A 142,903-nucleotide genomic window follows, 5' to 3' on the forward strand; every position below is an offset into this window, starting at 1 on the left:
TAATTTGGGATTAGTACTGCATTTTCTACACCACTGGGTGTCTGTGGACCAGACCAGACCATTTTTTCCTTTGACAACAATATGATCATCTGTATAAAATCAGGGTTTTCATTTTCAGAATGATAGCATAGAGTGGAAATATCACTCCTAAAGCATACAGTACTTATTTTTCAGAATGATAGAATGGACATCTCACTGACTCCTAAAATATACTTAAATTTCAGAATGATATTATCATAGAATTGAACATGTACTTATTTTTCAGAATGATAGAATGGACATCTCACTGACTCCTAAAATATACTTAAATTTCAGAATGATATTATCATAGAATGGAACATATACTTATTTTTCAGAATGATAGAATGGACATCTCACTGACTCCTAAAATATACTTAAATTTCAGAATGATATTATCATAGAATGGAACATATACTTATTTTTCAGAATGATAGAATGGAAATCTTACTCCTAAAACAGTTCTTCCTTTTCAGTTTGAATAAAGAAGTGAAAAATGCCATTATAGACATTTGTCATGCTAATAATAATTACATGGAGACCCTCCCACACAAACCTTTGTGATGATGATTTTCATGATTGCTTTTTGTTGTGTCAGGAACGAAGGATGACATCATAGATGTGAAGATAAGGTTTTGATGAAGTCTTCTGATTAGCGAAAAAAAATGTTGGAATCCATCTCTCTCTCTCTCTCTCTCTCTATCCAGTTTAATGTCTTTTTTCCCCGGAAACTGGGGGTTAGACAAGCTTGCATACATCTGATGTGTTATGCCGAAGGGCAGTTATACTTGCCATACGGACACAGATACAAAAGTCTTTTTTGAAGCAAGAATCCATGAACAAGTGAATGAATATGCCTTGACTCATCTACTATCTCTACCAACTCTAGCAGAACCACTCTAAGTATGTCTTGGCGTTATTTTGTCTGGTTTTCCTCAACTTATGAAGGGAAAGTCTTCTTAAAAAGTATTAACAATTGTGACTTACTTTTCAAAGCTTTCTCTGCTTAACTAATTCTAGAACATGAATATCTTATGTAATCAAAAATGGAGACTATCACATGTTCTCGTGTTGAAGTTGAATATAATGCAAACACAAAACGGTGTAAATGAGTAACAGAAACTACTCAAAAGCCATAATGGTCAGGCAAAACATGCCACGGGTCTTGAGTGGTTTGTGGGATGACTAAACCTTTGTTCCTTACAGTCCTTAAAACCAGAGACGTCAAAACTTTCTTAAGTGCTTACCTGGGGGGCTAAGATTGCATACCAGGAGTGAAGGAAGTGCTGTTTTCTTACAAAATAACGTCTCCGACAAAATGTCAAGTCATGTTTGTAAAAGGGAGTGGTCGGAAGGACGTCTGACATCTATAGCCTCCATAGGGTGCAAAAAACTGGGGGTTTTGGGGAGGTCTTTGGGAGCTTTTATGTGCTATTTTCTGATTGCATATAGACAACATAGCCGGCCTGGTTGAATTACCCCCATTTAGAACTGGCATGAGCTAATCAGAAAACAGCCGAAGACCACCAAACCCCCAGTTCTATAAGCCTGGTACGGAGGCTATCTGACATCCCTCTTGCCACCTACACCTGTACAGTTCAGGTAAAACGTGTATCAAAGGCTCCATTCAGAGCAATAGCCTGTCTATAGGGGTAGATTTATAGCCAGTTTGTAAATGTACTTTCCTTGAGTAAATGTCATGGTTAATTCCCACATGTGTGTGCCAAAATCCTGACACTGCCCTTAGTGGCACTGCAACAATACTGTTTGGTCAAGCAATCGTAATATTTGTGTAGTCAAGCACCAAGTTTTCTCTCACAACCCTGCTATAATACATGTACAAAATTCTTCACATCCGCACGTAAAATAACCCACCACACCTTCTGTTGTTACTAGACCGCGTCTGCTACATTTTTTAACCTCACATTCCTTAAGGCAACAAACGCATGACCTATTTTTATTCCTCTGTTTTTTTTCCTTTTCAGGTCATGCCGAAAATATAGATCGCAAGATACCCTTAAAATGTCAGCCATGCGTCCTGTAATTAGAAAATTGAGATAATTGATATGGTGAAAGACCTATAGATAAAAGACGCAGGTTTGCCGCCATCTTGTATTCCCTTACAGAAGGTGTTTCCGACAGGTGTCCAGTGCCATAGATACACCTGTTTTACCTCTAAACTTCCAGAGTTTCACCTATAAACAACCAACCGCCGTTTCTTGTAGTTTGAGCGAAACTCCTTGGCTATTTCTACACACGGTCGGACAATGTTAGAAGTTTGCACAACACCTTGAGAAACCTTAGAAGACCTCTTCAACATGACTAACACACATACCCGTTCCACCACTTCCACTCAAGCTTGAAAAAATTCAGACACTTTTTTCCAACCCTACCTGTGCCGACCTGGTTTTCCGTGGATATATGATATACTCCATCCTGTCCGAAGATTCTTTAACTTCAAATTTTCGAAAATGACCCACGTAACTAAGCAGAACTTTTTCGTACACAAAAAAGGTGGTCTTGAGTCGGTCAGGACGCCATGTCGGTAACCAAGGATCGTTTACCCCCGAGCGGTGTTGGTATAAAGTGACCCGCAACAGCGCGCTGGCATTGTGTCGTGCAAAGTACACCGCACGCCCAACACAAAGCCTCCGCAAACTATACTAGCAAACAAGCTGACCCACTAAACACTGTGGATTATTGCCCTCGCGTACAATGACGGCTATAGACACAAGGAAATCGTATATCCATTTGATTTCTTCCGCTGTTTGCGCCCCCCTTGTACTTGTCGCTACAATTATCGCCGATTATGACAAATAAGGTTTTTATATACCCTCCGTAGCATGCTTATAGAACTGGTTGTTTGGTGGTCTTCGGCTGTTTTCTGATTAGCCCAGTTCTAAAATAAAAGGGGGTTATTCAACCAGGCCGTCTATGTTGTCTATATGCGATCAGAAAATAGCACATAAAAGCTCCCAAAGACCCTGAAGACCCCCAGTTTTTGGCATGCTATGGAGGCTAGTTTTTATATACCTGTGAGGGGTGAGGGTTGTTTCGTCTTGTTGGTGAAATCGGCCGGACGTCCGCGCGCGAACTGCGAGTCGTGCTACCAGTTGCCGCCGACCATCCGCGAATTTCACGTCGTATCGTAGAACTGTCTGCCACGGAGGATGCCTCGTCCGAATATTTGTCGCTCGGAGGCGGGAAAACTCCTTTGGAATCCATCTGCAGGGCCTTGTTGAGTTTTGCCGCGAAGTTCCCGGGTGGTAGGTCGATTTTGAGAGCCATGGTGCCACCGTGAGGGCTTCACAGCTACATCTAAGTCAACCCGAGTTTGTCTGAATGAAGTCTTGTTTGCCCTGTGACAGCTCACTGCGCCACCTGTCTGTCTACCTTTATGATGAATAACACACGTGGTTCGATTGTTCCGCGTCCTTAGCAACCATTCTGACGACGGGTCGAGTGCCCGCGCTCTGATTGGCTAACCGTCGCCCAGTTTCGCGGTCGGGCGACCCCACACAAAAACACGCACACGATCTGGTTTCCAATTTACGCTAACGTAAACTTAAGAGATCGCGACCTCCTACTGCATAAAAAACTGGATACAGTTTGATAAACAAGAAGTGAAGAAAACACGAGGTTATGAAAACACACTCTGGTGTCCGGTGCTGTTGGTGGTTTTAAAACGCCCGCGCGAAAGCAATTATGACTGGATGTTGTGGCAATATAAAACGAGATTGAGAGAAAGATTTTGATACACAGGACCTACGTTGTGCTAGCCTCCATCGCATGCCAAAAACTGGGGGTTTTGGGGGTCTTCAGGGTCTTTGGGAGCTTTTATGTGCTATTTTCTGATTGCATATAGACAACATAGCCGGCCTGGTTAAATTACCCCGTTTTTTACCCCCGTTTTTAGAACTGGGCTACTCAATTTCTAACAGCCGAAGACCACCAAACCCCAGTCCTATAAGCCTGCTACGAAGGCTACACCTAGTACCTACGTTGTGCAAGGCGACGAAGATTTTAGTGACACTTAAGTGATAGGTGGTTGAAGGCTTCGATTGTGTACTAGTTTTATAATTTTGGGCTCCCTAAATATATAGTACTTTTCAAAACGTAATTTTTATCACTTTTGACGAAAATGGGAAAAATCGAATCGCATAAACAATGAGTTGTCCTCCAAGAAAAAAATAACTTATTTTATTTTTTGTCAAGTTGTTTTGAACTTTAAAGCCAATTAACATTCACGAAAGAATAACTAGAATTTTAGAAGAGTGCTACGTTACTTGCCCTTTGGCCTAAGGAACATTTTGAACCCAAAATTGTAAACCCGAATTTCCGAAATAAACTTTTCCAATTTCTGTACTCAAAGAGGCACCCATACAAACCAACCTTGCTGAAAATATAGCTGTCGCTTTGTGTGTGTCACTGAGAATAAAATGTTTTTTTGTAGTCCCTCAATGCAGTTTTATGATATGCACATAGGCAATTCTTGTGGTATGCTTTTGAAGAAAGAAGACCAAATGATCGAAAACGCCTATCTTATATATACAAGTAGTTATAGACAATCTGGTCGTAGCAAAACTTTATGCTAACAGGTGGGTGACTGCAATGCACACTAAAACCGTTAAGCGGCGTTCGTGCACCAGGCTTCGCCCACCGTGGCTGCAGTTACTGATCTACCCGCATAATGGCGCTCCTAACCTTCCTTCTCGCACCACTTCTCGCGATAACTGGCGAGATCTTGACGTCACCTTAGAGACGACCCAAATAAACAGCGTTCAAGAGACCTGAACTCTTTCCACAGCATTTTCAGACGTTTTTTCTTCCACCATAGCGGCCAAAAGCTGAAAGACCAAGATGCCAGCGACTTCGCATCTCCCCAAGCAGCCGATCCAAGAACAGATCGCAGAGCTTAACAGGAAAATCGCACTTTTAGGTGGGTAGAAAAAAATTGTAGTTTCGGCGCGCGAGTTTGCACCGTTTCTATGTACTGATTCAGTCGTCATAAACTAGAACTCAGAAGAAGTGCAACAAGGGTGTTCCAGAACTGAAGCTTGCCTTGACGACACTTTGTTTGAGAAAAATTTTGTCATATTAAAACGGCCGAGGTTGCAAGTGGTAGTTTTATCGTAGAAAAGATAAACTATAATTTTGGGATGCTGTTGAAAAATAATTCATGTTGGGTTGTAGATGGGGAGGGGGGCGGAGTTCAGAAAAGAGACCTTGCAGTTCGGCATTCGTGAAAACTGAAGTTTTGACAGCAGTAGGTCAAGAGGTAGCATCATATAATCATCATCTAATATAATTATAATTTAATACAAGATTTAATCATTGTAATGTAACATTATATTTGCGAGTAAGGTAAACTTCAAGGAGATTTAAGTTTAACTCTGTTGTCATAAAATCACATATAGAAACTCAGCACCAATGCTGTACGTTAAATGTTTATTCTAGTTCTACATTCGGACAAATAAACATGATTTTAGAAATCTCATGATTGGTCATTAATTATCCTGATAAAGGCGACAGTGGTCATTGAAAATTTGATCTCTGTGTGATCCTTGTGTTGGAATAAAGTTCAATATTTTACTATGATTAAAATGTACTACCAACACAGATGAACGTTCATGATAATGATTTCAGAGTGTTTAGAAAAAGAGTTTCATGTTGTTTTCCGACAGACGGTGACCGTAAGGCGTACTACGAGAGCTCACAATGGACCATGAAGAAGAACCGAGAGCTGGTGGCTCAGCTGAGGCAGGAGAACAAACAGCTCCACAAACTCAAGGCAGACGCTGTGGCGGTGAGTACCATATTTTTCATGAAAATGTATTTATTAGTCTAAGTGCTATCCCCGCTATGTAATGTATATAGTCAATCAGTATCAAGTGGTAGAGTCTGCCACACTAGTCATGAGCGGCACTGTGGAGCAAGAACTGCAGAGAACAATGCTCAGTGACTGTCAGAGAAAGCTGTAGACTGTCTTTCTAGACAAAAAGATCTCAAGAAGATAAAGTGTATGTAATGGATGAACTAAACTGTGCTGGTTGAGTGTATTACTTGGATGTCATGGCTACCATACATAATTGCAAGCCTTCATATTTTGGAATGTCTGATTATGTGTATTCTTTACTTTGATTATAACCATGTTCTGTAATTCCCCTCCCCCCAGATGGATGACAAAGTGCTGAATGAGGCCTTCCAGAACAGGAATGTGGAGAGGGCTGCTCTCAGGGGCAAGTCTGGCAAGGTATGAAGTATGTTATGTATGTAGTTTTTGGTCCATTTGTACTACTGACCTTAAAAATTGTAGATGCAAACTACACATAGTTTTGATGGTAGAGTACAGCTATGACATCAACTTTGTTCTCATGGGCAAGTCTGGGAAGGTACACAGTGTGTTGGTAGAACAACCTGAAACAGGTTTAAACTGTAATTTCCAACACAAAAATTTGACTTACCCAAATTTCCAATTGTTGAACTCTGGTCTTTGTCAAGGAATGAGCAATACACCACTTCTGCATATGAAAACAGTAACATAAACATAATTGACTCTGTTTTCATAGTTTTGAATCTCTTCTTTGCAAATTTCTTCTGCAGCAAGCCATCACGATCGTGGACCACAAGGTGTGCGACACCATCAAGCGGCTGAACGACCTGCGGCACAAGACGGAGGTGAAGCAGAAGAAGCTTGCGGAGCTACAGACGCAGCACGACCAGATGATCACCGACGCCAGCGCTGCGCAGGAGATGTCCACTGGGGAGTCAGAGGATGCTCAGGTAAGCTGGGGGCACGGGATTTGCTACTCTTTTGGAGCACAGCTTAGTGTTTGGGAAACTGAGAGAAATCCACATCTGATGCACTGAAGATGCTTTGTTTCTACATGTCTAAATGTTTTAGTGTTCTTTCAAACTGGGATATAGTCATTTGATGGTTTAAAAGACAAAAAATTATTGTAGACTGGTTTCTTTGTCTGAGATATGAATGAGAATCAGCTAAAACTTTTACAAAAGACCCAACCTGTATGGGTCCAAAGATTATGCCTTGAGGAACCCCAGTCTGGAAGAATGTTTTGTGTCATCACCTTTGTGTATGCGTCACCACTTTTGTGTTAATGTCACCATGCTTCTGTATGTGTCACCTCTTACGTACATGTCTGTGTCATCCTTTTTGTGCATGTGTCACCACATTCGTGTATGTGTCATCACTGTTGTGCTGTGTCTCTCATCTGCTCTGCACCCACTTTTGACACCACAGCTGATCTGACCACTTACAGTGCAGTGGCACACTTACACTTACAGCACATATTGGTCTGAGGACTGAGCCCGTGGAAAATATATCAGATATTGAGTGTTTGATGACGTTGCATGTTGATTGTACCATTACAGAAGGGACGACAGAGAAGTGCTAAAAGTGCTAAGGCAGCAACTGACCAGGTTGGCTTGCATCATGTTAGGGACCCTGGCCAAACAAAGAACACTGCCAGACTGTTACAAACTATCATAAATTGTTCAGTAAGCAGTGTATGGGAACTATTCCTACATGTTGTGATGCTTTAATCAGATATAGTTTAAAATAGTTAAAAAAGGGACACAAAAATCATTTGTGTCAAGTAATTTTACCGTAGACAGTAGTTTTCTTTGTTTGGTCATAATCAGTTAGTATACACACCCTCACACAGAAATCGATACTATGACCTAGTTCTACAGTTCACTTACAGGCATTTGGAGCTGGTCTGTCTGTACATGTACATGTCTGTCTGTCTGTCTGTGCATCTGTCTGTCTTATATGTCTGTATGATCACATTCTTATATTATATTATTAATACTAGATGATCACCATGTATGCATAGTTAGGATACAACATATTTTGTATATTTTTCTTCTATAGTCAAACCTGTACTGAGTTTGTCAGGAAGATAATATATTCAGAACAAATTAACTGAACAAAACTAGAAGAAAATCTGTGATGCACAAAAGCAAAACAGCAATCAATTACCCAAAATTGTACATTTTATCTTAGAAAACAATTCTTTTGTATTCTCTAACAACACCCAAGGGATGTCTCAACCCTTCCATGTACAGCTTTAAAAAATTTTGTTGACAGAAACAGCAAGCCTTACTAACTCCTGAACTTTTCTACCTTCACTTCAGACCCTACGCCAGCTGGAGAACCGCCTGGACAAGATGATGCTGAAGTGTCAGGAGGCAGAACACATCCGCAAGACCTACCAACAGATCAAGGTGCACCTGGGCAAGGTAAGGTCTGCTTACAGCTGCCCTCTAGCAGCTGTGTAGTAAACTGCAGTCAGCCTGCACCTTAGAACCTGAAGAGTACTGGGACTTCTTCTTCTTTTGTCATCCTCACGTTGAGGGGAAACATATGATGCTTTTTCAAGCAGCTAGTAGTGCAATATGTCTTTGCTATGGCTTGCTTTTTCAGCCTAACACACCAGGTCACCCCCACTCTATTCTGTGCTGAACTAAAACAATTTCAAAATTGATCTTAAGTTTCAAATTACCTTGTTTGTCATATATCTCAAAGGAGAGAGTCATTGGTGCCAGGTAGTTTGTACTATTGAAACAAAAGTTTTTTGAGTTCCCAAAAACTCAAACATGAGAAATTTTTGTCAGCAAATGTCTGCCCCTTGTACTGTTAAAGACATACATTGTATTCACTTGCACCTGATTTGTTTGAGCCTTTGTTAATTGTTTATTTGTTTGTTTATTTCCAGGAGGGTCTGACGTACGCTAACCAGCTGGACGCCCTGGAGGCAGAGATCCTGCGTGCCAGGTCGGAGCTGACGGAGCTGAAGGCCATGAACAACGACGCTCAGCTGGCCAGGGACGCTGCTAGGGTAGGACAGCTCTGCTACTTGATCTGTAGTTACATTTATCTATAACTATCCTGCTGGCAACACTTGAAAGGACCCTTACTAAGTACCAGAATTATCAACCAAGGATTGAGGTGTTCAAGAATTAATTCTTTCCTAGAACTATCAAAGAGTGGAACTCGCTGTCACCAAGTACAGTAGGGGCATTGTCATTAGACAGCTATAAGCAATGTTTAGAGTTAGATGTTCAAAGGTTAGTTGTAACACGTCGTTCGGTGTAATGTAGCCAGCTGCCGCCGTGCCGCGTTCCTGTGAAGCTGGTGTGTTATGCCGAAGGGCAGTTATACTCGCTATACGGATACAGAAGCTGGTGTGTTATGCCGAAGGGCAGTTATACTGGCTATACATATCTAGGAAAGCTCCAAAAAGCTAGACTAGTTCTTAACTTGTAAGAGCTGTCTAAGCATGATGAGGTTTCTGGTATCTAACCAGCATCCTTATGTTCCAGGGAGAGCTGTCTAAGCACGAGGAGCAGGTGCTGAGGGAGAGGAGGGAACGGGAGACGGCACTCAATGAGTACAAGAAGCTGGCCGAGGAGAAGAAGGCTCACGCTGAGAGGGTCGAGAGAAGGGTAAGGCGTCTTGTTGTCTTCATGTAATGTTACTTGAAGGTGATATTGTCAGTCACTTTGATCAACCAGATGTTGCTATCAAACTGCAAAGGCAGGAAAGTCAAGCTTCTCCACTGCAGGTTTTGAAGAAAATGGTAGCATGAAAGAATAAGTCTTACTAATAGATGTTCTTCTGATGTCCTCTGAACTTCATTCTATGCTTTGGATGACATTTGATTGCATGTTTCTGATGAAATTTGACCCAGAGTCTGGTGACCTTTGCTTTATTGCTCTGATGACCTTGGACTACATGCCCTATGACCTTTGATGCTGTGTTTCTGATGACCTTGACCCAATGGTTCTCATGACCTTTGACTTCAAATGGTTCTTAAAATCTTTGACTCCATGTTTCTAGCAACCATTGACTCTTTAGCTCTGATGACCTTTGACTTTGATGACATGTCTTTGACAGGTTTTAATGACCTTGACATGGTTGTATTGACCCTTGCCCTCTGCCCCCAGATGCAGCGCGCGTCCCTGCAGCAGGAGGAGCTGCAGCAGGAGCAGCAGAAGCAGCAGATGACGCTGGAGGAGCAGGAGAGGAAGATCACCACGTACGAGGAGGCCTTCAGGCACATCAAGGAGGCCACAGGCGTCTCTGACACACAGGTCTGGGGATTATTTATAGTCTTATGTCTTTAAGACACCTGTTGTGCCTTGTGATTTGTTAGACTCATAGCAAAGATTTCGCAGTTTCCATTTCCATTTATTTCCATTTATTGGTTTGGCTGTTAAATCCTCACAGTCAGGGCAGCCCAACTAGCCAGTGGCTATTACAAAGGGCTTGACCTGCTGACAAGACATTACAAAACATTAAGGCAACATATAAGGTGGCTTTACAATCTACAAAACTATTGCAGTTGGAAGGCAGGCTCATAAGAGTGAAGAAGGAGTAAAGAAAAAGACAAACTGTGTACTACAGATCTGAAGTCACCCTCTTATCCATCACTCCATCCATCCGTCTTCCCATCCATCCATTCACTCACTCAATCTTTCCTTCCTTCCCCCCTTTAGGAGGTAGTCGCGCGGTTCATGTCCCAAGGTGACACCCAGAAGCACCTTGAGGAGCTGAAGCGAGAGAACGAGAAACAGCTGAGCCGACTGAAGGAGGAGAAGGAGAAGCTGCAGGCCGAGTTTGAGGACATGAAGTACTCAGGAGAGGCCAAACTGTCCAGGTGGGGATCTCTTTATTTTACTAAATACTAAACCACAAATTCACAGCTCTCCAGGTGGGTAGTTTCTTGATAATATAATGTTTCTAAGTGTTTGTTAAAGACAGACCATACTAATTTTCATTTAACAATTCATACGTTGAAAGACAATGGGAATTTGAGTGATCTTTTTGAATTTTCTGTCCAATATGACTGAGTATATATGACCAAAATAAATACACAGCAATGTACAAAGGAAGTCACAATCTGTCCATTGAAATGTCCTACTTTCCCGTAATACCAGATGAAATACAAGGCTGGTAGCCAAGTTGAAGCTTTTGGTTGCATGGAAGCTTTATTTCAAAGTATGTTTTGGTGATGTTGCACAGATACAGAAACACAAACTGATGTGTTATGTTTCCCCCCAGTGGGCAGCGTATGCTAGAGGAGATGCAGTCCCACCTTGATGCTGAAGAGGGTCGGAGAGACGAGGCTCAGGACAAACTGGAGCGGGCGAGCCACATCCTGGTCTCCGTCAAGTCAGGCGTGGAGCATCTCGCTGACAAGCTGCAGCACATCAAGGCTGTGAGTTCTCCTCCTTGTTTACATGTGTGTGAAACTGTACTTCTAGCTAGTGAGGTTGCCTCTGTCAGTCAAAGAATCACAGAATTTTCAAAAAATTATCAATCATACAATTACTTTCACATTCTTTGGGATGTAGTCAGTCCCTAGTGTGATAAATATCATGATGTTACATAATCACTTCACTTTGTAACAGTTCATTTTTGTTTTATGCAACACTTTTTTTGGGGTAATATGTTACACTGCCACCACACTAGGGCAAGACCTTCACTCCCTGAGATGTTATATCCCATGAGAAGTTTTAGCATAGAAATACCATCCTTTTCTCCGTGTCTCCCCCATGCAGGCCAAAGGCCACGTCCCGACAGCTAAGATCTCCCCCACATCAGACGAGTACGTGCTGGACCTGCTGTCCATCTCTGAGGAGAAACTCCTCAAGCTGATGGAGGAGCTGGATGGCAAGGACCTGCAGGACATCATCAGGCAGATGGAGGAGGAGGAGGTGGGGGGCTTGGTGTTCTTTGGTTCAATAGAACATTCTATTCTATTCTATTCTGTTGATTCTTTAGAACATTCTATTCTTTCTATTCTATTGATTCTCTGAACATTCTATTCTATTCTATTGATTCTTGAGAACATTCTATTCGATACTTTCTATTCTATACTTTTTATTCTATTCTATTCTAATATTCTATTCTGTTATTGAGGATTGGGCCAAATGCAGGATTCTTTTAAAAAGACCTCTCCTCAAAACATAAATACACAAATATAACAAATGTATTGGAAGGAATGTAAGACATTAACATACAAGATGGAAAACAGAAAATGATGGGGTACTGGTTGTCTGCATGATTCAGGCAGCATATAGAATGATTGGAGCATGGTGTAATTCCAGTATTTGTTTAGGTAATGGAATTAACATGTCTAAAAGACTTTCAGCTAATGCACTTGCCAAATACGGCAAACCCAATAAAACAATTTCCATTTGTTACCATCCTTGATTTGGTAATATCCTCTGATTACCGGGCAGTTGAGAGGCAGTTATTGAGCTTTTATAAAACAGACTTGTAACATTTACTCAATTGTCTCAAACAAAATAGCATCCATCCATCTCTGTCAAATTCATTGATCCAACAGAAACCACTTCGTATCCTTGATCAATTTATCTGATTGTGGGGTCGTACGGAGCAGAGGGTATCTGGGATTATTTCAGGATTCGCTGGCGAAATGTCTCGCTCGGAGATTTAATCGAAAGTGACTTAATGGTGTTATGCAGATTCAGACATTATGAAAATACAATTTCCCCTGTAGATATTTGTCCCCACTGGGACTCGGACTGGCTGAGGGTTTATTTGATATCTGGTAACAGATTGTTTCCACCAACTGAAGAAAGGAAATGAAAAATTGCTGTGGAAATGTCCCAGTCTGAAAATCGTTTTTGTTTTATAGATCAATGAAAAGGTCTTTTGAATGGTGTTAGGATAAAGTACAAGAGCATGGTGCATCAACTGTGCAAAATTAATACAATATTCAGATGACATCTTTAATTCATCATTCTTTTGTATCTTTTCTTTCTCATTTTTGAAAAACTTTTTCGTATCTTTCTTCTTGAAGTTCGACAGGTTAAAATTTTCACCTACATTTTGTTTTTCCGCAATGGATATGGCCATGGCTTATGACAATTAAGACTTTCTTCTACCTACTTAATTGTCTAATGTATCTTGTATTGATTTATTGTTTGACAGAGTTGGATGGTCTCTGTCTTCTATAGTTCTATAGTACATGCTTAGGACATGCATCTTCTTCTTCTATGTACTGCCCCTACATCCTCAAAAGGCTGTGGAAAAATGAAATTGTAAAGAGAAATAACACAAACAGAACTGTTTTTGGATTGAACCAATTCATTTAACTTTTCATTCATTCACCCATCCATCCATCCATCCATCCATCCATCCATCCATCCATCCATCCATCCATCCATCCATCCATCCATCCATCCATCCATCCATCCATCCATCCATTCATTCCTTTATTCATTCCTTGTTCGTTCTCCAGTTCCACGCAAGCATCGAGACGAAAGTGCCGTCCCACAACACGCGAATCAAGCTGCCTCAGACCCAGAAGCAGGGCGATATCTATCAGGATGACGAGGACTCTGGCGATGATGAGGACTCCACCCTCACACGGCAGCAGCTCAAGCGGCAGGCGCAGCAGATCGTCGACTCCAAGACACGGAAGAGGACCAAACCTCGCAAGAAGAAGGGAAAACAGTAGAGGACGGTCGTCTCAGAGGAGGAATCATGGACACAGAATACCATGGGGATAGTCGCCTTTGCAGCCTTCTTGGAGCAGCATCATTTATTTTTTAGGAACGCTGAAATGCTTGATAAACTTGAACTTTTGACATTATTTTGTATGTTGAGAACTGAACCCTACTTTGTTTGCACAGCAAACTCATAGTCTTTTGAGACTGACTGACAGTAGATAATATGCAATTTCTTTCATGGGCCAAGGTTCTCTAAATGAACCAGAGGGAGTTATGCTGTGGTGAGAGTTTCGCCCTTGCTGGAGAGGCAAAACTCCCTGTTCCACCTTCCAGAACCTTAGTCCATGTAAAAAATCGTATATCAGCCCTTCCCCCCAAAAATATATGCTAAATGCTCCAAGAAGTCTGCAAAGGGGGCTACATGGCAATTGTGTCATTGATTTGGATATATTTTCTGAATTCTTGTAAAAGGATATTATTTGATGATAAAAAGATATGCTTAAGCACATTAAGAGAAAAGTTTATGATTTGTGATGTGGATATTTTGTTGACTGTATATGAAAGGTGTATAGCAAATATTGTATAATCAGGACTTTCTTTCTATTTTTCACATAGTACTTCGGTAATTCTGAAGATACCGTTTGACAATTTGGGCAAAAATCAGATCATAAGAATCAATGTTCATATTTTGAAGACACTTATTTCAAAGTAGAGATCATGACTTAATCATGTGTTTATATTTTAGAATTTTGTAAATATGTTATGTACCAGGTGGTTTATTGATCAATGCTAGAGATCAATGAATTAGTTTTTGACATTCTGTGAGTCAAAAAAAGTTAATAAAACCAAGAGGTTGAAGAGTTGAAAGCCCTGTTTTTCAGCAACAGGATATTTTCCACATCTTTGCAACACCAGCAAACTGTAGGAAACTTCAGCACTTTCCAAATGTGACTGTTTGAGAAAAAAAAAGATAAGGAAAGACTAAGAATGTAACAGGGAAGTAACTTTTGGACCCTTCCAATGTTTGAGCAAGGCCCTGGGTCAGTATTTAGATAACAGAGTTATAAATCTGGCTCTGTGCTTTGTAAGCACTCACGGTGAGCTCTGTCAGGTGGTAACTTTACAACAGTGACCCAATTGTACTATTAAAGTGCCTACACAAAGTTTGCTTGAATTCTATGCACTTGTATACTTGATATTGTATGTTATTTCTGCATACTATAAGAATAAAGCAAAAATAAGTGACTTGAGTCTGTTGGAAATTGATTTAAGGTGTCTTGTTTGTGTTAACGTGAACTCTGACCAACAGTGGATTGCAGTTAGGACAGTCCAGGACAGATATGTGTTACTGATTGATGGAGGGAAAGGTCCTTGTGATAAGAGTTTGTTTGGGTTTCACATCTGTCACTTAATCAAACTTTTAAAATGCTGTTAAAATTGTAACTTATTTTGTATCAATACAAAAATGTTCATATTTTAATAAGGTAAGGTAAAAAGCAATACGTTATTATTGACACACATACATTAGAAACACAATTGAATACATAATTGCCCCAAGACAAGCAAAATGCAAACAGTATGTAGGCATGCATGTTTTAATTTTGAGTCCATGCATGATTTTGAACCAAGGACCCAATACCTTCTCTTTAAGTTTTAAATCCACTGACTGTTTTTGGTGATCTTTATAGGCCTGCTAAATTATGAGACTTGCCCTCAATCTTGTCAGTAAAACACTGAACATCTCTGGAAAGTTCAGAGGTTAGATAGATACAGACCAGATATCAGTTCAGATGTGTCAACCAATTGATGGATCTGGGCCAGTTGGATAAATTTTCAGAATGATTCCTTACATTTTCCCTGGATAGGTTTCAGAGTGTTTTGGGTCATGTATTCAGTCACCAAGAATAGTTTCTTGCACTGAAAAGTCGTAGAAAAACTGTAGGTATTACAGAAATATATTAGTCTTCACCAGACTCCTTTGCTGGCCTAAATTCCTTGGCCAGAGAATTTGGCTGGCCAGAGAGGGTCCAATTTGCCTGCACAGAAAAATTGGACCCTCTCTGGCTGGCCATTACTTCTTTGGCCAATTAAAACGCCTTTTTAGGCCGATTTCTACTATTTATTCAGCCTGCAAAAGAGGCTAGTGGAGACTAGAAATACATATGGTGCTCTCCAAAGTTCACCTGTTGCTGAATCTTGCCAAAGGGATCCTGGCTGTCAAGTTGCTCCTGTCGTTCTGTTTATCGGTGTATGGGGGCGCTTCTGTCTGACATAAGGTCACGTATAACGGTACACTTTGGGGAAATCCTTCCGCCAAAAATGTAAGAAAAATTTAGAAATTCACACGAATTTACACTACATTTTGTCGTAGTTTGTACTCTGTTCTTTTAGATAGTATAAATTGGTATATTTTTATAAACAAGTTCAGTTTTTGGTGACAAATATACCGATTTATGTTGGGACTATTTTCTTACTAGATGTGAATACGCTAATTAGTTGGTGCTCCGCCGCCGTGCCCACACGACATATTGTAGGACTTTCATCCTAGGTGCAGAGGCGGGAGTGTGTGCCAAAAGAAACTCTTGTTCTCTAGAAAAACGACGCCTTCTTCGAGGACTTTAAAGACGTATAGAGCAAGAATGGGGAACTGACAGAACCTACAAGGGGTGTGTGTGCAACTGCAGTCGCATCGAGGATGAATTTCTTCAGCCGGCACAGCGACAGGGTAAGTGTGTGTGTGTAGATTTCAGCTACAAAGTTTTGGGGGTGGAGTAGATCGGTGGGGAGGGGGGCGCTTGTTGGAGAAAAAAAATCATTATCTTGGTGCGGAAATATCACCCAGATGCCGTATCGCATTTTTAGACTGAATATTTTGTTTCCGAGCTTGCTGTTGTGGTGTTTTCGGCGTGCCCATATGCATATTTCGCGTGTGAGTGAGCATGGTTTTGCTGCGCAGCCGGTGAACCGTTAGCTAGTGTGGGTGGGTGGGTGTGGACTGACAGCCGGATTTCTCCGCATCGCTTAGGCCCTGAATCAGACCTCACAGGGCAACAAGACGACTTGTCTACCTTCTTACAACTTCTTACGGTTCTTAGAGACTTAAAGAAACGTGTCTTCTTTGCCTGTAGTGCTCTAGACTACGCTAAACAGTGCAGCGACGTTTTGTTTTGGCGTCCACAAATGTACAAGTAACGTCACACGTTTTAGTACGCTCAGGCCCTGAATCAGACCTCACACCGCAACAAGACGACTTGTATTCCTTCTTACAACTTCTTACGGTTCTTAGAGGCTTAAAGAAACGTGTCTTCTTTGCCTGTAGTGCTCTAGACTACGCTAAACAGTGCAGCGACGTTTTGTTTTGGCGTCTACAAATGTACAAGTAACGTCACACGTTTTAGTACGCTCGGCCCTGAATCAGACCTCACACAGCAACAAGACGACTTGTCTGCCTTCTTACAACTTCTTAAGGTACTTAGAGACTTAAAGAAACGTGTCTTCTTTGCCTGTAGTGCTCTAGACAACGCTAAAACGGTGTAGCGATGTTTTCCTTTGGCGTCCACAAAAATTATGTACAAGTAACGTCACACGTTTTAGTACGCTCAACCCTGATTCAGACCTCACACAGCAACAAGACGACTTGTCTACCTTCTTACAACTTCTTAAGGTTCTTAGAGACGTAAAGAAACGTGTCTTCTTGGTCTGTAGTGCTGTAGACTACGCTAAACAGTGCAGCGATCTTTTGTTTTGGCGTCCACAAATGTATGTAACGTTACACGTTTTTAGTACCGTGCGTGTCCTTGGGACATGCCGATGCTATATGATTCATACAGGATTTTTCCATATCAGACAGACGATTATAAATTACATGGCCTTGTCCGCATTACACACTTCCCCTGTACCCTCATAACTTTCATTATAACGCCATTACTCGAAATTACGATTGTCATGCGAGTATGAATATATGAATTTGATATGGTTGACAGCAACTTGAATGTTTCACACGACTACACATGTCATCTAGGCATCACCATGTTTTGTTTAGACTTTAGTGCCACCAAAGATGGTATGTGTATGCATGCCATATGCCTTAAAACATTGACATCTGTATTCTTCCATCCATATCTTTTGCATAGCATCAATATAATATGAATATGATATGGTTGACAGTAACTTGGATGTTTCACACGACTACACATGTCATCTAGGCATCACCATGTTTTGTTTAGTGCCACCAAAGATGGTATGTGTATGCATGCCATATGCCTTAAAACATTGACATCTGTATTCTTCCATCCATATCTTTTGCATAGCATCAATATAATATGAATATGATATGGTTGACAGTAACTTGTATGTTTCACACGACTACACATGTCATTTAGGCATCACCATGTTTTGTTTAAGGCCACCAAAGATGGTCTGTATGCATGCCATATGCCTTAAAATGTAGACATCTGTATTTTTCCATCCATATCTTTAGCATAACATGATAACATTTTAATGTAATGTTGTCAAATGCCCTACATTCCCACTAGACTGCTTGTATATAATTAAGTCCTTGACATTTTTACAGGGACAATTGTGATATTTACCCACCAGGAGTGTCTGTGGTTGCTAGTTACCGTTTGACATTAAACAAATTGAAGACCCATTCCTTCCTTTCAATGGCATGTTTTTCTATACATCAGCTGCTACCATTTCATTGTTGTACATGCAAATTACCTTATATAACGTTAACTGTTTACCTCCATTGTAGATTCTGTCTATTCCGGATTCGTACCAGCCGTTGTAGTTAAAGTGTTTGTTCGCCGCAATTATAGCCGTCTTGCTTGACTTTCAGCATCCGGTGGCCACAAGTGTTTATGTGTAGAGTGTTAGAGGGGACATCTTAATTGCCTGTTTGTCTGCAATGGATCAGTCATCAGGCCTGGTCTGCATGGTCTCATGCACCAGTGATGTCTGCATGGCTGGTTAATGTGAGCAAGGATGATGTGAGTGAGCTGTATCTGTTACTGTGTAATGTTAGTGTGGAACAGTGTAGCACTAGCAGCCTACTAGCAGGGCTCGAAATCCTTTTTCTACATATCTATACTGGTGCAGGTAGTATTGAATATTGCCTGCACCAGACAAATTTTACCCGTACCACTCAGAATTTAAGAGCTATGGATCATACTAAAGACTGTTCAGGTACCATTGACATTATTTCTTTTTAATGTTTTATACTGTGTAGATGGTAACAGCCAATCCAGCAATATTTGAAAATAAAAATCTACCTACTAGTATATGTACTAGTATATGAGTATGTAAACCCAGTACATGGACCAGTTAGGTGCAGTTAGACATCAGAAATACCTGCACAGCTGCAATATTACCTGCACTAAGGTGTATATGCTGGTGGTATTTCCAGCCAGAGTAGGGATGTCTTGGGGCAATTTGGCTCAACATTCCTCAAGACAATGAAAAACTCGAAAAGCGAACAAAAGGCAGTTTTCATCGCAGATTGAATACACATGCTCTGAATCACTATTCATGAAGCCTTGTCGTGGGAAAAGTAGAAACATAACCTGAGAGAAAAGACAACAGACGCCATGCCCGCTTGTTTGTGTACGCATTTCAAAGATTTTTCATTAGATTAGGGCATACTGCACTTTGGCTTCCTTTGCAGGTAAGAGACATAGATGATAGGACAGGTAGTATGATACTTGATAGTCAAATTACTATTCATGAACCCATGTTATGGGAAAAGTAGAAACATAACCTGTGAGTAAAGACAACAGAAGCCGTGCCTGCTTGTTTGTGTATGGTACACGGTGGAAGTATTTCAAAGATTTCTCTGGTTTTTCATTAGGGCACAGTGCGCTGCAGCTTCCTTTGCAGGTAGGACTATGTGCACAGGTAGTACAACTTAGTTTAATCACTATTCTTGAACATGAAGTCATGCTTTATGGGAAAAGTCTGCATGTAAAGACAACAGAATCTGGTTGCTTGTTCGTGTATGCTGCATTGGTGGAAGCATTTCAAGGATTTTCTCTGATTTTTCACTACACAATGCAGCATTCTTTGCAGGTAGGAGTCATAGAACGTTGAAGCCATGCTATGGGAAAGGAAAGAAACATAATCTTGTATGTAAAGACAACACAAGCAGGTTGCTTGTTTGTGTACGCTACATGAAGGTGCTTCCAAGCTACTACTATCAGCATGTAATCCAATCATACGTGTTTTGTTACTGAATCTGAAACATTCTTGTCTGCATGAGAGAGTGACACTGCCTGGAGGAAGCCTGTTTCCACCCACAAGTTTCCGTTGCGAATGTCCCCTTTGTCTTGTGAAGTTCCAGCTCAAGCAACACTGATCTAGTTAAAAAGATTACTTAGTCATTACAGAGTTAACAGCTGGTTTGAAAGCAGAAAGGTTTCCTTTGTTGATGATTCACTGAAAAATAGACAAAGCCAAAGGCACACACATGGTCCAAGTCAAGTGTTTTTCCTACTGTATGATTTTGTAAGCCTTTGTTTTGGTAGGACTGCGATTGAAAATTAAACTTGAATGGTTTCTTTGTGTATTACCCACGTAGGAAGCACTCAATGTCAAAGAAAACTAGGGAGGTGTTTTCATTTGCTACTAACCTGTTTCGTCAGTAACACTATGGTTGTAACTAAAGGAAATTTATGTTGACGTCAATGCTAAACGTATGGGGTGTCTGTGTGATATTCTCTTGAGTTTATATTACATGTATATTATTTTGTGTTGGTCTATATATATTATGATTTATATTTCACTAGCTGCACCTCTTAGAGGATGAATGAAGAAGAAGATATATGATTTTCTACATGATTTTCTTTCCAGTTTATCATCTTTGCTGGTCTTGATAATCAAAGCTATCAGATTTTTATCATGCAAGTGAGACTGCTAATTTACGCAGGGTTACACAAGGGTTAACTCCCCCCTGTTGTGTACAAGGCTTATTAACAGCACTTATCATCACAAAACAGTTGAAAACACGTTTGTTATAGATTTATGTTAATGCCGGCACCCCCTTGTGAAAGCTCCACATGAAGCAAAAACACAATAGGTCGATAACAATGCTTTGATGACGGAGTGTGTAATCGTCAAATTGGTTACCTCTTACGCAGAATAATCTGTGAATGCGTGGAAGGAGCCAGCATGTCTGCCGTTGCAGACAGAATGGTAAAACCGTATTGTGTAGGATGAATAATCCAGTTAGATCAACCAGTGCCTGCCCACCCACAAAAATTCCAGTTGAATTCCTTGTCTCATTTTGGGCATTCCTAGCTAGAGCCCAGCATGACATTCATGAGAAACAAATCTGCTACGAAACATTGGAATAATGGTCTGAATTTAAGATTCTGACAGGATTTGACCCAAACATTCAACTTAAAATGGATTGAATTTGTGAATTTTCCCCAATTTATGTTGGGATAGGCCCAGTTTTATCAAAATACAGAAGGGTTCTCCTTATTAAGGCAATATTTTCAATTTTTGATATCATCACATTGAAAATTTTCAATCTATAAAATTTACTTGTGTTTGGCCTAGGTTCATCTTGCACACACACCTTGCTCTAAATTCCAGGTGAGAGTCCTGAATGTAAATGTCTGTTGACATGTTTACATGTACAGCATCCCACTGTGTTGTGCATACCTATGAACCAGGTAGAAAGGAACTACCATCTAAACTGGTCAGGTCACCCTGACACACCTAATGACCTATGCACCCTCAGGGAGATTTGTGACATCTGCTACAGCATGATTTTCCCTAAGCAATAGAGTACTGACTCCCATTGTGGATGCCTAAATAATGGTTTAGGTAGAAAGGGACTGGTCAGGTCACCCTGACACACCTACATGTATACACCTCCAGAGAGGGTTTGTGACATCTGCTACTGTTTTGGGTTTTGCTGCTCCAGTTCTGGCACAACATCAGACATTACTGGCTGGATGCCAGGGCTTACAAACTGTGCCAAGGACTGCACACAGGTATAATTACATTCTGCTGGAAATACTTATGGGAAAAAATCCCCCAAGAGATCTAGGATTATCTTTAAATTATATAAACATAAGACCTCTCCTTGGAAGCTCTGACCAAAATGTCTGCATATTATTATACGTGTTAGAGAGAGGAAAATAAAAGTGGTTTATGCAGGTATGTTATCAATGCTTGTTGTATGCAATTAGCTAGATGGAATCAAGACAGGTATTTTGAGCAGGTAGAGTCCATAATTATCTCTCATGATGATAGCCACTCTCTCTACATTCCTGTACCATTACATCTTCACAAAACCTCCTGGGTTGTTTTTGTATTCCATGTTACGCTTTCTTGCAGTTCTTCTAACAGTACACCTTTCTGTGAGTAGCAAGGCTCATTTTTGTTGGTACGTATTTTAACTTGGGGAGTAGAAATTCTAATTGAAAGCTTAGAGGTTGTAAATTCAAGTTCTTGTCATTATTAGCGTGTTTGTCCTTGTTTTTGTATCATTAACCAGCAGCTATTTTAAGGAAATATATGCACCTTTTGTTTTCGGGTCAGGGTTTCGCAGCCTGGTGGTATTTGCCTCAAGGATACATACATATACAATGTACTGCATCCTTTCATGCCCGTAGCCAGGATTTTGAATGGGGGGGTTCTTCCCACTGCTTGAGGGGACCTCGAGCGCCGTAGGCGCGAGGCGAGCGCCGAAGGCGCGAGGTTCCTAGGGGGGTCATAGGGGGTTCCTAGGGGGATCATTGAAAAATGAACCTTCTAAAATGGCATTTCGTGCATTTTTGAGAGGATTTCCAAGAAAAAATCAGAGATAAATTTTTATTCAATGACAAAGGGAGTAGTTTTTCTACGATTCCAGTCCATCTTTTCAAGAAAAATCTTGGACCTTTACATAAAAAGTGGACCAAAAAGTGGACCTTTACATAAAAAGTGGACCAAAAAGTGGACCTTTACATAAAAAGTGGACCAAAAAGTGGACCTTTGAGCCTTGTGGGGGGGTTCTTCCGAACCCCCCGAACCCCCCCTGGCTACGGGCATGCCTTTCTTATCTTCAAACAGTGATTTGTTTGAAGGTGAAATTGCAAGGTTTTTGTAGCTTCCGTTCCTTTTTCCCTGTTTCCGTAAAGGCCATTTGTAACCAAAACAGGGAGCTACAAAAATGCCACATGATTTTTCCCACCAACATCTGTTCCCACCATGAAGGCTAAATTCCACCACAAATTTACAAACAGGGCAGGGTCAGTTGGGAAAGTACAAAAATGCTATAACTCCAAGCAGAGGTTGTTGGGGGAAATTGTGACCTTATCGTATGCCCCATTTTCTGTAGCCTCCACCAGGCCTTCCTACAGGGATACAGATCCTAGACTTTGGTAAAAAAAAAAGAAATAGTTGGCCAAGAGAGCCAGTCCGCAAGAGGGTTAATTTCCCCCTTCTGGTGGGAAAATGAACTCTACGCTGGCTAAACTCCCCTAGTCAATTATTCTGTCTATTGGCTAAATTTTACTTTTTTTAAACCCGCGTTTTAATGGTTGGGGAGATCGGACGAAATACTTGGCATATGATATTTACAGGAAAGTCACAATTTTCGCCAACAACCTCTGCTTGGAGAGTACAGAAATGCTACGGTACCATCTTAAGTACCTCCCAGGGTAGATCTAACATCTGTATCTTGACACATATGGTATTTTAGTATAGTAGTTGACTCCACTGGGCTTGTGGCTTGGATATCTTCTCATATATTCTTGTTGATGATGATGATATTCTTGTATAGATGGAAGGGAGGATATAAATTGCCTGTCAAATTTACCATCTTAAGTACCTCCCAGGGGAGAGCAGACTTCACTGTAAATGGACAGAATTAAGTTTGCCATTTCCATATGTAATGGCAGCCATTTGTGTAGGCATGTCCCAAATAGGTTTGGGTCAGCCAGTCCTGGAATTCAGCCAAGACTCAGATATGTGGGATCTTGTTATATGTAAACACGCCGCTTCCCTTTTGCCCAAAAAGATATGTTAGATCTAACATCTGTATCTTGACACCTATGGTATTTTGGTATAGATAATGAGGCTTTTTGAATATTCCCTATTTAGATGGAAGAATTCGGCCAAGACTCAGATATGTGGGATCTAGTTATATGTAAACACGCGGCTTCCCTTTTGCCCAAAAAAATATGTTAGATCTAACATCTGTATCTTGACACATATGGGATTTTGGTATAGATTATCTTTTGAAATATTCCTATGTAGATGGAAAAAAGGATTTAGCCAAGTTTTCAGATATGTGTGATCTGGTTATATGTAAACACACAGATACCCTTGTGACAAAAAAAATATGTTAGATCTTATATATGTATCTTGACACATATGGTATTTTGGTGTAAACTATCTTTTGAAATATTCCCATATATATATGATTAAGATGGAAAGAAAGATTAAGCTAAGATTTCAGATATGTGTGATCTGGTTATATGTAAACACGCGGCTTTCCTTTTGCCCCAAAAGATATGTAGATCTAACATCTGTATCTTGACACTTATGGTATTTTGGTATAGATTATCTTTTGAAATATTCCTATGTAGATGGAAAAAAGGATTTAGCCAAGATTTCAGGTATGTGTGATCTGGTTATATGTAAATACGAGGGTACCCTTGCGACAAAAAAGATATGTTAGATCTCATATATGTATCTTGACACTTATGGTATTTTGGTATAGGTTATCTTATGAAATATTCCCATTTAGATGGAAAGAAGGATTCAACCAAGATTTCAGATATGTGTGATCTGGTTATATGTAAACAAGCGGCTAGGTTTGTGCCAAGAGAGATTAGGTACCAGTATGTTACATCTTGGATATGTATCTTGACACCCATGGTATTTTGGTATAGGTTATCGTTTGAAATATTCACATTTAGATTTGAGATATGCGTGATCTTGTTATATGTAAACATTGGGACATACCCAAGTGTGCCAAGAAAGATATATGTTACAGTAGATCTTACAGCCATGTTTTGACTCCACTGGGCTTGTGGCATAGATATCTTCTAACATTATACATATTCTTGTATAGATCAGGAAGTTAGCATATAAATTGAAGGGAATAGGGTACGTTATTATAATTATTTGATAAAATAAAAAGGTTTTGCATTGAAATTTAAGGAAAAATTCCAGGGTTGTATTTTGCCCACACTGTATTACTACCTTTTGAATGGCCTGAAAAGAGCCAGAGATTATTAACTGGGTTCAGTGAACTTTATCCACAGCATACTATATAAGTCAGTATCAGACATTATATGGGAGGGTTGTATTAAGATATATTACACTTGAATAAAGGATGTTTATACAGTGAGTACTGCAGTATGTTTGACGTAGCTCCTCTATAAATAATAAAGCACTTACCGGTACTACATGGCAGTGAATCGTAAATTTGCATCTGCTTGTATATACATTTGTACATTTATACCTTCCTGCATACTATTGCATCAGCAATTCTTATGCACACTTGTACTTGTATAACTATTAACCACAGAGTAAACATATACGTAGGTTTGTCTGACTGGTGACATTGTTTCTTACCGGTAAGTACCTTACCTGCGTAGGTAAGCACAGGAATTGCTGATTCTTCAGAGTTCCTTCAAAGAAAGTAAGTGAACTTAAGATGGTTTAAAACTATCTTAAAATGATATTTTATTTAAAATTAAAGACTCCTTCCTTTTACCCTCATAGATTGAACAGTGATGATGAGAAAGAGATTAATTCTGTGCCTTTTTGCAAAACGGTAGAATATGGATGACAGTTTTAGAGAATATTCTGCATACAAAACTATTACAAATAATAGTGGTATTATTTGTGTGTCTGTGTGTTGAGCTTAATTGAGCCATGAAACATGTAGGTCTTATCTATTGACCCAATCTGAGGTAATTGAATATCAGTCCAGCCTTATGGCTGTAAAATGTCACAGGCAGGAAGTAAGAGAACAGATTTCCTACAAAAACAACCTTCTTTTGCATAAATATGTAAACTAGTGCATACAACAGTGAACTTAAGATAATGTCAACTTGTTAAACTAAATATTGTACTGGTAAATTGACAGAATTTATAACTTTGAGTTGTACTGTAATATTTTTGATTACTGGGTAAGATGTATATTTCTGAAAAGGTTAAGATTTGTATTTATGTCACTCTAAACATCTTTGAACATCCATTTGCAGTTGCGAAAATTTTGATGAATAATATTTCCAGTCTCTAGTTATTAGAGTTCTGTTCACGTTTAGCCATAGATATGTTTTATCAGTAAAATCTGTTGACAGAGCAAAAGGAAGCAGGTTGGACTGTGGGTCCTGAGGCACAGATATGACAGGATATCCTGCTAGTGGCAAACTTAACACATGATACAGCAGCCTGAGGTGACGCAGTCTACCAGTGTCATGAGCCAGGAAGTGCCTGAAGTACTGTCTACTTCAGTACCTGTATGGTTTATTCATTAACTAACATGTGAACTGGTGGTTACTGAGTTATAACATGTCTGAAACCTTTAGCACACTGAAGTTCTAGTACTAGCTTTTTGGCACCAATTCTCTGTATTGTGTATAGGGTTAGGCAGCAGAAAGAAGGTTGAATACAATTGCTTACTTTGAATAGAACTTTAACAAGTATGATGTTTTTAAAAAAACACAGGCGACGATTTTGTGTTTAATCTGTTCCGTTCTTGATACAATTGTTCTTTTCATATACGTACACATATAATTTAGGCCACAGCTAGTAAATTTTATAGATGATATCCTCCGCAGACTCCAAATCTAATGCGAGCGGGCGAAAAAAAAAACAAGGCCGGCCAAAAAAAAAAAGGTTCCTACAATGTGAAATTTTGACTCAATCATTGTACAAATGGTTTTGATTCAGTAGGAACATCACATATACACAGTCAGCATCACATATCACTGCATCAAAGCATGGAGGTAGAAAAAAAGGCCATTTTCTACCTCCATGATCAAAGTAAGAAACATACAATAAATCAGAGCCTTTTCTTGTCTCCTCTCTTCCTAGTTATCTGCCATCCACCTTCCGGCATGGCAACAGACATCTTTGCCCATTTTCGGCATGTTGACCACTGTCAGAAGGCAACAAAATTTCTTGTTTTTTTCCAAAATCAGACGAAAATTAATGCGCTCGTGGATGTCATATGCATCCATAAAATTTACTTGCTGTGGCCTTAGAAAGAATCCAGAATTTCTGCTACAGTACGAGGAAAGCCACCAGGGGTCCAAAATCAGTTACATTTTTGTAGGCCCAGGCAAATTTATGTTGTGCGCTTAAAAATTAGAATCGCTAGATAGGATTCACTCCTTTTTATTTGTCTTGGGGCTACATGTACATGCATGTACCTGTAATAGGGTGCTCTAGCCTGTAGTATATTGATAAGAATAAGTATCTTAGGTTATATACGTTTCTTGTACCGTAGGCTGGAAAACACTTTCTTGTTCTTGTACTGAATCACTTTCCCCTGTTCTGAGAAATGTAAGAGATCTTTGAGAGACATCTAGTTAATGACCCAGGAAGAACTAATGGGTTCCTGACGGTAGGGGACCAGGGTCTCAGTGGCTGGACATTGCCTTATTTGGTAATGGTCAGGGCTTTTCCACTAATGCCTAATGAAGTGATTTAGAATGGCTGATACAGGAAGTATGATGCCCTTGTTCCAAGAAATCTGTGTGTAGGTGGATAGAGGATATAAAACCCATGTACTCGAGTAGTCAAAAGAGAGAGTTAGAATCGGAGAGGAGAGAATACACGTCACTATGTAGCTCTTGGCGTCCTGTGTCATTGTTCCGGGTACGTACATCTAGAGTAGAGAGTAGAGTGGTCGGCCGGGTAGGACTTTCTACAACATCGGCAGCTATCTTACGAACTTGTAAGGGTCACCCATTGGAACCGAGGTCACTCAAGCTACCAGGTATTTGGCGTTGACCTTGACCGCACCCTTACATACCGAAGACACGTATAGGAGAAATCAGCCGTTCTGGCGATATAATGACATACATGTACTTACTTACTTTACTATAATATATGGTGAAGTTCCCGCTTGAACACTTTCCACTTCACTCTATCAGAAACTGGACTTAACTTTTGATTCTTTGACCTATCCTGGGTTCCCAAAATACAGATAATTTCTTCTCTCTGTGTAAATAAACCCACTCCTCGCGGGCCAGATCCCTGTTCAAGGGGTCGTTGACCTTTGCTTGAACCTGTGCTCTCCATCCATGGTGTGCGGGATGACAGGTGACAATAATTAATCACGCTGGACACTGGATAGCCCGGTGTACATTACTCTGAGGTAATGGATACCCGCAGTTTAGGTTACTGTTATTCTAAGATAGGCCAATAGGATGGGATCTAGGAAACATGATACTGACTAGGGGGCGGAGTTTCCAGACTCTTTCTTGCAAACTCCAGTCCCAAACCTCAGTCCGGCTGTAGCTGTGTGATGGAACAGACGTGTTCTCTGATGTGATGATCTAATAGTCTTGAAAAGAGGACCATTCCCGTGGCTTCTGAGGAAACCTTCCCCAGTAAACCTTAGGAATTCCACCGACAGAATCAGGTTAGTATTACTTTGTTGGGTACTTAAATGTGTGCACACAAATGCTGTAAGATATGTTTCAGAACGTTCACTTGTAGGTTATTTTGTACTGATTTGTCCATGAAACTATTTGCCCTTATAGATAGCAAAATGTATCTTACTAAAGGGCCAAAATCTCTATATTCTCAAATGTTTTGTGTACTTTCCTATATGTTCATAATAATAATGCTCTACAGCCTTCTTTACTTTATAGACCCTATCAATTGCAAGCAAATGAACGACTCACTGTTTTCAACCGAGTGGAAAGTGTAAAAATCTCTGAATTCGGAAAACCCATTAACCTTTGGTACACCTTCCTATATGTTGGATAGTCGGGGCGAGCGGGGACCAGATCGGACAGGAATGGCCGGGCGAGCAGAGAGCAGGCGGACGGCCGGGCGGGCCAGCGGGGAGCGGGCAGCCGGGCGGGCGGACAGTACCCCCAGCCGTAGAGGTACAGATGAACCTACGAAGGACAGGTTGAAGCTATTGAAAAGGTATGTTTTAATGGTACTTCCTATGTTGAAATATGCCATAATCGTATCTGTGCAAATTTTGCTATCACAGCCGTGTTTTTGCAGTGTCACATTTCTATTTGTTAAGTGTTTTACTTGACTGTGGACAACAAACCTACATCTTGTTATATCCTGAACTAGCTGGGCGGGTTGATCACCCGTCACCGTATACGTAGAGAATTTTGTTGGGAAGTTTGCCTTTGTCTGGCTACCAGGCTACTAGTATCTTGACCGACAGTCGCCCGTATTTCATAACAGTTCCTTGACCCACTTGCTATTTTCTCGTGTACTAGTATGTGCTTTGTACTCTGTATACGAATGTGAAGTAAACTTTCGTCTACTTCTGTTTGAAATTCTTGGTATTTTTCAAGCAGACTTTTTTTTAGATTTCTACATTTTTTTCTATGTTATTCTGGTGTTCTTGGATCTCGCTATGTTGTTGTGTCCCGGGTATTTCCTTATTGTGGTTTTAAATGGGTCATCACTATTTAGTATATGTGTGACGCCATTTATCACGTACACCACAGTTTCTGACAAAGATTCAGACCTATAGTGCCAAGGAGGAACAGTTCTACTACTAGTAACCTTGGAAAAACTGAGCCTCAGAGTAGAAAACTAGAATAGGTTTTTCGCCTTCAATGAGGCGTGTTACAAGGGCATAAAATGGGGGCGCTTAGTCAGAGAATCTAATCGGCTTTACCCCTTTCTTTACTAGCAGCTTATTGACTAATTTGTTCCTAGTACTAGTATCACTTGCAGTGGTTTGGGGAAATTTTGAATTACAAATTCTTGTTAACTGATTCGATGGCCGTATATATCAGCCGCGCAGAGTATCGATCATGTAGTCAGCGTGACTTAAACGTTTTATTTGTGTGATGTTAGCAAAGTACAGTACTTGATTGTGTCTTCAAAGTTCCGGTGTCAGAATTTGGGTGTTGTTATATTATGACTGATTGATACATCATTGTCGATCACTGAGTTAGAGAAAGTTTAAAGTTGCTTGTTGGCTGGTTACCACACGCGTAGAGAGAATTTTAGTTTAATCAAGGAGCTTTCACATTAAAAGTGTGTGCCACATGACGTTAAGTTCCACCGGCCTTACTTGATATTCTACCCTTTCCGACAAAACCTTTCTGTTCATATTAGTGGCTTAGGAATATTTTGCAGGCCCCAGCTGGCAGCCATACTCTGCTGGTATGCCAAATCTTTCCAGCTGGCCTTTGAAAGTTTCTAATTATTGTCGTCCTGTAACCGACCCGGTAAAATACCCCTGCATAAAATTCCCCTGGGCGGGCGGGCAGTGCTGCCAGCACCACCGTGAGATACCGGAAGCATACATGGTCTGGCTGCCAGGCTATTCTGGAGTAATTTAGCACTCACTTTAATTTAGTATAATACCTGATGAAATTATTTTTGGAAATGTATTTTGAAGATTCTAACACCCGTTTTTCTGACTTCACTCATCTTGTTCTTTGTGTGGTTTATTCCGCCCATTTTGCTTTACAGAATTCGGTCAGTATTTCATTACAAATCCAACCGGTCTTTATCAGGTATCGACGATCAGTGTGTTAGTGAATTGTTTTTATAGCTGCTCGTTTTAGCGGCTGGTTTTCTTTCGTCCGACGTATGAAAGAACGTTGGAATTCTGGTTTATGTAAAGTTTGAGCCACCTGACGCCCAGTTCCGCCGGGGTTTTCCGGCCTTACCCTTAATTCTCTCCGTCAAGGCTCTCCTGATCAGTAACCCCGGGCGTTGTTTTGTCTTTCTTTCCAGTAAACCTCAGACATGCAGAGAGGGACACCTACTGTTCTACACTGAACACCAGTGCCGGCATATAAGGTTATGCCCTGTCCGTGCTAAACTGACCGCACCTGCCAACGACGCAGGGTTCCGAACAGCGGAGACCATCTCAGTGCACAGAGGCGGTTTCAGTACGTTGTATACTTATCTCTAGGTCAACACCATTTTGGTTTTAACAACTTAATATAATTCACACAATTGCAACTTGATATTATTTCCCCGTATTCTGACATCCCAACATAATAAGGTCAATATTCGAATGAAAGCTCATCTGTGTTGGTAGAATACATAGTTTAAGAGTTTGACTTGTTCCAACACAAAGAAGAAACTCACCATAAATTTTCGGCTGATCCCGTCAACCCGTCAACCTTATGGTGAGTTTCTTCTTTGTGTTGGAACAAGTCAAACTCTTAAACTATAATAAGGTCAAGTTTCACATCCGCAGTCAAGCTGAACGCTGTCGAACTATGCTGAATAACGCAACCCTAGAATGGAACAAACTTCGCTAACCTGTTCTACACTGTTTCTTTCAGCTCTACATGACGACAAACACAGCAGTTACTCAAGAATACAATCGAAAAGTGGAACAAAATACCTGGTGAGTGCCTAACCATCCTTATTTCATCATCATGCAATATTGTACATAACCACGATGGTTAGGCAATGTTCGCATATCTATAGTACTTCTTTCATGAAAAGCTGCGTGTTTTGAAATACGGTACCATATTTACTATGATGTCATTGCCGGGAAACAGTGTAGCCTGGTTGCCAGGCCCCTGTGCCACGATACTCAATTCAGTCAGGGAAATCTCACGCCTGGAACACAGAATTTGCAGCCGGGGTCTAATTTATACGTCTAGATAAACTGAAGAAGGAAGCCAGCTCCGAAACTGTGGCGTGTTGGGCAGTATAGAGGCCTGGTCAAGAGTCTCAGAAAGAAGAAGCACTTTCTTTATTCCAAGCAAGGACTTAAGCTCCTTGTTCTAAGTGCTGGGGTCTGGCACGCAGGCTATTCATAATTACCTGGCAGCAAAATCCCATACGGCATGTATACTTCATGATGTCGCAACTTTCATTGCCAGAAAATGTGTTATATATATGTGTCTGCTTCATTGCATTCTGTAAAATTAATCGACTCACATGCTTTGCATACCCTAAATCTTGTTAATTTAAATTAAATCAAAGCTGGCCAAATTGGCATAGATTCATTTATGCTCTTTTCTCTCCTTTATACCCACAGGTAAACTTCGCCATGTCCACCCTGAGATGCAGACTACAGCAGGAGTTCACTGGCTAGCATGAAACCTTAGCATGAAACCTAGTCGTGGAAGGATTGGGGTGTGCATTCATGTTTTGCAGCCAAGAAAATTGAAAAACAAGCATGGAATGCAACAGCATCATGAAAGCGAAGAAAATAATAAATAAAAAAGCAAGACTGACACAAACATACATGATAGAAAACACACAAGTGAATAAAATTCCTTACACAAAACATCACTGTTACACTACATGTGTCACACAGTAAAGATATAAAAAACGACCAGCATCATATAGTTGCAACTAAAAACATATTTGAAGCATATGCTGCTCCTGAGCAAGAAATTTGTGCTCTCTTGATAGAAGAAAACATATTTGAAATATCAATAAAGACAATCATTAATATTCTGTGTGCAAAAAGCCACATTTTGCCCGGTAACATAAGCCTTTCCTGCTTGTTCCGATGACCACAAGGCCGGAGGCTATCTGAAAACCAATTCCCTAGGGAATGCATTCATGCAATTTTTGAAATTCTTTCAAAGCGATCGCAGTACTTACACAAATGCCTCCGCCCCTGAGGCGTCGCCAAAAAAATTGCAGTTTTAGGTTAAGTCCACTTCGTGATACAAGAAGTATAATTTTTTTTGTTCCATTGCCAGTGGCACTATGTTTTGTATTTGTATTCGAATATATCATTTGTAACTGTACCATCCCAACTTGTGCAGTTTAATTCATAGTCTTTTTTTAAGCCTGACTGACAGAGAGAGACAGTGGTAGCCTGGTTACCAAATTTATTATACAGTTATAGCTCCTGAGCCCTACACTATTTGCGGAGGGGATGTAGGACTCGGGAGCTATGATAGATTTGGTAACCAGGCTATAGACATTGGTAGTAATAAGCACATCGGCAGAACGTACTGCGCCTGCACAGAACCCTGGATTTTCGCAGTTTTCGTTGGATTTTTGGTCAACGTTGCATCAGAATTTTGCTTGTTGCAGACGATGTTTTTTCTGACGTAACATTTGAAAACTACTGTCAGAATGTTAACCTTATATGAGTAAATACAACCTTATATGAGACGTTCTTCTGAAGTGCTATGCACAATGCATTACGGGTTTTGCGCAAGTGCAGTATGTTCTGCTGACGTGCTGTAGTAATGGTGGTTGTGATGATGTAACCATCGTTCACTGACCCCCATAGACCCTGTTCATACCAGACTTACATTTAGCGGTTTCAACCGGTTTTTCAAAAACCCGGCTAAAACCCTTAGCGTTCATACCAGACTTTTGATAACCGGTTTTGAAAAAATCCTGTCCGGTGAATATCCAATTAATCGACCATGACTGCAGTTTGAATAACCGTTCCTCCCGCTCTTCCGATTGTTGTCCTTGGCCTTCTTACCTGTATGCCGTCTTCAGTTTTTTTTTTTACCTTACTGCGGCACTGATCCTTTATCTTCAAGAAATCAGCCTCCTCCAATATTTTTGTTTCGGTAGAGCCCTCGCCGCCCCCCCCCCCAGCTTTTTCGAATTCGGCGACTCCTGCTCTCCAAACCTAAGTATCAGGAGCGTCTCGTCCGCCGACCAGGTTGCATATGCTGATTCCATCGCAAAATGAAGAGAAACCATGGAAAAACAGTGGAAACGAACTCAAGTTGGTCAAACCAACGCGATCAAAAAGCTTGCAGGTCGCACACGGTCAGGATGCTGACCCCGTGAATTATGACGCAAAAACCGGTTCAATAAACCTTTAGCGTTCAGACCAGGTTTTTCGGTAGAAAAACCCCACAAAAACCCCTCAAAAACCACCTCCCGAGGTGGTTTTTCAAAATCGGATTTAAACCCCTAAAAAACCGGTTAATTTGCGTTCACACCAGGTTAAATAAAAACCGGTTTTTGAAAAAACGGTTGAAACCGCTAAATATAAGTCTGGTATGAACAGGGTCATAGAATGGCCTACATACCCGCTGCTTTATTAATAGGCATGAAGGTAAATGTGACACTTGTAGGAGGGGAGCGCTCATGTAGGGCAGGCATCAGCTGTCAGGGAGGGCTTCAGCTGTCAGGGGCTACCAGGGTGGCTGGAAAACTGATAGGTTTGAGGCTTGCGAATCGCCCGCTAATTTATTTTCAAAAATGGATACGTTTTAAACATCTTTCTACTCAAATTTGCAGCATTACTCAACAGTTGAAGTATTGGTACGTTGGCAAAATGATTGCTTTTTGTGTTTTGAGATATGTTTGGTTTTGAAATTTTTGCGGTCACTGCGACCCATTCCAGGGTCATAACCTTTAACCCTAGAAATTCCGCAGGGCAGATCAGATGTTCCCCCAGAGGTCGATGACCTTGATTAGCTGGTAATTTGATATGGCCATCCTGAGCTACCATTGGTTTGGACAGAATGTGTCATTGGAGTGTTTTATTGAGTGCTTATTGGAAATCCATAATTTTCATAAAAGAAGAAGCGGTGAGATAGTGTTCAAACATGGTGGGTAATTGTGCAATAAACTGTAGTGTTGATCAGTATATATTGCATAGAGATACGTAGATAGAGCATCAAAGACTATGAGATCTGCAAGGATTTACAAAATTCAATTGTGACTGAATATTTTTCAGGCAGTTTTCTACTTTTAGTTTTGGCATCATTTCTTTCCTGATAGCAATCAATAAATTTTCGTTAATCTCTTATTACAATTTTTTTTATTTACCCATTGCTTAAGCCACTCTTGTCTCATCCTTGTATGTTAAGTACTCTAGTAGACTACATGCACTGGAGTAGGCTATTAAAGTTAAATAGAGAAGACTACTACAGCTAGACTACTACAGTAGAGTACATCACTAGAGTATAGAAGTCTAGACTACTAGAGAGATTAGACTAGAGTAGAGCAGACTACCAGTACTAGAGTAGAGTAGAGTAGGGTCTACAGGTGAGTAGGACATTTATCCAGTTTGGACCACTTGTACTTGTACACTGTCTCAGGATATAGTTCCCAGAACTTCCCACCCCCTGCCATCTCTGACCTTCAGTAAACCCGGTGTTATATTTACCTTTCTGCATACAATACAGTCCGGAGCGAACCTTGGACATTGTCATACAAATGAACCCGATACGCCGCCTGTAAGGGTCGTATTACGGTCATAGCCCGTCAGTTTAGTTCCCGTCGTTCTGTCAGCAGGATGAGAAAACCGCGCTCCAAGGACAGTCTGGACGAAACTGTGAGTCTTTTGTTTTAGCAACTTGTTTTACAGCTATCGAGTTTATGGATATATTGTGTATGTTGTTCAAGTATATCTCCTTACAACTTACAAGTTTTTTTTTTTTAAAATGTTGATCAGGGTTGGAAATCCCACCGGCATATGCAGGTTAGTGCAGGTAAAATTAGAGCTGTGCATGTGCAGCCAGGTATTTCTGATGTCTGAATGAGTGATATTTGAAATGTTATAGTTTTTGTGTCCCTGATTTTGAGACAGTTATAAATGGCTTGTTTCATTTTGCCAACTCAGCAATGACATGACCATTTGTACCTGGCTAACTGTACTTTGGCCTCTTCACAAGGATATAGACGGGAAAGTGTCAGTGTCCCACCCTTTTTCTTTACCTGTCAGACAGATTTACTCTGTTAGTCTTACCCTTGACTTGAGGATTAGGTTGAACTGCTAAGCTCAGAAAAGTTAAGCTCATGTATTTGTAGCAAACTTGTTATTTTTCCATCCTTCATAGGGAAAATGATTAGAATCCAGGCCATAGTATAAAGGCAGACAGTCCTGTTTATGAAATAGCTGGAATGAGTAGAAATTGGCCAAATAGACAGATAGCATGCCAGAGGAGTTGGTCCGCTAAAGGAGTAGTAGTTCGCTGCTTCCAAGCCAATTTCTACTTCTATTCTTTACAGCCACTTCTGAAGCCTGGTACTACAGTGGAAGAGGCTACTGTTTTGCCAGTAGTTTTACAAGTTCTATGATCTTCCTCAAATTGTACACGAGTGACTTCACTTTGCAGCCTTCAACTTCAAGCCTGTTTATTTACCTCATTCTTCATTTAGACTTCAGATGTTTTTGAAACAGTCAACATTTCTGACTGCCACACGCAAAGCATCACCATGCGTCAGTCGAGGGTGACTGTATTTGTGTCTGTATCCATCACCTGTTACAATGCAGGGCTCGAAATACTGGGTGCATGTGCACCTTAGGCTTAGTGCACCCAAATTTGGAGCTCTGCACCCAAATATGTTCTTAGGTTTTCGCATGTAAAGAATAAAAAAGATGTTAAATGTATTAGTGTACAGCGTATTCTTAGCATCCAAGTGTCAGAAAAATAACAATATTATTGTTGTAGTGCTTTCCTTTAGAATTATGAATCATTAGTTTTTGCTGACATCATACTTATTTCATTTTATATGGTGCACCCAAAAAAATTGTGCACCCAATTTTTTAGGTTGGGTGCACCAGTGCACCTATTCCCAAAGATGAATTTCGAGCCCTGCAATGTAAATGACTTCTTTGTGGTGTGTCTCTCTATTCCCTGGTTGGAGGAGTATGAAAAGTGGGTGGTTCTGTCAGTATGTGTATGTATATGTGTCTTATGTCAAGGCCGTTTTTCAATTACTCTGAACCGTGCAGACTGCACGCCAAGGTTGGTCAACACTAAAGTTACTGACGGAGCAATCTGAAGTAAAAAGCTTTCAAGGATAAAGTTGATATGAACTTGTAATATCAAAACTTTTTTGTTGCAATAGTGGGTCCTAAAAGACAGTATACCAATGACCTTCCTTACTGTAACTATTATTTTAAAGTAGATAGAACAGATAATCATTTTGCCATTCTGAATAAATGGTGAGGATGAAAGAATTGTTTTAGCCTCAACAAATACTTTTAGTAGCCTCAACAAATACTTTTAGCAGCAACCATGGCCAGTTTGACATTGTTCATTATGTAAGAGACTTGTGTGTGTACTTGAAGTTATGTATTAACATAGTTTTCGAGCTAAGTAATGAGAAAATGCGTGGAACAGTTTTTGACTTGAGTCCAAAGGTTGGTATCAAATTTTGTGGTCACTGACTCACAGACCAGTTCAAACCAGATAGAGTCCACTTCATACCCTGCCTCAGGAACTGGCTAGGAAGAATTGAACAGTTCAGGGACACAGAAAAAGTACACGAAAACTGTTTGATGGAAAAAGTGAAAACTTCCAAAATTTGCTCAAGTTGTTGACCTGAAAAATGTGTTGGCGTAACAGTAGTGGTGCACTCAATTACTCAGTTGTACTGTATCCTCTCATTTAANTTTCCTCCCGATACGATTTGTTTCAAGGATATTTACTTGTGGTCCTATTATCGGGGATAGAATGTTAGATAACATATTCCGTATATTTTCGTTGGGAGATTCTTCTATACCTTTAAAAATTAGGTCCCTGCATTGAATATTTGGTCCTAGTACTTCAGCACAATAAAGTAAAATTGGCTTAACTAGAGTATTAAACAGTTCTAATGCGAGAGTAATGGATGGGTTGTGATTTGTTGCTAGTAATGACTTAAGGTGGTATGGAAGGGTGGCTGAGGACTTTGGGGACATCCTAAAAATACTACTTAGGATTACCTATGGTCATTGATTTTTTTGTGTAAGTACCTTAGTGCAAGATGATAATTTATGCAAATTTTGATGACGTAATCATGACGTCATCTCGAGTTATGAGCCACGCCCCCTTTTTAGAAAAATCAATTTTTCTGGCCAGCGCTTTGGTTTTTATTCACCATATTTTGTTGAAAGGCACACACTAGTAATAGGAACAAACGTATGCGAGCATTTTTTAATATCTCAAAGTGTTGATTTTTTATGAATTTTTTTTCGTAAATGTCAACAGTGCCATGCGCCAGCACCCCTCCCCAACATATAAAGCGGCGCAGTGTGTCGGCCTCGCATACGATTTTAGTTTATAAGCTTATCTTTCAAAAAATACCACCTTTTTGTCCCTTTCCATGAACATTTTTTCCACAGTTTCATTCTTAAAATGCTGTATATGTCGTAGGGGTTACATAATGTCCATTTTGAAGCCCGAAAGAGCCGAAATCGCCAATTTTTTGTCGCCATTCCAAGGGCGCCCATCCCTCCCACCAAAAAATGGGTCATTGACCTTTCAGCACGCTGTATTTAGCTTACTACGGCGCTATTTGGAAAAACAGGCCGGGGACATGTCCAGTAAAAAGAACAGCCAAAGGAACGCTAAGATTTCGCGGGAGTAGGGGTCACGTGACTCACCCAAAATGGCGGATGGCGTGTTTTGTTTTGCGAGCGGAGAAGCTGTGCGCTTTGCGGCAGCATTTGGGCCGGTAGACGATCTTTTTCACGGCCGTATCCTACGTAGATTTGCAGATGGAGGTTTATGGACTATTCTGAGACCTTATTGGAGAAAATCTGCCGGGGTATTCTGGAGTTACGGACTTGTTTTTTAGGCCTACCCCTAGAGGAGATTGACGATGACAGCAAGATCACAACACTGAAAAGTTATCGCGCGATACCGGAGTAGATAGCCCTGGAAAAAAGCTTGCCTGGACGTGGTATGAGATTATGAGCGTATATAATTTTGTTGATTATGTGAATTTACGTTGCACGTTGTCCTAGACTTGTGGAAATAATTTTCACGCACGACGTTCTATGTTCTATCTGAAAAGTACGGACTATCTCTGTAAATCTGTTGGAACTGATTTTTTTTTGTAAGCGGCTACTATTTGCTGTATGCTGTAAATCGTAAAAGATTATTGTTAGCAGTTACCGTAAGATTATGTAAAAATTCTGCTGAAGTTTGTAAGTATCGTATTTTTTAATAAAAACGTAGATTTTATAAAAATTACTTAGTAGTTCTTATCATGTCTGTTCACTAGAACGTAACGTTAACGTTTAGTAGTTACAAACATGTTGCAGTCGATACAAACTCAGAATAATAAGACAATGCACAGGTAGGGACGCGTTTTTATTCGGTAGAAAATTACTTAGTATGAGTTGTCTGTGAAAATTATGAAAGAACACAAAGGATAACGCCGCATAATGACGGCCGAGTATGAACTACCAAGCGCGGCTCTTTATGCATGCAGTGACCCGGTCCTCCAGGCCGCTCATAACTAAACCAAGATCTAACTTGTGGCTCAAAGCAGACAGCTTCGTTTCTTTTAGCAGTCGAATGTTTTTATGTAGGAAGTTGTCAGATTATTTCTGGCGTTTTTGGTGATTTGTGTGGCTGCATATCTCTGGTTTTGTGTTGCAACTTGACAACATTTTGCCGATACGAAGTGTGATAAACAATGGAAACGGCTTGTGTTTTCAGAAAATTATTATTCTTTGCATTTGGCAGGTTTTTACCTAAAACGTTTTGCAAACAACTAACATCAAACGCTCAGTAAAACTCTCTTTTCCAGTGTCTTTTCCCTTCCCAAAAATTATGAAAGTGAAGCTCTCAGTTTACGTAATGACCAGCGAGCCTGATTGGTCGAGCGGCGGAGTAGCTTTTAAAAATAATGTGCACACCCCCACTGGGGCCTGGCTGGAGAGTGAAAAAAATGCACAATTTGGCGGTCAATTTGGCGGCCAAAATGTGGCCATAGTGACAAGACGAAAGAAAATTATAAAAATAGACCCAAAAGACTACCATATCAGATAGAGTTCGCAGTATTTCTAAATATGCCTCAGCTATCCTTCTGGACCACCTTAAGTGCGTTGAGTTCTTTTACCTGCAGAGTTAAGTCTCTTTTAATTGAATGGCTTCTGTCCAGGTGTACTAGACTAGTGATGCATACCTAAACCCAATTTTAGGTTCAGGTCCGGATTCAAGTCCAGAGGTTTAGGTTCAGGTCCGGACTTGCAAGTCCGGACCCAAACCCATGGCATATACAAAATGGCATGTTGGCAACCTCGCAGTGTTGTCTGGATGAAACTTTGGCCACATAACATGGAGGCCGGTACTTGACGATGCCCAATGGTAATGTTTTCTTCATTTTGCAGCAAAGATTTTACAATCTACGGAAGGTTTTAGGTGGTTTGGAAAGAAAAGGGGTATGTGAAGTGATCTTTTATGGTAATAAGTCCGGACTCGGTTCTTGACTTCTAGGTTTTTTTGGACTTGAACCTAAACATTCTTACAAGTCCGGATCCAAGTCCAGTGAACCGGTATGCATCACTATACTAGACCCAGCTCAGGTTACATCAGCACAGGTTAGTGCAGGTGTGTGTGGATCAAAGTATGTACTTGAATTGTGGGATAAAACCATGACGTCATTGCCTAACAGTACCTCACGCCCACGTTAGGTCTAAAGCTCTGCACTGGTGCTTGTAGTAATTGCATTTGAATGGCAGTAATATTGGATGTACGCAATACTACGTCACTGTACTATATCAACCATTGTTAAAAAGCTACACATGAAATGTGTGCTTATAAACTTGCATTTCTCCTGCAGTCTCTCAGTGTCACTGACAAAAAGTAGTTGATGCTACCTGAAACGTCTGACTGTTTCCAAAATCATATCCAGTTGCTTGAGTAACTGTTTTTTGGCATATCTTATTACCTGGATGTCTAACAATCACGGACACACATGAAATAGTTCACAAATACAAGACAAGACAGGAACCCTAGAAAGATGCCTTTATTGTTTGTCCTTTTAGCAGGCATGCGAAATGTATAACAGAGCATCGACAGTGTATAACAATGTATAACAATGTTTAACAATGTATAACAAAGCATTAACTTTAAACATACCATGAAAAATAGATCTCTGTTTGAATGAAAGAAGTGTTAGGTTATCTATGCATGCGATATGTTGGTACTTTGTTAGTAGTCATGAAATGTTAATGACAGAGGATCTATGTGTAATTTGTCATCATTATCTTATAAATTATTCTGTCAGTCCATTTGTTTGACAGTTGTTTATAGTGTAAGGAGAAGTGAGGGTGGTTTGCCTGTAGGAATTTGTTCAAGGTGGTTTAGGGCAGATAGCCTCCAAAATAGACTGCCCCATTTTCGAGTGAAAGGTAGCTTCTGCCTAGAGAAGAAGTTGGATGTCATTTTCATCAAGTACATAGAGACAATCTTGTGAGATATCTTGCATCTAGGACTTGAATTTGCATCTAGCTTACATCTAGGTAGACAAGTGCCAAGTTATTGTGCTCATGGTAGGACCTGACACTTTTTGGATGACAGGAGAAGCCTTTTCTTGAGTGTTACAGACTCTCACACATTATATGCAGGTGAATTTATTGTTGCTGGCAGTAAGAGCCCTTTGTGACTTGTCACTGCATGTAAATAATAGCTACCAGCATCTATACCAGCAATTAATGAAAGCAACCAGCTTAGTAGTAGCCTGGGGCCAGCTTTTATTGTCAAAAATTCATCATCCTGTCACCCAGATGATACTAGTATTAGTGGGATGTCTTTGAAATTTCTGTGATGAATTATAGATTTAAAGCAACAATTTATTGTGTCATGTGAAGGTAGCAGGGGGTCCCTGTTACCCAGATGATAGTGGAATGTCTTTGAAATTTCTATGATAGATTATGAATTTAAAGCGACAATTTATTGTTTCATGTAAAGTCAGCATGGGGTCACAGGACTCGAAATACTGCGTGCATGTGCACCTTAGTGCATCCAAAGTTTGGAGCTGTGTACCCAATTTCTTTCGGTGGGTGCACCAGTGTACCCAAATATTTTTGTAGGTTTGCGTAAGATGTCAAATGTATAGTAGTATACACTAAATTCTTCACATATTGTCAGAAAAATAGCAGAATCATTGTTATTCTTCAGAAATGGAACAAAATTGGTTTTTGCTGACATTCTACTTATTTCATTTCACATGGTGCGCCGAAGAAATATTTTGTGCACCCAATTTTTTTAGGTTGGGTGCACCCACAGTGCACCTATTCCCCAAAATTTCGAGCCCAGGATGTCTTTGAAGTATCTATGATAGATTATAAATCTAAAGCGACAATTTATTGTTTGATGTAAAGCCAGCATGAGGTCAGCCTAAGGGTGGATTTTATGGAAATGTATCCATCATCTCTGGTGACAGGTGATCCGTCAAAGTCAGCTGTTATCTAATCAGCTAAGGGTTAGATAAGGTCACGAAGATAACCCACTAGCTTCATTATTCTGACAGATTTTGTGATTAACAAATTCATGTATGGTGCTCACAGCCTCACACCCAAGTTATAAGAGCAATGCAGTCGTAGTAGCTATATATTACTCTAGATTAATGAAATGCATCTAAGGGTTAGAAGGGTCACGAAGATAACGCGCTAGCTTCATTATCCTGACAGATTTCTTGATTTATACTCAATCTATATGGTGATCACACCCAAGTTGTAATACTAATAGCAATATAATTGTAGTAGCAATTTATATTATATCAAATATCCTTGTTGCTCTTTATAGCTTGCTGAAATGCATCTTTTATCTAATCATCTCAGGGTCAGAGAGGTCACGATGACAACCCACTAGCTTCATTATTCTGACAGATTTCTTGATTTACTATCATTATGTATGGTGCTCAAACCCAAGTTGTAATAGTAATACTAATATAATTGTAGTAGCAATTTATATTATATCAAATATCCTTGTTGCTCTTTATATCTTGCTGAAATCTAAGGGTTAGAAAGGTCACGAAGATAACCCACTAGCTTCACTTCATTATTCTGACAGATATCAGGATTTATATCCATTATGTATGGTGCTCACACACAAATTGTAATACTAATAGCAATATAATTGTAGTAGTACTTAGTAATATATCATACCATGCTTATATCCTTGCTCTTTATAGCTTGCTGAAATGCACCATCATATGGAGTAGAATGTAGAAATTAGTAGCCCACTAGCTTCATTATTATGACAAATCTTGTATATTGCACAATGGCCTTGGGCACATACAAGAAGTTGTAGCTGCAATTATGTACATGTAATTGCAATAACAATATGTTACCAAGCTTGAGGATATACAGTGATCTGTATCTTGTATCTGCTTGGAGTTTGGTTTCTCCACCCCCAAAGACAACTCCTGGGCACATAGCCAAACCAAGGGAGGTTTGTGATAAAGTGCCCTGCTGGTTGACCTGCCAAGTGGTTCCTGGTACAAGATGGTCAAAACATCCCCCTCGTATTATCTCCCCCAGGTGTTAAAATGTAAATTTATGGGTTTATTTGTATGTAAAAACGTTTCAGTTTTGTACATGTAGTTTGTATGATGTATGTTTAACTCCAGTAAGAATAGCTACATACATACTTTTTGTACAGTACTTGTATGTTTGCTAATGAGGAAATAAAGCACCTGAAGCACCTCGGACAAAACCCCAGAGGGCAAGAGTAGGCCTGGCCAGTACAGTGACAATATAGCCTTGTATCTGCTTGGGGCTGGGTTTTTCCACCCCCAAACCCAACCCTGGGCACATAGCCAGATCTAAGGCAGGTTTGTGATGATGTGACCTGACAAGTGGTTCCTGGTACAAGATGGTCAAAACATCCTCCAGATAATCTCCCACAGGCCTCGGCGGTACCAGGAGCACCTTGGTACACTCACCGCTTTCTGAGAAACTAGAACTCGAGACATTTCAGCCCCCCAGGTTATGTATAAAAGAAGTTGTACGTCAACTTCTGTTCAGTCTCTCGAGTTTGTCAATCATAGGACCAGTTCTTCGGTGGCAGTAGGATATTATAGAGAAATTAAAGGTGGTCCCAGTGCTTTTCTGAATGGGATCTTTGGGAAGTCACGGTTTTGTGCAGGTATTTTTCCACTGTTTCCATCTTTTTGTTCTTTCTTATTATAATATATTTGTGATGTTTTTAAAAATATTGTCAGCAACATAAATAATAAGTGCTTAGATATTCCTAAAAGTGTTTTTGCCCTGCTGTATCTGAGTTTGTGCTATCCCTAGATAATTTCTTTCATAAGCTCCAGTAAATATGTTATTGTGCTGTTCCTAGAATTGTTTTGGTAATCTCCAAGCAGATGTCGGAATGGATGGTTGTAATTTTTTGTCAGAGATTACAGCAGGCAGTAAACATTGACTGTCCACCCATCATCTGCTTGGTTTTCCACTATGTCTGAATGTGTTACAGTTTGTTCAGTACTGTTTGTTTTTCAACCAACTCAAGTTTCATCACATACATGTAGAAGTTGGTCATGACATACCGATAGGAAGAAATTTTAGGCCATTTTATTCCAATGATGCACAGAAAAGTTTCCAGTTTTGGATACAATTATAACCTTTTTCAGCCATCAGCTGTCTTCTACAAGTAGACTGTAGCTGAGCTAAAGAAGCACGAGCTTACAAGTATACAAGGAGTCTTCTTCACGAATCAATTGGCTACTTGTTGGGCAGTTTTTCTGCTAAGCCTCTGGAGTTTTCCTTTGAAATTGAAGCAAGCCTGGAAGAACTCCAGACTAAACATACAGTAGGGTTTAATCACGACCTCTCTGCCAGGACTAGCGGCTTGTTATCCCCAGATAATTCTGTCATCAAAAAGGACAGGAAGAAGGAAGGAGTTTCTCCAGGCCTAGGCTTAGCACAAGCCAGGAGTTGTGATAAAGCACTTTTTTTTACGGAGTGGTTCAAAGCAAGGCCCATACAACCACTTCTCGGCATTGAACTAGAAATATGAGAGAGACATGGCTATGTCAAGAGATGGCAGTGAACGTTTGATTTGAAAGACTGTAGATTTTAGGTTGGTAATGGTGGGAAACACTTGTCAGGGAGGGAATTCCAAAGCTTGGCTGTACGGGGAAAGAAACTGTCACTGTAAAAACTTTTTGAGTCAGCTGGTGGTTGGTCTTACTCGTGACCATGACAGTCACTTTCCCAAAGAGTTTCTGTTTCGTAAGCCGCATATTTTTATCGCTTTTCCTGGTCCTGTATTTCCTTGTTATCATCGTGACTACTTAATTTTCCTTCTTCCTTATAATTATTTCTGCTTTGCCCATTACGTAGCATTTTGATGACAAGTTGAATTTGACCACATTGGAAGTGGAAGGGCCACAGCTAATATGATGACTAAGCATTGATAGCACTAAATTGAAGTCTACACAATACCAGTATACTAAGATGAATTACTGTTATATACTGATCATACAAAGTGTATCTCTAACATGCATTTGTTTTATATTATTTATTTATTTTAAACTTGGCAAAACAGTTCCCATGCTCCTTAAATGATATTGTAATTTGTATACATGTACATATATAGCTCTACATGTATAAATATATGGCAACCAGACCAATTATAACTTGATCATTCTGTAGATGTCACAGACTCACACTTCCATATTTGTCTAAAAGGAGGTCAGTTTTCCTTGTAGAAATCGTTGACTTCTGAGAATCAGAACCAGGCCATGACAAAGACTTGAGAAATCTCATGTTTGTCTATAACTGAACTTAAATGATATAACTAATTTTTCTTCTCATGTAGCTCTATATGTATACTGTATACATAGCAACCAGACCAATTATTACTTGATCATTCTGTAGATGTCACAGACTCACACTTCCATATATGTCTATAAGGATCTCAGTTTTCTTTGTAAAAATTGGAGATTTCTGAGAATCGTAACCAGGCCATGGCATTTAGGACTTGAGAAACCTCATATTTGTTTATAACTGAACTGAATAAGGAGCTCAGTTTTCCTTGTAAAAGCTGTAGACTTGTCAGAATCGAAGCCAGGCCAATTGGCAAAGACTTGAGAAATCTCTTATTTGTCTGCCAGGATCTCAGTTTTCCTAGTAGAAACCGGAGAGTTATGAAAATCAGAGCTAAGCTGAGCAGTGACTAATTGAGCAATATCATATTTATCAATAGTTATGAGGAGCTCAGTTTTCCTTGTATATACTTCAGGGAGTTTTCAGAGCTAGGCCATGGGAAAGACTTGAGAAGTCTCTTATTTGTCCACCAGGAGCTCAATTTTCCTTGTAGAAACTGGAGAGTTCCCAGAATCAGAGCCAAGCCAAGTGGTGATGACTTGAGAAATCTGTTTCCAACTGTTGCTTTCCTCACACATTGGCATCAAGCCAGCCTGTGGATGCCCTTATATGGGGTTTATATCCTTATATGGGGCTGTCCTCCCCAGTACCAGCCTGTGGATGCCCTTATATGGGGTGTATGTCCTTATATGGGGCTGTCCTTTTCAGTACCAGCCTGTGTATAATGGCTATAATGCCCTTATATGGGGCTGGTGTATGTCCTTATATGGGGCTGTCCTTTCCCAACACAATGAAACGTTCTTCCCGCGTCATGCAATGAAACTTGGCAATGAGCTGTTAGTCAGAGCTGCCTGGGTCAACCTCTACGTCTGTTTAGCTGTAATTCATTTGTAAGGGGCGCATGGCTATGGGGTTGCCAGTGACAGGGTAGCATGTTGAAGGGAGGCGTTTAGTTCCTGTGATAAAAGCTGGGAGGATAGGAGATTACTGTAGAGGCTTACTGTGGGGATTCTGTCAGCAGAGCTGGGTAGGGATGTTCTGGTGGGCTGACATGCCATCCTCATTTAAGGTACTTCAAGAAACATTCACCTCTTTATTTGGGACAAATGTATATATACAATCAAAACTGCTAAATGGACAACCCAGGGGACTGATATAAAATCTTGTCTAAGTGGGCAGGTGGTCATTATAGACAGGATGCTTATTTGCTTGTGTCAATGCCAACAGTTATCCAAGGTATCTTAGTAGAGGTGGTCACGTGTGCAGGTTTGACTGTATCTCGAGAACTGTATGCCTATGGTATGGAAACTGAAGTTCATAATGTTCAATAACAAATTGAAATGTTCTTACATTGGTTTTTTGGTTTAAAGTGACTTTTCAAATATACAGTGATCAATGCTGGAAGGTATCTTTTCAAGACTGTCAAGTGTTGTCTAAGAAAAGCATGTTTTTAATGTGAATAATGGTTCTTGAAGTTGAAGTCTGAAGTTGACTTTTTTGTGAACTGAATAGGGTTACATAGAAACAACGCCAAGTGCACATGACTGAACCCATGTGTTTTTCATGTATTTGCATCCTAAGACAGGTAGAATTTCACCACCCAAGGGATCTGGATATCCTTCCAAGAACCCAATCCTACGTAAATTCTTAAAGATTCCACTTGAACTTGAGAACCTGCCAGGAACAATGTGCGTAAAGAAACCCTGGCACCTGTTTCTGATGTACGAAAAGTTCAGGGGATCGTCATCCTGTAGGTTGAACGTTCCTTGTTGTTTTTAGCATATCCAAACATTTCAAGATGTTGAACTTTAGAAGATGCTATGCTAAGACTGTTTAGATAGCTTCTTGTAGGAGCCAAGATTGTTCCAAGGTTTATAATAAAACCCTGGCACCTGTTCCTGATGTCAGAAAAGTACAAGGAATTTTACCACCTCTTGCACTTCTTCATGTTTTTAGCAAACTTAAACATTTGAAGATGTTAGCTTGTGAACTTGAGAAGTTGCTAAGCTGTTGAGATAGCTTGTTGAGAGGAGCCAAGATTGTTCCCAGGTTTGTAATGAAAATGTTCAGGGCATTTTACTGCCCTGTGTGCTCCTTGTAGTTTTTAACATATTCAAACATTTCAAGATGTTGAAGTTGAAAAGATGCCATGCTAGTACTGTTTAGATAGCTTCTTGTAGGAGCCAAGATTGTTCCAAGGTTTATAATAAAACCCTGGCACCTGTTTCTGATGTCAGAAAAGTTCATGGGATCATCATCCTGTAGGTTCCTTGTTGTTTTTAGGATATTATCCAAACATTTCAAGATGTTGAACTTGAAGTTGAAAAGATGCTATGCTAGGACTGTTTAGATAGCTTCAATCAAGGATCCAAGATTGTCCTAACGTTCGCACCTGTTTCTGATGTATAAAAAGTTCAGGGAATTCTACCACCCTGTGCGGTCCTCATGAAAGGCCTCTTGTTTCTAGCGCATTCAAATGTTTAAAGATGTTTTCTGTCAACTCTATACTAAAGATGGCACCAAGGAAGCTTGAGTTCAAGAGAGCACAGCTCTACAACGTTTCTATTGTTCAGATTCTTTCATAATGTTTACATCAAGAAACATTGTTTGGGAAGATGCCAAAGCCATTAAGGTTGAGATTGGTGAGAAGTTGCCAAGAAGTCTTGGAGAGTTCACAAACGCACCTGTTTTTCATGTTAGGATCAGGGCATTGTGACTTCCTGTTCTTCTAAGATTTCTTAAATGTTTCAAGACTTCTTCCCCACACCCAGTAGGTGGGTGGACTACTGTATCCGGTGTGTGGTTAAATGGTGCTAGATCATTTGGCTACCCTTTGACTCTGAGAAGATGACTAAACCATCAAAGATAGTTTCAAGTTGCCAAAAAGTTTCCAAACTACTCAAGGAAACTCGTGTGCCTGTTTCTGATAAACTGAAAGTTCATGATACACAGGAAACGGAAGTGAAACTTCGTGGAATTATTCCATTCACTGCGATATCCCTTCCAAGGAGACTTCCTGTTTTTATAATTCTTCCTCAACTGAGCTGTGAAGCTTGATGATTTAGAGTAGAAAGTAGAGAAGAAATCCTTGCCACAAATTAAAGTAGGACATCCTTGCTGATAACTTCACCCAGATGCACAAGGTGTGACAGGTCGTTAAGTGTAATAAAACCAGCTGCTGCCGTGTGACGTGCCTGTGAATGTTATGCCAAAGGGCTGTTCTACCAGCTATACAGATACATTTACAGGAGCTGGTGTGTTACACTGAAGGCAGTTTACCAGCCGGCTGTACAGATACAGAAGCTGGTGTGTTCCACTGAAGGCAGTTATACTGGCTATACAGATACAGATACAGAAGCTGGTGTGTTATGCCAAGGGGCAGTTATACCAGTTGTACAGATACAGGTACAGAAGCTAGTGTGTTATTTGCCAAAGGGCAGTTCTACCAGCCGGCTATACAGATACAGATCCAGACTCAGTACATTCTGTAATTCTAACCTGGTGTTTCCTTCTTGTGTGTCTACAGGGTGAGAACAGTCGAGAGTGGGGAGAGGAGAAGGAGGATGGAGTCATCTACACAGTCAGTCTGAAGAAGGTTCGACATCAGACCACAACCACTTCTCTACAGGTATGCTGGCCATGGGTCCTTCTGCTAAATATTTACAGACACAAAATTCATCTGTAGTGGTAAATTACATTATTAACAAAGGACTGAACTTAACAAGATTTCAGATTTTAGTACGGATAATCATGTAAAGTACAGTCCTTTGTATCATCATCATTACATGTATCATAAAACGGTGAAAACTTTTGTGTGTCCTTTTGCCTTGCCCTTTACCAGTGAATAAATGAATAAACTTAAAAGGGAGAATGTTGAATATGCAACATGCATCATCATCAATATTTGCAAGAGATTTTTAATGTGAATTCTGAATTGTTCACAAATCACTGTAGATAACACACAATTGAAAATTGTTGTCTTTTCCCAGTCTGACAATGAGGAAGGAAAGGTACAATAGTTTCTGAGATGAAGAATGATAGAACAGCAGTACTGTAGTGCTGTTTTTGTTGAGAAAGCATGATGAATACAATTTTAAAGATCATGACTTAAATTTTAAAATTGCTATTTAAAAAAAAATCTGAAGTAGCAAGATCACATGGTGTGTGTTTTTTTTTCTTATTGCACGAATTTTACATAATCTAAAATAACACAACATGAGATTGACACAGTTTTTTTTTAGGTAGACTAAAAATTAGGACTAAATGGTTAACAGCTTAGAGTAGTGACAATTTTTTTCTGTACTAACCTGTCAGCATGGTGTTCTCTTGCAGAAACTAACTCACGGGGAAAATTGGTTTCAACCTCTACAGTGGGAAACGATGAAGCTTCGCACGCTGAAGGCGGGAACTGTGGAGAGACTGGTGGAGAACCTGGCACCTGAGGATGTGGAGGACCAGGACACCAACTCCATGCACCTCAACGTGTTCCTGGCTACTTACCGGGCCTTTACCACAGCTGACCAAGTCTTAGATATTCTCTTTAGAAGGTAAGGGTGTGGTCTATGCATTTCGCAAAGGAGTTAGTACATGTTTATGTTAAACAATTGAATAAAACAAAACTCCATGCACCTCAACGTGTTCCTGGCTACTTGCCGAGCATTCACTACGGCTGATCAAGTCTTAGATATCCTGTTTAGAAGGTAAGGATATGGCTTAGGTACATGTGGTTGGCACTTGTGTATGTAAAACAACTGAATAAAACTCCATGCACCTCAACATGTTTCTGGCTACCTACCGGGCATTCACTACAGCAGACCAAGTCTTAGATATTCTCTTTAGAAGGTAAGGATCTCCATTAGCAAAGGAGTTGGCACAAGTGTATGTAAAACTTTTGGAAGTTCAGTAAATCAGTCATATAAAAAACAATCGAGTAAAACAAAACAGGACACAAACTTCATTCACCTCAACGTGTTCCTGGCTACTTGCCGGGCATTCACCACGGCTGACCAAGTCTTAGATATTCTGTTTAGAAGGTAAGGATGTGGTTTAGAGGTTTAAAGCTATTTTTTAGCCATTTGGAATATGTAAAACGATGGAATAAAACAAAACTCCATGCACCTCAATGTGTTCCTGGCTACTTACCGGGCTTTTACCACAGCTGACCAAGTCTTAGATATTCTGTTTAGAAGGTAAGGATGGGATTTAGGCATTTAGCAATGGAGTTGGCACATACACAAGGAAAATGTTACTCAAACGACCGGGTAGATCTTGAAAACTGTCAGACGTTTCAAGTACTGTACATTGTAGCATCCACAACTTTGTCTGACGAAGTGGATGCCATTTGAAACATCTGACAGCTTTCAAGATCTATCCAGTTGCTTGAGTTTTCATTGTGTATCACACTACCTGGATGTCTAACTTTCATAGGTGTGAGTTGGCACATGTATCTATATGAAACATTTGATTGCTTAAGTGTTTTAACAGATTTTTGTGGATTTCTTTTTCAGATACAAAGAATATAAAGAATGTAGAAGAAGAGGAGAAAATGGAAAGGACAGCAGACATGATGTTTGTAGGTAAGGGAGAGTTCTTAATATATATTTAGCTTGACATGATTCTTTTTAGTGGTAAGAAGGCCCTCTAGCTGAAGTGTACAGTACTGCAGCTCTGTTGTCTCTGTGCAAATCTACATCCAATTGTTATCTTCCCCAGAATAATCCAGTCAGTGCTGTGTATCTGGATGGACATCTACCAGGATGACTTTGACTGTATAGTTTAGTATTGTTGGTTCTGTCATACTGGCTGCAAAGCATTCCCTCTAGCTTTAGTCTACAGTACTACAGCTCTGTTTTTATCTTCCCCAGAATAATCCAGTCTGTGCTGTGTATCTGGATGGACATCTACCAGGATGACTTTGATGAGCCGCCTGCATACCGGCTGCTGCACCGCGTGCTGGAGTTCGCCGAGGCTCAGATGTCGGACGGGGAGCTGGCGCGACAGACCAGACACAAGCTGGACAGACTCCGCAGGAGCCAGGCACTCAAGTCACAGCAGAAAGTCTCAGGTAGGGGAACTCTGTACATGTATAAGAATATGTATAGGAAGGTTCTTTATCCAACAACCAGTGGGTTTTTATATCCCAATGTTTCGACGGCTGTCTGTCACCTTCTTCAGGGCAACAATGACTGGATTTGATTCGTAGTTTTGTACTGCTATATTACAACAGTTACTGGAATCCCAAACATAGAGTGTTGTCCCATAATATACATTGAATGTACACATACTGTCAAGCACAGTAATGATAGATAAGTTTCAGTTCTGAGTATGTGACTACACAATAATCAAATGCTTTTTCTGTGACTGTTGCATCATGGCTCACAGTTATCATACTGTGCTACCTGAACTAATATCCCACCGTCATGTACAAACATGTAGTGATAGTACTGAATACTGTTGCAGGGGCCCTTGACACAAGTTGGATTTAAGTAATGATTTAAGAGCTATGTGTAATAAACTATGTAGTAACAAAGCCTTGTCCATTCCTATCTGCAGTGCCCAATGGTCACCACCTGACCAGCAGTGAGGATGTGTTGTTCATCGAGAACTCAGACCCTGACCAGCCCCTAGACTTTGACACCATCTCTGTACAGACCATGGCAGATCAGCTCACCTACATGGATGCGGTTAGTTTCAACTTTTCTGGAGTTTTATGTTTTTTTATGAAACTTTGGGAATCAGTTTTAAACTGATAGCAACATGTAGAGTCTGACTTGGTGCAAAAAGCTCAAGTTCCATTTCGAAGATATGGATATCCTTTGAAAATATGTTTTTCTTTGCTAGTGAAGCCTTACTTTAAGGAGTTGTTGATGCAGTCTATCTTGTAGAATGCCTTTTCTGTACTGATGTTCAGCATCTCTTCCCTTCACCTTGTACCTTAATGAGTTTTTGCTACTTTTTCAAAACTTATTACTTTCTACTTGAGTCTATAATTTCTTGAATCTAGAATTTCTAACTCAAACTTAATATTTTAAATTTTTTTCCAGGAGTTGTTTAAGAAAGTCGTGCCTCATCACTGCCTCGGCTCTGTCTGGTCCCGGCGCGACAAGAAGGGCAAGAGCACGACAGACGCTCCGACGGTCAAGGCCACCATCGCTCAGTTCAACGCCGTTTCGTTCCTGGTGATTGCCACCATCCTGAGAAACACCTGCAGCTCTACAGAAGACAGGGTCAGGATCATCGAGAAATGGGTAGATATAGCACAGGTATGTCTTTGGCAGTTTTTTTAGTGCCATGAGAATCATTGAGACTCTCAAAATTAGATCTGACATCTACAGAAGACAGAGTTATTAGGATTATCGAGAAGTAGGTAGATGTAGCACAGGTATGTATGTTTCAGTTAGTGTTTAACTTTTGTATGGGTGACAATATGTAAAATGTGGCTTGTTTCTTACCATTTTCTCCCTTTTACCGTTTCTATTTCTTGAAACAGTTTAGGAAATGTGCAACAAAAAACCACCTACCTAAAAAAGTTCACAAGGAAATTTTGTGGAGAAGTGTTTCTTTTACCAAAAGCTGTATTTGGAATCAAGCTATCCTTGAATCAGTAGTTATGAAACTTTTGATAATGTATTTTATTGTATATTATTAATGTATAATGCTGGAAGATTTGACCAATCTCAATAATGTTATGCTAGGTATTGGTGCGCCAGCCACTTTCATTTTATGTAAATGCTATACTTTATGTCATCTTTATGTTTACATTTGTATTATGTTTTATGAGCAGCGGATTTACATAAGCACAACAAGTGCTTCCTATCCAATGCTCAAAAATCCATGTGAATAAAATAAATAAAATAAATGTATTTCAAAGGCCATAGAAAAGGAGCCAGTCCCTGCTTTGGGACTTTCAAAATTAACTTAACCTTCTCCCTACTGCCCATTGCTATAACCAATATAAATTTGGTGCCAGATGGCTACCCTAGCCTGCTGAAGGTTAACGTTTATTATTAGTGCTATAACATTGTTTCCTTTGCCATGTTGTCCACAGGAGTGTAGAATTCTGAAGAACTTCTCTTCGCTGAAAGCCATCATCTCTGGTCTTCAGTCCAACCCCATCTACAGACTGTCAGAGACATGGGCAGCTGTCTCAAAGTAAGAAACCTACTTTTCCTATTCAAAGGCAATTTAAAGTCAGCTACTGGATGAGTTACGGAGACTACTTCTGTTTTGATTGATGACATCATTCACTCTTCTTCAGCATCACAAAAATGAACTGACAGGATTTACATCTAAACATTTCCTCTGCGTACAATTTTTTAAAGCCAGTCTCTACCGAGTTGAGTCAATGGACCTATCACATTATTACGTCACAGTTTTTTATCTGTTCTAAAGAATATTCTAGAACGGTCAGTTAAAGAATAAAGATCATTTCAAAGTCAGGTATGTTTGATTTTTGCTGCGTCTAGTTTTGTTGACACAGCATCACATGCTGTAATGTGTGATTTAGTTGTGACATTAGATGAAAGTAGTACTGTATTAAAAGCTATATTAAGGCTCACGCTACACAAACACACACCGTGCTACGCACCCCTGTACAATATACAACGTTGATTGACTGGCATTCATTGCGGTAAACAAACTGTGATGTAATAATATAATAATGTGATAAGTCCATTGTCCTACAGTCTACTTCATGCTGAAGCATCTTCAAGAGACTTGAGTTTGTTATAACGTACTTGCCTCAGACTTGTATCGATGTTGTTTGCTTCCCCAGGGAAAAGTCAGAAGAGTACGAGGAACTATGCACGATTTTCTCAGAAGAAAATAACCAGATGACGTGGAGAGAGATCCTGGTCAAGGTGTGTACGGTTTTTGTGAAATTTTTTTGTCATAACAGCGTCTTTATACTACTAACTAGAAAGCTAACCACAATGCAGAAATCCCACAAGTTTGGTTTATTCAAGATGAAGTTTTTTTTCCAATACTGTCGGTTTCCAAACGAGTCAGAGTGGTGGTTATCCTTAAATACAGGAAATAGAAAACATGGTTGTCTTAAAAATAAAATGAAACTTTTTGTCTTGTTTCAGGAGGGGACGGCTAAGTATGCAGACACGAGTAGTACAAAAGTGAAGCATGTCAGAAAAGAGAGCGCGCAGAAAATACAGGCCCAGAGATTATCGGTAGGTGCTTCTTCTTCCTATTTCTTCAATCTAGTCTAAGTACATGTAGCATCAAAATTACAGAATTTCATACAGATCGCTTATTGGTTGCTGCAGGGTATGATGCAGGGCACTTTACCATATTTGGTATTACAGAATTTTATACTGATTGCTGATTGGTTGTTGCAGGGTGTGATGCAGGGCACTTTACTCTCATTTGGTGTTAAAGAATTTTAAAGTGATTGCTGATTAGTTGTTGCAAGGTTTGATGCATAGCGCTTTAACATATTTGGTATTACAGAATTTTACACTGATTGCTGATTGGTTATTAGAAATCAATTGTGATTGCTGATTGGTTAGTAGAAATCAATACTGATTGCTGATTGGTTGTTACAGGGTGTGATGCAGGGCACAGTGCCATATTTGGGGACGTTCCTGACAGACCTGATGATGCTGGACACGGCCATGCCAGACACAGTCGACACCAACCTCATCAACTTCGAGAAGAAGAAAAAGGTGTATTGTCTTTTCTTCCCACAATTTGAGATATAACCTTCTACCAGCTGCCTAACCCACTAAACAAAAGATAATTGGGGGTTAGTTGGCTACCTCAGTGTGCTTAGGGTTGAATGAGTAATTTGGTTTAATTTGATTTGATTTAACTTGATTTATTGAAATTGCAACAGTGGGACACAGGCACCTGTGTCCCACAAATACAACACAGACAATGCTCATTTTCACTTGAGTTAAGTAGGGAAAGTCGTGTTTAGTGCCTTTCCCAAGGGCAGCACAAGATTGGTGGCATGTCAGAACTCGAACCCTGGACCTCTTGGTTCCAAGTCTAGCACTCTGCTGTTACGTCAAAACATTTGTTAACATTAGTAATCATTCTTACCTTTCCTTACCTGGTTTTATTTCCCGTTGACAGGAGTTTGAGGTGTTGGCACAGATCCAGCTCCTTCAGAAGACAGCCCAGAACTACAACATCGTCCCTGAGCCTAGCTTTAAGGCCTGGTTTGACAGTGTGGAGCATCTCAGATACGAGGAAAGGTAGGAACCATAGAAGCTTGAAAGTTTGTCTGTGTTGGTAGAAATCGCACTGAAGTTTAAGTTGAACCATAGTTTCTAGCAAAAAACGTGGGCTTACCCAAATTTTCAACAGCCCAACTCCAGTCTTTGTCAAGGAATGAGCAATCCACCGCCTCTGTGATATTATACATTACAGAATTAGAACAAAATTCAGTGAGCAGTGGATCATAGGTTGTATCTTAAAAATGATAGTTGTTCGCAATCGACTGGTTCTCTGTTACTAGTTTCTTGTATGGGTTCTGCATTGGAGAAAGAAAGAAAGAAGACAGCTGTACATTCTCAAGGGACACTACACTGGAATTTATTGTTCGATGATTGATATTTTCGTCTTTCCCCAGTTCCCGCCTGTCATGTGAAGTCCAGCCCCTGTCAGACTCCATGTCTCCCCCCGCCCAGTCCATATTTACTGTTTGATGACAGACATGAACCTTGTGTTACAGTTACCGCCTGTCGTGTGAAGTCCAGCCCCTGTCAGACTCCATGTCTCCCCCTGCCCAGTCCATATTTACAGTTTGATAACAGTATGAACCTTGTGTTACAGTTACCGCCTATCGTGTGAGGTCCAGCCCCTGTCAGACTCCATGTCTCCTCCTGCCCAGGGCAGCCGCAAGGAAAGAAGTCTCAGGAAGAGAATAAGCAGGTAACACACTTACACGTGATTTGTAGTCTATGGGATGACCAAGGCCCAAGGATTGAAGATATGGCCTCTTTTATGCAAGGTGGACACTGCCCACTTGGCTATAAGTTGTATAATTTGTATCATGCATTGTCATTACCACTAGAGGAAGATATATGTAATAACAACAGGACATGACCGCCTTTAAGCTTAAACTGGATCATTGCTGATTATCTGTGGTTGTTCTCTAGATTGTTCAGCACAAGTGACTGGGAGACGAGTAGTGCCAACTCCAACACGTCCCAGTCTGAGGACAGAGTCAGCGAAACCAGCATGCCTGACTCTCCGGACAGTCTCGTGCCAGAGAAGGTACGTTTAGTCACTTGTGCTAGTCACTTGTGTGCGTGCGATTGCGTGTGTGTGTGCATGTGTGTGTGAGCGCGTAGAAGTAGACTTAACTTGGGTCGATTTTTCTTGTCATCCCAATGTTAAATATTTCCACAACTAGAGCTTGGAATAACTTGAAATCCAGCAAGCTAGATGGTCAGTACATAAGTCTTCTTTGTGAGAAGTTTTTTATTTTTATTTTGTGAGATACAGGAAGAGATTTGACAGGTACAAAGTCTTAAGGAAACTTTTTAATGACGGTGATTTTTATTGTGATCGACAGATGTCAGCCTCCTCCTCGTCCTCTTCGCTGACGTCCCTTGAGATGTCGACTTCACCGTACAAGAACTACGACTCGTCCAGTAACTGTGTCATCCGAGTCAGTCTGAGCGGGGAGTCGGACAACATATACAAGAGTGTGCTGGTAAGTTTGCTCGTGACACAGTTATCATCTTGATATGGAACAATACTATGAGGTTTAGTTATATAAACTGCATTCTAAAGAGAGAAAAAAATTGGTATGATTGTGCTGGGAGACTTTTGTGGTATCATAATTTCTGTCATACCTTTTGAAGTTGCATTTTCCACATGCCTTAGTGACTTAACCAATCAAAAGTAGCCCAAATTCCATTTTTGGCATTCTTAGTTTTTGGAAAATTGAAAAAGCAATGTCTTTAGTGCCATTGATTGTAACAGTTGATAATGTCCTCAGCTCACCCACCAAGACCACACACCCGGGGTGATCAAGAGCCTGATGAGCAAGTTTAACCTTGATGCCGAAGAAGCTGAAGAATACAAGCTGGTCCAGAAGCTGCCTGATGGAGGTAGGTAGTAGGGGGCCTTGGGTGGCACTTCTTTTACATATTCTGTGCAGGCAACTGTTGAAAATGTTTCAGAATGGATTAAAGAACCCTAAGTTGGATTGAAACGATTTTTGGGACATTTTTCTTGGAAACTAGAGAAGAACGTACAGTGTAGTGTGATTGTGGAAAATTCCATTCCTTTTTTAAAGTAGTCTACATTCAAAACCAAAATGGCATTGAACATTGATGATTGACACTAGATCTATTTTTGCAGTGTACTCTTGCAGTGCCGTGTAGATTCACTAGATGGCACTGTTGAGTTGTACCTTTTCCGCCACTGATACAAGTTTTTGTTTCCCATCCAGAATTGCAGATTCCCGATCACGGTAACTGCTTCTACGCCATCAACCAGTCCGTAGAACCCAACTTCATCTTGAGAAAGAAGTCGGAAGAAGGGGAGCTGCACAGAAAGTCCAAGAAGCGTACGACCTTGAGAAAACTCATGGAGGTCGTTTCAACTCAGACTTAGAACTTCTTGTACCAGACGACTTCTTTGTTTAGAGATGGGAGGAGCTTGTGACTGAATCACAAGTGAAACCTTTGGTAACCCTGGAAGTGTGATTTCTCAAAAGTTAGTCATACGTGAGCCGCGCTGGTTATGTAATACCGGACAAAAATATCTTTACAATAACCAGGAAAAGACAATATATTCTTATGTGGTCTTGTTGGCTGTCTTTCAATGCAATGTCTGGTGGCCAGTATTTTGTCAAGAGATTTTTGTGCAACACGAGTCAAATTTGTATAGTGTGTTGCTGACCAAGTGGAAAAGAAAGTGTTTTGTATGTCTTTGTAAAACTTTGAACTTTCTGCAAAATATTTGTCAAATCTTTTTAGCTTTTAGTAATATTTAGCTACTTTAGCACCATCTTTCTTCTTCTGTTTGTCTTTAAGTCTTATCTATGCCTTAAAGATTTCTATGTGTTCTTCTTGTGTATCTGTTTGCCAGGGAACTAAGTTCACTGGATGTCTGGACTTGCTGTTGACCTCTGACATCAGGTCATGACCTTTAACACTAGGTCATGACCTAGGTTGTGATGTAAATATTTACATTACTGACCCTTTCTCTTGTTTTTACTGTATATGCTGCATATTTTTGCCGTTCAAATATAGTTCTGTGCCAACCTGTATATTAAGCACTATTAAATGATGCAAGAATACTAAGAATGGTGCCTTTCTGCAATAGCACCAGAAAAGCCATTGAAATTAAGACTTTATTATTATTATTAACTGCCATTTCATGAGAGCCATAGTAACAATGATGAAGGAAATGTTATTGTATAGTGGTGGTCCTTGTAAAGATAATGTATATTATTGTCAAGTCAAATTGAAATTGCAAGGTGCAACAACAGATGTAATATTCTTCTAACGTTGTTATATACTACTTGTATTATGCATGTAAGGCACACACAGATTTTTCATCATCATCTGAGAAAGAAACCCACAATGTTCCTCTGTATTGCAAGCATAGCCATATTTTAATTTTAAAATTCTTTCAAACACTTTGTCCACTGCTCAGATTACAATGCAAGCAGACTAACTGGTACACTTTACCATCAACTGTTTGAAATAGACACTTTTTAGCCACGTTGTTTCTAAGGGACCAGCGACATGATGTGGTCTTACATATGGTGGAAAGGAAAAAAAAACACTGACAAAACAGATTCTCTCAAAGATACTGGTTTGGAGACTTGGATTTAAAAACAAGTGCAATTAATGGAATGACTCAAATCAAGTTGACTGACCGAGAGTTGTTTAATTTATCAATGCAATTGTAAATTTTTGTTCTGTAGTAGTCATTGTCCGTGTGCCTTTCTCTGTTTTTTATCTCCATGTGGAACACGGAGACAGCAGTCCTGCTACACTGGCTCAAGTACTTGAAAAACGAAAACAGAAAATAAACACCTTAAAGTCAACTGCCAATTAGAGTTGAAAATCTAGAAATTTTAGACAGTACATTTACCTGGTAGTACTATCCAAGCAGAGGTTTGAGCAATTGTTCTGATTTGTACCAGTTTTCTAACCTAAAGCGATTGACTGTTGGAAAATTGGTTTTGAAGATTGTGACTTCTCTTTTTTCAACCTCTGCTTGGAGAGTAGATACATGTAGTTCTGATTGGATAATTCAGAGACTTATGTCTTGCTCAGAACTGTTTTGTTCTTGTGTCCTAAGACAATGTTGCCTCTACCTGGCTTCGGGAAGCGGCTGGAAAGAGTAGAAAACGGCCAGATAGAAAGATAGCATGCCAAGGGAGTTGGTCTGCTAGAGAGAACAGTTTGGCGCTCCCGAAGGCATGCTATCTCTATCTGGCCGATTTCTACTCTGTCCAGCCGCCTCCTCAAGCCTGGTAGAGGCTAAAGACAATGGTGTGCAGCTTGTAAGTCAGTTAAGCTGCCATCAATTGAACCAGTGTATATTAAAGCAGTGTTGCCTCTGTGTTCTAGAAAACTGTTGTCAAGTACAGAAGGTCTTCCCTTTAGCTTTGAAGGAACCGTAACACGTGGAACAAAGTACACTGATGTTTCTTACAAGAGTTTGAAGAATGAACAAAAGTTTGTACGACAAGAGAGATTATATTTCCTGAAGATTTATTTGTTGTTTCGTACATGGATGCAGTAGCGATAGCCAAATATTTGTACGAACAAAAAGATGTGTTGAGGTCACACCAATTTGATTTCTTGGAATTTTGCACAAAACAAGTGAAGAACAATGAGGAAACTTCTGATACCCAAATAATTCAAAGAAAGACCATTGAACATCTTGCAATTAAACATAGATAGATAAAAACTTCAGCAACTAAGATTTTATTCAACTGTTGGCACCAAAATGTGAGCATTTTTATGTTGACATGTAACTGTGTTAACGTTAACCAAAATTGTACCTGTCAACTTTTTTCTTCTTTCAAATTGAACAATTGTAGTGGGCAAAGCAGATTACCAAGAAGTTAATATGGTGTGACCTAAAGCTCACATGAACAAGAGTCATGAACAAAACTTTACAAATTAAGATATTGCAGAGGTTTGACCAAGAATGTTTTGGAACGTCTCTCTTACACACAAAATTTCTCAGATTTTGGCCATGTAGCTTCATCTGTGAGACTTCTGTTGTCATATATGGATATTGATTGTATATAAATAATAAAAGTGCCAATAAATGTATTTATCTTGAGATTACATGGTTGCTTTTTTGTCCTTGTTTGTGAATATATGAATGACTTCCTATTTTGTATGTAGTGTGATGACTGAGTACCTCTTTTACACCACATGGGGTTGCCTCTTTCTATGAAGGCTCATTAAGTTATCGTTACCAAATCTTAGAGACTGGATCTTTACTTTCTGATACAACAATCTCCATGGTGTTTCAATAGATATAGCGTTATAGTTGTTGGCATCGCTGGCTAAAGCTTTGACGCGGTTTGTACCAGAAATACGATGTTCAAAACATTTATTATGCATCAAACTCTGAAGAAAGGACAAGCTCTGGTTTATATACCAACGAACTAGCATTCGAAGGAACTAGCATTCGAACGAAGTAACATTCGAACGAAGTGACAATCGAACGAAGTACCGTACGAATGGGTCCTGCCCATTTCAGGGATGGGGGGTGATGCGCATGTAGTCTTTTCCGGAAGGTAGCGGGATCCTGGTCACCCCCTTCGGGAAACGGGTGGGCTCTTCCTTCGTTGGGATGCTGGGTACGACCATGACGTCATCCCCCGGCTGAGGGTAGAAAGATAAGTGAATGGGACGGTAAACGAACAGTAAATGCATCTTTATATTGTCAAGAAACGGCTTTAGCTTTACATATTAGAATTACCACAACGAAACCTTGGGCCCTTTCTCGGGATCCCAGCACCGTCCCTGTCCTTGGTGCTGAATTCCTACATGCATAACGTTAAGCCATCCGCTCCTAAGTAGCCCTGTCCTTGGTGCTGGATTATTTTCCGGTCTTTTTGTATAGCGTTCTTTGTTCGAGCTGCTACTTAAAAATTCCCATTATAAATCTGATATTTTCAAGATCGATTTCTTTCACACAGTTGGATCCCGTCCATTTCTAAATGCTGAAAACTTCCTATGCCACGGTGATATGAAAATGCTAGGATAGCATGTATTGTAAAAGATGATTTGTTGGACTACCCTTGCTCACCTTCCAGTCCGCGGGCGTGCCCACCACCCACGACTCCACCATAAAAAGCGAGTCGATGGACCGCAGGATCTCCCTGGAAAAGATCGAAAAATTCGACCGTATTCATTCGTTTGAATGCCGGTTCGTTCGAATGCTTAGAATGTCGCTTCGTTGGAATGCAGCTTCGTTAGAATGATGTTTCGTTAGAATGCTGCTTCTTACGAATGATATTTAGTTTCTGACTTCACGCCCATATGCACAGATTTAACAGTGAAAATCCACTTATGTTATATAACTTTAAATGCTATCTTGTCAGCCGAAGAAGAACAAGAAAATGATCTTACTCGAAGTTGTGTCCGCAGCTTGACGGGTAGATCAGGGACATGCGCAGTCTCTTGTCGGGACCGATGACGAAGACCTGAAAAGACAGGCTGGGTTGTCATCTTTCCTTGCAAAGGTATGAAACAGTTTCAAAGTTTGAAGCTGTTTTAAATTCAAATGTAACCTTATACATTTGTCTATATGCAGAGGCAAAAATTATGTACTCGTAGTCTATCCTGTAAACGTTAGTTTCCAAGGTTTTTTAGTCATAGAGGTGAGATTTTTACTCCTTTTTTTTCATTTTACACAATTCTGCAGTAGAACGTAGCGGTAAGCATGTCCCTCACAGCGCGACAGGTGATGGGCAGTGTGACGTCGTTCGGCTGGTCCTGGTCGATCAGTCCCAGCGCCTTGGCGATCTGCCGGCCCTGGTCCGCCACAAGCCGGATGGGGAAGTCTCCCTCGATACCTGCGTTCGTCTTCACGTCCTGTCGCCAAAAAAGATTAAGAAATTTATTTAGTGGATATCACCTGTGGGAAGCGAGAGAAAGGGTTGGACAACTCGCTCTAAGGCAACGACAGAAAAATACACACAAAAAAAACTAGAAAGGTAACATTTGAAAAGCATACGAATTATGCTAATGATCACATGATCTGGCCAACAAAGTAGTGCTCTGTTTATTCATCATCATCTTGTTTAGTCTTACTCAAACAGTTTCATATACAGTATATGGTGACCAGCCCCTCAAACTCTATCCTGACACTTGCTACATAATGTAATCCAACACCACAAGGTGTCTGCTACAGCACCAGCCGCCATGGTGACAGCCGTCTGGTCCAGGTCACTGACCTTATTTGTTTGGAACAGAGAAAGATCAGGAAGAAGAAAAAACGGAGCAAAAATGCTGTGTTTTCCTTTTACGAAGGAAACATAAAAAACAAACAAACAGACAGACAAACAAAGGCCATTTCCAGATAAGTGTAAACAAACCCTACCTCAACCCAGTCCTTGTTGCTGTCTCCATCGTCGCAGGACAGAGCCAACATCTTCACGCCGCGCTTAGCGAACTCCGGCGCCAACTGAGCCGCCCTTCCGAGCTCTGTGGTGCAGATGGGAGTGAAGGAGCGAGGGTAGGAGAACAGCACGGCCCAACTAAGGAAGGAAGGAAGGAGTGAATGAGTGAGTGAGTGAGTGAGTGAGTGAGTGAGTGAGTGAGTGAGTGAGTGAGAGAACTCCGGAGCGAGCTGTGCCGCCCTGCCGAGCTCCGTGGTACAGATGGGCGTGAAGGAGCGAGGGTAGGAGAACAGCACGGCCCAACTGAGGTAGGGGGAAGGAATGAGTGAATGAATGAATGAGTGAAGGAATGAATGAGTGAATGAGTGAAGAAAGGAATGAATGAGTGAACTCCGGAGCGAGTTGTGCCGCCCTGCCCAGCTCTGTGGCGCAGATGGGAGTGAAGGAGCGAGGATAGGAAAACAGCACGGCCCAACTGGAGTAGGGGAATGAATGAATGAGTGAATGAATGAGTGAATGAATGAGTGAATGAATGAGTGAATGAATGAGTGAATGAATGAGTGAATGAATGAGTGAATGAATGAATGAGTGAACTCCGGAGCGAGTTGTGCCGCCCTGCCGAGCTCCGTGGTGCAGATGGGCGTGAAGGAGCGAGGGTAGGAGAACAGCACGGCCCAACTAAGGAAGGAATGAGTGAGTGAGTGAATGAATGGATGGATGGATGGAGGAATGGGTGAATGAATGAATGAATGAATGAGTGAACTCCGGGGCGAGTTGTGCCGCTCTGCCCAGCTCTGTCGTGCAGATGGGCGTGAAGGAGCGAGGGTAGGAGAACAGCACGGCCCAACTGGAGTAGGGGAAGGAGTGAGTGAATGAACGAGTGAGTGAGTGAGTGTGTGTGTGTGAGTGTGTGTGAGAGTGAGTGAGTGAGTGAGTGAGTGAGTGAGTGAGTGAGTGAATGAAGAAAGGAAGGAAGGAAGAAAAAGCCTCTGCCGGTACGAGAACAGCAATGATCATCTGAAGTTGGATGAACAAATAAATGAGTGAGTGAAGGATTGACTGACTGCATCAATGAATGAATGGATGGATGGATGGATGGATGGGTGAATAAATCAATGATTGCTTCTCTATCCTGAAAGTTTCGATGTTCGTCCGAATAAAGACTCTATAAGATAACCTGAGTGTGTTATAACTGAGAGTTTTATAACAGAGTGTGTTATAGATATCTAAACACTTTGTAGACTCAACATTGTGAGTGGGCGTATTCAGCTTCTTTCCAATTTATTTTGTTCATTTCAGCTGACTTCCACTCTAGCCAGAACCATGACGCAGCTGCAGAGGGATAATGAACCTAGATCAGGCCGCTTCCGTTGGGTTACAATGATACCGATTGACGATACCTCCGTTGTGTAAGGTAGCTCATTAAAAACGGGAAGTCAGGGATAAAAATATCGCTTGTGACGGCTACTTCATATTTCGCAAGCGCTATTTGCTAAACTCTAGATCTATAGCGTGGGTGTCGCGTAGCCTCTACCAGGCTTCGGGAGGCGGCTGGAAAGCCTAGAGAGACAAATAGAGAGACAACATGCCGAGGGAGTTGGTCCGCTAGAGTACATTTTGCCATACCCCCGGCATGCTATCTCTCTATTTGGCCTTTCCATCCGTCTCCCGAAGCCCCGTAGAAGCTAGGTTTGTTTGTTTGTTTGTTTATTCGATCTCCATTAGATTTACATGAAATCTATTCTTCCTGGAGTCGCAAAATTACAATGAAACAAATGTACAGAACAGAACAAAACAAATAAACATGAAAGTAAAACCAACATAACAAAAGGTGTGAGTCTTAATAAAAAAAATAACATAACGCACACAACATTAACTGAAAACTGAACTTAAGTGAACGGGGAGAGGTCAGAGGTCATGGATGATTAATGTAACAGGTGTTGCGTTGCAGGCGCAATTTTCTCTCACAACTCATTACTTAGGTCCAGAGTAACACAGTTCAAATTTCCTCCTTGAACACCTGTCCATTCGATTAGGTGTTTTCGATAGCCACCGCTCGTGTATTTTCAACCAAGCACTATTCTCGTAACTCCTAAGCAGATGTCTGGCGGCAAAAGCGTTACGATTAGAACTGGCCATCTAGAGAGAGTCCTTAGCCGCTTGGGAGGCAAATGGTAACTGTCTGGCTAATGGATACTGCCTGGCCAGTTTGATACTGTCTTTGCAACCACCGAAACATTTGCTTAGAGATTATATTCTCGATGCATGTAGAGGATTGACACTTCAGGCTCCCCCCAAAAAACGGGTCTTTCGGCTTCACGTCCCCAACCGAAGGGGTTAATGTAACGTCATAACCACCGATGCCCAAGCGGGGATAGAACTGAAGGGTACTTACGATCCCGATATGAAGTCGTGCAGGTTGCCCTCCTCCACGTTGTTCCCCAAGTAGAAGTTGGGGAGCTCGTCTCCCAGGCTCATCACAGGCATGGTGAGGCCGCTGCTGCTGAAACTAGAGATTAGATAGTGTCCTTATAAGAAGGCGCTACAACAGTCGTAGAACCAGTAAGAGATACTGCCGGGGACTGAAAGTCGTAGAAGGGGCTCGGACGTGAAATCGGGCTCGCCTGACGTTGTATCCCATCCGGTTCTGACGTCAAGTACGCGGGCACCCACTTTCAGAAACAGACATATGCCCGTGAACGTAAAAATAATGGGCCATCCACACACAACTAGCGCGTCGATCAGACCCTTCTTGACCAGACAAAGTTATAAGTTGGGCCGCACTTTAGCCCTAGAACCTGCTAAGGAGGTTACAAGCAGACAACTTCAGTGTGGAGTTGTCTCCGTCAAACTCGACCCTAGCAGACCCATAGCCACGCATTCAAGTACCAGAGTTATCAACCAAGGATCGAGGTGTTCAAGAATTCATTCTTTCCTAGAACTATCGCAGAGTGGAACTCACTGTCACCAAGTACAGTAGGGGCATTGTCAATGGATAGCTTTAAACAATGTCTAGAGCTAGAAGTTCAAGGGTTAGGTGTAACAAGTCGATCGGTGTAATATAACCAGCTGCCGCCGCGCCGCGTGCCTGCGAAGCTGGTGTGTTACGCCGAAAGGCGGTTATACCGGCTATACAGATACAGATACAGAGACAGATATGGTGCCTGTGAATTTAATCTCATGCAGGTTACTGACCTCACACACAACAGGCAAAAACAAAATCGCAACATGGGAAGTGTAAAAATCATGACGTCAATTCCCTATTCGTGTCTGAATCAGGAATGTGTCTCTTCAATAGGAAGTTGATTGGGTCTCATTTGACCTGCAATATCTTATCATGGAAAGGTTGCTGCTAAGGTAGAAACATGTATAGACTCCCAATTCCCAACGGTAACCAAGGAACGTGCAGCAGCTTGTATGGTTCAGTGTCGGGTACCACTTTTTCAATTGAATGCCCCATGTTAAAATGGCACAAAAGTGCATGCACAAAGTGCCATGGCTATTTTTTCCATTTAGAACACAAAAACTGCAACAATGTAGCGTACCGACGGGCTCGCTCTTAATTTTATCAGACTCAAGGACTTGTACTGCATATATGTAAAATAATGCAGACATGCAGGGACCGTCGGCAAAGTAACGAGGTTGTTGCTTTCATGCTGACCACAAAGCAGAATTAACGAACAACAGGATTTGTACAAGACTGGCGCGATTTTATCTGTGTCCCTGCGCGGCACTCATTAGTACAAGACATCGGCTTAATCCACCGAACACACTGTCAATTTCGATCAATTTTACTCTTTAGATGCCAGATAAAGCCAGTTCAACCCAGTTAGATCCGGCTCCAGACAGAAACAATATTAATTTTGCGTAGACCAGCCAGTTAACGTTGTTTTTTTAAGCATAATTACTTGCACTACGCCCCCCTCATCAGGCAAGGCTTTAATGACCTTAATAGATCCTCACATTAAATATTTATCGTGTTTTTGTCTGCAACGGGAGTCAGACTACAAGAAATGGGATACAACTACAACTGAAATTCAATCGGAAAATAGCACGTGTTAATAAAAATAGTCCATCCCGTAAGCACCTGCTAATGCTAGCCTCTACCAGGCTTCAGAAGTGGCGGAAAACAAGCGCAGAAATTGGCCAGATAGTCAGACATGCCAGGGGAGTTGGTACATTTTGCCTCTCAGTGTACCGGGATTGGTAACCACCACCACTACACCCAGCCCTGTTAGACGTACTTATTACTTGACTTAGATCTCTTCGAAGAGGCCCGTCCGAGAGCATAGGGCCTTGGTGAATTGCCTCCACCGGTAAGAATCTGGTAGAAACAAAATGGCACGCCTACCTGTTACTGTTACTTTAACAAGGAGAAATCCACCACGTTTGTTCCGCCCTTCTGTGCTGCGCCACTGTTCTCTGTCTGACTCACACCCCAGAATGTCACTAGAAAAACCGTCCAGTTATCTAACACCACGTTAATTATAATATACGTAAACCGCGCGCCACGCGTTGCCATGGTTACGGCCTTCTGGGACGTCATATCAGCTATACGAACTATGTTATGGAAATGAAGCACTTGTTGGAGTTAATGATCTCTGAGCAGATCATACAACGGCAAGACAGTTGTAACCATTAGCCACTCTGTAACCATTACCCGCCGAAGCTAAATGGCTGCATGGTGGGTAAATATATAAATGAGCTATTTTAAACCTTTTGTACATATCTCTCTTGGAAGTCAGGTCCACTAGAAAGCTAAGATTGCTAAGCTAAGATCAAATATTGGAACTCTATTACGGAACAGAACGCGCTACCCACACACCTAGTTACACAACCATCTGTCGACAGTCAAGTACGGGTTGGCCAGGGGAGTTGGCCAGCTAAAGAGTACAGTGTGCCGACTAATGTTAACACCACTGGCATGTTACCTGTCTATTTGGCCAATTTCTACTCTTTACAGCCGCTTCTGAAGCCTGTTAGAGGCTACACCACCCTAGCTAGGGCTTTGCCCCGTGAAGAATAAATATAAACACGTGTACGCTGAAACTATGTGGCTACCTGAGGAATAACTCTTATGCGATGGCGACGACAAAGCACGTAATTGGTGCTGAATAGAAAATACCAACATACATAAGCCGCATTCATACTTGAATATATATAGCCCTGTCCTTGGTGCTGAATTCTCCTTCCGTCGTTCTGTATACATTTTCCAGCCAGTTTTCTTGTTAGAGCATCTACCTTTAAAAAGTCTTATCATCAATTACATATTTTCAAGATCGCTATAGTAATACTAGAAATATCTGACAAATCAGCCAGTGAAAACCAGTTGAAATTGTGGGCACTCCCTTTATTTCAAACAGCTGAAAAATACTGTCCATCACAAGAGCATGTTAGCTATTCCATGTAATCTGAGCTGGGGCTGCCATGTTGGCATACAAACAGCAAGCCAATCAGAAAGCTGTACAGTTGTAATTTGTAACTCATACTTTTGTAGAGATGTTATTCTTGTACTTTACTGGTCTCTGTGTTGTTAGATCCATCCATTCCTTTGCTAAGCAATCACAAAAATGCTTCATTTTGTTGGATGAGCCCAGGACCATCACAGCAAAACTCCATGGTGAGACCAACTCTGGTGAAAACACCAGGGTGAGACCGATTCTAAATCTGTTAGCAGCTTAAGACTCTTTGGGGTTACACAAGGTCAGTTTTCACAATGATTTGGCAGCTGAGTACAGATTGAATGAAGGCTGTGTTTGTATTATATGTAGGAACTTCCTTACAAGATGGCAAGAGCCTGTGGTTACCTAGTACACAACATGATTTCCTCCTGAATCAGAATTAACTAAAATAACTAACTAGCAGAATTGATAGGCACTCACTTTGAGGGCTGATGTGTTTTCACCGTTTGGAAAAAGCCGATTATCAGATAAAAATTTCAGTATTAGGATGTTATTCATTCAAACCCTTCCAATGCCAATGGCATAATTATAACCTTCTGTGCCCATACCCTAACTCACTTCTTTATATTATTTATTCATTCAGATTAGTACAAATCCCACACAAATCCTAGTTAGTAAGGGTTAAGGGATAGAGTTTTATATAGACACTCTTCTGAATCAAAAATAGTTGTTAGGCTAGCAGCTATCTTTTTTGTTTTGATTGTACTTAGTCTGATTTAGTATCTTTGGAAGGATGCAAAATGTACAACTCAAAAAGAAGCTGAGATTATGTAGGTATATAATCTAGACTATATATGCATTGGCAATGCTAAGTCCTAGGAAACAGGAACAGGAAACACAACATTTTTTCCCTAGGCCTAAGCATATAATCTAGACTATTAGTATATCTGCATTGGCAATGCTAAAGCATATTGCCTTGTTGTAGAGTTAATCATATAAGGCTGAGTGCCACAGTGTCTCAAAAACAAGACTGGAGCCAGATTTGGTTTTGGGTGGTTGAAGGTTGGGAGAAACCATTTATTCCGGCATGGGGGTCATGCGCAGGTAGCCCTTTCCGGAGGGGACACTGAGAGTCTCCACCCCCTTGGGGAATAGGCCGGCCTCCTCCTCCTTCTTCACACTGGGCACCACCATGCACTTGTCTCCAACCTGGGAATAGAGGAGCAAGATATGGAGTTATTTGGTTTGTGTAACAAAAGAAAGAGGGAAAGACACAAACTTACAGTGGCTGACTCTAACTCCCGGAGATCAAACCCATGCCGCACGTGGCGTGTCAATCCACAGCCGAGCACATCACCGCTAGACCAAGAGGTCCAGGACCAATTGGGCTGAGCAGTTGGTGATGCCTATATACCTCGCTGTTACAGTAGAAAAGCAGAGGTCTCATCACCTGCTAATTTCAATCCCTGGCCAATTAAGTCATACAAAAGACTTTTGTATACATACTTGTTTCCTCTGCTTAGCACTTAGGCCATATTGATTTGATTATATGGATGACATCCTCTGAGAACCCTACAACTGATGCGAGCGTGCGAATAAAAAAAAAAGTTTGGCAAAAAAAAAGTTTCTTTCATTATGAAATCTAGGTGATTATGAAGGTTAAACAAATGACAAAGAGTATGGTATGGTGAATAATCTAATCTTTAAATCTATTTCTTTACATTTTCGTCTTTTTCGTTTGATTTTGGCATTCTACGACAATGGTATCATTTTCGAATATTTTTTTGGCAACTTACGGTATATATTTGCTCATTTTTGCATCTGTTTTGAACTATTTGCAGCATGGTTGAAAACTTTTTTTTTTTGGAAATGGCCGAAAATTGATGCGCGCGCGGATGTCATCCATATAATCAAATCAACATGGCCGTAGCATTTGTGAAAGAGTATGCACACCACTCAGCCTGGGTACCATCCTATTTGTATGCCGGGGCTCCCACACTCCCCCCTAAGAAATATTTCATTACCAGCTGCATGACCTAAGGCTACAGAACCAGAGATGGCACTGACTATCATATGCACCATCTGGTATGATGAGCTTACCTTCCAGTCTACAGGAGTGGCCACCTTCTTAGTAGCTGTGAGCTGCAGAGAGTCGACCACACGCAGGATCTCACTGTCAAACACAGACACAGTACAAGATGTTAGAGATAAATAAGTAAAGTAATGGGGTCATCATGGTGTTCTCTTTTTAGATTGGGTGTAGACAAAGTTTCCCATTGTTAAAGAACATTTTCCTGTCTAGTACATGTACCTTGGAAGGGAAATTGAAGAGATTTCAAATATTTATTAGTACACGTGTTATACAAAAAAAATCAATCATAAAATACATGTATAGGAAAGTCAGAGATTCAGAAAATTTATCCAGTTGCTTGAATGATTTTGTACTTTTCTAAGTACTTGGATGTTTAACCTTCATCAACATTCTAAGTGGTATTTATGTTTAAAGTGTCAGACATGGAAAGAGGACTTTCAGTAACAAACTGAAAACTGTGTAGTACTACAGACTTGCTGGGTTTATTGATAAGGAAGATCTATATAGAACGTACGTGAAGTTCCTGCCTGTAGTGGCAGGGTACAGCATGGACAGTTTCAGCCTCTTGTCTGGGCCAAAAATCATCACCTGGGAAAGGAAGGTATGAGTATAGTTACATGTAGTTAGTTAAGTTTCACTCTCCAGCATGAAAAACATGTTCTTTGACTGTTTCTTTCCCGACACTTCCTCTAGTTCAGATCAAAACCTAGACATTTCGCTGCAGTGCCATAACAAGCCACTAGGGGGCCCAAATCATTACATAATGTAACCCTATACCCCTACCTAGCTACCAAGTTTCATTACAATGCATCCATAGCTTCTTGAATTATTGTGCTAAACCACATACACACACATTCACACACACACACATACATACAGACATACAAACAATACCAAAAACATAACCTTCTGGTGAAGAAAACAAACTCTCAAACAAACACACAAACAAACAGAGACGTACAGCCCTGCATGTGAGCGGCATGCCAGCACCGGCAGACTCGTCCGGGTCGATCATACCCAGTGACTTGGCGATCTCCCGGCTGTCGTCCGCGATGATCGGGTACGGGAAGTCCCCCACGTGGTTAGCGTGGGACTGCACATCCTGGGGGACGAGAGAAAAAATTTAAAGAAAATTCAACATTGTTAATTTTTCTAAAGTACATAATCTTATTGTGAATGGCATGCTATAACACTTTCAACATTTATAAACAGGCCCCTGGTGGTTGGAGAAGAAGAAAATTAAAGAACGGGCTGAGGGGGGGTACAACGTCAGCCATGTTTGGGATTGTGTTCTTGCCAAAGCGAGAAGCAGTACTCCAGTCAAAAGCTGTGGAAGGTGTCTGATAGACACAGAAATGTCAGCACTTACATGTGTAGGTGAGAATTTTGGTTGTGTAAAACTAAAAGAAAACTCCTGTATCGTCTACTTTACAAACCTGATGAAGCTATTTTTGGAAATTATGTAGGGCTGTTAGAAGTGTTATGTTAACTTATGTAGCCCTACTAATCTGTCTCTACTCCTTGATCCAGCCGTTATGGCTGGCCATGTCATCGACAGGGCGGTGTCCTTTTTCCTTATTGTATGATGTCAAAAGCACTGTGCAGGGCTGTTTGAAGTGTTATGTAGCCCTACTAATCTGACTCCACCCACCTTGATCCATCCATTATGGCTGTCAGCGTCATCGCAGGACAGGGCGATCATCTTGACTCCCCTCTTCTTGAACTCCGGAGCCAGGTTAGCGGCCCTGCCCAGCTCTGTTGTACACACCGGGGTGTAGTCACGCGGGTGAGAGAACAGAATGATCCAACTGGGGAAAAGGCAAAACCAAACATTAACCATTGGTCCATCTTCCCCATATGTATGTACTATATATATATACTAGCATGTTGCAATCATGCCCCCAGACAGCTTAGGTTGGAACTTCAGACTATACCTACAGGCCCAGCCTTCTCAAAACAAGCCGGCTACCGGCGAAAATCGCCGCCTACTCAAATTTTTGCGCCGGCTACTTTCGTCAAAATTTTCAAATTTTTGCGCCGGCTACTTTCGTCTAAATTTTCAGAAAAACAAGTAAGCTCCGTTACATTTTCTCACAAACTTCACCGGCTCATTTCTTCTGACGAACTTCAGACAAATTTATGCTAGCTTTCTGGATCTGAAAACTGCTTCTTTCTTAGCCTCCTGTGCAGATTTCTAGTGCACGAGTCAGCGTTTGCTTCTACGAGCGGCCCGCGGCCGGCCAGAGCGGCCGAAACTTTACGGGGGGAGGGTCTTGTTCGGGGCTCGAGTTGTATCCGCGGAGCTGTATCGCTCGAGCTAGGCGGAACTTGCTTCGTAAACTCGTTGCTCACGAAAATTTATCAAGCCGCTACCTTCCCAACTTCTCCCGGCACTAGTAACATTCCTGTTACAAATAACTAGTACAAATCACGTCAAAAAATATCAAGACATGTATAGAAGCGTGTTCATATCTTTCATACACAGAGACAAATTTTCAAAAACAAATCGCCATCAGCGAGATTTCACAGCTGTTTCATTCATCAAAAGTTCTTGTCGATCGTAAAATGATCACTCATCTGTTGTCTCCACTAGTGTGGCATTTGTAGCTTAATCACGGCTAGCCAAAAATCAGCGTCAAACCCCGGAATAAAAACACACACACTCCGCATCGCTGTACAAAAACAGGAGCTTTCAGGCGCCATCTTGTCATGAATATTAAGTAGCAGCGTGCGATCGACGCTCTGATTGGTTCACCTCACATGACCTGCGTTCTGATTGGATAAGCGATGTGGCCAGCAGCCGGCAGCGCGGGAAGATTTTTCTTCGCCGGCAGGCTCTCGCCGGTGAAGAAGAGACACATTTACGCTGCTTTCTACGTTTTTTCTACGACTACTAAGCAACATCCTATTAAAGAAATACATAATTAAAAGAATTTTCGGGAAGATGTATATTTCTCTACGCCGATTTTTGGCCATTTTCTCGTAATTTTCTTGTTCAAGGAACCCGGAAGTCAGTGTACCGGGACGCGGGGTGAATTTCCATAGGGCATTTATGGATCGCACCCCGCTAGAATTAAACCGTCAAAACAGAAACAAAACTTCCAAAAAGCGAAACTGTGACATTTTTTCACATCCCAATGATTATGTTTTCGATCAAATTGACNTTTAAATATGCTTTCTTATTTTTCTGCATTTTGTGGCCGGGCGCAAGGACCGCGCGTAATACGATCGGAGTGGCAAACAATTTAAATATTAATTATACAGCCTTTTTCCGGAATTATTTGTGCACGAACAGTAAATTTTGGAGCCACAAGATTGCCATAAAAGCTGCTCAGAATGTACCAAAAACGATGTTTAGGGGTCTAATTTTTACGATTTCCTCCGGGGGAGGCCACCCGGACCCCCCCAACGGGAGGGGGGCCACCCCCCTCCCGTACCCTCCCCCTGCGAGCCGCTGCGCGCCTGCTACTTTTTCTTATCAGCCACCTACTCTAAATTTTTTTGAGAAGGCTGTACAGCTACAAGCTGACAATAATACTTTTCCCGGTTACCAAACCTATTTTAGCTGCAGAGTCTATTTCATCCTTTCTCCAAATAGAGAATGAAAGAAAGCAGGCTAACAATTAGGTACAAAAAAACTCTCCAAAGTCTTTTGACTATACATGACGATTTTACAATATACAGTGATGATACACGTACATGTATTGTAGCAGGTTTATCATTAAGTCCCATACCAAGTCTCTCTTTATACAACCTAATAAGTCAAATCAAGTCACAGGTTATTTCCTTGTGGTCTTCAATCACCCTTGTTCTTGGAAAGCCACTCAGTCCCCAGGTGTGGCCTCTTATAGTTATACAAGGCAGTAATACAGAGTAACTGATCACCCACAATCTCCTCACCACATCTGAGCTGTTCTACTACATAATCCATCAGCATGTCTGCAGAACGTACTGCGCCTGCGCAAAACTCTGATTTTTTTTCAGTTTTTGTTAGATGTTTGATCAACGTTGCATCGGAATTTTGCCTGTTGCAGATGATATATTTTCCGACATAACACAGCAGCTTCTGTGTCTGTATATGTATCTGTATATAGTGGTATACATATACATTCTAACTGCCTTTTTTTTTTAACACACCAGCTTCTGAATCTATATCTGTGAAGTCAGTACAACACCCTATAATGTAAAATACCATGCAGCTTCACAGGCATCACAGTGGCGCAGTGGCAGCTGGCTATATTACAGCGACCGACTGCATAAGGCCAGTGTCACCTACCAACAATACAATCTGGGTGTCTTTTTTAAACAAATGTACGTGCTGTAATGTGAGAATACAGGACTCAAAACACACACATATCTATAGCTAATAGCACTACTAATCCTATCAAGCAAAATGGTGTACCCAGTGTCCAACCCTTCTGATAAAGGGGGGCCCGCAAGCCCTTTTCCGTAGAGCGTAATCGGCCGTTTTAATTCTGCGTAGACGGACCGCTCTAATATTTTTGCGTAGAGCGTATTCGGCATTTTAATTCTACGTAATGCGTTGTAGCCACTTGGAATTTATCGTAAAGCGTAGTCGAGAGGTTTCCGAATTCAGCGTAGAGTGTTGTCGGGACCCCCCCTTGCAGGCCCTCATAAAGGACTAAGTAAGGGTACATGGGGTGAAAACCCAAATGTCAATCTATAAATGATAAGCATCAGTTCCACAAAGAACAGACAACAACGATATGTCATTACAAATAATTATGTTGTCTATGCAAATGACCACAAGAAATTTCAGAAGAGCTATTTCATTTAGGTTGATTGCATCTGAGTAGAACCACCTGTTACTGAGGTCTGGGCCATGACATCTCACGATTGTAATTTGTTGCAGGAATTATTCTTAAATTGCAGGACACACTAAAATGGTTATAACATGTACCTATGTCTAACGATGTGAAAAAGGATACTATTCTAGTAAATTACCATGACTCGTAGTCATGAAACAAGTATGATGCAGTCTGCCATACAAGTAGCTGCCAATGTGTTATTTGCCAAGAATGGTACATGTATCTTATGTTTTAACTTTTATATTGAACCTTTCCAAAAATGCCTCACATGTTTACAAAACTCTCCCAATCCAAGGACAAATGTACAATTAAGAAGCGACATTGCACAAAGGGTCACATAAGGTCACAAGTCACCCTGTTGTGTTCTACAACCTAATGCTTGAACATTAGCTCAGACATGCAACAGCTCTCAATGGCCTTAAACAGAGGTTGTAGATAGGAAGATTACATTCCTGTGAATCCAGCTTTGGAGCAGCTGCAGGAAATTATATTCTATCTCTGCTAGTAAGTTCAAGACTGAATGCATCAATCAATCAACCGCAAACACGAACAATGTAAAATGTTGTAAGCAGACGTGTTGGCTCAGTTTTTTTATCTTAAGCCATACATTTTTACACACCTCGGATACATACTACTACTGTATCACTAGGTACAGCCATTGATGTTAAAAATCATATGTATTTTTAAGCTCCTTGGTACAACACTTGGGTGAAATGACTTGCAAAAATGAGCTCAGACCTGCATTCATTTGCATAGAGGTAAAAGGACCCCTTAGAAGGCCTTTTGTCTGTAAATAAGAGTCTTGACATTTCACAGAAGTACTTGAAAACTTTTCGTGACCTGGTTCACGCATGAAGTAATTCAGGGCTTGAAAATGTTGTTTTATTTCCTGCATACTGGGGCGTTGGTGTAGGCAACAATTAATCAGACTAGTTTTACCTGCATCACACAATTTCTGTCCTTTGTACATGTAGTACGATAAAAAAATGTTATTGGTAGTGTTGTTTCAAAGCTTACAGTCTGCTATATAACAGAAAGCTCAGTGAAGAATTTCAGGCTAGTAATTAGTGCCACATGCTGGTTTTATCACGGTCCACTGCAGGTTAGGTATAAGCAAGGACATTGGAACCAATGTCCTTGGTATAAGTAGATATCAGAAATACCTGTACAGCTCCAATTTTACACTAACTGAAGTATACAGGTGGTATTTGGGGCCCTGTAATGGCAAGAAACCACCACAACAACAACTGTTTGAAAACATCATTTCTGCTTAGTCATCGCTGTTTGTGCGTGACACACCCCTCAAAATCACACCAACCACCTGTTGATCAAAATGCTTGCAAATCCAGCTCATAGGAATGAGAAATTGTACAACTGTTACAAACAGCATAGTTAAATACAAAAGATGTGTTTGCTATCTAAATCCCCAGACAAGCCAAACATGGTGACGTTATTTCTGTGTGCTGCTGCCAAAGAAAGTTTACCGTAACTGGCACCGCCCACCACCTATTGTGTTGACCACCTGCCCCAGGTGACATCTACACAACATGCAAGACTGGAAAGTTCACAGAAGGCCTGCTGTTGCAGATTTCTCGTGGGTTCTAGTCCCAATTGTGGGACAGTGAGTCGAGGTCAGGGGTTCAAATCCCAAGCCATACAACTGTCCTTGTACTAAACACCCTGATGAGTGATTTGCATGCAACCTAACCAAACTTAAGTACTGGTTGTGGCTGTCATCTTTTAGTGGGGAATTCAAGGGAAAGTATTGGTCCCATGTTTGAAGAGAGCCACACCTAGTGCAGGGGTACACCTAGATATGCAGTGGACCAAACCTACAAGTCTTTTGCAAACAGACTGGACTGCAGATGCAGGGTTCGGCTCAGTGTTTTACATGTTTTTGACGCATAGTGCATTTTCTGCACTACATGTATACTGTCTGGTATTACTGTATGGACTAACCAACACGTAACATATGTTGAACAAACATTTCTTAGAGAAAGAATCCTACAATTTCCACCTTCCAATGCCTCCTCCCCCTGACATGCCTGACCTACAGTCCTATGGACTTTAAACCTTTTGTAAGCAATCCACTGGCATGCAAGGCTGGCCTCCACCACGCCTTCCTACGGGGGTATGGATCGTAGATAGAATTCGGCTAAAAAGGAAGACTAGTATTGGCCAGGAGAGTCAGTCCACAGGCAAATGAACTCTACCCTGGCAAACCTCCCCTTGCCAATAATTCTGCCAATTGGGCTAAATTTTACTGTTTGTAACCCGTAGTGTTTCTCTGGTGGAGACTAAAACCATGGGGGCGGTGAACCTTGAAGCTAAGCGTGCCAACAAAACGTTGCAACAAAAGCTGGAGAGAAAAAACTTACGAATCCTTCATGAACTCGTGCATCTTCATGGACCCTTCGTTGGTCACGATGGCCACGTTGGGCATCTCATCTCCAAGGTTCAGAGGAGGCATGTTGTCTTGTCTTCTCGGTGGCTAAAACTTCAAGAAAAGCTGGAGAGACGTGACACGAACTCACGCAAGTGTGCAGTCTTTGGTGCAAAAGGGGGGAGGGGCGCAAGAAGACACGTAAGCCAGCTGGTGCGATCACGTGATATTCCGTCAGCCAATAGGAAGAGAGAATGGTTGACCACGCCCCCACACGTCCCAAACCCGGAAGTGTGGCATTTTTTTCTTGTTTATTCGGACGATAAAATCTCTATTCTAAAGCTATTTATAGCACATCCGCAAGATTCAACGACTTCTATACCACGCTCAATGTCTTTGAAACATATTCGCAAGCTAATACATGGACCGAAGGTGGCGAAACACGCTATAATACCGCAAAATGAAAGGATTTTAATAGCGCTTACTATTTCGACGTCTGCACACTTGGACCTGCAATTCAGAAAAAATCCGTAAGAGGCATCACTCTACACTCAATTCTTTTGTTACCGATCAAATAATGTTTATACATACCTATAAGCTATAACAACATAGTTGTATACCTTAATTTATTGTAATATATAAAAAATACGCGTTAGATATTGATAAAATTTTGAGTCATAATTTTACTACAAAGAATTCAGGGTTTAAGTATGTATTTACGGACGGCACATTTCGTGATTGGGGATGTAGCTCAGTGGTAGAGCGCGTGCTTCGCATGTACGAGGCCCTGGGTTCAAATCCCAGTATCTCCAGACGTGTTTTTGCTCCCTTTTTTTGGACCCTTCTGATTGAAAGTACTAAGTGCTACGCGATAACTGCATACTGTGCATAGATTTTAATTTTGTAATCGTCTTCGAATGTCTAAATAGTGTGTTTGCCTATGTTGTTTCATGTGTACAATGAAGAGTGTCACAAATCATTGTTTTTAATGCTCTATGCACTATGTAATAAGGACGAAATTCGGGTATTTGCCCGCGAGAGCCTTACCGAATAAAAATTTGAATTTGAATAAGTACGTTTACTCAAGCTACCTTTTCTAATTACAAATGTCATGTCCCCCCAATTTTTGTCGTCTATTCCCAACCAGAAGTTAGGATAGAAAATGTAATATATTAAGACTTTAAACTTGATATGTAAACTGTATCGTATATTTTATATATGTTTAGCACTCGGGCATGAACTTGCAATAAAGAACTTCTACATTTTGTCTGACCCTTACCTCTTCCCTCATGACCTCAATGACGAGCGGTCTCCAGGCAAGGTTCGTCACTTTAACAAACAAAAATACACATCTGTATCTGCTCGGAGCATGGCTATGAAAATGTAGTAGCCTTTTCTTTTTAGCATGGCATCAATCCCTATTATTTCTCCGGACATTAGATCTTTCGGTGGCAAGACACTATCTCGGAATACAGTAGGTTAACTGAATGGGTCGCTGTCAGACATCCTCCCATGGCAGGGGCAGCGGCTCCGAATTCCTTCTCCACCGAACCGCTGCCCCTGCCATGGGAGGATGCTGTCAGAAAGCAATATTAAAATAGGAGAAAAAGTCACAATCTTAATTAACCTCTGCTTGGAGAGTACTAGACAGTTTCCCTGCTCGATTAAAAATTAATGAAGCGATATAATAACGGGGTTTACTACAAAGAACATTTGGCAGCCTAGGGGCTGAGTTACATGTTCCGTACGTACATGGGTACTGTAAAGGTCAAACGGCATATGACACGTTAAGAAGTCTAACATGTTAAAATACTCAATAACTTGCTTGAAATCACTGACGACTTCCTTAAAAGGTTACAAGCCGAGCTTACAAGTACGAACAAATAGCAGCTAAAGCTGTATACCCGTATGTACATGAAAATTCAATATTAGCCTTAATGTATTGTAATATATTATTCGTCCTTGAAAATCTGATTCGGGCAATAAAGTAATAACTTTCCACCAAACAAATAATAGATCATATACTTTCATTACCTGATAATTTATGTCAGCCTGCCGTACAGTTTATGTTGCGATACATTATTAGTCCTTGTAAAACTAATCTTAAAAAAAATCAGAATTTCCCCCAAACATACAATTGGTTTGGCGCCGCCTATAAAAACAGCGCTCTCCACTTTCATTACCTCATCATTTACGTCATCAGCCGGGCTGTGCCTACGAAAGGACAAGGTACATCCATCCACAGTGTGCCAGCTGTCCTGCCGGTCTGTGCACTGTAGCTACTATAGATAATCTCTCTCGGGAAAAAATCTACGGTCAACCACAGCATACAGCGTTTTGTTCCAGTCGCCATTGCATGATCATATCAGGTTTTGCGTTCGTTTTATCAGTCAGTGACATTTTAATATTTTACAAGGGACGGCATACTGGCATCACCCTACGGAAGAGCGCCGGCTTGCGTGCACTTGATATTCATTCTCGGGAACTATATACAGTATACGTCACGGCAGCATACAACGTTTTGTTCCAGTCGCCATTGCACGATCAGGTTTTTGCGTTCGTTTTATCAATCAGTGACGTTTTGATATTTTTCAACAAGGGACGGCATATATACAATAACATCACCCTATACTACGACTGCTAGACGGCCGGTCTGTGTGCACTGGATGTCGGGAAATCTACGTTCACTATAGCATGGAGCGTTTTGGTCATGCCATCTTGGCATTTAGATACTAGTATCTTACACTGAGGGACGGTATACTAGTACATCATCCTACGACTGTCCGCACATCAGCATGGGAAGCAGCTACAGCTGTAGTAGCGTCTTTCCCGGCGACATTTTGGATGTCAGGGGACCGCTGCCCGAGCCATGGTGAGTACGTCACATTACGTCATGCCGGCAGTAGGAGTAGAAAAATTAGCTTCCATGGCATGTCAAAAACTGGGGGTTTTGAGGGGTCTTCAGGGTCTTTGGGAGCATTTATGTGCTATTTTTTGATTGCATATACGTAGACAACATAGCCGTCCTGGTTGAAAACAGCCGAAGACCACCAAACCCCCAGTTATATATATAAGCCTGCTACGGAGGCTATAGAAAATATGGCATGTTGTTGTTTTCTTACCATATGGTACCCGGTATTGCGCATGGAATGGTCGCTAAATTCTCCGAAAAATCGCGAGAAGTCTGAGAGATTCGATATGATTCCTAGATCTGACTGGTGGCCTATGAATTGGTTTTAGGGAACATCCTAATTTTCTAGTATTTCCTAAAAATCTTTTGTTTGTTTTTGAGATAGGAATGATAATCTCAATTCAAGGTCACTATAATATAAGGAAAGAAAAATTGTACCTATTCTACCCGAATTTCTTCTACATTGAAAGAATAGTGTGGTGTGATCACATGTTGAACTCTTGATTTTGAGAGGAAATGCTGTGATTATCGGCAATTTTGTATCCCCCCCCCCCCCCTTTCGCCATACGGCTTTCCATAGGCATAGACCCAGCAGGCTAAGCTAATTTCTTCAGTAACGTGTCTCTCCACACTACATCTGAGAAAGAGTCAGTGACCGTGGTATATCAATAATTGTAGAAATCCTCCCTGACTGAACCACACTTGTTGGATTGTTGCTAAGGTCAGATTTTCATATCAGGGGGCGTGAAGTTGAAACGGCCTTCGCCCTCAATAATCATTGATTGAAGCCTGTTGAAATAATCGGGCGGTGAAAATTTTTTTGCGGGCGGCCGCCCTGATAAAGATCTACATATAGGACAGGCATATCTTCTGTCTTTTTATATTTAGCAAGGAGGATGTAGCTATAGTATCATATGACCGCCTTGATAATAGAAAGCTGGTGATAATAGAAGCTGGTGATACTTGATCTCCAAACAGATCCCTTTCGGTGGCAAAAACACGGTATAAAATTGGCCAGGCAGTATCCATTAGCCAGAGAAGGTCGCCAGCCACCAACGGTTGGTGGGGGTAGCGACAAAAACAACGGACATATATAAAAAGCTAACGATCATTCCCCCACAACCTCTGCTTGGAGGGTAGGTGATACTGCGAATGATTATGTTACTGCATACCAGACTGTATAAATTAATCATTATGCGCATGAAACATAAAACAAAGCATCCAACTCTTCATGTTCTATTATTCAGCTTAAACTGCCCGACGAACAAAATACACTAGTACCTTTATTGCGTGCGTTGCACAAAAGACCAGCTTTAATTACTGGCGGATACTAAATTTAGTCTGGAGAGCACTTAAACAGCAAACGCGACGTGGTGACTCCAGGTTACACACAATTTTTATATGGCTTGACCTATATAGCTCGGGTCTAAGGTAAGTAATGGTGTATCATAAAAGGTTCAAACGTAATTTTGGCACCCATCCTACGTGTATAATGTGTATAATATTTTACTGAAACACATGGGTACATATGTCATGGCTGTTGTATTAAATGGAGGATACCAGTGACTGAGGATAACTGTGTGTTTAGTGTAGTGAATATAACGTTAGGTAAGACGTCTAATACTATATCCATATATAGTGTTATATCTGAGAGTATAATACTATATATGCATATACATATAGAATACAACACGGGGTATTCCGTATCGCCCGAGGTATCGGCCCGACCGCGGGTTCGGAACGCCCGACGGCCGCAGTGGTGAGTAATAATAGTGTAATAATATATATATATAATACTATATATCTGAGAGTATAATACTATATATGCATATACAGTGTTATAACTGAGAGTTCGTTCTGAAGAACTATAGTGAAGTCTATTTAATGAACCGTCCATTCAGCCAAGGAAACGTCCTTAGTTCAACATTACAGCAAACCTGCAATCCGTGTAGTATTTGGCACTTCTTCATTTTTTTGCACTGGAATTTTCTGGTGGGGTGAAAAAAATTCCAGTGCAAAAATGAAACTCCTAATTTTTTTCACCCCACCAAAAAAATTCCAGTGCAAAAACAGAAAATTCGGGGTTTCATTTTTGCACTGGAATTTTTTTTACCCCACCAGAAAAATCCAGTGCAAACAAGAAACCCCGATGGAAAAAGCCTAAAAACACGCCAACACCCAAACCTCTGCTTGGAGAGTACCTATTTGCTAGTAGTAATAGACTGACATCAATTACAACGTTACGAGTACACTATCCACCGTAGTGACGGCCTGGGTATGACAAAAAGTCGCCTAAGGCTAGGGAACTGATTTAACTGATTAAAACCCGGCAAGTGACGCCACAAAGAAGAGGAGTACGTCAGCTGACGTAAAGAAATGGAGAAGAACTAGTGAAGTGCAGAAAAAGGTCTTTTGCGTTGATTACCCTTGAGTCGTGACATAGGCATCACATAAAATCACAGGAGAACTAACCGATTGACTACAAAGTAGCATTTCCGAAGAATTAGAATAGAGAAGTACTAGTGAAGCGAGGTTTGAGTAATTTTTTTTGGCTTTTGCTAGTATAAGAAGGGGGCATTTGTTGTTCTTCCTCTTCTGTTTTTCTTTCACTAAAAGTATGCTGGAGATCCGCAATTCTTCTAGATCTATATGTACGGTTCCTTATGTACATATATAGAAAAGGCGCTCTTTATTACAAATTCCTACCCGAGGTCTAATAGCAGACTGAGAAAGACAAAGAGTACATAGTGTATTGAAGGAAGGTATACAACCGGGCTGTGAGCTTGTAAACACCACAAACAGATCAATGGGGTCGTGTGGCGTAGCGGCAGAGTGCGCGACTCGGAACCAAGAGTCCCGGGTTCGAGTCCTGACATGCCACCGATCTTGTGCCCCTGGGAAAGGCACTTTACACGGCTTTCCTCACTTCGCTCAGGTGTAAATGAGTATTGTCCTGTAATGTATTTGTCCCCTGTGTTGGTGGCGGCATTAATATAAGTTGAAGAAACTTGAGCGTGCCGTCACCACGTCTTGTGATGTACATGTTGGAATAAACAAAAACAAAAACAAAAAAACAGATAAGTATAGCGAGGCCTGTCGCAGGCTTTAATTATTTGAGTATATACTCGTACCACACTGCGCTCGTACTTCTTCATTTTCTTTGTACTTCTGATGACAGCTGATGACGTCACTGTGTACTTCCCTTCTGCGACGTGACGTCATACATGGGAACCCGTGAACTTTACAGGGTGCTGCTTGAATGGATGAACGAATGCCAAGCCAATACCCAGCTGTAGAGTCATTTTTGTTTTCTGGTGTGGCTTTTGTATATAGTTGCACAGTTTGGTTTCTTTCATTTTGCAATTTATTATTTATATATCATTTTTCATCTGTTTGTATATTTTTGTTGCGCACCACCACCTGCCACACCAGCTGCACCTCCTTCCCGGGACGCGATGTGCCGTGAGGCACTTTGTCCCGTATCATGTAGATGTAGATGTAGAATGAATGAATGAGAGAATGAATGAGATAATCTTCTCTGTACCGGGGGTGAAAAATGAGTGAATGAATGAGTAAATGAATGAATGAATTTTCTCTACCCTCCCCAAGACGGCGGCAGAGGGAGCTGGCTAGCCGTGGAGGTGTAGCGGTCGGTGCTAAATGAGCGAATGAATGAATGAATGAATGAATGAATGAATGAATGAATGAATGAAAGAGTATGATGTTCTCTACATTCTCCCCAGGCCGGCGGCAGAGGGAAGCCGTGCCCTGTACCGGGCGGCAGTAGAGGGTGACGCCGGGGCGCTGTCGGACCTCCTGCTGCAGCAGCCTGAGATCCTGCCGGGGGTGGAGAAAAACGCCCCGCTTATCATCATGTCTTCGGAGCAGCTGAGAGGGTGGGTGAGAGTTTATTGTTTACCAATCAATCAAAAATGGTTTATTAATAAAAGACATTGCAGCCAAACAGGCTGAATTGCGCCATCTGTACATACATATTGTGCAGGACACATAAAAAAATATTTACAACATAGTTTTAAAATAATCATACATTAGTGTCAATTGTTTCTAATATCAGTTAGCGTTCAGGATCCGCAACATCGATGGTACAGGACTGTTCTTAAACCTTTAAAGAGTTCGGCAGGTCGGTAGGGTTAGTTCATGAGAATTTCTAAGGGACCGTCCATGTGTTTGTCCCCTGGAAACGGGTACTAACTTTATTGAAATAAAGACCATCTGCATTAAAAAAATCAAAACAAAGAATGGTTTTCACCCAGAGTTTCGACCTAGTGGGATCGTGTAGCGCAAAGGTAGCGTGTTCGGCAGACCCCAGAGGTCGCGGGTTCGAATCCTGCCTTGTCACCGATATTGTGCCTTTGGGAAAGGCACTTAACACGACTTTCCTCACTTCATTCAGGTGGAAATGAGTAATAGTGAAATAGGAACGTCCATCGGATAGGGCGTTGAATGGAGGTCCCGTGTTTAGGGAGAGCCACACCCCACACACAGTAAAGAACCCACCACACTTACCGAAAATTAAAAGAGTAGGGGCGTGCCCTGGTGTGCGATGGTACAGATACTACCGTATGGAGCTGGTTATTCACTTCAAATCACCCGGACCTTGCCCTTATTTCCAGTGGGAGTCTGTTGGGTGAGGATCTGGAGTTTTTCCGGCAGTTTCTGCGGGGCGACTACAGCCGTGTGTGTCAGCGGGTCACGTGTCTGTGTCAGAAAGAACAGGACAGGGTTTACGTCGTCGGCATGACGCCCCTACAGGTCGGTTAGAGTGGAATGAATAAATGAATGAATGAGTGAGTGAGTGAAAGAATGGATGAGTGAATGGATGAATGGATGGATGAATGGATGGATGGATGGTTAAATGAATGGATGGATGGATGGATGGATGAATGAATGAATGAATGAATGGATGAATAGATTAAAGAATGAATGAATGAATGCATAAATGGATGGACGGATGGATGGATGAGTGGACGGATGGATGGATGAATTGACGGGTGAATGGACGGATGAATGGATAGATGAATGGATGGATGAATGAATAAACTAATTCTACAAAATTCTATGTAAAGCAATTGCATCATGTTAACCATCACATTGTCTAGCCAACAAACTACTACTCAGTATATAAATCTCACGAATAACATTTTCCGTGACAGGTCGCCTGCATGGCCGGGCACTCCCGCTGCGTTTCCGTGCTGCTCCGCCAGGGGGCGGACCCGGAGGCCAAAGAGACGCGGTTCGGAGCGTACATACCCGTGCGAGAATACGTCGGCACCGTGGTCCACCCTCTGTCTCCCACACAGCTCTGCGCCGCCAACGGGCACCAGGACTGCCTGGAAACGTTGCTGGAGTATTCCAAGACCGACGACGCCCCGTTTTACCCCAAGGCAAAACTGTTAAACTATGGCATTTAGATAATTGTGGCATTTAGATAATTTATTGGTATCTTTGAAAATGAATTGGTATCTTTTAAATATTGCTTCTTTTACGTATGTATACGTGAGGTCGGCAGAGTGCGCGACTCGGAACTAACAGTCCGGGGTTCGAGTCCTGACATGCCACCGATCTTGTGCCCCTGGGAAAGGCACTTTACACGACTTTCCTCACATAGCTCAAGAGTAAATGTATTTGTCCCCTGTGTTGGTGGCGGCATTAATATAAGTTGAAGAAACTTGAGTGTGTCGTCACCACGTCTGGTGATTAGATGTTGGAATAAAAAAATGTATTGTCACCTGTTCGCCGTTTGTAAACTTTTAGACCGATTGTATATGTCAACTTGTGGAAATTTGTATATGTACATGTGAACTCATGAGCTGCGATGAGTTTGTATCGAATAATAAAAACATTCTATATGTTATAGGTCTGCGGCGCGACGGTGTCCCACATCAGTCGTACGCCTCCGCTCCACCTCGCCTCGGTTCTTGAGCTGCCGGACTGTCTGGAGACGCTGGTCTCGCGGGGGGTGAGTCTTGAGTCAGGCTACTCTACCAGGCTTCGGGAGGCGGCTGGAAAGAGTAGAAATGAGCCAAATAGAGAGAGATAACATGATGCCAGGGAAGTTGGTCTGATGGGAGAGAACATTTTGCCGGGTGCCGATTTCTACTCTTTCCAGCCGCCTCCCGAAGCCTGGTAGCGACTAGAATCAGGCCTGCATGCCTTTTTTCGTGAGGCGTGATCAGGCCTTTTTAGTCTTCGTAATCCGTAGGCAGGCTAGCCTTCCAAAAAATCAACGTAATTCGTAATATACTAGTAGTACATTAGCCGCAAAGCGTAAGGTCGTAATCACACACACACACACACACACACACACACACACACACACACACAAACACACACACACACAATGTAATTCGTAATCGGCGGCGAAAATTTTGCATAATTCGTAATCACACTGGACCTTGCATAGCCTGACCAAGCAACATCGTTTGTATATCGTTTGCAAATAATTTTTTGAGTATGTCTTTTGTATAATATACGTTATTTTAATTTAGATGTGTTGTTTTCCAACATTGATGTGAAAAATGTGACAAATTGTACCTAATTCAGGGGGATGCGCTTCTGCTCCCCCTGCTGCTGTACATTTGTGAAAGAATTAGCAAAGAAGTAAATAAAATCATTAAAAAATTCAAATCACTACCCCCCCCCCATGCAGGCCCACCTTGAGGAGCGAGACGAGACGGACATGACGGAGACGTTCGGCAGGGGGATGATAGAAGACAGCGCGCCCCTGCAGGAAGTCTTACGTTACGTCTACGGGAGCGTGGACGCTGCGCTGGGTCTGCGGGGGCTGACCGCGCTCCATCACGCCTGCAAGTCCGCCAACGACGCCTGCCTGGAGGTCTGTATCTTTAGTCGAACCCAGTAGTTTCTTAGTAGCTATCAATAGTTCTATAAGTACAAATTGTCTGTTTTTATACCATGTTTCTTCTGCTCCTGCAATTAGCCCTCGGGCAAGAATTTGCAATAAACAATATACTATTTATTATGTTTACCGAAAGAAAACATATTGTTTTTGCTCGGTTTCGTCTTATTCCTCTTCTTTTTCTCCAAACAGTGACTCTTTTGTTGACGTCTGTCACCATATTAACTGGTGTTGGGTTACATAATGTTGCAATTTCATAGTAGGCATTTAGACTCCTGTCACCATATACATGTTTGTAAATGTGTTTGAGTAAGAATTAGCAGAGCAGACCATATCCGAAGGTAAACATTATGCATTTGCTTTGCAAATGTTACTTTTCTAGTCTGTATCTGTATCTGTATAGCCGGTATAACCGCCCTTCGGCGTAACACACCAGCTTCGCAGGCACGCGGCGCGGCGGCAGCTGGCTATATTACACCAATCGACTTGTTACACCTAAACCTTGAACATCTAACTCTAAACTGTTTAAAGCTATCTAATGACAATGCCCCTACTGTACTTGGTGACAGTGAGTTCCACTCTGCGATAGTTCTAGGAAAGAATGAATTCTTGAACACCTCAATCCTTGGTTGATATGATAACTCTGGTACTTGAAGGCATGGCTATTTCTTGTTCTCAGGTCCTGCTAGAACACGGCGCGGACTGCAGCACCTCGGCGCGACGCCAGGAGTCCCCACTGCACCTGCTGGCCGACCACGGCGTCAGGCACAAGTACTGGAACGGCGTGCCCGACGAGAGTTTCGAGAACTGCCTCAGACTGTTGCTGAACCACGGCGCGTTCGTCGACTGTACCGACGAGAAGCGCATCGACCTGATCGATCGCCCTCTGATCAAAATGTTCCAAGAGGGATTATCTGACAACTGTCTGGTAAACTGCACCCTCATTTTACTCGGCGGATCTACCTTCACGCTACGAAGAACCAAGACGGTGCCTTGCTGGCTCAAGACCCACCACTGGCAAGACCTGGAGGCCGGGGACGATAACATAGACTACGAGGACGGCGTGCCAGCGGATTCAGTACTCAACCTAACCGCTAGGGTCGCTGCTGAGATACCGAGAGATACGCTGTTCATGGGATTGCCAGAGAATCGGGAGGCATTGAGAGCGGCTGCCAATTGTAAGGGCGTGTATCTGAAGTACATCCTCTCGCTGCCGAACGAGCCGCGTAAGTTAGCGGACCTGTCCCGGCTCGTCGTCCGGAGGGCGCTCGGGAGACACGTGCACAGGGACATCGGGAAACTCGGACTGCCGAAAGCCATGGAGGATTTCATTCTTCTCTGGGACTTGGACTACGAGTAAGACGGGTCGAGACGGTCCAAGACTTTGGTTTAAAAGATGGACTGATTTGTATCACCAGCGGGGCTGGAATTGTAGAAAAACTGCTCACTTTGTCATTGAATAAAAAGTTATGTATGATTTTTCCTTAGAAATCCTCTAAAAGAAAGGGAAATGCTATTTCAGAAGGTTCAATTGTGAAAATTTTTGACCCCCCCCCCCAGGAAACTCGCGCCTTTGGCGCTCGCTGATCCCAGACCTCGGGAAGAACCCCCCCCCTTCAAACTTTGGCTACGGCATGTAAAGTCACAGACGGAAAGTAGTGGACACTACTTGAAACGTCTGACATGAGCAGTTTTCAAAATTTTTTCAGTTGCTTGAGTAACTGAGTGTCACTGACGAAAGGTAGTGGATACTACCAGAAACGTATGACCGTTTCCAAAACCATATCCCTTTGCTTGAGTAGCTGCTTTTGGCGTATCTTATTACCTGGCGTATGCTTGAGTAACTGTTCTCTTGTGTAAGTCATTATTTGGTTGTCTAACCTTCATCTACGAGTCAAGAAAGTCTTCGATGGAAGTCACTCCCCCCAAACACAAGTCATTGTCCGTTCCGCAAACTTGCTTTATCCTGATTAATCAAACATTGAATTTAATGATTATTAGTACCAGCTGCTACTTGTATTAATTGATAAAGTAATGTGATATTTATTAAACGTCAATTATAATGTATTAATGGTCTGTAACATATTTGAAGTGATTGGAAATCACAGATGATGTATTGTGAAGATCGTACAGAAAGACACATGTATCTATAAAGATTTGAACATGTTATTTTTATCGAAGGAATATTGTGAAATAGTGTAAAGTATTTTGAATGAAAAGAGAGAAGCCTCACAGATTGTTATGTATCAAATGCTATTTTTATTGTTTTGTCCCCGGTCTCTGGAGTGCAATTTCTGTATTTTCCGCCAGATGCCGTTTACAACCCGAGGGGTGAAGTCTGCCATCTCTGACCGTCTTGTCAATATGCTGTGATACTATCATGAAACTTCATCTGTGTTGGTAGTTAACGTTAAATGTTTAGAGTTAAAACTTTTGAGAAGCCACGTGACAAGCTTCACTGGGTCAGTCTACTGAGGAAGACCAGAATGACTGGTCGAAAGCTCTAGGTGAGAGAAATTTTTGCGTTGGACCAAAAGTTTTAACTCCAAACATTCTGTGATAGTATTGATTTGTATATCTATGCTGCACGGACATTGTTAAAGATAGCTACAACCTACCTGTCTAGTTTGCAGGTCACTTTGCTTTGTTGCCTAGTCTTCTATTGTTCAGTAGTTCATTACAAAAATGATGACAGTGTAAAACGGTGTTTAACGATGTACCTTTATATTTCGAATTAATAGACAGGAATCATCTTGGCACAAGCTTTATCACTTCTTTCCATGTTTTCCATTGTATACATACTGTCACAACCGTGCATCTTAATCACATTCCAGAGGATTTTATCACTTTTAGATGGTACATGTATAAATAAAGTTTAACATGATGGTATGGTATATCACATTGTCGTCTTGTCAGGTATTCTTATATACGCATACCAACAGTTAAGATACATGCATGTATAAAAAGTGCTTTCGAGTGAAAGCTACTGTGTGCATGGAAATCGTAACTTGGAAATCTATGTACAATACTGCCATATCTTACATTTGTCTTAAGTCTACGTACGTAAGTAAAAATATACCTTATCGATATTTCTTATCATATATGTAAATATAAACTGACAAACGCATAATACGACAGTTTTAGATCTTACAACAACAACTTTGTCTTCTTAAGAAAGAATGAAAGACATATATGTACCTCCTTACAACACGCGAAAATAATAAAAATTCGGTTTGTTCAAAAAATTTACTGACTGGTTCTGGGGAACTCTCTGACGTAAGATGACAGATTTCCCAGCAGTCCTGTCGGCGCGTCATGTGACCGGAAGTGAACCGGAGATGACGTAGTGGTGACGCAGGCCTGCAGAGGCTGACGCACTCCCGGGCAGTCGCTTTCTGAGCATGCGTGCCGGTACAGTTCCTCCCACCGTTTGCTGACGCTCGTTTCCCGCTTCCACTTCGTTCTGTGCAGGGGTGAAAAGAAACAAGGCTGAGGCAATAAAAAACATTGCCAAGGCGACGACTGAAAGATATATATCATTTCATGTGGTGGAGCTAGCAATCTACATTACAATTATCAGAAAAACATATTTCCCTATCTTATAAACACATGCATGTAGTGAAATTTACAGGATGGGTGGAGGAGGTGTGGGGCAATATACCAAATACACGTATAGGAGGAATCAGCCGTTCTTCCCCAGTTATCACATAGATTTTAAGATGACATTCTTACTTACTTTACTTTGGTCGAGTTCCCACTCGAACCAAACTCAAAACCACCCTCCACTCCACTTCACTCTATCCTCCACCAGAGACTGGATTTTATGTCTGATCTGAAGTTGTTACTCCTAGGACTTGTTTGACCTTTTGTGGGTCCCCAAAAAGACGGATAATTTCTTTTCCCTGTGTGATCTGTTTGAATAAACCCACCCCATCGGCCTAAATGTTCTTGGGGAGGGAATGTCAGATTCCTGATCAAGCGGTCTTTGGCCAAAGACAGCTGTGCTCTCTGTCCATGGTGTGGGAAGAAGACTGATGACCAGTAATTAATCATGCCAGGCATCTGGATGGGTGGCACGTGGGCACCCTGTGTAAGTTACCTGCTTGATCCAAAAACCACATGGCTGAAAGTTTCCTCAATACCAATTCCCCGGGGAACGCATTCGTGCAATTTTTGAAATTCTTTCAAAGCGATCGTAGTACTTACACAAATGCCTCCGCCCCAAAGGCGTCGCCAAAAAAAAGTCGGAAATTTCAACCTCTCAACCTCTCAAAAGTATCATGGGGTAGCGTGGCGGCAGAGTGCTTGACACGGAACCAAGAGGTCCCGAGTTCGAATCCTAACATGCCACCGATCCTGTGTCCTTGGGAACGGCACTTTACACGACTTAGGAGGAAAACATCGAAAATTTAATACCTACGGCTACGTCTAAATACATAAGTATTCATAAGTTTTGTGTGTTCGACCTTCAAATCAATCTGCGGTTACATCATCTCTCCTTGCCTTCCTACCAGTGTACTGCATTCAAAAACACAATTTACCGTGCTTTTCGCTACCATGTCTACTCTTTCAATTCCAACCGTTTCTCTGGGGTCGTGTGGCGTAACGGCATAGCGTTCGACTCGCAACCAAGATATCCCGAGTTCGAATCCTGCCACGCCTCACTTTACTCAGGTGAAAATGAGTATGTCTGTTTTCCGTTCATGCGCTTGTCTGCGTTGGTGGCGGCATAAAAATGAGTTGAAGAGCATAAAAATAAGTTGAAGAACTTGAGTGTGCCGTCGCCATGTCTTGTGATAAAAATGTTGGAATAGAAAAAAAAACGCTTCTGAAGCCATGTAGACAGAGGCGACAATTTGCCACTTCGGAACAACTCACAGTGTACAGTTTTTCGCTGCCATTTCTACACGTTCCAGCTGCCTCTAAAGATAGAGCCTACAGTTTTCTGACCTGCGGTTCTGGTACCAGGTCTTGATCTGCGTCTCTGAGAGCCCGAGGGCCCTGGCGACCTCGGCCCGCTCCGCCACGCTCAGGTACTTCTGACAGCGGAACTTCCTCTCCAGGGCCCGCAGCTGAGACTGAACATGGAAGGACGTTAAACCGTCAGGTAAAAGATAGTTTTAATCGACAAATCAACCATTACAACTAGAGAACATATCAACACAGTCACAATCGTCGATTTTCAAGTAAGCTGTGACAGTGTAAGAAACAGGAGGCGCTTACAACAGAACAAGCCTTCAAAAAAGATCTAAGACATGCTTTACGGCATTCACCAGGCCAGCTGAATATCATACGACACATTTAGGATGATCACAAGAATCTATTCTAAGGATCTACGACAAAATTTTCCTTTACAAGAAAGTTCAATTTTCTTGGACACAATTAACGGCCGCTGTTCCAAAAATGCTCCTAAGTTGCTGTCATAAGAGGATACCTCGATGGATGTAACGGGGGATTTATCTATTCATTTCTGTCTTCTATCAGAGTAGTCCAACTCGCATTGCTTTTCAGAGGTGCACTGAGAAGTTAACTTATAGATACATAATCGCAATGCGATCAAAAGAAAATTGATGAACAGAAATAATATCACGCTAAAGAAGCTGGTGTGTCAGGCCGAAGAACGGTTATGTTTTAGGTGCTTTATTTCCTCAATTAACAAACATACAAGTACAGACAGACAAGGATGTAGCTGGTCTTCCTGACATCATACAAATAAACTACATCAAAATTGAACGCGTTCTTTACATACAACTTAACACATAACATTGCATTTATGCTGGCTATTCAGATACAGATAGATACAGATACAATGTACCTGTGTGAAGACGGTCCTCCTGCGGCGCTGTTTGCGGGGTCTGGTCGGCAGGGTGGGCTTCAGGGCGGCGCTGAAGGGTTCCGCCGGCCGCCGGTCCGGTCTGTGCAGGTGGAGCGGGTACTGCGAGCTCCACCGGACGGGCAGGGACGTGTGAGGGGGCGGGGTGGGTTTCCTCTCTGTCGGAGGAAAAGAATGCACAGAAATGAATATTATGGGGTCGTGTGGCGTAACGGCAGAGTAATCGACTCGGAACCAAGAGGTCCCGCGTTTGAGTCCTGACATGCTACCATGCCACCGACCTTGTGCCTTTGGGAAAGGCACTTTACACGACTTTCCCCACTTTACTCATGTGAAAATGAGTATTGCATTGTCCTGTATTCGTCCTCTGCGTTGATAGTGACATAAAATGATATAACTTGAGTGTGCCGTCACCATGCATGTCTAGTCATGAAATGTTAAAATATAAAAAATATTGAAAGCTTTTAGCTTGTAGCTAGCTTGTAGCTACAGAAAAAGTGCAAATCGAAATGTGTGGAATCTTACGTATCCTTCTAAAGGTTAATCTTTTACTACTCGCTTACAAGAGGAAACACGCTAAATACAATGGAAGACAGATTTGGGGTACACTTCTGTATATGTAGACACAGCATTAGCACGAAGTACTGGAACAGATCAAACCCTAGCGTTTCAAAAGGAGTTGAAGCTGAAGATGGTAAGTTGGAGCTAAAGTTGAAAAGTTGAAGCTAAAAGACGGCACGGTACAGAGTTCAGACTTTCTCTCGGCCCGTAAACCACACTTTTAATACTGGCCGGGGTGAAAAGTTCAACTCAGCTCGGCTAGCTTCTGAGACAAAAGTACTACAACATAACGGTGTTTAATGCGACTAACTAGCGGTATATTTCAAACACTAACATTTAACAGTTAATTGGCTTTGTATGTTAATTTGTTTTCACAATCGAGTTATATTTCAATTGTATCATTTGTGACTTCATGTGTTTGGATTATGTTTACTTGTACATTGACTCCTTTGGAAACCAACCCTATTCGGCTGAAGGACTATATTATGTATCCAAGATTGATGAACAAAGAAATAAACAAGAGTTAGAGGTTCACAACTCACTATGGAATAAGCTACCACGTGATTGTTTCCCATATGGGTATACTATAACCTTAAACTTTTCAAGTCTAAGTTTAACAAACATCTGTCCTCACTGGCTGTACAGTAACCCAAAATATTTTCAGTGGCTCTCATGAGCCTTGTTTTGTGGTGAATATGAAGTAAATAAGAAAAAACTAGATTTGATAAGTGATCTCAACTCCTGATGACCTCACCTTCTTCTGCCCGCCTGTCCTTTTCCGGTTCTTCGTCTAAGATATCCTTGATGAGAAAAGACTTCCGTGGTTTGTGTTCCACCGCCATCTTTCAGTCCTTCCAAGAAACGTTCTCATCCAAACTTCTCAAGCACCTCGAGGTCTACTCAAGTCTTCGCCTGCCTCCTTCTGCGTGTCGGAAACGTCTTGTACGCGTTCCTTGGACCCGGGTTGTCTTACCGGAGCCACTTCTTCACCTGTCAAGGCCCGCTTTATTAGAGCCGAGACTGATGGGGAAGCCACGAGAAGGTGACAGCCTTCTCCCGAAGTCTCACGTCTTCACAATTAAGAACGTTAAGAACATTCGCTCGCTCCAAGAAGGAACAGGGTTCACGGAACACGGGATACGGTCTCTCTAGAAGTTGAACTCGGGAAGCGACACGACCGCTAGGACCTGGTGAAAAAATTGAATGAGGTTTCCAAGCCCTAAAAACTGCACTGGATGCTTTTTAGAACGTTAAGAACAAATCGCTCGCTCCAAGAAGGAACAGGGTCCACGGAACACGGGATATGGTCTCACTACAAAGCTGAACCCAGGAAGCGACGCGACCGCTAGGACCTCGTCTCTCACACGTTGACTGTACCGTGCAAGTCGGATACAGGCAGTATCCTCGCGATACCGCCTCAGGCACGTGTAGATATCGAGTTATCGCTCACAAATTGACGCATCAGATCAAATCAGGTACAAAACTGTAGCCACGAAGATATTTTTCTTGGAGGACGAATTTCAAGAAAACGAAGCTCGCGTTCTTCGTAGGGTGACTGTAGTGTAATAGAGCGAGCGGAGACTGGAACATTTTTGTGTAGAGGGTCTCTACCGTCTAACAAGTCGTCCTCGCAAACCCCACATGTGGGCCTAGTTAGCGGCTCTGTTCCCGACGCAATTTACGACCGGCCCCGGAGGGTCGTAATTAAGTCTGTATGGGCGGGGAGAGAGCGGGAAGGGGTCGGGCCGAATTATCAGCCGGGGTTCCGTGATGGGGACCTGGTCGAACCTTCAAGCAGACGTTTTAAGCCCCTGTCACACGTTTAGGACATTCCCTCGACCACCGGTACCAGCCGACCAAGGTTGGCTCAAGTTCAGGAGTTCGGTAGCAAATTTAAGCCATGTCTACCTTTCTATACAAATTGAATCGAATCTGAGTTAACTTTGAGTCAAATTCGACCCACGACCACTGCCGACCTACTCCCGAACACAAGCCAACCGTCAGCCAACCATGACCGGCCCCGGAGGGTCGTAATTAAGTCTGTATGGGCGGGGAGAGAGCGGGAAGGGGTCGGGCCGAATTATCAGCCGGGGTTCCGTGACATGATGGGGACCTGGTCGAGTCGAACGTCCAAGCAGACGTAAGGTCAGAACATTTCCCCGACCACCAGCCGACCAAGGTTGGCTGAAGTTCAGGAGCAGTCTGACCAGATTTAAGCTCCCGCTAACCACCACTAGGAAGACGTAGAAAACGCAGCGTAGAACTGTGAACCGGACCTCATATCTGCTTGGAGATTACTGGTCGGGATGGATGCGGAATCATCTCCAAGAAGATATGCGACTCCGGCTTGATGTTGTGTATAGTCAAAGTGAGCATTCGAGGGGCTTAAGCCCTTACATTAGACATGTAGACATTACATACAGGATTCTGAAAGTTTGAGTCAATACGGAAAATATTCTAAGAGACTCCTAAAGTTGCCAGGTGGTTAGGTGGTTCATGCAGATGTGGGGTCATGTGGTCGCTAGTGAAAGTTGGAATGCAACGTTGACATTACTTCCTTCTGTGTGTCCCTCTAGTTGCGCAATTTTTTGATTGAGACGCTAAATGTGCCCCTTACCTCCGAATATAGACTCTGCGAAAAAAAAAAAACTACAGAAAGCTAATAATTGTGCTTGTAGATGCGGCATTTTAGTCGAACTGACGCGATTTAACAGGGGACAGGTCCGACAATTCTCCCCGTCCACCACGCGGAGTGATTTAGCAGGTACGGAAAGAAGTCCGAGAGGATGAGAGGAACCAGACTCACCCCGGCACGAGCGGGGACGTCGTTACCTCTTACTCACTAATCTGCAGGAATAAAGACCCAGAACCATGCTCAGGTACGGTCCTGGATAGTCCAATCGTATCCAGAACCATGCTCAGGTAAGGTTCTGGATAGTCCAACCGTACCCAGAACCGTGCTCAGGTACGGTCCTGGATAGTCCAACCGTATCCAGAACCATGCTCAGGTACGGTCCTGGATAGTCCAACCGTATCCAGAACCGTGCTCAGGTACGGTCCTGGATAGTCCAACCGTATCCAGAACCGTGCTTTATCCAGAACCATGGCCCTGGATTTAAAATGAATTGAAATTAATAAACGAATAAATTAATGATTTAAAATGAATAAATGAATTGAAATTGATAGCTCAGTGTACGATCAAGGGCATGACATCAGTCCTCTAGATAAAAAACGTTCCTTCAGTCCCCCACTCTACACCAATTTCTTAATTTTTTCCTTACTCCAAACTAACTTGACACATATAATTATGATGTGGTATATATTTCTCTCCATGCGTCCACCGTAGTCTATATTGTGTTCCGCACATCTTTCCCCATCCGGATCGGTCTATTTTATTCTCCCCTCCGTGATGACGTAATCCCACCTTTCCAGCTCTCTTCTATTCATTGCGTTGATGAAAACGCGTGTAAAGACTAAATCCGCTAAACTCCGACCCTGACATTTAGCGAAGCCAGCAGCACGTGTGTACATGTACATGTACAGGTCAGTCTTGGCACGCGTGATAAACACGTTAGTTAACACAAGCAAAGGACGAGACGACCAGCCGCTCTTTGTTCCCAACCGCCTCGTTTGCCGCTCGCCTTGGTGACGGGTATTCAGGATAACGAGAGATGCACCTTGTTGTATCTAATCTCCAAGCAGATTTGGTGGGGGCAGGTGGACTTACATTTTCTATTGTACAAAAAAAAAAGCGAGAAGAAGTTGACCACTCTGTATTAGCTCAGTAACTAGAACACTTTAGTATAGTACCCTTGCATGTTCCTTATGTATGTATGTCTAAGTCAAGTAGTGTATCTTTTGTCTCCACTCTCCACTTTTCTATGTCTGTTACGTCTTGACCTGTACCTATCTCGTCGTGCTATGAATGTACAATAAAGGTATTTCATTTCATTTCTTAATCTTGGCCGTCTATGTCCATCGTCCTTGCCCCACCGAATCTGCTTGGAGATTAGTTGTATCCAGAATTCTAGAACCGTGCTTTGCCAAGAACCATGCTCAGGCACGGCCCTGGATAGTCCTCGAGTATCCAGAACCATGTTTTATCCAGAACCATGATCAGGTACTGTCCTGGACGAGTATCCAGAACCATGCTGTATCTAGAACTATGCACAGACATGGTCCTGACTAGTCTACGCCTATGAGAACCATGCTTTATCCAGGACCATACTTAGGCACGGCACTGGATAGTCCACACGTATCCAGAACCGTGCCTGGGACAAATCTACGTTCTTGGATATGCAGAGACTATACAGAACCGTGCCTGATCGTAACTATAACTCACCCAGGCATAGAACTCGATCAATGATAAAATGTCACCTTAAATGATGACAAACACATTTACCTACAGTTAAGTAAGCATGTAATTACAGTACTTCAAAATACGTGATGCAGAATGTATTGTCATGCAAACTGTGACAGCCAGTTATACAACTTCCTTCTTTAGAATGGTGTATTTTCTGTGTCAATGAACTGAACGTCTTGCAATAAACTCCTGAGAGTGAACACTGCCCGCCAGTACCCACGCACAAGCTACTAACGTTACGTCTGTTGAAATATTTGATAACGTTCCAAGTCGAAGACGTTACTGAAATAGATATTCACATCCATCTTCAAAATTGGAGATGGTTATATTAAGTACACTTCATAAATATCACGCAATCTTTATGAACTATGAACTACAGTTTATATCTATGAAGCATTCTTAAATATCACGTCATAACAATTTGTTACATCAGTGAATCATTACCTTGAACTTCACCTCTATCTGTCAAGTTCATATGGAAACAAGTAAGTATTGACGTAGATTCATAACATATGATTATGATCATATCCATATTGCCCTGTTCATCCTGTCACGGTTTCTAGTTAACTGTAAACGCAAGGCGTTTTCTTCCTTGGTCCCTTTCCTTTCTTCCATTCATTTCTTTCCTCCCTCCCTCCATTCCATCCTTCCTTTTCTCTAGTTTTCTTTCTTGCATACTCCGGAGGTAGCCTGGATGCCAGACTGTTTCGTTGGGTGCATGTTGGCCCTGAAGCTGAAGAGCTGGCCTGTATAGGCCCTGGAATCAGCCTCGCATCCAGGTTTCTCCGGAGGCTGATATTGTTTACAGAACCCAGACACCCCGCACTAGTACTTCTGAATCCAGAGTAGCCTGGATGCCAGACTGTATTATTGGGGGCATGTTGGCCCTGGAGCTGAGGAGCTGGCATGGGTATACCCTGGACCCGTGGAGCTGCTGTATGTGCGCCCTTGAAACAGTCTGGCACCCAGGCTAGTCCGGCTGCGTAGGCCGATACTGTTTACGAGACCCGGACACCCCGTACTGCCCACTCCACAGGTGGTCCCGGGAAAACGTTACAGCTCTGGTGTCGGCTGGCAGGCTTATTAAAGCGGGCTAAAGACCCGGGATCAAACTGTCAGCTTCAATGGAGGCTGACGGAGTCAACCAACTGTGGGAGGGGGGGAGGGGTCAGCGGCGGGGCAGGGTGTTCTACAGGTCAGCACGTGTACTTTGCTACATTTCTACAAACTTGTCACATTCGTCGTTCGACAGGTTTGCGACAACAAAGTGAGGGAATGGAACATTCAGAGTTCCTGATCGAACACCAAAAGCCTCGCCCCTTGTTCTATTTCGAACTCGTCGAACCCGCCGTTCTACTGTTCTATTTCGAACTCGTCAAACCCGCCGTTCTACTGTTCTATTTCGAACCCACCGTTCTGCTGTTCTATGTCGAACTCGTCGAACCTCCTGTTCTGCTGTATTTCGAACCCGCCGAACCCGCGCCGCCGTTCTACTGTTCTATTTCGAACACACCGAACCCGCCGTTCTACTGTTCTATTTCGAACTTGTCGTACCCCTTGTTGTATTTCGAACACTACTAAGCATGAAATCACAAATCACACTACCCGCGCTGTGCTTTTAATTTGGTCTTGGAGACGAAAAAAAACTATTCAGTCTTCAGAAACGGGGATTGCTTTCCTCAGAATTCTTGCTCTGATCGGCCCACAGTTGGAATGTGAGGAGAGGGTACGCAGGACCCAGGTGTTGGCATTTTGCTGACAACTTGAATCAGACTCGTATAAACGCCACATGGCATAACGCGCACATTGAACTTGGGAAGTTCACGTTGTGTTCAGAAGTAGTGTCCTTGACCGCCCTAACTGAATGGTGCCGGATTCTTAAACGTGCTCAGTGTGTGGCTCACAGCTTAAGGCTAGGTCATATCCATCGCAAAATTGTCCTACGAGCGACGATTGAAAACCACGATAGTCGTGCATCTATCACCAATTATTCAGCTGTCTTGTAATATGGAAAAAGCTGTCTTAGCTCCTTGTGGGCGGTTGGGTCTGTCACAGCCTGCTTGACAATTCTACAACATCAAAATCGTGCGACAACCTACTACGAGTGTGACCGCCCTGTAACATTGTGGGTTCCTTTAAACGTGCTTAAAGTGTGGCTTTTGTGACCGACGGCGAGTAAGGTCTCAATCAAACAGGAGTGTTCCTTTCAATAGCGCGGAAAAGTTGATGAAAAACTGTTGCAATGTGTTAGGAGACAACCCCCCATGTCCCCCTGTCCCCTGTGACAGGAAGTTGTCATAGGCACACCACATCTGTATCTTATTAGTTGTGAATAAAGGACTCAGACCACAGCGTCTGGGAGACAGTCCTGGCAGGCAACCACTGAGTACGGACATCATCTATAGCCTCTGCTTCCAATACCCTACATTGGTGGCCAGCGGTGTGTCCTTCATACCCTACAAAACTTACAAATTCGGTATCATGGATTTCATGCTACACGGACAGGCGGACAGGGAACTCTTGAGTAGTTTAATGTCTGGAATTGTTTTCCCCTTGGTATCAATCATCCTATATAATGAAGTTGGTATGCCGGTGCGTCTTGGTTCTGCTTCGACCTCGCAGTATTTTATGAGGTAACATGCCTGCCTTGTTTTTCGTGAATTTCTAACAGTTGGTTCTGAGTTAGTTCATAAATAATGTACTTACAAAGTAATGAAGGTAAATAGAAATAGAAAGGACATCGATGAAGGTTAGACACCCAGGCCATACGATATACAAGATAACAGATACTGAAGCAACTGGATAGGTTTTGAAAACTGTCAAACAAAACGGAAAGTCTTGATATTGGTAACGAAAGCCTATCGCCCACCACCTGCATGCCTCGTTAACAAATGTTTTTCATCAATCGTGTCCAGTGCAAGCGGCGCGTGTCATTGCTAACAAAACTGTAACTCATCAAGCAATTTTCCAATAATATGTCCGCCCTTCTCCCCAGGCGGTCTCGGATCGGTTTTCGCGAAAGTAGTTTTTCACACGTGTCCTGAAACTTCACAGGGAAATCTAAACGGCGGCACTGCCTGGAGGGAATTCCTGCAATTTGGAAGACACGTCGCCGGTCCAGTGGTGACATCTTTAAGTTAACAACATTAGGTTTGTCTCCGATTGTGAAACCAAGGAAATTGGTCAAATGTATATAAGGGACAGGCCGGAAAGGTTTGTAAAAAAGGGTGGCTGTGAAATCAAGGAAATTGGTCAGATGTTCGAACACGTAAGGGGCCGACCAAATGTACATATATAAGGGAAGGTTTGGTAGCCTCTACCAGGCTTCAGAAGCAGCTGAAAAGAATAGAAATTGGCCAACTAGACAGCATGCCAAGGGAGTTGCTAACAATTATGTTTTTTTACGAACCGTCCTTACATGTAGCAACTCTGTCGCAACAGCATACATAAAAATGCGTTTTGTAGAGCCACATGTCCCTTTCTCTCTCCGTCTCTCTCCGTCTCTGCCTCTCTCTCCATCTCTCTCCGTCTCTCTCTCTCTCTGTCTCTCTGTCTCTGTCCCTCTCTCTCTCTCTCACTATTCTATTCATCTGGGCATCGCCCGATGTAAATGCCATGCATTGTGTTAACGAAATAAACAAGCCGCCCATATTTCACCAAATACTAAACAACTACTAACAATCTACATCCATTTCTCGTTTGTGTGATCGTTCGTGCCGCCCTTATATAGGGACTGCAAATTTTTGCCGCCGATTACGAATTACGTTACATTCTCAGAGCTGATTACGACTTTACGCTTTGCGGCTAATATACTATATGATTTTTCGGGAGGCTGTCTACAAAGGCCTGATTACACCTTGTGAAAAAGGGCATGCAGGCCCCCCCTTATCCTATCTGCCGTCTGTTTCCCCTGTTTTGGCGCTAAAGCACGGGTTATCTAACTTCCCGCCCGGGTGATTTAACTGCGGATGTAATGAAGACTGTCACTTCGTTCCCGGATAATCATGATGAATATAGCGGCGAAAAAAGATCGCATTTATAAATTACCACCCTCCTGATTGAACACAAATGTCGCGAGGGTTCCGTGACCAGATGAGACCGTATCAAAAACATCTGTTTTGGTGTTGGAAAAGTTTACCGAGGAGTTAGTTACGAAACAAGGAAGTGTCTATGAAAATGCTCTTAGGTCGACAGCGAGTGACGTCACTGTGTTGGACAACATATTTTAGTTTAACCTCTCTGAATTTGTTTAGTTATTCGGCCATTTTTGGTGTCGTTTGGCATCTAATCTCACTACGAAATGAAAAATTTTCTTCCCAAGTTCCCACGATAAAAAGTGATATTTTAAGCGTCCCAAAGTAGGACGTTTCCGCGCTTGTAGAGATAAGGTATCTAACTGTTGAAAAAGCGTCTACACGCGGTGCTTATTGTTATCGAGATGGCGCAAACGGACCATACCATTGGTCATGCGATAAAGGACAACTAAGGAGACAAAGGATTGAAAAAGCTTGAAAAAAATGCCTGCTTGACTTAGTTGCAACCTTACTTGACAATAGACATGATCAAATACAGTCACCTTTCGATCGATAAGGCATGGACAAACACAAAAGAAGGCAACAGAACAAAACCCCAAACGCGAGAACAGTTATTCAACTTATTGAGGATGGTAGCAGCGGCAGGACAAAGTTAAAAAAAAAAAACAATACCTCCACTTTTCATGGAGGTAAAAAGGTTTGTTAAGAGAATTTGTTGAGAGAATTTGTCCACCTGTGACAGAGGACGGGTCGTGCCCCTGCCAGGGCAGACAGGGAGACCCGTCCATTACGGCGATGATATATTGGTTTAACCTGCCTTTTGAGTGTCGGAGTCAATCCTCGTCAAACCTCGCGTGGTTTGAATTATCCGCGTTTAGAGGCGGTCACGCGAGGGACGGGGAAGTAACATTTCGGGTCGTCTTTCATCGCAAGACTCGTCCTGGGTTAGCTGAATGGTAAACAGAAAGGAAGAACTTTTATTGGCAAAACAAAAAGTGCAGCGACTTTCGTAAGGTCCTTAACTAGACATACAGACACGTTGGTACAACAGAATTGATCTACGTACAAAACTATAGATGAATTAAACTAAGGTCTAATCATTCCGTGCTTTGATATATTTACCTATTTGTACACAGTGAGGGATAATACAACAGATATATGCACAAAAACAATTCTCTAACTACTAAACACTAAATTCTAACTTGTTAGGTTTGACTTCTTTTCTTAGACGAATGATCCCACTTTTTCTATAATGTGTGGGTTTTGTGATGTTAACAGGAGAGTCAGTATATAGTGCTGAATAGACCCAATTCGCACATGATATAAATAAAGGCGCGTATCTTTAAGCAGTGTCGACGGACGTCTTCTCATTAGATCCGGAATTTCTGGAAAATACTTGAGAGAAAATTTACGGCCGCTCGCGCCATCCATCACCGTGACCCCTGCGCGACCCCTCGAATCGTCGGGAGGGCAAATGTGGTGCTATTTACAGACCGCGGGCGAGCGTCGGCCTTGGCTCGGGAGGTGGTCCGACAGAGGACGGCAGGATGGTCGTTACCTGGAGCAGCGCACACGGCCGCGGCTGACGGCTTTATTTAGGCCACCCTAGGGCAATTCTATGGATGACGTCCCGTGGTGACCAAATGTTGATGAATCTTTGTTGCATATTTCTGTCCAGATGGACTAAATGCATATGTGACCGTATGTGGTCTAGGGCATGTAGGACATGAGTACAGAACAGTTCAACACTAACAATACTACATTCTAACGCTAAATATCATTTAGCTAAGTTATATCTATTAAGATAACAGGAGAGTGTTATCTTAATAGATGGAAATCTTAATGCGTGAACAGCACTTATCAAGTTTATGATTGGCGAAAAAGATGACTGTATTCTATAGCTAGTATATACCATACTAGCCTGGGCGCCAGACTGTTGCCAAGACCAATGTACTGACTAGCTCCTCAGTTCCAGGGCCAACATGCCCACCAGAAAAATTTAACACAGACCCCCTCAATTAAATGAATGAAAGACCATTATTGTACGTTTATGCTCTTGCAGGCTAAGTACACTCCTCTGGCCAGTCAGACCATATTTTTGCCGAATTCTACTATCCAACCCCTTAGGAAGGACTGGTGGAGGCTATGGCGTTTCCATCCCTGTGTCCTCTTTAGTTAAGACTAAACAGCTCAGACAGGTGTGGGGTCATCAAGAGGTCCCCTCCAGACTAACAACGCTCAAAACAGTACAAGTTAGCAAAATACGCAGAAATACTAGCCCGGGGAGAAGGCCTGGTGAAGGCTATAGCGTTTCCCCCTCTGTGTCCAGGTTAGTTAGACTAAATAGTTAGGACAGGTGTGGGGTCAACCAGAGGTCACACCGGGAAGGACCCTGCCGAAGGGTCAAGGCGCGGCCCGGGCTGCCCCAGAACACTCGGGACGGGTTACCGCGGCCTCAGATCTTCCCCTGTACGGAGTCTGCGGGAAGCGCGCGCGGCAACTATGGTACATAAACGTCGTTATAATTCAAACCGCGAAAAACGCTTTGAACGAGAAGAAAGAGAATTGGAACCGACGAGGAAGAGTAGAGATGAGAAACACGCTGTTTTGTTGCAGGTAACAAGGACATCTTCTGTATAATGTCCTTGTAGATAATTAATACGTATATCACGTGATATCACGAAAGGAGGTTACACTTTGCAGAGTGGTACTGGCGATCTGTAGGAAGTCAGAAGGTTTGCATGGTATAAAAATGTATTATAATGTATATGATGGATGTATATATTGCTTGTCAGCAGCTTCTATTGGCTAAATAGACAGATGAACATACCATGGTCCGCTAAAGGAATACAGCTTGCCTCTTGGAAAACTCATCTGGTACGCTAATAATGGGCCATCAGTCTATTTGGTCAGATTCTACTCTCTCCAGCCGCTTCTGAAGCCTGGTAGAGGCTAGGTCTACTCCTCTTGTGGATGTGCATGTGACACGAAAAGATGTCACGATGTAGAATAACTTAAGCCTGGTTAACAAACATATTTTAGCTCCCGAATATTGGCGGAGAGGATGTAGGACTGGGGAGCTAAAATAGGTTTGGTGACCAGGCTAGAATAACTATTATGACGATGTACAATAACTTCCTGCCTCGGTATCTCCATGTTTCCATACATGATGATGTAAGCCTGAAAGGCAGGTGTCTAACCTGAACCCGAATGTTCTAAACTGCTCTGTGATGAGAACCATGTGTGACTTCTGCTCGGGAAAAAAGTGAATAATCATCTCTGGACGGAATCCAACAACGTAAAACCAGCTTACTCTGCCAAAAAGGAAGCCAAGACATTACATCATAAGGACATTGGCCGCTCGCCTACTTGGCAGAGCGCTGACACGAAACAGAACTTCAAAAGACGAAAAGTAATCTCAGTAATCTCCCGAGGAAGATGCCTGTTTCCTGTTTCTTTTTGAGCGTCTTTTGTAACGAGATCTTTTGTTGCAGGTTTTAAGCGTCGTTTCGTAGCGTTTTGCACTTCTCTTTGTGGCGTTTTGCACGTCGCGTTGAAGCGTTTTGCAGTTCGTTTTGAAGCGTTTTGTACGTCGTTTTGAAGCGTTTTGTACGTCGTTTTGAAGCGTTTTGCACGCCGTTTTGAAGCGTTTTGTACGTCGTTTTGTGGCGCTCGCACGCCTAATAATTGTGGCGTTTTGAGCGTTTTATTGTGGCCATTTCACATCACTTCGTTGTGGTCTGTATCTGCTTATGGCGCTTTGTTTTTTTGGAAAGGGGGCACCTTTCTAACGTGGCTAGAGGAGCACGCTAAAACCGCTTCACTAGAAGGACGTACAAGACGACGCAAGAGGACGTGTCGGAGCCGCGGCGCTGCCTGGATATTATTTGAGCGCGCCTCCCGGAGCCGGGGTCGCCGGCAGACGTGCTCCTACACACGGGAGGGGAGGAGGGGGATAATTCCCGCAATTATCGGGGTGATTTATCGGAGCACGCCGCCTTTTAGGTGTCGCCAACAATCAGGGCAGGAACGCGAGGCGGAGAATGGTTTTTATCAACTTTTGAGCAGACTAGGGTGTAAAGAGGCCCTGGTCTTGGTTTGGATGAAGATAAGACCGAAAACACAGCGCTTAAAGTTTGTCTTAGAGGGAGCAACGAAAGGCTCCGGTTTGCGAAGAGATGACATCAGCAGGCCAGGGTAAAGACGCATAACATATCTCAAATCAGGAAAGAAAATCAAAAGGAATCATCAGTTTTCTTTCAATGGTTTATAGTCATCAGATGCGCTGCCCGTTTCCACACACACCAAACAAATTTAGGACGCTATGTACGTTATTTTCAAAGCAGAAATTAAGGGAGGTTCTAACATATTTTTATCTGTAACATTTTCAATCCATAAAATTTACTGTCAAGCCTCTGCGTTATGAAAACGGCTCTGACAGAAAACGTTATGATTTTAGCTCCTAACATCCTCTTGGAGAGCGCTTTGGCAGCCGTTTCCGCGCCTTTCCCGAACTGTCAGATTTTACGACTCCATAGCGTGCGCCCTCCCGGCCTATTCCCGACCTTCGGCGAAACACACCAGCTTCGCAGGCACGCGGCGCGGCGGCAGCTAGCTATATCACACCATGGAGGTCTCTTTTTACCTCCATGATCACACCGAACGACTTGTTGCAGACGTTGCTTAAAGTTTTCTAGGGGTGATGCCCCAACTGTGCTTGGTGGTAACGAGTTCCACTCTACGATAGTTCTTGGTAAATACGAGTTCTTGAACACCTCAATTGTTTAGTTGGTTGATGCAGGTGTCTGGCTTGCAGTTTCCCCTCTAGACCTCTGCTTGGAGATCGCCAGCTCTGGCAGCCGTGGCAGCCATTTCCGCGCGTTTCCCGAACTGTCAGATTTTACGACTCCATAGCGTGCGCCCTTCCCGCCTAGTCCCGACCTCTCCCGACTCCGGGACTCTAAATCCCCACTAATTTGTGAACATTACAGATAAACGCCCGGAACAGAACGATTCGTTTAGGTTTATGGGCGCTTTGATAAGGGCAGTGCTGCAGTAATGAGCACCAGATTTACTCATATCATAGCTGTACGTGTATGTGTACTGGGGTGCCAAGAGCGTTACTAAAACCGTAGATTGTCCTTTATATGACAGAAATAGACACATACTTTTCGGTCATGTTTTAAGTAAATTTCCCCACTTTAGATACCTGACAAGAACAAAAATATATATTCCTGTTAACCTTTGATAAACCAAATCTAACTTCTCATACATCCTCATACAATTATTCAATTACCAAGAAGCGAGAGGAAGTTGAAAATACTACAATACATTAGACGTTTATATATACATGTAACAGTTCTATTTAATGTATTTGTATATGTAGATGTAGATGATTGTAATCTTGTGACTTGTGCTTAGCACAGTTAGGCAAAAATGTACAATAAAGGTATTCATTTATTTTATAACTAAAACATCAAGTGTCAACTGGGTGTCTTTGAAATCGAGAGAGGGCAAAGTAATGCACCAGGGACATTTTCGGTGCATATTCAAACAACATAATAAAGACATAATAATGGCAACATCATATCATGTAGATTTTTTTACAATGGTTGTACTATGGAAAATTTTATATTACGCTAAATTGCTTTAGATTTCATCAATTTCAATGGCATCATTTAGAGTGGGGGCTCAAAACCGTTGATATCTATCTACTATTTTGATGATCATCCATCCCCGTTCTTTTTACACCCTTGCAATATGTGAAAGAACATGGCCGTGGAAAGTCCAGTTTACGTACTACTAAACTTTTTTAACAGCGACATCTAGCGATGGTAGATAGAACGTCACTGTGTAAAGAGCTCGGTGTAAGGATCATCGGACTTTAGCCCAACTATCGTTGCTACATCACTGCTGTCCCCGAATTCTCAACTACACTTTCTTCTGAAACGCACGGAAGAAGTCTAGTTTTATAAAATATAATTGCACGCGGCCTATTAGGATAATTCATCCCACCAAGACTATGTCGTAATTTCTGAGAAAAAGGTTAGAAAAGAAAGTCCTCTTCGGAGGTATAGGATACTTGAGAGGACCCTTTGCTTCATTCAAGGAACGGAAAACCACTTACAGACAAACTCCTCGAGACGTGCATCCACAACTGCGCAAATAGGATGCACTTATACTGTGACAGGGGAAGAAAGGGTGGTGCGTATAACCCAGTTAGAGAAGTTGGTCAATCGAAGGAATCTGACAGGTTAAAGTAGTCTCCATAGCATGCCAAAAACTGGGAGGGGGTGGAGATGGGGGTCTTCAGGGTCTTTGGGAGCTTTTATGCGCTATTTTCTGATTGCATATAGACAGCATAGCCGGCCTGGTTGAATTATCCCCGTTTTTTTAGAACTGGGCTAATCAGAAAAAGGCCGAAGACCACCAAACCCCCAGTTCCATAAGCCTGCTACGGAGGCTATCCACAACTGCGCAAATAGGATGCACTTACTGTGACAGGGGAAGAAAGGGTGGTGCGTACAACCCAGTTAGAGGAGTTGGTCAATCGAAGAAATCTGACAGGTTAAAGCCCTCTCGGTCTTTAACCTGTCAGATTCCTACTCGCCTTATCTTGAGCTTTCTTTGTTTCTTTCTCGTTCTGTGAAACTCGAGGCAAGCTGCAGACACAGTTAAAGGGACACTGACAAGCAAATAAAGCGCACAAGTGTATATTTAAACCCGGATGCAAGTCCCTCTTCCGTTAAGACGAGAGATAGTCAGTCTGACTAGTTCGTTAAAGATGCATGCACAGGATTTTCTAACTCTAAGGACTAAACGAACGGTGTTGAAAGTGTCGTGCCTTTGTCTGGGAGTTGTCGTGTTTTGTTGTGTGGTGTTCCTACTGGTGCCCGACATTGATGCAAGACTCTTGGGAGAGTCGCGATGGAAAAAACAACTGACTAAAGCTGACATCCCTTTTACCTGGATCAATGAAACAGCGAGGTCGGTTGTTCACTTTTTTTGTCTTGGTTTGTTGCTGTGAAAACTGGTGTGGTACGCCTAAACGTTATCTGTTGTATATGTTATGAAAAACTCAAAACTCAAAATTTGACTCACTAGAAATTTTGAGTTGGAGAAAAGTTTAAGTTTTTCATAATGTAATTTACCAACTCAGATGAACTTTCATGCTGTTGTATATGTGTTTTCATTTGTGTTTGAGCCCTGGAAGATTAGCCTTATGGGCCAAAGGTCATCGAAGTAAAGAAGAAATACAGAAAAGACGGTTTATCGGTTATGCGAAACAAACAAAACGACTGTTTTTTTTCTCAATAGGTTGCTAAACCGAGTTCCGTGCGTCTGCGAAAAAGGCTCGCTTAACTTCACCAAGCGCATGACCAGCGCCGAGAGGGAGGTAGTAAAGAAACGTAGGAAGAAACAACTCGAAAAATTTCGCGACAGGTAAGTTGCCTTTTGCACGGAGCATCGTCATAGAGAGTACGTATGTACATGGATACTGTTAGTGACAATTGCAATGAACTTTATTGCATATTCAAGCCCTATACATGTGCCAAATGCGGTTTGAATGAAGTGTAACGGTGGGAGAAACAAATACTAACTATAGTATACTATATCACGTCTATCTCTGCAATGTCTCTTCAATATTTTTAGCAGCATTTCACTAGTAGTAACACTAATAGTGAAACCAAGGACATTTTACAAGTGTGGAACTAATAGCAATGCTTATTGTGACACGCTTTATCTTTAATTCATGTTTTTTGGGGGCTGACGTTTTCAAAAGGAAACAACAAACAAATCTGAGCGATGCAATGTTGCTATTGTACACACGTACCTCTTCCCCACCCTACTCCCACCTGCGTGATATCCTGACTAGGGAATTTGCAGACTAATGAACCTGAACCCCCACCAGAGTATCCCTGCAGTCTGACCCCCTGCTATTGGTGAGCGGCTCCTGTCCGCTGAGTTATCCCTCGATGGGACTACAGGTCGTGCCGGGGGAAGCTATCGGCATACCGGGTAGGTTTTACTATATTTTTTTCTATATTCAAACATGTAATCACCAGACGTGGTGACGGCACACTCAAGTTTGTTCAACTTATATTAATGTCCCCACCAACACAGGGGACAATACAATACTAGTACTCATTTTCACCTGAGCGAAGTGAGGAAAGCCGTGTTAAGTGCTTTTCCCAAGGGCACAAGATCGGTGGCATGTCAGGACCGTCAAGTTTTTAATGCCTTCACTAGCTAGTGATTTGTTCAATATCGATTGAAGATTTGTTGATGATGGTCCCATAAACTTTGTCGTTTATGTTGCAGGTATTTCCGTGGACGACAACGTTGGCAGACAGCACTATAAGGTGAAGTTTTCTCGATCATTTTCATGCTGAAATCATATACATGTTTTCGCGTACAAAGGTACAAACACGAGGAGCAAAAACTAACAAATATTATGTGTTTGTATTTTTCAAGTGACCACATGTATACAGAAGTACAGTGAACATGGCGGGCCTGTTTAACTACAAAATGTAAACCAACGAAACAAACTCACATAAGTATGTTTGCAAGCATCTTTAAAACACTATTATCAACAAGTAGCCACAAAGTCATCATCAACCACTAGATTCTTTTTTAAAACAAGGAGTCTTCTGTTCGCAGGTGGAGTTTTCGGCAGAGTTCGGAATGCTGGACATCGCCGCGGAAGTTCCCGAAGTTGAAATCGGCGGACGTCGGACCCACTCTCTAGCGATGGAGAGCTCGTCTCTGGTTCATCTGAACCGTCAGCTGGACTTTCTGATCTACATCAACATAGAGCCCGAACTAGGAAGGCTGGATTTGGGTAAGCCGTGAGACGATTTCCTCTACTTCCTATCTTGTGGTGGGATTTGTATACGTAAATAATCTTCAGGTATACAAAACGGCACCTTTTCAAATCGATACATATCCACCTGCTCAAATAGTATAGACAGAAGAAGGAGGTTAAACCTCCTTGGACAGAAGTAGTAGGTCAAGGATCTTATAACACACAGGACTACGAGTGGTAGGGTATCACGAGTTCTCAAGATACTCTGAATCGATTTCTTAAAGTTGAAAGTAGGCCAATGTACATTTAGATAATGTCAAGGACGTTATATCAAGATCCTTGTGTGAAGCTCATTTATTATTTGTAGCAAAGTCATAAATTATTACGAGCTGTTTATTCCAAACTAAAATTTCTGTGAAGGTTATATAATTAACTTTATACAGTTTAGATTTTGATTATTGATATCTTCTTGTAAATCTCCCACAAAAGTGAAGCTCCGATACATGGAGTATGACGTCACCATCCCTGTCCGGATCAACTTCCGGCCTGTCACGCTCCTGTACGACCCCGGATCCGGTAAGGTTCGAGTTGCTATGGTAACCATTCAAATATCATTCAAAGCATCCAATCAATCAATCAATCAATCAATCAATCAATCAATCAACCGATCAAACAATCAATCAATCGATTTTCTTGGTACCTTTGTTGTCTACGTACACTTGGTACCTTTTTTGTATACGTACAACACTCGAATTATGATTAAACTATTTTGTTTTTGGTGACCTTTGACCTCTATCAATTGTGAATTCACCTTAGCATTTTGTATACTTTTTCATATGCAAGTTTTTGTTATTTATATCTTATTTGATTATGTTGTGTTGTACGGACTCCTGGAATAATAAAGTCAAAACACTATCAATCATGATAGATTCACATGCATACCCTGATCCACGACATTATGATTTGACCCTTGTCTCCATGGTAACGGCACTGCAGACGACAGTATCGACCGGAAGGTGACGGTCGTCACCAAGACCTTCCTGAGGTACGAGTCAGTCCGGAACCTGATCCGGAGTGTCCGGAAGTGCTACCCGACCATCCGGATTGTCGTGGCAGACGACAGCCGTCCTGTGGAGGATCTCCAAGGAGACAACGTTGACCATTACGTCATGCCTTTCGGCGCCGTAAGAATTTTTTTTTAATTCTGATACTTTTCTGGAAATTTGCTGTCTTGCAACGCTAAGGGGTTTAGTGTTTAGGAGAAACACACGCTAGGGTTTAAAGTTTTTATCTCAGCAAGTTTTATATTGCAATATTTTACAAGATTTAAACACAACTTCAGGGGTTTCACGGATCAGACCGCACATCTGCATAGAACATAGTAGCGTTTGTGGTAATTTTGCTACAAAGAGGATGCTACTTTTACTCTTGTAACATCACTGAACGTATACACAACATGGCGGCCCTTTGCACCCAGGGCTGGTTTGCTGGCCGGAACCTGGCGGTGTCACAGGTGAAAACTCCCTACCTACTCTGGGTGGATGACGACTTCTTCTTCACTCCGAAAACCAAGCTAGAAAAACTCGCCGATGTTCTGGACAATGCTGACATTGACATAGTAAGTCGAATAAGCTTTTTCATATCATATCAACATTGATAATGGGCTTTTTCTCCACAGAAAAACTTTGATAGTTTATCTGTTTCAGCACGAGGACAATCAATAGTCTGTAGATATATTGAACAAAATAGGATTGCATGACTGGTAGTTTATAGACCATAACGTTACAATCGTTTCTTCTAACGAACTGCAGTACATGTACAACCTGCTAAATGTCGTTGCAGACCAGCGAAGATGTTTCTAATGTCAGGGGCCAAAAATGTTTGAGACTACAAATATTGTCATTGCGTCTTTTTCCTTTTCTTGATAGATTGTAATAGTAAGATTGTAAGCAAATAATCATAATGAAACTTCAGTTTATTGAGATGCCTTTCAGCCCATTAAGGGCCTAATCTTCCAGGGCTCCTACACCAATTACATACAGGTACAGAAACAAACATTTACAATCATTCCATTCAAGGAATTACACGTCGCATAAAAGTCTTACCTATACATGACAATCGTTAGAAAATACAAATTCTGCCTTAAAAGATAACTATATAACTTTTAACCAGATGTACCACCCCATTAGTGAACAGTTTGACATGGGATGTGAAACTTAATAATATCTTTTTCCCTCAGGTATCTGGCTTGGTAGGCGACGTCGTTGTGAGCACGTTCAAACTCAACATCCTGGAGGGAGACGAGGAAGGCGACTGTCTTGTCCAGACCTACGGCACATACGGGACCTTGAAAGACTTCCCAGAATGCCACAGGGTGGACAGGGTCACCAACTTCTTCCTGGGTCGAACGGACAAGGTCAGAGAGGTCGGGTTCGATCCGGCCTTCTCACGGTTTGCTCATACAGGTAAGGATATTCTTTTGTAATGATACGTTTCGTTTTCTATAGAAAAGCATGAAGGTTAAGACCCCCCGCGACAAACAACGAAATCTTTGCCTTCGCCAGTGCATACAGCAATGCAGCACCCCCGTCCCACGCACACAAATCTTTGCCTTCGCCAGCGCATGGTAGAGTTTTAGTATTCTCACCACCGCGCTGTTAGAACCCTGCAGTCCATAGCAGTCCCTTGCAGCGCCCCCCTCCCACACACACTGTTGTCTAAAAGCTTTGCCTTTGCCAGCGCATGGTAGAGATGTAGAACTGTCGCAGGCTGTTTGTACCTCACTTTGCAGTCCATAGCAATTGCTTGCAGCGACGCCCCCCCCCCCTTCCCCGCACACTGAGCAACCAATATTCAAGACAAACATGCCCTCTCATTCGCCTCGCTCGCAGTAGACTATAAAGGCAACAAATCTTCATAGATTTGAAGGCGGTTGCCAACTGGCAGTAGGGAAAAAGATTATGACACAATAATCAAGTACTGCTTCTGCTGTGCAAATAATCATTATAAAGGCTATTCAATAATGCAAAGACTTAAAAGTAAACAGCTAAGTTAAGTCTATTGGTTTAAAGAGTACGCTTTAGCTTAAAATACGTCATTTTGTCTTAAGGCTTAAATACAATACTAAGAGCTTTTCAGGTTTTGTACTTTTGATATTGTAACTTCCTTTTTTTTCGTTACCAGAGTTTTTCTTCGAGGGGCTCGGCAAGCTCAGGTCGGCCGCTTGTACCTTCGCACAAATCGGCCACGACCAGACGACCAATGACAAGTACATCAAATTTCGCGAACCCGGGGGAGAATACCTAAAGTTCATGGTCAACTACCAGTATTTCAAATACAACGTCAAGTGTTGGAATAAAGAGGACGCCCCATAAAGGTTTTCCTGAGACTACTGTATAGCCTAGTCATTTAATTAACGCAAGAGAAATCGTGTAATAAACATGAAGCGACGAACTACGCCCGAAAAAAGGTTTCTTTTCATGGATCAGCTTTACTAGCACTCTGGTCGTTCTGTGATAGATAGCAACCAGTACTTAACGAGAGCGAGAATAACGGGTCTAGTTAAGGTCTAATTGTCAGGCTACATTGATTATACAAGGGATTTAGTACATACGTGTCACTGCCAATTACTGTTTTTGTTGCTTCACTAGTTTTCTTTTCTTGATTGTTTTCAACTTGTAATACAAATAGTGCATTCAGAGTATTTACAAGTTTGTTCTGAGGTTACTGTTTTGAGAGAGAAGGCAGGGATAACTACAACAGGTCCTTAAAGTTTTGACAGGCCGGAGCGTCTTGAGAGTTGATAGATAACTCCGGAAGTCGCTGCAGGACTTCGGTGTCCATCTCTCTCCACTCGACGTTGATGTCACGGACTCTGGTCTCCACTTCGCCGAGAAGGTGCTCAAGTTCGTCCGCAGGCGACTTGGATGCGTAAAGATCTGTATCAAAAAAAAAAAAAAACATAGGACGCGGTCAGAAAGGATAGACATTCAATAACATTTGAACCAGATTTTGACGGTAATGACTTGCTGTACTAGTTGTATTTGCAGTATGAATTACTATCAGGAAACTACATGATCGTTTACTATGTCTATCTGCCTTCTATCAGCTCGATTTTACGGTGGCAAGACAGTATCCATTGGCTAGCTATAGATGAGTGTCCATTAGTCACCGGGGCGCCTAAGGACTCTCTCTCTCTTTAGATGGCCAGTTCTAACCGTAACACTTTTGCCGCCATCCATCTGGCTGGAGATTATATCTATCTGTTTATCTGCCAATCCATGTACATGTAGGTCTTGGCATGACATGGTGGTGCTACGAAACAATTGCCAATTCTTACCTGGAACACGAGCCTGTTGTCTCTTGCCGGCGACGCGCAGAACCATCTCTCTCATCCCGTCCGCGATGGCCTTCTGGTCCGGCGTCAGCTGTGCCTCCCCCCGGATCGCCAGGGCTTCGTTAATCACCTGTTGAATAGATGATGAATGTCTCTATTTCAGGTATTTCACCCATAGGTAACAACGGTACAAACATAGAAACACAAACTATACATACAACATATTATATACATAAAAAAAGAATTTCTATACTGACAATCTGACATCAGAAGACATTGTATTATGCTGTTTTCGGCTTTGTTATCAACAAAGGAGTGGCATACTTTTCTGCGTCTGGCATCAAATGTGTCAATAGTATGTAGAAGAATAGAATAGAGGACGAACGCCATTTTGTAATAGAATGTGGACTGTATAGCAAAGAGAGAAATAAACTGTATAGGTATGTACAAACCTATTTTCCTATTTCATACACTTAAGCATTGTAGAAAAATTTATATTCCTAATGCAACTAGACAAACCATCCATCGAAAAATATATGTTTTACTTCTACAATAACTGAAAATCGAGGAGAAGTTGAATATATATAACGATAGTTAGTTTCTTTTGTATCTGTTAACTGCATCCGTTCATCTTGTTTTGTTGTGATCTGTACTTAGCCAAATGTGGCATAAGTGTGCAACAAACTTAGCCAAATGTGGCATAAATGTGCAACAAACCTAGCCAAATGTGGCATAAATGTGCAACAAACTTAGCAAATGTGATATAAATGTGCAAAAAAAGTTAATTACCGATATTAGTAGGTTCATCATCAGGTAGATCATCACAATGATGAACGCGAAAAAGTAGAGCTTCGCGAACTCGTTGGTTCTGGTGATGGGGATGAACGACGAGACCTTCCCGATCGAGATCATGAAGGTGTGAGTGAGGGCCATCACTGCAGAGCGGTAGTCCTTGTACCTGTAATATATATGGTATATGGTCTAATAGTTCACAGGGAGTTTAGCACTTAGTAACACAGAGAGTCACCGATGGTCTAGGAAGTCACACAGATGAGGTACTAACAGTTATACAACACTAATCTACAGAGCTACAACTACACATGTATACGTACCTGAGTCCTTGGTCACCCACTGACTAACAGAGCAATTGTCACTCCCAAGCTCAACTATGCTAGCAATAGTCCTTCACGTACCTGATTGGTTACTCTCACTAACCAATCAGGGCATACCTAACGCGCTAATATATGTACTAGTATACCTCTACATAACATGTTTCTCCATATGATCACTTACATATTACTACTAGTATAATTACACAAGTCATAACCGTTACATACCCTCGACCGAACGCCAGCCACCCGAAGAACGCAAAAGCGACGAAAGCTACGAAGAAGACGGCCAGGAAGTTGACCAGAGGGTTGTACAACGCGCGCAGGCATCGCGACAGCGAGGAGATGATCTTGTTGAACCGCAACAGCTTCAGAAACTTCACGGTGTTGACGAAAACCACGGCCGCCATGGTCCAGGTAAACAGGGCTGAGATGAAGGCAAGCTGAACTAGCCTCTCATGAGTGGCTTCTGCAAATCGGCAAAGGACAGAGATGTATCTTCAACTTGGTAGACATACAGTTCCTTTTCATCGAACTGGGGGAGTTTACCCAAACAGAGGTGACTAACGTTATAATCTATTTGTTTATAAGCAGTGTGAAGCTGCAAAACAAAGGCATGAAATATGAGAACTGGCGAAATTACATAAATGCAACAAATATTCAATATATTGAAAACAATCTGATCAATTAGCAAGGGTCTTGAACAATGATCTTGAGTTGAATACAGTCACGTTCCTGCCAAAAAGCAATACTTACCACTCTCATCCTGCAAGTCAGGAATTCTCGTCTTTGAAACGATCACAATTTTCGTCACGCCGACAAAAATCACCATCCAGCAAAACGTCAAGTTCACCACCTCAACCCAGTTCCACATCTCCCTCCCATACGCCAGGCCACTTCGTAACATCTCCTTCGCTTGCCGCCAGGTTAGATGAAAGACCAAGAACACAAAGATCACCTGCAGGAAACCCATCAGAATTCCCTGTGGTCCAACATAATCATGGAGCCTGAAGACAGAAATCCACGATTTGGGGAGGGCTGCTCCGATAGACGTGAACTCGAAGAGATAGGTTGTCGTGCAGACGAGGTTTGCGTCGGCGCTGTACAGGCTGAATTCTAGGAACACCACCCGAGTGTTCCGGTCAATCCAGTTGTTGGAGTAGAGGTACGCGATAGCTCCCATTGCAGAGTGTCTGGATTTGCCGAGCTGTGTGATGAAGCCACCGTCGTAGAAGGATTGGAGTGTCGCCACGTAGGGAAACATGTTGTACCCTAGTGCTGCAGTAAAGTTCCAGCTAGACAGCAGATGGCCGGGAACGCTCACGTTGTTTTGTCCGGAAGATTTCCATTCGGGAAAACTGTCCTCCTCCATCCAGTCGCCTACAATTGAAAGCAATATAGGGTTAATAAGATGGCAACTCGCTGGACGATAGAGCCGAGCAACATTCATGATTAGATCAATCATTGGTGATCTGAAGACAACGACATGTTTGGAGATTTGGTTCATTAATGCAGTGATACCGGCAATAGCCAAAATATTCGACCTGCTTGGGTTACTAAATGGTCTCCAGCAGTTGTTGCGTCGACAGGCAGTCTCTGAGTTGATGATTTTTCTGACAGCCATGCCATTGATGGTCTGCCAGGGGAGCTGGCCAATCCGACAATTGATTATCTCCCTCCCTACGTCTGCTTTGAGACTAGTACAAAACAACTATAAAGAGACGTATTTACCGTTGTCCAGCACCCTCTGCTGCCGCAGCCTTGGTTCAGTAAGCCTGAAGAGAGGCAGGTTGGATATCATGGGCGAGCCGGTTGTGTCCACACTGCGCCGCGCTCGCCTTTCCAACGGGAACAGCTCCGTCACCACCGTCTTCTCTAACCATAGCCGCAGATTCTCCTTCGTGCCGTTCTTTGTGATGTTCTGTCAACCAACAGAAGTCGCAAGGAAAGAAGGTCTCATATTATACGCCAAAAAGCAGTTACTCAAGCAACTGGATATGATTTTGGAAACGGTCACAAAATCATATCCAGCTGCTTGAGTACTTGCTTTTTGGCGTATCTTATTACCTGGATGTCTAACCTTCATCGACGTCTCATATTATCCCTAACCGTTTATCTGGCTACTTTTATTAGAGATGCAACAGAAGATCCAAACCTCAATAGAATTGCCGTGGTTTGATACTGTCGATCGCGATGTAAGTCAAGATGATGAACGGTAAAGCAGTCATCATCAACTAAGGGGAAGCATGAAGCTTTTTCAAACACAGACTAGGAAAATGCGACTTTGCTATAGCTCGTGTCTATAGCCAAGCACACCGGGTCACACTGCTCTCCCCCCTTACGTGCAGAGTTTTTGGTGATTGAGGCTTATGCCTGAAACACCTGCGTTCACGTATCGAAGGGCTACAGGTAGTCACAGGTCTTTATACAGCCATACTATGATAGAGAGGCTCCTAGTAAACCTGACAGAGAGAGTGAGTGAGAGTGGGTACCGGTAGACGTAGCAACAAGATATACCTTGAAGAAATTGCTATTGAACGTCAAGTCCATCGAACGATGCAGGTAGTACGGCAGGTTGGTGACCCCGATGTTGGCCACGCAAAGGAGGAAGACGAGAAAAACCAGGTAGGACACGATCTCCTGCAGGGTCTGGCTGACTTTGGAACGTCGTGTTCGGTACTCGCCGGCTTGGAGGACGATTTCCTTGTCTAGTTTGGGTGCTCCTTTTCTGCGCTGTTCCCTCACAAAACGGTTTTGGTCATCTAAGGAGCAAGTAGAATAAATCTAACGTTTACACAAACAAGTACATGTAGATAACAATGCAGAATGTTGAGAGACCCAAGCGTTTGTACATGAATGAATCTCTTGACAAAAGTATAATGTTTTTGGGTTACCTGTCTCTTCTTCAGCAATCGTCGCCATTCCTTTAACATTCTTAGTAAGTTCTTCGCCGGTTGCCATCATCTTCTTGCACATCAAGGAAAGTAGAGCAGCCGCGAGGACGACCTTTGAATAAAATAATTGCCTTAGACCCATGCATTTCAGATGGCGTTGATAAAACCATGCCCCGAATAGTTAGAGGTTTTATTAGATTTTAAAGATAAATATCACCATTACCGAAGAAGCAAAGATAAGAGTGAATGACCAGTACATTTTAGTGGTACGATACCCAGGTTGATAAAATCATTCTCTGAATACATCTTTCGTTAAATTTTTAGTTTCGGTATAAATATCACCCATTACTGATTGACCAGACCTGGAGTGCTACCATCTTTGGAGATGGAATCATACCTACTACCGATTGAGCAAAGTAATGTAATGTGGCAAGTACCTTAATTGGTTCGATGATGAGGGTCGACTGTACAAAGGAGAGGAAGAAGGTGACGAGCCAGGCGTCCGCCTTCTCCTTCCCCCACTCCAGACTGTACAGGATGGTAAAGAAGGCGGAGACTGAGGAGGACAGAAACACCAGCATCCAGCCCACGTACACGCACCAGTAGGGCAGCATCTTGTCTCTGCCGCCGGGACTCTGCCCCAGACCTGTGGATGGGGAACATGAAGCTCACGTAGGAGTTCCTCATTTTTTAAGTAGTTTGGAAACAGTTCAACACAACAATACTCGTAATACTGAGCAGGCAGTGACAATATGGATCATGGGAATCCTGTGGAAAAGAAGATCAATTTTGGCAACCTATTTCAGCCGTGGCACTTGCATAGTTAGCATACTTTCGGACTACAGAGTCCCTCATCACATATTGTGTTGTGTGTATTGCCTTGATGACATACGTGGTCGACCGGTCAATATAGTTTGTATTCGTCCAGCTAATCGACAATGGTTTTAATATCTATTACACTCAGATGAGGTCCAGAACTTCGTCTCTGCAACGACTAATAGCATAGCTGACTCGTTGGCTTGAAAGTAGGGAACAGTCCTTGATGGCACAGAGGAGTAAAGACTCAACCCAAACCTACACGTACTGCTAACCAATACTAACCTGGAATTTCCGGGACCACGTCGTTTCCCCTGGAGTTGGGGGTGCTCCTGAAGATCTGCACGATGATGACGTTAACCGGTAGGACAGTGAGACTGCTCATCACGCTCACGTACACCTAAAACGGCAACGGATACAAACAAACCGTTACGACACTGGTAGTAGATACAATAAGTAGAATGTCCTGATAAACATTGAGCTCTGACATGCTAAAGACCAACCTGATATGTAACTTGGTAGATATATCAACTTGGTCTTTAGCAGGTCAGAGCTTGCGAATGCATAATGAGTACCTTCACGTCGTCTAGCTCAACAAACTACTGCTCTGTTTATTCCTAAACGAATTCATATATATATATATATATGTATATGGTGAACAGCCCCAAAATACCACTTGCTACATAATGTAACCCAACACCACAGGGTGTCTGATACAGTGCCAGTTACCATCATGCGGTAACAGCCACCTGGTCCTGGCCATTGAACTCATGTGTTTGGAGAGAAGAAGAAACAGAAACAGAGCAAAAACAGTATGTTTCCTTCTGCGAAGGCAGATGTTTTCAAACCTCGCACCTGGTGGAGGCTGAAGCTGAAGGGCCCGAGTCTTAGGACGGAGGGAGACTCCACATTGTCGTCTGTCCGGTACCACATGGCGTTGGAAATCATGGTGCAGAACAGGATGGAGAAACAACACGACCAACCTGGGGATATAAGGCGTTAAAACACATTGTTTAACAGACTGTAAAAAGTAATTTCAGACGACTACTTGAAGCTTTGTTTATCATGATATTTCATCAAGAGGACAATAAAAATGATCTGACGTGCACAGACTCCACATTACCCAGTACTTATAGCTAGCTAGTGGTCCTATAAAAAATGTTAGCACATCATGTTAGCAATCATGGGGCAGAGCAGGGTAGAAAGATAACACAACCAAATAATGCAAGAGTAAGATTTAGAAGAATGTCAAGCTGCTGCAGCTGTTGCATGTAGTTGACTTCATATTCCCACTACAAAATGTACTAGATCCGCAACTAAGACGAGGGAGAAGAGAGGACTACAATCTTCAAAAGATACATAAAGTGTGTATTTACGTTGCACTCTGGTGAAGTTGGTAGAAATTCCTTCCGCTATGGTTGATATCCATAAGTGCCCGTCTACAAAGTTCTTCTTCGCTGCCGTGGTAAAAAGATATCCGAATGACGTCAGGTCCTCCTCGCTGGCGGCGGGAATGTTCTTGTAGATCAGCCCGTCGGCTCTGTCCACTGCCAGCCAATCATCGCACAGGAAGGTGTAACTGTATCAGCCAATAGGGGAACGCGATAAGATAAAGGTTATGGTGGTCCACATCATCAGGTTATAATGCTCAACAACGACGACATTAGCAGTACATGCACACCAGGGACTATTTTAAATGTTGGAAGATTATGTAGCATGAGGTTGAAACGTATAATCCATTCTCAGAAAACCCCTTTCAGATCAGATTTCATTTGAATAAAACGGAAATGTCTTGAAATTTCAAAAGTCAAAGGTTGCCCACGTTAAGTTGTTCTGCAGGTCTTGGACCACCACCCGGTCCAGGTACCAGGAGTCCCGGTCTCCCTTCCCGCTGTTGTCGTGCCAGATATGCAGGTTCTGGAGATTCCCTAGATTCTGTTCCGTTGTCATCAGGAACATCTTGTTGGTCGATCTATTGAGAACCTGAATCGGCAAGAATATACAGGATTCTACAGGTCTCAAAGGTGATATCTATCTGGCACACAGCAGTAGAAACAAAACAGCAATCACTCTTTCATCTCAGGGACTCTCTTTTCTTGTTGCATCAGATGCCCTAGTGGCTAGGCTAGCGGAAAGGAGGTTGAGAAATTACGGGTTTGATTCCTAGCATTCATGACTAGACGTTGTGTCATTGGGAAAGACTTTCCTCACTCCACCCAGGATAGAAATGAATGGGCACCTATCTTCGGTCGGATAGGTAATTATAAAGGGAGCTCCGCATTTCAGTACCGTGCCCGGTACACATGCATCGTGGATTAACAATCTACTGCCACTACATTTGTACAGCCTCAAAATGGTTATGAGACTACCTTTATCATTCTTACAGGCACTCAGTCCAGGAAATAACATCACGATATCCTACCTTTGGCTGGTTTCCCAGCGCCCTGACACCGGTGTCTCCGTTCTCAGCCGTGACCATGAACACCACCCGTGAGTCGGTCCCGGACCCGGGCTGGCTGCCGGTGTACACCGACACCAGGTACGCCCGGCTGTGCTTAGGGTGGTTGTCCGGCAGGGGGAAGACGGCAGCCTGGGGAAGGAGGGAATATCTGTATCTGTATCTGTACCTGTACCTGTATCTGTATAGCCGGTACAACCGCCCTTCGGCGTAACACACCAGCTAATATAGGATACTGGAGCTGTACATTGGAAGTGATGTAACAAGAGCTATCTGATATCCTCAGTCCATGACCCTAGCATGTCCAGATCATGAGATATCAAACCCGGGAGTTCCACTGCAGTACCATAACAAGCCACCATGGGACCCGATCTAACCAGTTCGAGGTCTCATCAAGACCGACCCACGTGGCCGCATGTCAAGCTTCTTGCTCATGCTACAGTGTTATATTTGATATGTCGTGTGGCAAACACAGCGGTGTTATATGCGAACTAATGCCAAAATAGAGCCTTTGTGGTCGTACTAAGATGGCTCCATCTCTGATAACAATTTTGACATTACCTTTATGGCATCTCGTTTGTCTGCGCGCCTTGCGAAGATCAAACCGATGAAATACAGCCCTATGAAGACCCAAACCGTGGCGAAAACACCAGGGTTCTGTCCCAGGTTGGCGAACTTGCCCCAGATGGTGTTGAAGTCGATGGAGTTGGGCGGAGTCATGAAACTGGCGCCAAAAGCTGTCAGGTGGTCGCACAGGCAAACGGACGTGTCAGGACTGGAGTCTTGACTAACCTGGATCAATCCAATCAATCAATCAATCAATCAATCAATCAATCAATCAATGAATCAATTAATCAATCAGTCAGTCAGTCAATCGGTCAATTGATCAGTCGACAGATACTTACTGATTGAAAGGCTACCGAATGCGCTTTTTACTTGTACATAGCTTTATTCCTTAACCCACTACAGTTTTTTTACATGTAGCTCGTGGAAGGACAAATTTAAATCGTGACGCGTCACATAAAACAAATGCCTGGTGCTCAATCCCTTCAATTACCTTTCGTCAATCAAGGTTACATAAGATGATTCAGGGGAAAGGAGGTCAAATCCTACATACCTTGCAACCATCGGTTTTCCAGGACTCAATGCGCTCGTTCCAAAAACTGCAGCTCAAACCTCGAACACTGAGGTAGTATCCGTAACCACTCTCACCAATAGGAACGCCGCTGTCACTCTCATTCAAATACACTCCCAAGTACAGCGTCGGTGACAGCTCGCTCACGTTGGTGAAAAAGAACGAAAATGAGCCAACAGAGCTACTATCTAGGCCATGACTGCTGTTCCTGTCCCTTATAACAGTACCAGTCAGGTTGTAAGCATCGTGAGTAGGGAAGTCATCGTCACGAAGATACAGGGTGAGTTTTGTCCCGGGGACGCTGGGAACGACAGCGATGGTGAGAGCCTGGGCGTCATCTGTGATGTTGATGACGTGGTACTTAATGTCGTGTAGAGTCTTGGTGTCGTTCACGTGAAAGTACCTGAAGGACACGACGATGAAGGTTAGACATCCAGGCAATGACATACACAAGAAAACAGTTACCCAAACAACTGGATAGATTTTGACATCATCATCATCAAAATGGATCCCCCCCCCCCGATAACCCCGCGAGTGGTACAGTTGGGAAGGGTGTGTGTGTGTCTGGGCTTATGCGGGCAGGCCGCTAGCCCGGCTTGAAAAAACTCAACAGTGGGAGTCGTGACCATTGAGCCGGATTTCATAGTTACTGTATAAATAAGTTTCTGTATAAAACTGTTGACTTCAGATCTCTTTCAATCACAGACAAAAAGTAGTGAATGCTACTTGACAGTTGTCAAAATCTGTCCAGTCGCTTGAGTAACAGAATTTTCTTTTGTACCTGAAGGAAAGGTCCTCGACGTCTTGTGGCAGAACGATGACGAAGTCGTCCGGAAGTGACGTCATCTTGATGACGTGGTTTCCGGGCATCCTCTTGATGACGATGTCCAGGACAGAAGACTCGACGCTTGACTTCCCGGTCGCGTTCCACACGTACGGGTTCTTGTCATACAGGACCACCTGCACTCAACGGAAAGTACATTCATCGTGACAATATTAGATTCTAATATTCACGAAGAAAGATCCAAACAGATAAATGAATAAATAAATAACAATAGAAACTTAATTGTTAAGATTGTAACGAAATACGTTATTGCGATTGAATCATAATCAGTTCCAGATTGCTTCACATCACATATCATCGAAATTCCGTCAAAAGCTTAGTTCCGCGAGCTAAATTCAATGAGAAATCGAAAAAATTAAGTCATAGGAAAACAAAGTAGTTTGACGGAGAAAACATGCTTGAGTTACAAGCTTAAGCGTGGGATTGAAACGCCATTTACATTATAGGTCAAATAAAGCCACTGATATTATGAGCCAGATTGCAACTCATTAACTGCATCAGATACCTGAACTACAATACGGCTCTCCTCCCGTTCCTCGGTCTCGGATGCATTTGCCCGCGGCTCCGGCACCAAGTCCAGAAACCCTGTCGGCAGTTTTACGGAGCTCCGCCCAGCGGTCATCGGTTTCTCTGCAGCCCCCCTGTCGACACCCTGAGCGGCCACGGTCAGACCTCCGCGGCTCACCTCCACCTTTCTGGTGGAGTTCTCCGGCAAGCCGCTGGACAGCATGTTTCCCAGGTTCTGCACCGCCGCTGCGCATTTCTGTGTTATGGCCCGTTTCTAGCATAGTGCAAAGGATAGATGGTTGGTGGCCTTTATTGTAATACATGTATAATTAAAAATAACCCCCAAAAATAACCACGTGTAACACTACTTATACATCCGTCCTCTTAGGTTCATGGACAAGTAATGCAGGTTTAATACACTTGATTCTACACGCTGCTATCTGCATGGCGACAACGAAAAGGCTATGAATGAATTAATGGCATATTGGTAAACCGTTCGTTAACAAAACATTGCCATGCACGATATTTCTGGATAAACTGGAACTAGAAAGTATAACTCTTAAGTCATCCCTCACCTTATCCAGAGATGGAATGGGCCCTTCTGCCTTAGAAGGCTCTGGCGCTAAGAGATTGTCTAAAGTTCCAAGAAATCCTGAAAGATGAAAGCCAGGCGATATAGGTATGGAAAACACATTGTTATGAATGTCACTCAACCCAGCAAACTGGTTATCAAAGTCGTGCATAAAATGACCCTAGCCACTTGTTCAGCTACTGTTGGTGAGTACTTAAAAGCCATCTTTGTACCATCACTGGATATCAATCTAAAGGGACCTGGCATCAATGTCTCAACAATTCAGCCAAGCTTCAATATTACTGCTGAATGGGTTTGCTTACCCGTTGCCATGGCGACAGTGGCGTTGTTGTCGGTGTCGTTTTTGCCCCCTGTGCGAGACAAGGCGGTGGACAGACTCTCCACTGCACCTGCCACTGCCAGCTGGAACATGGGATACAGTCGGGGTCATCTGAACGGTCATGGTTTATTGTACACCTTTTACTCACAGTCGTTTTCAAACTTTAAAAGATATGAAGTAGAATACTCGTGATTGAATCATGGAAGAGTAATATTCAAACTAACTTTAGATAACAAAAAGTTTGAATGTCAGAGTAAGTGTATACAATAAAAAAACAATATTAATCTTCCCAATTTCTTGGGATCTTAGCTTGAGTGCCATCCTATCTACGTTACTGGGGCTCCATCTCCCTAGTTACGTATGTAGGTTGGCACCCAAGCTAGGGGGGCCTACGCAATGTCTCTAAAAAGTAATTTCTGATATTCACTAAATGAGATATTCAATATACAATATACAATCAAACAGTCAAGTAGAAGCACGTCTCTTACTTGCGCATCTGGATCACTACCAGTACCGAACACTTGAACCGCTGAAAGGAAGTTGTTGCTGAGATCTCCCGCTAGACTAGGATCGGTCACATTCCTGGCCATGTCCAGACCTGCCATGGAAGACTGGAATACCTGGAAAACCACGACAGAGAAGTGTGTTCTTGCAACTCTTGTGCTACCCACCTAAATCACATTTTGGAGTCCTTGCATGATTCTTATCAGAGGAAAATCCATATAGTTGATCCAATGTTACAAACATTGTTTATCGGATTGGTGAGATTACCTTGTCCAAAGTTTTCCTCAGGGGTGTATCGGTGTTGTTTGCAGGCGCCAAATTCAGAATCACGGATAATGTACCTACAAACAACACAATCAATCGCAAAGGTCTTCTTAGTCTGAAGTTACTCATTCATTTCTTCATCTTGAAAAAATTACCATGTACCCTTCAAGCAGATCTGTTGCAGGCAAAGTCGTAACCGGCAAGACACTATCCAGTTTGCTAATTGGACAGTGTCTTACTTGATGGATACAGGTTTGTACAGGTTAGTACGACATTGCTGTTGAGGGATCAGTTTGAGCAGTACCATTAGTCAAGCTGGTGTGTTACCCGAGGGGCATTTATACCGGCTATGTTCATTTGATAAATATGCTTAAGTGGTGAACATAGAGACTTACCTGCGGCCATGGTTGCTGCCTGTGTGCTGTTCTGCAGCTCAGCGCCAAACCCTGCTGTTGCCAGGTCATTCAGGGATTCAGCAACTCCGAGCTTTTTGCAAGAACACATGAAAATACACGAGTGAATTCGAAGTAATATGTAGTAACCAACGATGGTAAATAATCTCTCAAATAATTTTCAAAATTGGAGTTCATTTCTTGCTAATTTTGAACGATACAGTTTTCATACTTTGACAACAGATTACTCAGCAACTGGCTTGTTTGACGGAAAATTCGATGCATGATAAAGAAACACGCCGGTCTTTAGAATGTCGTTCTCTAGTTGTCGCAAGGTTTAGATACGTATTAGCTGGCTGTATGAGACTCAAGCCACATCTTCTATCTTTAGATTGGTACGATAACAGAATGCCGCCACACCTTGGCGTCCTCGCTGGCGGTTGTAGCGTTGATGCGCAGAAACGCGCCGACAGCGGAGTCCAGGAGCTGGCCAGTCTGGTTCGCCGTCAGGTTGTTGGATGATCCGACGGCGTTGGACAGACTTTTGGAGACGGCAAGAAGCTCCTGTTGAAAGTCAAACATACCTGTCTTATATCAAAGAAAGATACTTCATATTACTGTATTTTTGTTGCAAACGTATGCACAGGAAATATAAAAGACACAGTGAAATTTTCATCGAACAATATGGGCTGTTAATGCTTTTGGTATGCGTTTATGCAACATGGAAAAAGTAAGTCCTCAGATCGCATGAGTGTGACTGTGACGTACCTTATCCGTGAGTACCTCAGGCAGTGACGCCATGTAGCTGGCGAGGGCTCCGGGGTCCTAATTACAAAGGCGAGAGACAAACGATTCACCATATATGGCATATAAAGCGCTAGTAAAGCAATGTAAGTGGCCTTGTCGCATTACAACACGGTAAAAGAACTAACAACATTTCAAATGCTCACCTCTAGGTCTGCGTTCATTGCATGAAAAAAGACCGAAATACGTCAGTCATCAGCAGAATGTACCTTAATGTGCAGAAAGAGATATGAGACTACGAATAAGTCGAAAATGACAGGAGCCCAAAAGTGAAGTGACACCCAACCTACCTATTGTCTTTTTGCAGACGAAGGCCTTTTCAAAAGAACACGGAACGTCTTGCCAAACTGTAGAAAGGATAACAAACCATATCTAAATACTTTGAATGTGGTTATGTGAGAAAGCGTAACTGTTGAGCGTAACATTCTAGTGATTGATTTTGTGGTCCTTTCCTGTGTTAATTTAAAGTTTTAGTTGAAAAATCTGTAAATTGTAGACAGAACACGAACTTGCTTATTCGCAGAAAGTCACCGACCTGGTAAAGGGATCGGGTCATACATGTTGCCAGTTTCGATAGCCACCTTCTCCTCAGCAGAACAGACTGTACCCTTCAGGTGGCAGTTGGCAACGCTGTTGTACTGGAACGACAGACATGCCGAGTTTGCACAGCAAGCGTCCGCACAGAACTCCAGGGAGACGGCAAAATGACTGGCCACGTCAGCCCCTCGGCAATCCGTCTGGGGAACGTGGCGGAACGTCGACAGTCCGCACGCTGCTGAAATAAATGAATGTACCTGGATTCCCGAAGACTTGTAGGACAGGTCATCGTCATTTTTAGTCAGTATGGACCATATCTATCTCTATGTAACCTATCTGTTTGCTTCTTTCTATCTATCCAAGATATTATCTATCTATCCATCCATCTGTCTACCTATTTACCTACCTATCTGAGTGCTCTGTTAGGAACACAGAACTCAACGATGTTGACATTTAACCATGACACTCTCTGAACTCTCTATGAGAACTCTTTGAGCATCAAGTTAGTAAAGTGTGAGACATTTCGCACATACCTTCAACAGCAACACAGTTCTCGAAACGTCCCCCGTCTGGAGGTGGACTCGTCCAGGTCACGTTGGACCCATCAGCCCATGTTAAAGTCCCACTCTGTAAGGCAGAGATTGGAAATTTTGAAACAATACTGATACAAGTAGCATCTTCTAGATAGAGACAAAAATTGTTGAAAAGCTAGGAACCTGATGACGTAATAAAATGACGTACCTGTTTTTAATTTTTTTTAAAAATTCCAACATCTAATCACAAGACGTGGCACACTCAAGTTTTTTCCACTTATATTAATGCCGCCACCAACACAAGGGGCAATACAACACTCATTTTTAACCTGAGCGATGTGAGGAAAGTCGTGTAAAGTGCCTTTCCCGAGGGCACAAGATCGGTGGCATGTCAGGACTCGAACCCGGGAACGCTTGATTCCGAGTCGAGCACTACGCCACACGACCCCACACGACGTACCTGCTGACTGGGGTTGAGACCGATCCAGTAGCTCCCGACATCCTTTGCCGACATCAGCTCCGCCAGGAAGTTGTTCTCCTCGCTGCCGGAGACGGAGGCCAGGTGAGACCCGAGAGACTGACACGCCGCCTCCGCCGCGCTCCAGGTAAACCGCTCGCCGGGGATGGGCAGGTAGCTGGCGCCGTTGGAAGACGTCCACTCGGGGTCTTTGAAACATAACCAGAAAAAAATACTATCATGAAAGTTCATCTGTATTGGTAGTTCCATGTTTAAAGTTAACACTTTAGATCCAACACGAAAATTTCTCTCACCTAGAGCTTTCGACCAGTCACGAAGCCACATGGCAAGCCTCACTGGGTCAGTCTACTGAGGAAGACCAGAGTGACTGGTCGAAAGCTCTAGGTGTTGTAGGATTGTCCTTATCCAAGCACCTGCTCTATGAATCTCTAGGACAGATAGCTAGGTTTGCCCCGAGAGACTGGCACGCCTCTTCAGCGGCGGTCCAGGAGAACCGCTCCCCGGGAATGGGCAGGTAGCTGGCGCCGTTGGAAGACGTCCACTCCGGGTCTTTCAAACATGAACAGAAAAAAATAGCTATAGGGTTGTCATTATTCAAGCACTTGCTCTATGAATCTCTAGGACAAATAGATAGGTTCGCCCCGATAGACTGACACGCCCCCTCCGCCACGTGCCAGGCAAACTGTTCTCCGGGAATGGGCAGGTAGCTGGCGCCGTTAGAGGACGTCCACTCCGGGTCTTTCAAACATAACCAGAAAAAATCAAGGGTTGTCCTTATTCATTATTGATCAAACAACTGTTTTCTTTAAATTCATTTCTATGAATCACTAGGAATGCACAAGTAACTACCAATATCCGTTTAAAACCAAAACAGGTATAGAATTTGTGCCATCCGGCTCTGGATGGTACCCGGCGAAAACTGGTAGTCATGGGCCCATATCTCTGCCTTTACTTTGGTAATATATTGAACAAGTCTGACGTATACGCCTCAGGAATGGTCAGAACTCTCAAGACACCGTTACTTTGCATTTTAAAGTATGCGTTTAGAATCGTGCCAAATGTCGAGTACAAGATCGCTTGCAGCATCCTTATAATAAATTGCAATAACCACAATGTGTGTTCTTAAAATCTACCTTTAGGATCATGGTCAGTTTCAAGAGCTTAAAGTTTTCGCTTTGCATCGCAGGATCTTGTTACTTTATCCTTGACATTCTAAAAAACACGTTTTTGGACACGTGCAAATCAGTTTCCCTCGAGGCCAAACAATTTTATGATCGATGGACAGTAAAACACCAAGACACTTTCGTCCCTGGACATTTCAATTCTTCTCGGTGACAAGGAGGTCACTTGGATGATGGAGTAGCTTTCAAAATAACACCTCTGGCGGAAACAATTCATCTGAAAGTGGTCTGGAGCCGAGGAAATTGCACCCTTGTTCGGTGGAGATGACCTGTTATTAGTCTCAGATTTGACGGATGGAGTCGCTGATATTTTCCCTCGTGACGCAGTTGTGTCAATAGAGTTCACGGAGCATATAATTTACACTTAAATATGGATCGCGTTTTACGCTGGGGCTCATCAAATATTGATGGAGTAAAGCCGCTGCAGCTGTTGATTCTGATGCTTTTGCTATGACTACTGGATGGCATAATAGCGTGGCAGAATACGTCTGAGAAGTTTTTGAGAAGTATGGTAAAAGTTTTAAGAGAAACATCATGGGGACCTTGATAAATAGACATGCACGCTTTTACATTCACCATCAGTCAGTCTGTCAGGCTGAAAGACTGTGACTTGAACTGCGCAAAACGGGGTGATACAGGCCCTTTACAAATCAAATACGAGCTCAGAATCACAAACATTTTAAGACCAAGGTTAGTTTCAATGTTCAAGGGACATGTTCAAGTGGCAGCACTAGCACATTCACCACAGTGTAGAAATAAGAAATTAGTGTTACAAGTGTTGTATTTGTCTCAAGAACGTCCGTACTTTGTAGCGTTGGCCCATCCAAAGACCCAAATCTCACCGTAGCCATATAGAAAGTAACCCGTTGTGACTGCCTTACCTCTGCATGTCTTCCCGTCAGGATTCAGTGTAAACCCCACCCGGCAGGAGCAGTCGTGTCCACGGAGAATGCGGTTCGTGCAGATATGGTCGCACCCGTCGACATCGGTCGCACATTCATCAAGCTCTGGGGTAACATAACAGTTCTTTCGTGTCTTTGCAAGAAATGTGCCTACAAAATAACATTTTCCTAGAGATTGAAACAACATCCTTCAAGTTTACGTACTCAGTAAGAGCTGTTGGATACTCAAGTATATTCTATTAAATTATATATTTTCTATGAATGATTATATTAATTAAATTGTCATGTGAAATCAAAAGAAAAGAAGAGCATGTGTTGGCAGGACGTAACATGGCAAATAGTTTGGGTGATCTCCAAGCAAATCTCTGGCTTCGGGGGCAAGACATGTACATGTACACTACGTTGGCCAGGCCGTTTCCAACTGAATCCAGCTGGATACAGCCTTGCCAACATGGTGTCTACCTGCGAAGAGATTGCTGTAAGCTTACTGTCTTGGGACAGAAAGTGTGTAGAATCTAGAAAGTTGTAGACGTACCTACGATCGGTCGGTAGTCCACACATCCAGTGCACTGACAGTGCGACCACGTTATCCCACAATGTCCCCCGGCTGAACAGCAAGGGAGGGCGTTAATGTTGCCGGTCGGGTCGCACTCGGCCGACTTGCCGTCAGGGAGGGGGAAACCGGGTCCACACCGTCCAAGGCTCCGTAATCTTCTTGTTGACCATTCTAGAAGCATCGCACATTCATGGAAAGTTAACCCACGTTTTACATGGAAATAGAGGACAGAATTCTGTTCCGACAAATCGTGTATGGATAGCTCAGCTGTCCCCACAGTTTTATCTGTACTAAGAAGCTGAAAGATATAGAGCATCTACATAATTGCAACAACTGTGTCATCTGCACTCATTCGAAAGACACGAACATTATGAACAGAAAATTTCCTTCAAGAACGCCTTTTTCGACAAACCATCCCTATCAAAGCCCATCTGTTCCTAACGTTCTACATGTACTAAGAAGATAGCCTCTACCAGGCGTTCAGAAGAGGCTGGAAAGAGTAGAAATTGGCAAAATAGACAGATAACATGCAAATGGAATGTCAAACTGAAGTCCTTTAGCAGAACAACCTCCCTGGCATGTTATCTGTTTATTTGACCAATCTCTACTCTTTACAGCCGCTTCTGAAGCCTGGTAGAAGTTGCTCAGAAACCGGAAGATGCAGCATTAACAGTGCTCTCTCTACCCCAGCATATCTTTTTACGAAAAAAATGTCTTACCGAAGTCCTGCGGCCTGATCATGATCCTTGAGTGCTTGAGTGAGACATATCCCTTCCATTCTAGCCAGTTCATTCCCCTGGCGCGACAGTTCTGCGAACTGTACTCGGGGTTGCTCGTGGAGCTACACTCGGTCTTGTAAGGTCCGTTCAAGTAGACCTCGCCACAACCATCTGGGTACCACCAACCTCCGGACCCGAACCTTTCCAGGAGACAAAAAAAAAGAGAAAAGAAACGGGTGTCACGATTCATGTTGTTTTTGTTCGTTGTTTCTACCCGAAGGTTATATTTCTGGCGCATTGCTAAAAAGCTCCTCTTGGTAAGACTTAACGTAGCATTAAGCGATAATCACTGAAGACAACTATTCAAAATCAAAGCAAGATAAACTTTCCAACGTTTAAATCATATTCTCTATGAAACACATATCATGCATAAACATATGTATAAATATACATGTGTTACTCAAAGGCTGCATATCTGACAAGTATCTGACCATGCGGCGCAGTTATTGACATTGCCGTCGTTGTCTTGGTCCTGAGTGGTGAACATGTTGCCGTCTGCGTTGTACCGCCCGTTGTTGTCTGGTCTGGTGATGCCGTCACCCGCGGTACCGGAGTAACCAGAGATCGCCAGTCTGGGGAAAACGTACGGTAACAAACGTCATTTCTTTTAACGTACATTCCAACATTTCATGACTAGACTAGACTAGACATAGTGACAGCACACTCAAGTAAAATCAACTTATTTGCCACCAACGCAGAGGACGACTACAGGACACGACAATACACGGGAAAGTCGTGTAAACTGCCTTTTCCAAGAACACAGGATCGGTTGCATGTCAGGACTCGAACCCGGGACCTCATGGTTCCGAGTCGAGCACTCTGCCGCTACGCCACACGACACCACGAACTAATGCCATTGAACATACCGAGGTAAAGGTTCTAAGACCCTACTACCCAACTATATCATCTGGCTGAAAGATTTTGCATAAGATATGTCGATCTAGTTGAAAATTTACTTTGACACAAGCTTAAGACAACAGCAACCTAAGTATCCTATTGAAAACCTTACCTGTACTTGTCCGCTGCGCTCCCCACCCTGAAGCTGCTATATTCCGCATAGGCCGTGGACTCGTCCCAATCGGTCAGATCAACACGGAGGATGTACCCTTTCTGTGCAGTAAACGACGTTTAAGTTACAGACAGTTGTATCAAGAATCGTGCATGATCCAGAACCATGTTACTGATACTGTTACTCTATCAATTCTGTATCCAGAACCGTGCCTGGGGCAAAATCTACATTCTTGGATAAGCGGAGACTATCCAGAACCGTGCCTAATCCTAACCCTAGCCCATTCAGACATAGAACTAGATAGACGCGGTTCTGACATCAAAAACGCCTATGAAAAGATTGCTTGGGAAATGAATCAACGATGAAAGAGCACAGAGGCTCTTTATTCTTCGAGTTGAGAGCAGAAGAATTTCAACACAAATAAAGATGGATGCACTCAAAACTCTTTTTGGGGTGAGAAGACCGGCGTGGTTGCCAGAGCCACGCACTGCTCTTCTAACGCTATAAGAACAAGAACAGAGATGTGCCTGCCTGGTTGGTCAGCCGATGTAGTTTGTCCAACCCCAGCCAGAACTCTCCCTCTAGGCTGCCGAACCCCTGCTCGTACTCGGACCAGGTTCGGTTCGCAAACGTCTCCGAACCGTCCGTTCTTCTTTGGATGACCGTCCAGCCAGCTGGGGTAGGAGAATCATAAATACCATTAATTACCTTTTATTCACAACAATTGTACAAGGTAAAACGTATGGCATTTATTGATATACAAGAAACATACAGTGAGACGAATCTACCTTGCAAACACTGGCTGATTATGGGTTTGTGAATGTACTTTTTTATTTCATTTCATTTATTTTATTCTATTCTATAATGTATTTGCAATTGGACGGTCAATGGTCAAATTTCTAGCATTCAGACACTTCTAGATATTGCCCTATGTGTCTATCTATCTATCTTGTGGACATGTTTTGGTGATTTTGCCATTGAAAATAGCTAGTAATTGAGTCCCATTGTTCTTAAGTTTTTGATAAAACATGCGTCTTTGAAGCGTTGGCAACACATGAGGGCTTTCATCTTTTTAGAATGCTTGCTGAAACGATTGACGTCACATGCGAAGCGGTTTTTTCATCTACGAAAACAGAGAGAAGCTTTTCGCGCTCGACATTACATGTATACATTCAAGACAATCCTAAATAGCAAGTCTCCACAGCGCAACTCTTACCTGAAACCTGGAAGACCTCGACTTCACACAGGGACAGAACCCTCTCACTCCCGGGTAGGCTCACTCCGACGTACCTCCCCCGTATCCCTCCGCACTGGACCGTCATCTCGGTCTGCCCCTCGGGAAAGCTGTGGTCGCCTGGAAGGATCATCAAGGTGTGACTTGATCGAAAAAATTTGGTCTCTTTACTAACGAAACATTCAGAGAATTGTCTGTCTAACCAGTCCAAATAAGTGTGTGTGTGTGTACTTGTGTGTGTGTGCGTGTGTGCATGTTTGTTTGTTTGTGTGTGTGTTTGTGTGTGTGTGTGTTTGTGTATATGTGTGTGTGTGTGTGTGTGTGTGTGTTTGTGCGGTGTTAGCAGGTTTAATTTTTAAGGTATATTCACAAATTATTACGCAGTAACGTAACGTCACAATATCGATAATGATCAAGATTTTAACAACCATCCCTTGGAATATAAAGCCAGGTCTTAACTGTGGTATTTTGTCTTCTGAATGGAAGGGTAAGGATTTTTATCCAAATCCAACAGGCTCAACATGATAACGTAAAACGTCTAAAAACATGAACAACGGCCTGAAATGGGGAGGGGTGTCATGTTTTTGATATCAATGTTTATTCATTCCGTCATGTATTTGTTACACAACAAAACGTTTTAGGCGATCTAACAGTGAAAACATTATCGAGAGATGTCTTTTCGTGGGCAAATTATACCCAAACGTACGTGACTAGAAATTTGAATGAACTAGAAACCTCCACCAGGACAATAATTCTTATTCCCAGCCTTTGGGCGTTGTACGGAATTGAATATCACCTGGGGTGAAGGTATGAAATGCAGATAGACCGAGAAAGGAGATATTTAGCCTGTAAAACCGTTTGTTCCACTTCAGAATTATATTTCAAAGGAAGAAAAAAGAAGTAGGAGTATTGCTGTAGTTATTTTCACCCCATCTAGCCAAATTTCTACTATTTTGCCGGCAACCAAAGAAGTGGGAGGGGGGCATCTCTGCTACATGTGTATGTGGCAACGTTGGTTCCTGCGCACAAGTCTTGAGCATTTAAGGATTACATTAAGAGTTCTCCTGTATGTTTGAATAGATCTGTTTGATGTTTCTGCTACAAGCCTAGATTAACTTCTTTTTCTACGAAAATGAGTCTGCCTCTTGCAGAAAAACAAAATGCCATCACATCACCCCATGTAACGTCATTCTGCTAAATAATGGAAAACGTGGCGTGACTTTTTGCAGACTAATTAAGGTAGTAGTTCCTATATTCATGATTTTTTCACAGCTATACACTGCGCAACAATACAGTCTGCACAGTACGGTCGAAATGTACGAGCAGGCAGAGCCTGTCCGGTTGCCTGTGTCCGGCCCCGGCAGCCGCCAAACCAGCGGGCCGCCGCCCCAACCCCGTCCCGTCCGTCAGAGTGGTTCTCGCGGGTGTGTTCGCCACGGCAAAGGCGCTTCTGACAAGCAGCGGGAAGACCAGGACACGTCTTCACACACGTATGAAGACGCCGAGGCGGTGAAAGGTTACGCAACGTCTGCAGGTAACCGGCGCTTTTCATACCTGCCTTTTATTATTGCAGTGGATATTTGTACCACCAGAAGAAAATACACTTGTACAGAGGGTATATAATCACCGACCGACTATTGCATACTTTGCTGTATGGGTAAATTTGGTGACATTAAATCTACGGATCCTAAAAATAGGATCGTTAGGTAGGGATTATATCTGTTTTTTTTTCGTAGGTTTGGTCCCCCAAGCAGTTTGTTTTGAATTCAAAACTGCGGGAGCGTTATTGCATTGTAAAATTTTTGATAAGGGCTGTGTGTGTTTCTGCATATTTGTAGTCAGCATAAGTTTAGAAGCCCTGGATGGATTGCCATGATATTTGGTATGATTATAAAAATGAACAATTTTAGGGAAGTAGCTGGCTTAGGCTGAAATACATGTAAATGAGCACTTAATTTGCATCGGTAATAAAAAATCCTCTAATTTCATTGCTTTTTTTATAATGGAACCTTAATACATATAGCATCTATATTGTATGGCAGGTGGACCATTAACAGACACCAACTATGCAAATGAGGGTCTAATTTGCACAATCAATACGAAAACGCTACTTTTCCGTAGGGGTAAATTACGGGTATTTTATACTCATGACATATTTACTTAAACTGAACATCACTATGCGTAAATGTTGACTTAAACAAAAACCTGAGCGACGTACGTTTTTCCTACCAGACCGCGCGTATCCGGGTGGAGCGAGCGGCCGCCGTGGTGTCTGTAGCTTCCTCCGCGCCCGCCGCAGCTGCCTAGCCGCCGGCATCGCCGTGCTACTGAGCCTATGCGCCGTGGGACTCGCCCCTCTGACGTTCAGCACCAAACAGGTAACAGTCATGTACCGTAAAGCTTGTTGTCCAGCTATTTTTCTCATTCTTATTCTGCTTTTTAGGAGGGTGCTAATTTTCTGCATTTTTGGGTAAGTTTGCTTCTTACGTTCGGTATTCTGACGTACGTAAATACGTTCATAGGAAATATCTCAATTGTCGACAACTGTGAAACGCGTCCAAGACGAAATACGCCAACGGGCCGCCACTGTTGACGCCTTGAAACGCGACCTAGACGCCTTGAAGCGCGACCAAGACGCCTTGAAATGCTACCAAGACGCCTTGAAGCGCGACCTGGACAACGAGCGCAACCGGGCCGCCACCATTGAGCCGCGTCTTCACGCAATTGGGAAGACTTTACGTAAATTGGTTTTCAGCCATTATGTTAATTCTATATGTTAGTCTATTTGCCAACATTCATTTGTTGGAAAAAAGTATTTTGGGACACCATTACATCACATGTTTGTGTGTTTGTGTGTGGGGCAATATGTTATATTTCAAACGCACGGTTGTCTGTTATCAAATACAACTCCTAGATTTAATGTTGGTGAAGAATATATTGCACGTATGTCACAATTTTCAACATCTTTTGCCTGTTTTTGAAAAAAAAACGTGTTTTTCAGCATCTTGTCCCGAAGGTTACACAATGTGGCGTGGAATCTGCTACAAGGCATTCGACACACGCAAGCCCTTCAGCGAAGCGGCCGCGGCCTGTCGCGAAGACGGCGGCACCCTCGCCATGCCTCGAGACGCTGACACCAACACCTTCCTGGTCTCCCTGTACAAGGCTGTGCCCAACAATGAGCGCTTCTGGATCGGCCTGCACGATCAGCGCGAAGAGGGAAGGTTTGAGTGGATTGACGGTTCTGCACTTGGGTCGTACAACGCCTGGGGTTCGGGACAACCGGACAACGCTTTCGGCAAGCAACATTGCGTCCTTTACTCCAATTACAAATGGCTGAAAGACAAGTGGGCCGACGCATTGTGCTACAAGCTGTATTACTTCATATGCCAGGCTGCTCCAGGTACCTACTAGTATTGTATCCGTACTATTTCCTGATATATCCAGCAATCATGTCACTGCTTAATTATAAGTGCCCATCAGAGTAAGGCGGCAGACTATCATTGCTCTTAACTAAATCATTCCACAGCTCATCCCTGATAATTCTGATTGCTTTTTTCAGGATGTCCATAGGCGACAGGCGGGAGTCTCACCACTACTGTGCAGCGGCTCTCCGACCATCCGCAGTCAAACCAACAAAGTAAAACTTAAGACCGGCAATTATAGCAGTGGTTTAGATCTTTTTTTTTCAAATGCTCACTACAAGTTTATCATTCTACACAGTAGAAATGCTGTATGGAATGAAGTAGTACTGTACCAAGGTAGTCACGCTTGCTTCCACACGAAAAAATTGTCTACTTAATATAAATATTTAGACAAGTCACAGAATGTCCTTCTGATGGCAGAATCATATCAACTTTACATGCTGAAAATGAGGGCAACATTCAGATGTAAGTTTTCCTGACTATGTCTCTTCTGACACTTCATAATAATAGCCATGCAATGCATGTACATCCCATTTGTCAGTGTATTTATTTTTGTACATTGGTGTGGACAGATTTGATGTGTGTTTACAGTGTGCGCGTGCGTGTATGTGCGTGTGTGTGCGCGCGCGTATGTGCAGTGTGTATGTGTGTATGTATGTATGTATGTATGTATGAATGTATGTATTTATGGATGGATGGATGAGTGGGTGTATGTATGTATGTATGTATGTATGAATGGATGTATGTATGGATGTATGCATGGATGTATGTATGAATGTATGTATGTATGTATGAATGTATGTATGTATGTATGTATGTATGTATGTATGTATGAATGTATGTATGTATGTATGTATGTATGTATGTATGTATGAATGGATGGATGGATGGATGGATGGATGGATGGATGGATGGATGAATGGATGGATGGATGGATGGATGGGTGTATGTATAAATGGATTGATGGGTGTATAGATGGATGGATGGGTGTATGTGTGTATAGATGGATGGAGGGTGTATAGATGGATGGATGGGTGGAGGGGTGGATGGATGGGTGTATAGATGTATGGATGTATGTATGGATAGAGAGATCGATGGATGTTAGTCACCTCCACAAGTCGGACTGGACAGAATGTCCGTGTCCGCGCTGACGTGCAGCCGGAAGGGGTTGATCCTCTCCGGGGCGGCGTCGGCCCTGTTCACGATGGTGACGTGGCTGACGGCGCGGAAGCTCTGCAGGTCCACGTACCTTTCGAAGATAGTTTCATCAGGTTGGTAAAATACAGGGTATGTGTAAATAGGAAAGTAAAGTATGTGGGGTCGTGTGGCGTAACGGCAGAGTGCTCGAGTTGGAACCAAGAGGTCCCGGGTTCGAGTCCTGACATGCCACCGATCTTGTAACCTTGAAAAAGACATTTTACACGACTTTCCTCACTTAATTCAAGTGGAAATGAGTATTGTCCTGTTCCGTATTTGTCCTCTATTTGCGTCGGTGACGGCATAAAATAAGTTGATATAATTTGAGTGTGCCGTCACCATGTCTAGTCATGAAATGTTGGTATAAAAAAGTAAAAGATACAAGGGTTTTATTCTGACTGGAGTTCATCTTCTCGCCGCTATATGTAGCCGATGTAGGTAGCGTTTTTGAGGCGAGAACACAATTTCAAACGTGGGGGATTCCCAGGACGAGGATTTGGATTGTGTTCTCGCCGCAAAAGCGCCACCTACATCGGCTACATACAGCGGCGAGAAGCAGAACTCCAGTTAGAATCTCTGAGGAAGGTGTCTGACAGGCACCGAGACGTCAGAAAATTCTGTTGTGTAAAAGAAAACCCTTGTATCAGGTCCACGTTACCAGCCCAGTAGAGAACAAGAAATAGTCATGCCTTCAAGTACCAGAGTTATCAACAAAGGATTGAGGTGTTCAAGAATTCATTCTTTCCCAGAACTATCGCAGAGTGGAACTCACTGTCACCAAGTACAGTAGGGGCATTGTCATTAGATAGCTTTAAAGAATGTCTAGAGTTAGATGTTCAAGGATTAGGTGTAACAAGTCGTTCGGTGTAATGTAGCCAGCTGCCGCCGCGCCGCGTTCCTGCGAAGCTGGTGTGTTACGTCGAAAGGCGGTTATACCGGCTATACAGAAGCTGGTGTGTTACGCCGAAAGGCGGTTATACCGGCTATACAGATACAGAAGCTGGTGTGTTACGTCGAAAGGCGGTTATACCGGCTATACAGATACAGAAGCTGGTGTGTTACGCCGAAAGGCGGTTATACCGGCTATACAGATACAGAAGCTGGTGTGTTACGCCGAAAGGCGGTTATACTGGCTATACAGATACACGTACCACCAGGGGTCTGCTGTGGAGGGCAGGGACGTGTGGGTGCAGCCGTCGGCGGGAAGGTTCGTGCCGCGGTTACCGTCCACGGCGTAGGCCGAGTCGTGGTACTGGGTGCTCGACTGCTGGGTTGGTTTCCCTCGTGCTATGTTCACGTCTGGAAAACAACAAGTCTTAAAACACTGTCCGTGCAGTATTAGAATGCTAAATCAAACCCGGGCAGGGTCCGCTGGGGTAGTTTCTATGGCATCATTTTTGTATCAAAAATACGGACGTTAAAAGCGTCACGTTTTGGGGTCAATGCGTCACGTGTTTTGCGTCAATACGTCACGCATGACATAACGTGTGGGTAAGTAACGTACATGTGATTCTGCATTTTCCGTGTCAAAACTACGGACGTAAAGAATCGTCACGGCTTTTAGTCAATACGCCACGTACGTATCATACGTACATGTACGTAACGTACTGATACGTTATGTATCCCAATTTTCGCGTCAAAATAACAAACGGTTAGGTTATATCAAAGGTTACGTCCACGGTAACGTTAACTTTAGCGTAACGTTGGTTAACGTTAACGTAGTTATCACGTTATGTTAACGTCATGTTAACGTTATGTTAACAATATGTTAACGTTATGTTAACGATATGTTAACGTTAACGTTATTGTAACGTACGTACTTGCAAACTTTGTCGAAAGACTGATTGAAAAAGCAGTTGTGTTTGAAACACCTTTATATATTGTGTTGTAAAACTGTTGAATAAAACAATGCTAATTTTTATTTATTGTTTATTTCAGGCTCAATGGCCCATAGCACAGACAGACAACATACAGACAGACAGACAGACAACAATGACGGATATTACACAAAACTTACTTGTTTTACATATGTATCTGAAGCTTTCGCCGCATGGTGCGTCCGCCCACTTGTTTCTGCGTTCACTATCGGACATTGCTCCAAACACAAGATGAGAACAGAGTTTTGTAGGATCATCGGGCTCCCCGGGTGCCCAGGCAGAGAATCCGCCGAGCGCGCTACCCTGGCTGTCAACCCACGTTCCGTCTGGTCTACTGAGTCAACCCAAAACTGAGCATTTCTGTAAGATGCCATGAGAAAATGACATCTCCCTTTTACACCTGTTTTGTACTGTTTTGATACAATGTTTCGCGGTGAATGTTGTTTTCTAAGGTATTTCCAAGTCTTAGAAAGGAGTAGAGTGTGCCTCAGTATATAGTACTAGTGCAATGGTCAAGTGGGTAGAGTGCTTAGACGCCTTGCATTCGGTAGGTCGTGAGTTTGCAATTGATCCCCGGCCGAGTCATACAAAAGACTTTAGAAATGGTATATACTGCTTAAGCCTTAATCTACTTAGCACGTAGCATTCGGGAAAGAGTATGGGAGTAACACACAGACCACTGCCAGTAGACTAGCAAGCTGCTGTAGAGATGCTGTAGAGGTCATGATAAGTACTATCTGTGGCTAAATTTTTAATCATATTTAATATTTAACTTAACTGCTCATGTACTATATGGTGTAACAGTGATTGAAAACATGATTCTTACTGGTCTAGACAGTTCTTGAAATACACAAGATACTCCTGCTCGTTCGAGTCCAGCGGCAGAGCGACCGCCCCTCCCTCCGCGGCACATCTCGCCTGGGCCGTGGCGTAGTCGACCTGCTCGTCGGATGGCGCCACGTACATTTTGCCGTTGGCGAGACTGAGGTGACCATTTGTTGGACAACTCGCTGGAAGATCCCAACCTGCAGTAAGCAGGTAAAGTGGTTTTAGAACAGGAAGGTCATGTGAATCTCATCTTCTGGAATTCACAGAAGAGCTGTTTGTCATGAGAACATGGTGAATGGACGTCAAACGGACGTCCTGGTGATGAACTTTGCTAAAGCCTTCGATTAGGTTTTTTTTTTATATTCCGAAACATGCAATCACAAGACGTGGTGACGGCACACTCAAGTTTTTCAACTTATATTAATGCCGCCACCAACACAGGGACAGTACGATACTCATTTACACCTGAGCGAAGTGAGGAAAGTCGTGTTAAGTGCCTTTCCCAAGGGCACAAGATCGGTGGCATGTCAGGACTCGAACCCGGGGCCTCTGGTTCCGAGTCGAGAA

General features: G+C 42.3%; 9 protein-coding genes, 1 long non-coding RNA gene and 1 other non-coding gene across 21 annotated transcripts in view; 6 read left to right on the plus strand and 5 right to left on the minus strand.

Annotated features, from left to right (window-relative positions):
• Window positions 1–3,442, minus strand: part of LOC109484548 — an 11,857-nt gene extending 8,415 nt beyond the window's left edge. Inside the window, exon 1 of the mRNA XM_019787867.1 lies at window positions 3,052–3,442. Within this exon, the coding sequence (XP_019643426.1) occupies window positions 3,052–3,306 (255 nt within the window). The 5' untranslated portion in view covers window positions 3,307–3,442. The remainder of the gene's footprint in view (window positions 1–3,051) is intronic.
• A 1,334-nt stretch (window positions 3,443–4,776) lies between these two features.
• On the plus strand, window positions 4,777–13,565 carry LOC109484523 (coiled-coil domain-containing protein 151-like). Its single transcript, XM_019787835.1, has 12 exons — window positions 4,777–4,957; window positions 5,703–5,824; window positions 6,194–6,271; window positions 6,622–6,801; window positions 8,176–8,280; window positions 8,757–8,879; window positions 9,364–9,486; window positions 9,988–10,134; window positions 10,540–10,700; window positions 11,105–11,261; window positions 11,605–11,760; window positions 13,314–13,565. The coding sequence occupies exons 1-12, from the start codon at window positions 4,879–4,881 to the stop codon at window positions 13,530–13,532; spliced, it is 1,650 nt and encodes a 549-aa protein (XP_019643394.1). The 5' UTR covers window positions 4,777–4,878; the 3' UTR covers window positions 13,533–13,565.
• A 2,522-nt stretch (window positions 13,566–16,087) lies between these two features.
• On the plus strand, window positions 16,088–58,700 carry LOC109484510 (ral guanine nucleotide dissociation stimulator-like 1). Of its 9 annotated transcripts, none has more exons than XM_019787813.1 (17): window positions 16,088–16,249; window positions 48,687–48,788; window positions 49,532–49,707; window positions 50,668–50,736; window positions 51,025–51,224; window positions 51,713–51,843; window positions 52,204–52,422; window positions 53,208–53,311; window positions 53,934–54,018; window positions 54,247–54,339; window positions 54,715–54,834; window positions 55,247–55,368; window positions 55,949–56,047; window positions 56,275–56,392; window positions 56,694–56,834; window positions 57,123–57,234; window positions 57,579–58,700. In XM_019787813.1, exons 1-17 carry the CDS (start codon window positions 16,220–16,222, stop codon window positions 57,740–57,742), a joined length of 2,085 nt encoding a protein of 694 aa, XP_019643372.1. In that variant the 5' UTR covers window positions 16,088–16,219; the 3' UTR covers window positions 57,743–58,700. The 9 variants fall into 9 exon arrangements, with proteins under 9 accessions (XP_019643372.1, XP_019643368.1, XP_019643365.1 ...); XM_019787809.1 differs by having other exon boundaries at window positions 16,089–16,249; window positions 49,493–49,707; XM_019787806.1 differs by lacking the exon at window positions 16,088–16,249 and adding an exon at window positions 21,842–21,890 and having other exon boundaries at window positions 49,493–49,707.
• LOC109484686 lies at window positions 48,684–50,352 on the minus strand. Its single transcript, XR_002141080.1, has 3 exons — window positions 50,279–50,352; window positions 49,524–49,636; window positions 48,684–48,780 (listed from the first exon to the last, which is right to left on the minus strand). It is a non-coding gene; the product is annotated as an uncharacterized LOC109484686 (long non-coding RNA).
• Window positions 58,701–59,406: 706 nt separating the features above from the next.
• Window positions 59,407–67,167, minus strand: LOC109484681 (peroxiredoxin-6-like). Of its 3 annotated transcripts, XM_019788029.1 has the most exons (6): window positions 65,128–65,587; window positions 62,714–62,870; window positions 62,065–62,205; window positions 61,741–61,814; window positions 61,418–61,490; window positions 59,407–60,990 (listed from the first exon to the last, which is right to left on the minus strand). In XM_019788029.1, the coding sequence occupies exons 1-6, from the start codon at window positions 65,217–65,219 to the stop codon at window positions 60,862–60,864; spliced, it is 666 nt and encodes a 221-aa protein (XP_019643588.1). In that variant the 5' UTR covers window positions 65,220–65,587; the 3' UTR covers window positions 59,407–60,861. The 3 variants fall into 3 exon arrangements, 1 of the variants encoding a protein (XP_019643588.1); XR_002141078.1 differs by lacking the exons at window positions 59,407–60,990; window positions 61,418–61,490; window positions 61,741–61,814; window positions 62,065–62,205; window positions 62,714–62,870 and adding exons at window positions 63,314–63,410; window positions 67,084–67,167 and having other exon boundaries at window positions 65,128–65,241; XR_002141077.1 differs by lacking the exons at window positions 59,407–60,990; window positions 61,418–61,490; window positions 61,741–61,814; window positions 62,065–62,205; window positions 62,714–62,870 and adding exons at window positions 63,492–63,579; window positions 67,084–67,167 and having other exon boundaries at window positions 65,128–65,241.
• An 894-nt stretch (window positions 67,168–68,061) lies between these two features.
• Window positions 68,062–77,633, minus strand: LOC109484592 (peroxiredoxin-6-like). The gene is made up of 6 exons (XM_019787916.1): window positions 77,434–77,633; window positions 71,878–72,034; window positions 71,188–71,328; window positions 70,741–70,814; window positions 70,235–70,307; window positions 68,062–69,343 (listed from the first exon to the last, which is right to left on the minus strand). Exons 1-6 carry the CDS (start codon window positions 77,523–77,525, stop codon window positions 69,212–69,214), a joined length of 669 nt encoding a protein of 222 aa, XP_019643475.1. The 5' UTR covers window positions 77,526–77,633; the 3' UTR covers window positions 68,062–69,211.
• Window positions 77,634–78,178: 545 nt separating this feature from the next.
• Trnaa-cgc lies at window positions 78,179–78,250 on the plus strand. Its single transcript has one exon. It is a non-coding gene; the product is annotated as a tRNA-Ala (tRNA).
• Window positions 78,251–80,231: 1,981 nt separating this feature from the next.
• LOC109484651 (ankyrin repeat and SOCS box protein 18-like) lies at window positions 80,232–88,661 on the plus strand. The gene is made up of 8 exons (XM_019787998.1): window positions 80,232–80,310; window positions 84,093–84,245; window positions 84,984–85,122; window positions 85,524–85,741; window positions 86,045–86,063; window positions 86,228–86,329; window positions 87,020–87,205; window positions 87,909–88,661. Exons 1-8 carry the CDS (start codon window positions 80,234–80,236, stop codon window positions 88,587–88,589), a joined length of 1,575 nt encoding a protein of 524 aa, XP_019643557.1. The 5' UTR covers window positions 80,232–80,233; the 3' UTR covers window positions 88,590–88,661.
• Window positions 88,662–90,475: 1,814 nt separating this feature from the next.
• Window positions 90,476–94,465, minus strand: LOC109484610 (barH-like 2 homeobox protein). The gene is made up of 4 exons (XM_019787954.1): window positions 94,378–94,465; window positions 93,045–93,220; window positions 92,180–92,307; window positions 90,476–90,692 (listed from the first exon to the last, which is right to left on the minus strand). The coding sequence occupies exons 1-4, from the start codon at window positions 94,463–94,465 to the stop codon at window positions 90,476–90,478; spliced, it is 609 nt and encodes a 202-aa protein (XP_019643513.1).
• Window positions 94,466–109,395: 14,930 nt separating this feature from the next.
• LOC109484300 (beta-1,4 N-acetylgalactosaminyltransferase 1-like) lies at window positions 109,396–114,228 on the plus strand. Its single transcript, XM_019787557.1, has 8 exons — window positions 109,396–109,463; window positions 109,933–110,039; window positions 110,343–110,383; window positions 110,682–110,862; window positions 111,823–112,010; window positions 112,304–112,444; window positions 113,066–113,291; window positions 114,010–114,228. Exons 1-8 carry the CDS (start codon window positions 109,396–109,398, stop codon window positions 114,198–114,200), a joined length of 1,143 nt encoding a protein of 380 aa, XP_019643116.1. The 3' UTR covers window positions 114,201–114,228.
• A 22,095-nt stretch (window positions 114,229–136,323) lies between these two features.
• LOC109484568 (C-type lectin domain family 4 member M-like) lies at window positions 136,324–138,794 on the plus strand. The gene is made up of 5 exons (XM_019787891.1): window positions 136,324–136,543; window positions 137,242–137,387; window positions 137,532–137,748; window positions 138,011–138,412; window positions 138,572–138,794. The coding sequence occupies exons 1-5, from the start codon at window positions 136,324–136,326 to the stop codon at window positions 138,580–138,582; spliced, it is 996 nt and encodes a 331-aa protein (XP_019643450.1). The 3' UTR covers window positions 138,583–138,794.
• Window positions 138,795–142,903: the final 4,109 nt, after the last annotated feature.

This window comes from Branchiostoma belcheri, unplaced genomic scaffold (genome assembly GCF_001625305.1).
Source record: "Branchiostoma belcheri isolate BF01 breed outbred unplaced genomic scaffold, Haploidv18h27 scaffold7, whole genome shotgun sequence".
Taxonomy (NCBI): domain Eukaryota; kingdom Metazoa; phylum Chordata; class Leptocardii; order Amphioxiformes; family Branchiostomatidae; genus Branchiostoma; species Branchiostoma belcheri.

Excerpts from the sequence above, each read along its gene's own strand:
- LOC109484592 (XM_019787916.1), bottom strand. The coding sequence starts at position 77,525 with ATGCCTCCTCTGAACCTTGGAGATGAGATGCCCAACGTGGCCATCGTG. Across the intron at positions 70,815-71,187 it reads TGCCGCTCACATGCAGGGCT|GTGATGATTTTTGGCCCAGA; the intron begins GTACGTCTCTGT and ends TTCCTTTCCCAG. Across the intron at positions 69,344-70,234 it reads CCACTCCTGTAGACTGGAAG|GTTGGAGACAAGTGCATGGT; the intron begins GTAAGCTCATCA and ends CTCTATTCCCAG.
- LOC109484523 (XM_019787835.1), top strand. The coding sequence starts at position 4,879 with ATGCCAGCGACTTCGCATCTCCCCAAGCAGCCGATCCAAGAACAGATC. Across the intron at positions 8,880-9,363 it reads TGGCCAGGGACGCTGCTAGG|GGAGAGCTGTCTAAGCACGA; the intron begins GTAGGACAGCTC and ends CTTATGTTCCAG. Across the intron at positions 9,487-9,987 it reads CTGAGAGGGTCGAGAGAAGG|ATGCAGCGCGCGTCCCTGCA; the intron begins GTAAGGCGTCTT and ends CTCTGCCCCCAG.
- LOC109484681 (XM_019788029.1), bottom strand. The coding sequence starts at position 65,219 with ATGCCTGTGATGAGCCTGGGAGACGAGCTCCCCAACTTCTACTTGGGG. Across the intron at positions 61,491-61,740 it reads AGCTGCGGACACAACTTCGA|GGAGATCCTGCGGTCCATCG; the intron begins GTAAGATCATTT and ends GATCTTTTCCAG. Across the intron at positions 60,991-61,417 it reads GCACGCCCGCGGACTGGAAG|CCGGGGGATGACGTCATGGT; the intron begins GTGAGCAAGGGT and ends TTCTACCCTCAG.
- LOC109484300 (XM_019787557.1), top strand. The coding sequence starts at position 109,396 with ATGACCAGCGCCGAGAGGGAGGTAGTAAAGAAACGTAGGAAGAAACAA. Across the intron at positions 109,464-109,932 it reads CTCGAAAAATTTCGCGACAG|AGTATCCCTGCAGTCTGACC; the intron begins GTAAGTTGCCTT and ends AACCCCCACCAG. Across the intron at positions 112,445-113,065 it reads ACAATGCTGACATTGACATA|GTATCTGGCTTGGTAGGCGA; the intron begins GTAAGTCGAATA and ends TTTTTCCCTCAG.
- LOC109484610 (XM_019787954.1), bottom strand. The coding sequence starts at position 94,465 with ATGGCGGTGGAACACAAACCACGGAAGTCTTTTCTCATCAAGGATATC. Across the intron at positions 93,221-94,377 it reads GGACAGGCGGGCAGAAGAAG|AGAGGAAACCCACCCCGCCC; the intron begins GTGAGGTCATCA and ends TTCCTCCGACAG. Across the intron at positions 90,693-92,179 it reads ACCTGGTACCAGAACCGCAG|AACGAAGTGGAAGCGGGAAA; the intron begins GTCAGAAAACTG and ends ACCCCTGCACAG.
- LOC109484651 (XM_019787998.1), top strand. The coding sequence starts at position 80,234 with ATGGGAAGCAGCTACAGCTGTAGTAGCGTCTTTCCCGGCGACATTTTG. Across the intron at positions 85,123-85,523 it reads TCGGCATGACGCCCCTACAG|GTCGCCTGCATGGCCGGGCA; the intron begins GTCGGTTAGAGT and ends TTTCCGTGACAG. Across the intron at positions 87,206-87,908 it reads CCAACGACGCCTGCCTGGAG|GTCCTGCTAGAACACGGCGC; the intron begins GTCTGTATCTTT and ends TCTTGTTCTCAG.
- LOC109484568 (XM_019787891.1), top strand. The coding sequence starts at position 136,324 with ATGTACGAGCAGGCAGAGCCTGTCCGGTTGCCTGTGTCCGGCCCCGGC. Across the intron at positions 136,544-137,241 it reads AGGTTACGCAACGTCTGCAG|ACCGCGCGTATCCGGGTGGA; the intron begins GTAACCGGCGCT and ends TTTTCCTACCAG. Across the intron at positions 137,388-137,531 it reads TGACGTTCAGCACCAAACAG|GAAATATCTCAATTGTCGAC; the intron begins GTAACAGTCATG and ends ATACGTTCATAG.
- LOC109484510 (XM_019787806.1), top strand. The coding sequence starts at position 21,849 with ATGTTACGCTTTCTTGCAGTTCTTCTAACAGTACACCTTTCT. Across the intron at positions 48,789-49,492 it reads CCACAACCACTTCTCTACAG|AAACTAACTCACGGGGAAAA; the intron begins GTATGCTGGCCA and ends GTTCTCTTGCAG. Across the intron at positions 54,340-54,714 it reads TACAGGCCCAGAGATTATCG|GGTGTGATGCAGGGCACAGT; the intron begins GTAGGTGCTTCT and ends TGGTTGTTACAG.